General features: G+C 47.1%; 1 protein-coding gene across 1 annotated transcript; it reads right to left on the reverse strand.

The window, feature by feature from the left end:
• Positions 1-975: 975 nt before the first annotated feature.
• Positions 976-50,374, reverse strand: LOC139273961 (visual system homeobox 1-like). Its single transcript, XM_070891034.1, has 10 exons — positions 49,954-50,374; positions 44,838-44,919; positions 40,145-40,268; positions 39,051-39,231; positions 37,806-38,024; positions 36,089-36,096; positions 24,243-24,404; positions 12,486-12,555; positions 3,929-4,188; positions 976-1,110 (listed from the first exon to the last, which is right to left on the reverse strand). The coding sequence occupies exons 1-10, from the start codon at positions 50,372-50,374 to the stop codon at positions 976-978; spliced, it is 1,662 nt and encodes a 553-aa protein (XP_070747135.1).
• Between the last annotated feature and the right edge of the window lie 93,805 nt (positions 50,375-144,179).

A 144,179-nucleotide genomic window follows, 5' to 3' on the forward strand; every position in this document is an offset into this window, starting at 1 on the left:
GCTGTAAGTGATTGTAATGTATTTGCTTCATGGGTTCTTTACTTAAGAATTCATAGCAACATATTGCTATTAAGAAATAGTTGGTTTATTAACAAAGGTTTAATAATCACATTACACATTACCAGGCTCACAACCACCTGCCTCATCGTGGATCCTCCGAACCCAACTGGTTTGGTTTTTATTGAGCCTTGTGAACGTCATGTGACTGGCTAAGCCACTCCCAACTCAACAGCTCTACCACTATTTTGGTTAGAACTTTAAACTCACCTCTGAAGTGGAGATTAAAATAATTAACCTCGACACAGTCTGTTAGGAATCAACCACAAGTAGGTTTATTTTACTTGCAAGGGAGAGACAGGCCTGTAAGTCAGTCCCGACTGAACTCTCTGCACCCACTCTCCCCGAACAGAGAACACACAGGGTTTCTATACAGTGACTCGGACTATAATGGCTGGACATACACTGATTGGAATGGACACAGCCCCTTGTCACTCAAGGCGAAGATGATTTCTATCCTGACTATTCCTGGTACCTTTCCCCCACTGTCTCTTGGGTGTTTATTCTACTTTGGAATGTTGTCTTGTCATCCCTGTGCCTGGCTCCGCTTTGACTTTTGCTCATACTGGGTACCGCTTTTACTGATGTATCAGTTTGAAACATACCATCCCCATGTTATCTCTTGAGTTAGGACAGAAGGTACGCCATGCAGCCTTGAACATAGTACAAATGTACAGTTCTCAACCTAATTCTTGTTTCTATGTGTTTAGTTTGTAAGGGCTGCTACTGATTTCTGCACGTACACACGTTAACCCTTTATTCCATGTCTGATATGTCCAGTGTGACCTAATGTCCCACTTCAGTCCCCCCCTTTTTGGTGATCTTGGCTACCCTACCCAACGCTAACTATCTGCCTTGGGTCTGCCACCTCTGCATCGGTGATCAGTCGAAAGGTTTGGGAGGCCCAGTGTCTTGGGGTTAGATAACCTCGTCATCCTGCTGTTTCTCCAGCAACTTACGATGTTCCTTCATTAATGCTTTAGCTCTCAGCCGGTTCTTTTGCGTTACGCAAGCCCTGTATGTTGCAATCAGCCAGCCTATCACTAGTATTAACTGCACAATCACCAGTCCGTGTGATATTATGCTAATCCAAGGGTGTTTATGTTAACATTCATTCCCCAGTCCCAGGTTGTCATATACCACGGGACCTTCCGAAGGTCCCAGTTAACCTGGCCTCCTAATTTCTTTCATTCTTGTTCTAGGAGATGGTATTGTCGCACATTTTCCCACAGGGGATCTTTAATATTACTTAGATCCTCTGCAAGATGTGGGATTGGGGCCGCCGTGTCCTCCTCATATAACTCCAGGTCTGCCTTTAAATCACCAGTTATATTTAGAGTCACCACCTTCCTTGGGTGGTTAGCTATCAATCTGGCTCAGCCAAAGCTGACCGGTACTCCTGGGGTGAAGCAGAAGTTAGGTTTTGGGACGGGGCCAAATCAGGTCCCCATAGTTGTAAGCCTGTTGGTTAGTCACCACGCAGGTTGGCTCAGTCCAGGCTGGGCTAGATTCTAGTGGGTGTGGACATTTGGTCAGACTCCCTACCCGGCGACAACCAGAGAGAGAAACTCCTCGCATGCTCTCATTCATTCTAGTGGCGCACTGGTCCATGGGGTGATACCGGAGGTATTTGTTTCCCCGAATTAGTCCCATATTTTCTATCTCATACTGCGGGTATGGGCCTTCCGATCCGGTCATCACCGGGATCACAAATACCAGTCCCACCAACGTTGAACGGGAATCCACACACACACCCATTACCGGGAAGGCCCTTCAACGTACATGTGTCTGGTTTCCAGGATGCTGGGCGAGGGAAAGCAAGTGGGTGCTGTTTACCCAATCGGGGACCTTTCCTTGATTGACTTGCTCCAGGTTATGGCGGACCTGTCCCACCACCCAGTCTCCGTATGCATGGCACACATCGCGTTTCACCCCGCTAACTCCATCCCTGTATTCCCTATCAATTAGTTTATTGATAGTGGCTGCATGCACTTCTAGGACTGTTATTCCCTTCAGTAGCTGCTCAGCTGCGTCACAATCCCAGTTTCTGGTCCCTGTGTGTGTGTATACAGGACATGTAAGAGGGGCCCGAGTGGTTGGTGTGGCTCTTGAGGTTTTTACTGTTACTTGAGTGGTTGAGGGGGCAAGTGTTAGTGGGAATATCGCGGGGACTTATCTCCCAACACCAGTCATCAAAGTTGGTGCACTTGAATATTGTACTTGCACACTTTCCCCCCACACACACGCTAATCCCTCATTGAAACATGCCGTGTGCACATTCATCCACATAACAATTATTCCCGTTGTATTGCTCCCCAGCTACCCTTGCCCTAGTGTTGTTCCCCGGACAACTGAGATATCCGTCATTCCGGAGCTACAATTTAAATGCACAGTTTTCCCACCCCTCACAGTCAATGCCCCTTGCTCTTGATCACAACTAACGTCACCCTAGTCCCTGTATTACAGACCTTGTTGTTCCTTTCGGCTGGCCTGCACAGCTCTTTGTGTACGTGATACAATTTCACCGTTCCTCGCTAGCACAGCCGTTGTGATTGTGATTCCCACTAGGGCTAGCCACATCCTCGTGCAACTTATCATGGTACCTGTGGGTGATAAAGAGCAGATGCCCCGGGGCTGTCCGCTCACTGATTAGTGAGTTTTTTCAACTGTGACCAGTGTTTCCACCGTCCTTGCTAGTGAGTAATATATCGTACGGCCCCTCCCATCTAGGGGAGAACCCGGACTCCTTATCAATCAGCTTAAGCATCACCCTTTCCCCTACCTGGGGCACCTCCGCTGGTGATCCCACGTCCTGCTGTTTACCCAAGCAATCTTGTTGATCCCTAACCACTTGCCGCATTCCCTTGAGTTGCTCACTGAGCTCCATGACCTACCGCCTGACCCTGTCCCGGAGGGATCCGAGATCGGCCCCACTGGGCACAATAACCTCATGGCTCTCCCGGTCATCAACTCGTATGGTGTGAGTCCGTGCTTTGGTTTGGTGAAAGCACGCAGCCGCATCAAAATTGTTGGCAACAGGTCTGCTCAGGATCAACCGGTCTGTTATATCGCCTTAGCCAGAACTACTTTAATGGTTTACTGGCCTACTGCTCCTATTTCTTATGTTCGTATATTATGCCTTAAATGTATTAAACCGTCCCAATGTGCTTCACAGGAGCATAAATCAGACAAAATTTGAAACCGAGCCACATATAGATATTGGTCAAAGAGGTAGGTTTTAAGGAGCAGTTTAAAGAAGGAGAGAGCGGTAGAGAGATGGAGAAGTTTAGGGAGGGAGTTCCAGAGTTTGGGGCCCATGCAGCTGTTCCACCATTCCCGAACTCTGCGGGTGGTATGGTATGTGGAACCTTTGCTTGATCCCCATTACCTTACACACCTCTTTTAAGATCTTTCCCGTGAAGTGTGTACCCTGATCCGAATCTACCTGGACCGGTATCCACCACCGGGGAAAGACTTCCTTGGCCAATATCCTGGCCACAGTTGTTGCTGTACAGTCGCGAGTGGCAAATGCCTCCACCCACCTAGTGAACTGATCCACAATAACTAGACAGTATTTCTTACCATTACGTGCTGTGACGACTGGCCCAGTGAAGTCAATCTGAATGTTTTCCCACGAACCCCTCGTGGTCGGGGTTGGTGGCTCATTCTTATCTTTACTGCCCTTCCCGGGCTGTGCTGCGCACATGTAATACATTTCTGACAATACCTGGCGTCCCAGTGCTGGCCACCACCATTCTTTCTGTAAGCTCATGATCATGGTATTGCGCCCCGGTGGTCTATGCCGTGGTGTAGTTCCATCAGTATTTTCCTAATACACTCGGGGGCTATGGGGATCATCACGCCTCCATACATCATCTCCACCCAGGATTCCTCCCAGGCGCTCCCATTCTGCTTTTCCCTTTTCATCTGTATCGGCATGTAACTGTTTAATATCCACGTCCTTCTCCCCAATTGCTAGCGCACAAACGGATTCTGGGTCTGGGTCCAGGGACACAGTTGCTTCACGAGCAGCTATGTCCGCGGCCGCAGTCCCTTTCTGTACTTCGTTAACCACTTTCTGGTGAGCTTTCACCTTCATCACCGCCGCTTGGGCGGGTTTTGTAGAGGTATCTAGCAGTAGTTTAATTCTTCATGTTTAATTGCCTGGGGAGTCCTCCCGTTCCAGCGCACTACAATTGTGGGTTTCCCTGTGCTCCAGAAGTCCTTCTGCAGCGTTTTCCCCAGTGTCTCGCACTATTTTGAGGGACTCGTCTTTTATTATTTTCTTTTCAATTTGGTGAAAGTCTCATATCCGGAACTAGAGACAGTCACACTTTGAAATAACCAGAATTTCATCGTGGCCACAATGAAAGTCCAGTTTTCATTGGTTAATTAACCTTAATAATTCCAATTAAATTCAGACCAACATTGTTTTCCGTAGCCAATATGTTATTAATTAAACACAATACAGAGCAGATAAAATAAAACAACATAACACAGTAAGTTACGTCAGTTTCCATAGTCTTCTTCCTTCGGCTGCCTTTCCAATGAACTGTAAAAATACTGAATTAGTTTTTGTATTTAACAAACTTCACACATTTTACACAAAAAGGAAAAGAGGGCGGAGCTTCCTCTAACTTGTAGCTCCGAGAAATTTATGCAGGCTTTTTTTTAAAGGAACATTAAAGAAGACGGTGCTTTTTAAACATTCATATTGATTTGCTTGCAATAACCAAATTGAAAAGACAGTACTTTGTTACGATTCAAATTGATTAAAACAAGACCACACATTTTTTTTGTAATCAAATTAAAACGTTCTATTTGTTTTTTTAGCAACTGTAACTTCAAGGTTGAAGTTTTATCTTTTGTTAAACAACCCGTCTTTTGTGCATCTCATCAAAATGAATCCGCATCTGCGTTTCTAACTTCTAGAATCTAGGTGCACAATGCACATTTTAACACTCAATTTATTCATACTTTCCCAGATCCAGTACAACATTCAAACTTTCGCACAAACTAAAATTTTTTAAACAACATTCATTCAATGAAGCAAAATAAAGGGGGACAAGCAACTATGGGATGTTCCCAGGGAGTCACCATATTCCGTGCTGTGTGGTCGATGGTGAGATGGTATGACCCGTCTAGCTTCTTTACCAGCCACACAGGAGAATTGGTAGTGGCTACAACCTCCTTCAAAACCCCGTCTGTTACCAACTCCCGTACTATCTGGGTCACTTCTTCAGGTGCCTCAGGATATCGGGTATTGTCTGTACACTTTGTGTTCTGGCCCCGGGACTTTAATGGGTTCCATTCCCACAAGACCACAATCTTGTTTCGTCCTAGCCCAGGCCTCAGGCAGGCTAGCACATCCCCTCCAGTGGCCATGCTTGGTCCAATCCCTGGCCAGAACCTGCACATTACCGACGTGGGCGTGGTTGTTAAGCCTCTGGACTCCCCGCAGGGTTGTTTTCTTACCACAGCGCAGACATTGCCACGTTATCAAACTTTGGCTTTGTCAGTTTTATTTTTGGAATTCTAGTGCTTATCTGCGAAACCCCATTCATCAGACATCGCACATTACTAGACATTGTACCCAAACTATTTTCTTACCCCAAACTTACTTGTTTTGATCTCCAACAGACACTTTATTTGCTCGACGCCCCATTTGACTCACACTTAGCGTACGGATCCCATCGGATTTGAGAGTGGTAATTTAAAATACTCACTCAGTGATGGTCTGTTACAATCAGTGTCTCGTCCACGGGAGCATCCTGCCGACTACGCCAAATGAAATGGAGATTAAAGTAATTAATCTTGACACAGTCTGTTAGGAATCAAACACAAGTAGGTTTATTTTATTGGCGAGGGAGAAACAGGCCCGTAACTCAGTCCCTACTGAACTCGCTGCACCCATTCTCCCCGAACAAAGAACACACAGGGTTTTTATACACTGACTCGGCCTGTAATGGCCGGACATTCAATACATGAGAAATACACTGATTGGAATGGACACAGCACCTTGTCACTCAAGGCGAAGATGATTTCTATCCCGCCTATTCCTGATACCTTTCCCTCACTGTCTCTTGGGTGTTTGTCCTACTTTAGAATGTTATCTTGCCAACAGGGGCTTTCCACTCAGATCGCTAGGGCCCAGAAAATGGGCGATGTTCCAGCCTTAGCAATGTTTCAGCCTTCAGGATCGCTGGAAGATCGCCCATTTTTGGGATTGTGACTTTCGGCTTCATTGGGGGTGGGGGGGAAGCCCAGCGATGTGGAATGGGCCTTAGCGATGTGGAAGACAAGGCTTCCCGAGCAACGGCCTTCTGCGCGTGAATTTTTTTTTGCAAGCAAGTTTTCCCATGATTCGGGAGGTCAGGGGTCATCCATGCCTGCGCAGAAGGCAAAGGGAGGAAGAGAGAGAAAGAGAGAGAGGATAGAGAGAGGAGAGGAAATCAGAGTCTTAGAGGAGGGAGAGAAAGAATGAGAGGGAGAAAGAGAAAAATGTCATCTTCAGACATTAGTGTGCATGATGTGGAGAGGGGGAGGAGAAAGGCAAAGCCCTTTTCCGATGAGGCCAACGAGGCCCTCGTCCAGGAGGGGCACTCCCAGTGGGGCCAATTAACCTGGGGTGGGCATGGGAAACCTCCATCCCCGGGCCTACAGACAAATTTGGGGCAAGATTGCGATGTGGTGTCATCGACATCCCACGAGGGCAGCGGGTCCGACCAGTGCCACAAGCACTGGAACAGCCTGGTTCTTCGGCAAGATTAAGTATTAAATAGGTCTTAGATTGTAATGATCCACATAATATGTGAATCTCCAGGATTGAAATTAAGCTGGTTATTCTTGCATACATCCTGCTGAGATCTGGACAGGGCTCGTAGCCTGCGCCCTTTTTAAGTCTAATTTTGGCACCGTCTCCTTTTGGGTTATGTTGGTGGATGGGGCACGACTGAGCAATGAGGTGTCCGGTCACCTTTTTAACCAGACTGTGTCAATCTCTCCGGCTGCTGACACTTACACTTTGAGACATTAACTCCTGCCATTGCCGAGTTCACCAGCTATCCTGATTCCCACCACCCCCCGGGGACCTTCAACGGAGATTATAGTCGAGAGAGGTGTTTGTGTCAAGCACTAGACCCTAAACACAATCTTAGTTATAACCGTGCATCAATTGTGGATACAAACCGTATGAGCATATACCGTTGGAAACTGTTGTCTTTCTATGATAGTACCGAGTCAATTAGCTTATGCCATGCTCTTGTCATGTTTGCAGAGGAAGTTATCTAACAACTGCGCAGTCACTCAGCTCTCGGACCTCCCAATGGCTCGCCAGCGTTTCAGTGAGAATCCGTGCAAGTATTGTGAAGGGACCACGTATTACAAAAAACACAGGGACCATTGGTCCTAACCATGCCTGAGACATATGGAACATTACTTGTTCCAGTTCGACTCGGGTCCCCTCCCTCAACTCTTGCTCCAACACATTGATGACTGTATCGGTGCCATTTCCTGCTCTCATCCCGAACTGGAAAATGTCATCAACTTTGCTTCCAATTTCCACCTTCGCTCACCTTCACTTGGTCCATCTCCGACTCTTCCTCATCCTCTCTATCTCCATTTCTGGGAGTAGGCTATCGAACAATTATCTAATTTAAGCCCACTGACTTCCACAGCAACAACAACTTGTATTAATATAGCACCTTGAACGTAGTGATACTTCCCAAGAAGCTTCACAGGAGTATTTGTGAGATAGAAAATTTGACATCAAGCTGCATAAGTAGAAATTAGCGCAGGTGACCAAAAGCTTGGTCAAAGGGGTAGGTTTTAAGGAGCGTTTTGGAGGAGGAAAGAGAGGTAGAGAGGTGGAGAGGTTTAGGAAGGGAGTTCCAGAGCTTGGGGCCTAGGCAACAGAAGGCACGGCCACCAATGGTTGAGCGATTATAATCAGGGATGCTCAAGAGGGCAGAATTAGAGGAGCGCAGTCTTCCCGAGGGGCTGGAGGAGTTTACAGAGATAGGGAGGGGCAAGGCCTTGGAGGGATTTGAAAATGAGAATGAGAATTTTGAAATCGAGGCATTGCTTAACCGGAAGCTAATGTAGGTCAGCGAGCACAGAAATGATGGGTGAATGGAACATAGGTTGCAAGTTAGGACACGGGCAGCCAAGTTTTGGATCACCTCTAGTTTACGTCGGGTAGAATGTGGAAGGCCAGGCAGGACAGCTACCTGGACTACACTTCCTCTCACCCCGCTTCTGTTCCATTCTTCCAGTTTGTCCGTCTCCGTTGCATCGATTCTGACAATACCACCATCTATGCCAGTGCTTCCGATATGTCTTCCTTTTTCCTCAATCGAGGATTTCACTCCGCCGTGGTTAACATGGCCCTCGACTGTGCCCGTTCTATTTCCCGCACCTTTGCTCTCACCCCTTCCCCTCCCTCTCAGAACCACGACAGGTTCTTTCACCCCACCAGCCTCCACGTTCAACGGATCATCCTCCGCCATTTCCTCCACCTCCAGCGTGATCCCACCACCAATCACATCTTCCCCTCCCCTCCCCTCCCCTCTCAGCATTCCGAAGGGACCTCTCCTTCCGCCACTCCCTGGCCTATTCCGCAGTCACCCCCAGCATCCCCTCCCCTTCCCATGGCAGCGTCCCGTGCAAGCACAAGAGATGCAACACCTGCCCTTTAACCTTCTCCCTTCCCACTATCCAGGGCCCCAAACACTCCTTCCAGGTGAAACAGCGATTTACTTGTTGTACTTTCAATTTAATATACTGTATTCGTTGCTCACGATATGGTCTCCTCTACACTGGGGAGACCAAACCAGATTGGGTGACCGCTGTGCAGAACACCTCCGTTCAGTCCGTAAGCATGACCTCGAGCTTCCGGGCGCCTGTCACTTTAATTCAACAATTTGAAATTAATAACCACTGCTCCCATTTTTTTCAGATAGCAGCTGGTAATGATTCTGCCATTTCCATTGACACCACCTCTAGACCCACCTTCTGTTTCTTTATTTGTTCCATTACCATTGCCTTTTGCTTTGCAACATCATCCCTTCTGTCTCTCTAATCTCTCCTGCCATCCACCCGATCACAGACCTTCCCTTCTGTTCTTTCCTCCCCACCTACCTTCTCCACTTCTCTGCACTTGCTTGAAACCCGTTTTTCCAGTTCTGACGAAGGGTCATAATAATAGATAATCAAGGGGCTTTTATTGGGGTGGAACTTAACACAATCACTGTCACTAGAGAAAAAGTACCAGGCAAACTAATGGGACTAAAGGTGGACAAGTCCCCTGGACCTGATGGCCTGCATCCTAGGGTCTTATAAGAAGTGCCTGCAGAGATAGTGGATGCATTGATTGTAATCTACCAAAATTCCCTGGATTCTGGAGAGGTCCCAGCAGATTGGAAAACCACAAATGTAACACCCTATTTAAAAATGGAGTCAGACAAAAAGCAAGAAATTATCGACCAGTTAGCCTAACATCTGTGGTTGGGAAAATGCTGGAGTCCATTATTAAGGAAGTAGTAGCAGGACATTTAGAAAATCATAATACAATCAAGCAGAGTCAGCATGATTTTATGAAAGGGAAATCATGTTTGACAAATTTCCGAGAATTCTTTGAGGATGTATCGAACAGGGTGGATAAAGGGGAACCAGTAGATGTCGTGTATTTGGATTTCCAGAAGGCATTCGATAAGGTACCACATAAAAGGTTACTGCACAAAATAAGAACTCAGGGGATTGGGGGCAATATATTAGCATGGATAGAGGATTGACTAACTAACAGAAAACAGAGTTGGGATAAATGAGTCATTTTCCGGTTGGTAAACAGTAACTAGTGGGGTGCTGCAGGGATCGGTGCTGGGTCCTCAACTATTTACAATCTATATTAATGACTTGGATGAAGGGAGCAAGTGTACTGTAGACAAATTTCATAGAATCATAGACATTTACAGCATGGAAGGAGTCCACTTGGGCCCATCGTGTCTGCGCCGGCCAACCAATCCATCCTAATCCCACTTTGTTGATGATACAAAGACAGGTGGGAAAGCAAGTTGTGAGGAGGACACACAGAATCTGCAAAGGATTAAGTGAGTGGGCAAAAATTTGGCAGATAGAGAATAATGTGACAAATCTTGAGATTATCCATGTTGGTAGGAAGAATAAAAAAGCAAATTATGATTTAAATGGAGAGAGTCTACAAAATGCTGCAGTACAGAGGGATCTGGGGTCCTTGTACACGAAACAGAAAAAGTTAGTATGCAGATACAGCAAGTAATTAGGAAGGCAAATGGAATGTTGGTCATTATTGCAAGAGGGATAGAGTGTAAAAGTAGAGAAGTCCTGCTGCAACTGTACAGGGTATTGGTAAAGCCACACCTGGAGTACTGTATGCAGTTTTGGTCTCCTTATTTAAGGAGGAATATACTTGCATTGGAGGCAGTTCAGAGAAAGTTCACTCGGTTGATTCCTGAGATGAAGGGGTTGTCTTATGATGAAAGGTTGAGCAGGTTGGGCCGATACTCATTGGAGTTTAGAAGAATGAGAGGTGATCTTATTGAAATGTATAAGGTTCTCAGAGGGCTTGACAGGGTAGATGCAGAGAGGATGTTTCCCCTCGTTGGGGAATCTAGAACTAGGGGGCATAATTTCAGAATATTTAAAACGGAGATGAGGAGGAATTTCTTCTCTCAGAAGGTTGTAAATCTGTAGAATTCTCTGCCCCAGAGAGCTGTGGAGGCTGGGTCATTGAATATATTTAAAGTGGAGATAGACAGATTTTTGAGCGATAAGGGATGAAGGGTTATGGGGAGCGGGCAGGGAAGTGGAGCTGAGTCCATGATCAGATCAGCCATGATCTTATTAAATGGCGGAGCAGGCTCGAGGGGCCAAATGGCTGATTCCTGCTCCTATTTCTTATGTTCTTATGTCATCGACCTGAAACATTAACTCCATTTCTCTCGCCACAGATGCTGCCTGACCTGCTGAGTATTTCCAGCATTTCCTGTTTTTATTTTAGAATTTTCTGTGTATACGCAGAAATTCGGTGCAATCCAAAAGAAATGGGGAAACATTGTAATGGTGGTATTATAGAAACATAGAAACATAGAAAATAGGTGCAGGAGTAGGCCATTCGGCCCTTCGAGCCTGCACCACCATACAATATGATCATGGCTGATCATGCAACTTCAGTACCCCATTCCTGCTTTCTCTCCATACCCCTTGATCCCTTTAGCTGTGAGGGCCACATCTAACTCCCTTTTGAATATATCTAACAAACTGGCCTCAACAACTCTCTGTGGTAGAGAATTCCACAGGTTCACAATTCTCTGAGTGAAGAAGTTTCTCCTCATCTCGGTCCTAAATGGCTTACCCCTTATTCTTAGACTGTGACCCCTGGTTCTGGACTTCCCCAACATCGGGAACATTCTTCCTGCATCTAACCTGTCCAATCCTGTCAGAATTTTATATGTTTCTACAAGATCCCCTCTCATTCTTCTAAATTCCAGTGAATACAAGCCCAGTTGATCCAGTCTTTCTTCATATGTCAGTCCTGCCACCCCGGGAATCAGTCTGGTGAACCTTCGCTATACTTTTAAAATTTCTCAGTTAATTTATACTGAATTTCAAAAAAAAATATCTGGCATACATTGGCTACCGAGTTGCAATTCTTCATTCCAACCGAGAGAGGACCAACCTGGATTGAGAGCAGGCAGACATGCTGCTGTGTGTGGCAAAGTCTAATTGGAGTTTGTGTGTCCTGAAGCACTGGGTTGAATAACACAGAATCACTGAGGAGTTAGATGGAGAGTGGAATTCAGCACCCTCTAGTGTGCTGCTTCAGTACTGCAGCTTCAAGAAACAAAAGACTCCATCCCATTTACATTTTCCATTATTTCAACGACAGGTGCTTGGTGTTCTGAGGAAATTATAAAACCAAAAAACAGTTTGATGAATTTTGTCCTCATTTAATTGCAAAACAAAACCAGAATATTGGTTTATTCAAAGTATTTCCAAAATATGTCATTTACATCAAGTTTAAATGATTTAGAAAATTGGCGTTGTTACTGGAGTCAGATATTCTTACAGGAGGTGCTGTCTTTCAGAAGAGATGTTAAACTGAGGCCCTGTCTTTCGGATGAGATGGTAAACTGAGGCTCCTCTCAAGTGCAGGCAAAAGATCCCATGGGCTAGAACTTCCACTTTTTTTGCCTGCTTAACGTGCACTTAACGCCCATTTTACCGCTGAAATGACGTAAAACGCCCAGATATCGCCCATTTAGCAACAAAATGGAAACTGACTAGCATTTTTCAGAAACTTATCGCTGAGTGTTACTTTCCCCATGTGCTTAACAACAGGAAAAATTATTACCGCCCGCCCACTTTTTTTTGCGTCGTAAAGAGCATTTTACCGAAACTAGCGACCATGAGATCTCCCAGAGTCACTTTCACCATCTCGCACACGTATCGCCCACAATATCGCTTGCCCAAAAAAACGGCCACAAAAAGTGGAACTAACCGGGACTAATCACAGAGTTATGCACACCATGTTCTACATCACATGTCGCATCCTTTAAAAGGCTGCTGTGCTTCAACCTCGGGGAGTTTGGATGTACTCTGGAGGTCGTTGGAGTTAATGTGAACATCTCTACAAACATCTTGACCATAATGTGACAGATTGGAATCGAATAGGTGTCTTCGTCAGGACATTCATTGTTTGTGACCAATCGGTAATGCAATGGGACCAGTGCATTCTCACCCTCTCTTGATAATAATAAGTCATAATAAGAATTAGGAACAGGAGTAGGCCATCTAGCCCCTCGAGCCTGCTTCGCCATTCAACAAGATCGTGGCTGATCTGGCCATGGACTCAGCTCCACTTACCCGCCCGCTCCCCGTAACCCTTAATTCCCTTATTGGTTAAAAATCTATCTATCTGTGATTTGAATACATTCGATGAGCTAGCTTCAACTGCTTCCTTGGGCAGAGAATTCCACAGATTCACAACCCTCTGGGAGAAGAAATACCTTCTCAACTCGGTTTTAAATTGGCTCCCCGTATTTTGAGGTTGTGCCCCCTAGTTCTAGATTCCCCTACCAGTGGAAACAACCTCGCTGCCTCTATCTTGTCTATCCCTTTCATTATTTTAAATGTTTCTATAAGATCACCCCTCATCCTTCTGAACTCCAACGAGTAAAGACCCAGTCTACTCAATCTATCATCATAAGGTAACCCCCTCATCTCCGGAATCAGCCTAGTGAATCGTCTCTGTACCCCCTCCAAAGCCAGTATATCCTTCCTTAAGTAAGGTGACCAAAACTGCACGCAGTACTCCAGGTGCGGCCTCACCAATACCCTGTACAGTTGCAGCAGGACCTCCCTGGTTTTGTACTCCATCCCTCTCGCAATGAAGGCCAACATTCCATTCGCCTTCCTGATTACCTGCTGCACCTGCAAACTAACTTTTTGGGATTCATGCACAAGGACCCCCAGGTCTCTCTGCACCACAGCATGTTGTAATTTCTCCCCATTCAAATAATATTCCCTTTTACTGTTTTTTTTCCCAAGGTGGATGACCTCACATTTTCCGACATTGTATTCCATCTGCCAAATTCCATTAGCCCATTCGCTTAACCTATCTAAATCTCTTTGCAGCCTCTCGGTGTCCTCTACAAAACCCGCTTTCCTACTAATCTTTGTGTCATCTGCAAATTTTGTTACACTACACTCTGTCCCCTCTTCCAGGTCATCTATGTATATTGTAAACAGTTGTGGTCTCAGCACCGATCCCTGTGGCACACCACTAACCACTGATTTCCAACCCAAAAAGGACCCATTTATCCCAACTCACTGCTTTCTGTTAGCTAGCCAATTCTCTATCCATGCTAATACATTTCCTCTGACTCCGCGTACCTTTATCTTCTGCAGTAACCTTTTGTGTGGCACCTTATCGAATACCTTTTGGAAATCCAAATACACTCCACCCCAACCGGAGCCATGTGATCTCCTGGGAGAGGCTAAAACCAGATAAAAACCCAGGCCAATTTAGGGAGAAAAAAACTGGGAAAATTCCTCTCCAACCCATCCAGGCGATCGAAACAAGTCCAGGAGATCACCCTGCAGTACTTACCATTATATCTGCTCCGTCCAACAAAAGGTCATCCAGACTATTCCCAATTACCAGCTCTAGGTCCGTAACCCTGTAGGTTACGACACTTTAAGTGCCCATCCAACCATCTCTTAAAAGTGGTGAGGATTTCTGCATCCACCACTCTTGCAGGCAGCGAGTTCCAGATCCCCACAACCCTCTGAGTAAAGAAGTCCCCCTCAACTCCCCTCTAAACCTTCCACCAACCACCTTAAAACTATGCCCCCTCATAATAGACCCCTCCACCAATGGAAACAGACCCTTACTATCCACTATGTTCAGGCCCCTCAATATTTTGTACACCTCAATGAGGTCTCCTCTCAACCTCCTCTGTCCCAATGAGAACAAACCCAGCCAATCCAATCTGTCTTCATAACTAAGATTCTCTATTCCAGGCAGCATCCTAGTAAATCTCCTCTGCACCCTCTCTAGTGCAATCACGTCCTTCCTATAATACGGCGACCAGAACTGCACGCAGTACTCCAGCTGTGGTCTAACCAAAGTATTATACAATTTAAGGATAACCTCCCTGCTCTTATATTCTATGCCTCAGCCAATAAAGGCAAGCATTCCGTATGCCTTCTTAACCACCTTATCCACCTGGCCTGCTACTTTCAGGGATCTGTGGATAAGCACTCCCTTTGTTCATCTACACTATTAAGTGACCTACCGCTTAATGTGTATACCCTTTCCTTATTAGCCCCCCCCAATGTGCATCACCACACATTACTCTGAATTAAATTCCATTTGCTGCTCTGCCCACCTGACCAGTAGATTGATATCCTCCTGCAGCCCATGACTTTCCTCTTCATTATCGACCACACAGTTAATTTTAGTGTCGTCTGCAAACTTCTTAATCATACTCCCTATATTCAAATCTAAATCGTTGATATATACCACAAAAAGCAAGGGTCCCAGTACTAAGCCCTGCGGAAACCCACTGGAAACATCCTTCCAGTCACAAAAACATCCATCAACCATTACCCTTTGCTTCCTTCCTCCAAGCCAATTTTGGATCCAACTTGACACTTTGCCCTGTATCACATGAGCTTTAACCTTCATGACTAGTCTACCATGTGGGACCTTATCAAGAGCTTTGCTAAAGTCCATATATACTACATCATTCTATCAGGTTAGTCAAACACGATCTTCCATTAACAAATTCGTGCTGACTGTCCCTAATTAATCCTTGCCTTTCCAAATGCAGATTTATCTTGTCTTTCAGGATTTTTTCCAATAATTTTCCCACCACTGAGGTTAGGCTGACAGGCCTGTAATTACTCGGCCTATCCCTTTCTCCCTTCTTAAACAAGGGTACTACATTAGCAGTCCTCCAATCCTCTGGCACCATGCCCAGATCCAAAGAGGACTGGAAAATGATGTTCAAGGCCTCTGCTATTTCCTCTTTTACTTCGTTCAACAGCCTGGGATGCATTTCATTCGGGCCTGGGGACTTATCTACTTTCAAAGCTGCTAAACCGCTTAATACTTTCTCTCTCAATATATTTATTTCATCCAGAATATCACACTCCTCCTCAATGGCAATATCTGCATTACCTCTTTCGTTTGTATTCGTTAAGAACCCTACCAACATCTTCCACCTCCACACAAAGATTACCCTCATGGTCTCCAATAGGCCTTACCCTTTCTTTAGTTACCCTCTTACTCTTAATATAGTTAAAGAAAATCTGAGGGGTTTCCTTAATTTTACTGGCCAAGAATTTCTCGTGCTCTCTCTTAGCATTCCTAATATCCTTTTTAATTTTGCCTCTTAACTTTCTATATTTCTCTAAAGATTCTGTAGTATTTAGCCTTTGATATATGACATAAGCTTCCCTTTTTTCTTAATTCTCCCTTGTAAGTTCCTCGACATCCAGGGGGCTCTAGAATTATTTTTCCCAGCCTTTTTCTTTAAGGGCACATGTTTGGCCTGAGCCTTCCGGATCTCCTCCTTGAATGCCTCCCATTGTTCCGACACTGCTTTACCCACAAGTAGCTGTTTCCAGTCCACTATGGCCAAATCACTCCTTAACTTAGCAAAATTAGCTTTGCCCCAATTCGGGACTTTTATTCCAGGCCTATTCTTGTCCTTATCCATAACCAACTTGAATCTGACTGAATTATGGTCACTGGAGCCAAGTATTCTCCCACTAATACCCCTTCAACCTGCCCAGCTTCATTCCCCAAAACTAAATCCAAGACCGCCCCCTCTCATGTTGGGCTTGCTACATACTGACTAAAATAGTTCTCTTGAATGTATTTCAAGAATTCTGCATCCTCTATACCCTTCACACTAAATTTGTTCCAATCAATATTTGGATAGTTAAAATCCCCTACTATTACTACCCTATGGTTTTTGGACTTCACAGCAATTTGCCAACATATTTACTCCTCTATCCCCCTTCCACTGTTTGGGGGTCTATAATATACACCCAGCAGTGTGATCACCCCTTTATTATTTTTCAATTCGACCCATATGGCCTCATTTGATGATTCCTCTAACATATCATCCCTCCTCATCGCTGTAATAGTTTCTTTAATCAATACCGCAACCCCACCCCATTTTTTAACCCCCTGTCTATCTTGTCTAAAAATCCTGTAGCCAGGAATATTGATCTGCCAAACCTGCCCCTCTTTCAGCCATGTTTCTGTAATGGCTATAACGTCATACTCCCAAGTGTCTACCTGTGCTCTTAGCTCATCCGCCTTACTCGCTATATTCCTTGCATTAAAGTATATACTATTCAGCACAGGAAGACCTCCTTGCTTATTACTTACTAAGCCCTGTTTCCTCTGTCTTACAGATTCGCTTTCTAGATTCTTGCTATCCAATTTCTGATTTACTTCCCTTTTGAATTCATTCTCAGGTTCCTATCCCCCTGCCAAGCTAGTTTAAACTCTCCCCAACACAGCACTAGCAAAACTTCCCGCAGAAGCGGTCCCAACGCCTCAAGAATTTAAAGCCCTCCCTCCTACACCAACTTTCCAGCCATGTATTCATCCTCTCTATCCTTCTATTCTTATACTCATTAGCATATGGCATCGGTAGTAACCTGGAGATTACTACCTTTGAGGTCCTACCCTTTAATTTTCTTCCTAGCTCCCTGAATTCTTCCTGTAGGACCTCAACCCTTATTATACCTGTCGTTGGTCCCAATATGGACCACGACCTTATGTACTCGATCCATTTCAACATGGACTACGACAACTGAATTTACCCTCTCCCTTTTCAAATTCCTCTGCAGCCGCCGTGAGGTACCCCTTACCCAGGCACCAGGTAGGCAACACACCCTTCGGGATTCTCATTTTTGGCTGCAGAGGACGCTATCTATTTTCCTAATTATAGAGTCCCCTATCACGACTACATTTTTATCCTGTTCTTCCACCCACCCCCAGGACAGCCTTCTGAGCCACAGTGCCTTGATCTGCATTGTGACTGTCCTCCCCGTAGTCTTTCTCCTTATCCTCACCGGCAGTGAGTACATTGTACCTGTTGGACAGGACTGGTGTCTGCGGGACCTCCTTCTCAATCTCTCCTAAATCCTGGCTACCCGGCTCCCTGACAGTCACACCCTCTCCTGAACCTGTGCTTTCCTCTGGGGCGTGACTGTATTCTGGATAAAACTATCCAGAAATTCCTCGGTTCCCTTATGTTTCGGAGTGTGTCTAACTCACACTCCAGCTCAATGACTCTGAAGCCAGCGACAGTTCCTGCAGATAGAAACATAGAAACATAGAAAATAGGTGCAGGAGTAGGCCATTCGGCCCTTCTAGCCTGCACCGCCATTCAATGAGTTCATGGCTGAACATGTGGGAATCCAGGACAATCTCGCTGTCCACAAACTCCCGAAGGGAAATATTAACCATCCTCGCCCCTTTGGGGCGATCCCGGATCAGGTGTACACCTCAAGTCTTCACTCTCAACTCAAGGTTGAGGTAGCTGAATCCTAAAGGCGCTAACTGGGTCTAAAGATCCGGACTATCTCTCCCTGAAGGAAAGAACAGCCCGAGAATGTTACCTTCCTGCAGGTAGCACGTTTTAGCAAGTTTTAGCCAGATTGTAATTGTCCCGGCTATTGTAAGGGTCCGGGGGATCTCTCCTCGGTAATGTACCTCTTCACCAAAAGAGTGGACTTGAGACGTGATTCGTGAGTTATTGATACAGAAGACTAGGTGAGACTATTCAAAAATATATAGAGATTTATTCAAAGAACCGATATGCAATTTGCAGTTGGTGAGTCAGTCAATCACAACATTAACAATTCTAAGATGAAAAGTACAATCTTATTTCTAGTAGAGAATCTTACTTTTAAATCTAAACTTTGTTACAGTATTAGAGTTCTTAAAATTGTTTAAGCAGGATATCCATCAATTATCAAGGTAGCAGTTACTTTCAATCCCCGAAAAGTACAGACTACAGAGCAAAAAGCATGTTGCCTTTTGCCTTGCTCTGTAGTAGAGACACACCTTTGTCCATTGAAGAGTATCTAACTTTCTCATCCGAGCTTTCAACATTTATATGCTTTTTTGCTCTGTCTCATAAGATCTCAAGTTAATCACCATCAGTTATTTTCTTGCTGCCTTGCATTCCTAGCTTCTGTATCAATACATCGCTATTGGGGCTAAAATTCCGGCCTCGCCGAGTCGGTACTGAATACATACAGACCCCACGAGGCCCCGCAAAAGCCGGTTTTCGGCGCGCAATGCGCTTGCACCTAAACTGACTTTTCCGATTTGTCAAGTTTTGGCTTGACAGATCACATGTATCCCTGCAGCCAGGACATTCGTGTGGGCGAGATTGGGCTATTTGTCCAACTCTTGTCCAGCGAATGTCCTTAAAACTCTTGCGCCTGGTAAAAGCATAGCCTACTTTTACCAGCATAAGAGTTTTAAACCATATAAAAATAAAATGTAAAAACACATTTTTATCTTAAAACCCTGTCCACTAAGATAAGTTTATTTTAAACCCTATTAAAACACTTTAAAAAATCCCCCAAAAATATACTTTTTCTGAAACATTAATTTTAATTTCAGTTAATTTTAATTATGTGAAGTATGTTTTTTATTTTTTTATGTTGTGTTTAGTGTGTTTGTTTTTTTTTTCTCTCATTGATAGCGATAAGAACTCGTAGATACGGAGTTCTCATTGCTATTAATGTGAATACTGTACCGTGATTGGTTGTGTAGTCGCACGTGACTCCACCTTCTCCGTGTGAACCTGGAGGACATGGACCCACTCCGAAGATCGGGAAGAGAAGACCTCCCCACCGGAATCCTCCAGGACCACCAGGTCATTTCGTTAAAATTCTCGGGTCGGAGGCGTTTGTCCGAAGGAAGCCTCCGGCCCGAATTTCAGGCCCATTATGAGTTTACCATTATGTTTAAAGAACATGTGCCATTGGTTTGTGCGCTGGGCACTTGAAATATTTTCTTCATGCTGTGCCGTTCTTACGAGGTTACCCAATAGTTTCTCTATCATCCTCGGGTTTTAGGGCCCGAACCTGGTGGGACCCTGATGGTACTTTGGGCGGGAGTTTCGTGAAAAAGTCCTTGAAAGACCGCCCAGTGGCACAAAAACGACTTACGCCATGACTCTGGGCAGCAGCGAGCGGCAGCTCCCAATCCCGGCGGCAAATGCGATCCTCGCCACAGTGCCGCCGAGGATTGAGTCGGGCCCAGGGAGAGGGGAGAGCACGTAGAAATAAACATAGGAAGACATTCAGGGGACCCCATACTCAGAAATTGCTGGAAAAAAACCTAATAAGCGAAGTTTACTAACCTTTTTTTGCAGGTCTTCAGACTTACCGTTGGGGTTAGACCTGCCATCACACAGCGGACCTTCCCCCTGCTGCCACTGACCCCCGCTCGCACCAATCTGGCAGCTCGACGAGCGGGAGGCCAGCGGCCGTCAGCGGGCGGTTTCCAGCGGCCGTCCCCTCCCGGGAGAGGGTTGACGAGGGCAATGCGGTTGACATGGTGTACATGGATTTCCAAAAGGTGTTTGATAAAGTGCCACATAATAGGCTTGCCAGCAAAGTTGAAGCCCATGGTATAAAAGGGACAGTAGTGGCATGGATATGGAATGGGCTCAGTGACAGGAAACAGAGAGTAGTGGTGAACGGTTGTTTTTCGGACTGGAGGAAGGTATACAGTGGTGTTCCCCGGGGGTCGGTACTGGGACCACTGCTTTTCTTGATATATATTAGTGACTTGGACTTGTGTGTACAGGGCACAATTTCAATATTTGCAGATGACACAAAACTTGGAAGTATAGTGAACAGTGAGGAGGATACTGATAGACTTCAAGAAGATATAGACAGGCTGGTGAAATGGGCAAAGTGATATGTTTTGCTAGGAAGAATGACAAGAAGCAATATAAACTAAAGGGTACAATCCTAAAGTGGGTGCATGAACAGAGAGACCTAGGGGTATATGTGCACAAATCGTTGAAGGTGGCAAGATAGGTTGAGAAAGCGGTTAAAAAAGCTTCATAAATAGAGTAGAGTATAAAAGCAAGGTAGTTTTGATGAACCTTTATCAAACACTGGTTCGGCCTCAACTGGAGCATTGTGTCCGACTTCATCCATCATCGACAGTCCCTCGAAATCGAGGAAGACCTACTTCCACTCTAAAAGTGAGTTCTCAGGTGACTGTACAGTCCAATACGGGAATTACAGTCTCTGTCACAGGTGGGATAGACAGTGGTTGAAGGAAAGGTAGGGTGGGGAGTCTGGTTTGCCGCACGCTCCTTCCGCTGCCTGCGCTTGATTTCTGCATGCTCTCGCCGTTGAGACTCGAGGTGCTCAGCGCCCTCCCAGATGCTCTTCCTCCACTTTGGGCAAGCTTGTTGTCGGTGGGGATGTTGCACTTTATCAGGGAGGCCTTGAGGGTGTCCTTGAAACATTTCTTCTGCCCAACTGGGGCTCGCTTGCCGTGTCGGAGTTCCGAGTAGAGCGCTTGCTTTGGGAGTCTTGTGTCGGGCATGCGGACAATGTGGCCCGCCCAACGGAGCTGGTCGAGTGTGGTCAGTGCTTCGATGTTGGGGATGTTGGCCTGATCGAGAACACTGGCATTGGTGCGTCTATCCTCCCTGTGATCGATTTAGGAAGGATGTGAAGGCCTTAGAGAGGATGCAGAAAAGATTTATGAGAATGGTTCCAGGGATGAGGGACTTCAGTTACGCGGATAGACCGGAGAAGCTGGGGTTGTTCTACTTAGAGCAGAGAAGGTTGAGAGGAGATTTGATAGAGGTGTTCAAAATCATGAGCAGTCTAGACAGAGTAGATGGAGAGAAACTGCTGTAAGGGTCGAGAACCAGAGGACATAGATTTAGGACCTGAAATTCATCGACATACCGCCCATGTACTGCCCGTGTACCACCCAAAAATGCAATTTTGGTGAAAAAACACCTACATATCACCGACATATCGCTCGGCGGAATATTCATCATTGACATACCCGCCGAGGGGTCTGCACACCTCCCGCCGTGCAGGACCGCCCGCATACCGCCAAAAAAGTCCGATTTTCATGGTATACTGTCGACATACCACTAGAGCTGCATACCGTCCTGGAAAAGGTAGTTTTACGCGATGTTAAGTGCGCGAGTGGGCGGAGCCGCCATTTTAATCGGGAACCGTCAGCTAAAGCAGCACCTCTCTATTTCTGAGGTGAACAGCGACTTTACCGTGCGATTTAGTGGGAAAGGTATGCTTATTGGTACTGAGTAACTTATTCAGATCAAAGGCATTTTAGTTATATTTTTTTCATGGAAAAATATTGTGGAGACTTAAAAATAATGGGGCCTGTACTATCTCAGCCTGTATAGCTGACAACCTGTCTAATGGAGGAGCCAGATATGAGAGAGTTTATTGAGCAAAGTTATAAGGGTATAATGGAGGAGGTCGCAGACTGATGAGGAGGAGGGGGAGGCCTTACCCACAAAGGATTTTCAGAGAGAAATGTTCATACTTGGACCTGACCGGTCAACAGTGCATTCGAAGGCTGCGCTTCCAAAAAGAGGTGATCACTGAGATTTGCCAGCTCATTAAGGCAGACCTGCAGCCCAGTACCAGCAACATTACTGCACGCTCTGTCGAGATGAAGGTGACTGCAGCACTTTCCTTTTATGCATGTGGCTCTTTTCAGGCATCAGCTGGGGACATATGTTGTTTAGCCCAGTACGCTACTCATCGGTGCATTCAACAGGTAACTGAAGCACTGTATGCACGCCGGATGGAATTTATAAACTTCCCAATGACCAGGGAGGCACAGAGTGAGAGGGCTTTGGGATTTGCACGCATTGCCAGCTTCCCCAAAGTGCAGCGTGCCGTTGACTGTACCCATATTGCACTGCGAGCACCATTACAGGAGGCGGAGGTGTACCGAACGGTAAGGGATTCCACTCTCTCCACGTGCAGCTCGTCTGCCACCATACACAGCGCATAATGGCAGTGAATGCCAACTTTCCAGGGAGCATCCATACTGCGCACATCTTGCGTGAGAGCACTATGTCTGACCTGTTGAAGTCTGAGCCACAAGGTAAATGATGGATGCTGGGGGTCAAAGGGTACGGCCTCGCCACCTGGCTCTTGACCCCCCTGCGGAACCCTCAGACACAATCCGAGCAACGATATAATAAGAGCCATATAGCCACACGCAATATTATTGAAAAGACAATTGGAGTGCTGAAGCAGTGCTTTCGATGCTTGGACCACTCGGGAGGCAGGCTGTAATACCACCCTAAGCAGGTTGCTCAGTTCACAGTGGTGCGCTGCATGTTGCATCATTTAGCCATCATGCGGGGACAGGAATTGCCACAGGGAACCACCTGTGGAGAGAGTGCAGGAGACGGAGGAGGAAGAAGAGGAAAACAAGGGTCAGGAGGAGGACGAGGAGCTTCCAGATGAACTCATGGCCCCACCACCCCACTCCCCACCCCCCGCACCCCAAGGCCACAGTGGAGGACACGCGGAGTGTATGCCACTGCTAAATTGTTACATCAGCAGCTCATAAATGAACGCTTTGCTTAAATGTGGAGAGCTGCATTTTGGGACCCTGATGAATGTTACCCCAAAAGTTTGACTCTGTACAAGAATGGTGAAATTCAATTCAAACATTTATATAAAAATCTAAAAAATATACAACAATTTTAAAACATTGTAAAACTTATAACTATAAAACAACTGTAACAACTTTAATAACAACTTTAACAAAACTTTAATAACTTGAATTAACTTAAAAAAATCAAACTTCAATTATTCAATGAACAAGTACAACAAAAGACCCTTTGCTGTCCTCGGCCACGACCTCGGCCCCAAAAAACGTGCTACACCACCCTCGGGACTATTCCCCCCTTTCTTACTCCTGCCCTTCCCTTTCCCACTGCCACTGAGCCCGGACCTCCCCACGGTGGTACCAAGCCACGTGCAGCGTCGCACCCCGAGTGCTGTTGCTGTTGTTGGGGGCGTCAGACATTGCAGGCACAATGAATGGGGCCTCAGGAGAAGCTCGTGATCCGGAAGGCACGGCTTCAGGGCTGGAAGATGCAGGCAGCTCCCCACCCTCAGGTACTGTCGACCCGACTACTATGGCACGGGGGGGGTTCCGCGCCATGTCTCGATCCCGTCAATTGCCGCATGGCATCGACGGAGTCGGCGGTTTGCTCCATCGCGGTGATCAGACGCAACATATCCTCCGACTGTCGTTCTGATAGCGCCGCGATGTTTCCGGCTGTCGTAGCCATGGCCTTGAGCAGCTCTCGACCTATATCGACGCTGGCCTGTGACAGACGAACCATGTCCCGGTATGCACCTATCTGTCTTGCAGCAATGGACCGTTTCTGCACCAACCTCTGTCACTGTGACAAAGGTGCTGCAACGCTGGGGGTGCGTTGCTGTGCACCACTTGGTCCCGCAGAATCAGAGGAGCCATGTGGGAATCCCCTGAATATAGACTCGGTGGTGGAGGATATTCCAGCTGGCCCACATGGAGCTGGTGTATCCTCCTCCTTTTCCACCCCCACCTCCACCTCCACTGGCTCCAGAATCAGCGGCTCTTCCTCTTCCTCTTCATCTTCATCATCATCTTCCTCATCTTTGCCAGGTGTGAAGTCGGGAGAGGGCTGGGTGATGCATGAGGTGGAGGCCGTGGCTCTCTCTGTCAGTCTGGTCTGAATCGTCCCAGTCTGGAAGTACAAAACAACATTTAAAAATGCTTGGCACCAGGGGAGGGGTCAGGGTTACATGAGTACATAGGACAGTGACTTAGCGCAGTCTTACTTAAATGTCCACCACTGCTACAGTACTGCATTACATATCGCAGACAGACAATACATATATGCATTGGGTTACATGCTCCCACCATTGCAGTGCATCACATGAGGCCAACATTACAGTGCAATAAACTTACATTACATCAGTCCAACATTACAGTTACATTACATTACATGACATGAGAGGACCGCAACACAGACCGGGGATTGTATTGAACTGACCATCCTGTGTGAGTGGGTCAGCTCCACTGCCGGTGGTGGCACGGTTACTATCCCCAACCAGGGACAGAGCACGGATCTCGATGTCAGTCAGAGGCTCCTGGGTTGTAGGTCCTTCCCCCGTATGCCACTGATCGGCTGCTATTGCAGATGTCGTCTTCTGCAGAAAGTAAAGTAAATCAAAGTTTAAAAAAAATCTTCAATCCATTTAACATCGCAGACACACAGGGTCACACGCGCGCGCATATACACACACACACACACACACATATTAAAAAACACTGCGTTGATCCTCTTGTCGTTGCCTGAAAGCACAAATACATCGCCGTAACCTTAAGATAATTAACATCATCTGTGTTACACTGAACCCACATTTACATGGTACATGGCACATGGGGGGTGCATAAATAAAATCATTACTTACTCGAGCTACCCTCACCAGGTCGTTCCACCTCTTACGGCACCTTTCCCCGGTGCGTACCATGGTACTTGTGGAGGACACAGCCTCCCCGATCTCGTCCCATATCCTGCTGTACTCCTTTGGGGTGGGTTTTCCACGACCACCCTTCGTTAGCTCGAAGTACCTCTCTGTGATATGCTCGAGAAGGGCAGGTAACTCCATCTCGTCGAAGGCTGGCGGCCTTAACCTCACGTCCCTCTCGATGTCCCTGCGCTTCAACTTTTTTTTTAACATTTCCATAATATTGATGTTGTTATGATTTTTGATTTGTAAAATATGTCTTATTATTGTTCAAACTTTATAATTATTATTCGTTACGAATATTTTTTAACTCTGCAATCTGTTATTAAACCAACTGCCCATCGACTAGATTGCTGCTCCTTCTCACTCTCTCTCTCCCTCGACTTCAACTCACTGCTCATGCGCGGGTGACCCCTGACCCCCGAAATTGTGGGTAAAACGCTTCTCGAAAAAAAACGGGGGGAAAAAAATCGCGCATGCGCAGTTCAGTGCCGCACCGTCCATTGAAGAGAAAACCCGATTTGGATCGACTACAATGTTACCGACCGCCCGCTGTACACCGCTCTCATACCGCCAGCACACCGCCGAAAAAAAATCAACCAAAATTGCGCTCTTCGGTCTCGGCGATATGCCGGCGGTTTGCAACAACGCACCACCGGCATACCGCCAAGAAATGGGCGGACCTTATTTATTGACCAATTTCGGGCCCTTAAGGTGATTGGCAAAAAAACCAAAGGCGACATGAGGAAGCACGTCTTTTCACAGCGAGTGGTTAGGATCTGGAATGCGTGGCCTGAAAGGATGGTGGAGGCAGAATCAATCATGACTTTCAAAAGGGAGTTGGATAAGTACCGTGTCATGTATTCAACCAACATTGTAATCCATGTATAAACTGACCTAAGTTGTACACCGTGAGAACACTGACCACTAGGTGGGAGACACTCCTAACCTGGACCTTCAGGTATAAAAGGGGAAGCTCCACCCACCTTCATCACTTGAGTGCTAAGGAATAAAGGACAGGTCACAGACTGACCTTCTCTCAAGCATGGGCCTCGTGTGCATTTATACTGTGTAGTAAGGACGTATCAATGGCGACAAGAAACTGGGATTTAAACCACGCGAGCATAGCCACTAGCAGAACAGACGAGAGGTACTGTGTTAAGGAATGGTTGGGACAGAGATTCAACATTGTTAAAGCAGCACACAGTTCTCCAGGCAGACAAGGGCAGTCAGGCATGCCCCAACATGTAGTCGAAACCAGAGGGGGAGTTCGACAGAGACAATGGCAAGCTGAACAGTGATTCACGCCATTGCAAGGGACAATGCGGCCGGTAATGAGGCCATCAACACCTGTTAATGGTGCACTCAAGGACAATAACAGGGGCAGTCAGGGACGATCGACTGGCAAGGGACCTTTTGTTTCAAACCGCAATTCATGCTGGAGGCGTGGAGGCATACATTCAGCCGGAGTTTGCAGAGATGAACAAAATACCTGCAGAAATTGCAGAAATGGACACTGGGGGAAATCGCTGGAAGCTGAAGTTCAGCGAGTTCATGTGGAGCACGTATACAGTTCATACACCAGGACGCCACCGATAATGATGAAAGTGCTCCTCAATGGCATCCCAGTATCAATGGAGTTAGACACGGGTGCCAGCCAGTCCCTGATGGGTATCAAACAGTTCGAAAAGTTGTGGGCATCTAAGGCCAGGAGGCCAAAAATGTTGCCGATTGTCGCACAGCTACGGACTTACACAAAGCAGATCATTCCGGTGCTAGGCAGCGCCACGGTAGTCGTGACCCACAAAGATTCGGAGAACAGGTTGCCACTGTGGATTGTCCCAGGGGACGGTCCCGCACTACTGGGGAGAAGTTGGCTTGCTGTCATGAACTGGAAATGGGGCGATGTCAATGCAATTTCCTCTGTGGAGCGAGTATCATGCTCACAGGTCCTGGACAAATTTGACTCATTATTTCAACCCGGCATTGGCACTTTCATGGGGGCCAAGGTAGTGATTCACATAAACCCGGACGCCAGACCAGTACACCACAAGGCCAGAGCGGTGCCATACGTGATGTGGGAAAAGATAGAAGGCGAATTGGACCGCCTGTTGAGGGAAGGCATCATCTCGCCAGTCGAATTCAGTGACTGGGCGAGCCCGATTGTGCCGGTGCTCAAGGCAGATGGGTCGGTCAGGATATGTGGCGATTACAAGGCCACCATCAATCGGGTGTCACTCCAAGACCAGTACCCACTACCGAGAGCGGAGGACCTCTTTGCGACGCTATCCGGTGGCAAACTTTTTTCAAAATTGGACCTGACCTCAGCTTACATGACCCAGGAGCTGGCGAGTGAGTCGAAGAAGCTGACCACCATCACGACACACAAGGGGTTGTTTGAGTACAACAGATGTCCGTTCGGGATTCGCTCAGCCGCCACGATCTTCCAACGAAATATGGAAAGCCTCCTCAAGTCGATTCCAGGGACGGTGGTTTTTCAGGACGACATCCTCATTACAGGTTACGATACTGAAGAACACCTCCACAGCCTGGAGGAGGTGCTACGCAGACTGGGCCGGGTAGGTCTGCAACTGAAAAAGGCGAAGTGCATCTTCCTAGCTCCAGAGGTAGAATTCCTGGGGATGAGGGTAGCAGCAGACGGGATCAGCCCTACTGCATCCAAGACGGAAGCGATCCAGAGAGCACCCAGACCCTGTAACACGATGGAGCTGCGTTCGTTCCTGGGGCTCCTGAACTATTTTGGTAACTTTCTTCCCAAATTGAGCACGCTGCTAGAGCCGCTACACATGCTCCTACGTAAAGGTCGCGAATGGGTCTGGGGGGACAGCCAGGAAAGGGCTTTTAATAGAGCACGCAATTTGTTATGTTCCAACAATCTGTTAACGCTATATGACCCATGTAAGAAACTTGTTTTAACGTGCGATGCGTCATCCTATGGTGTCGAGTGTGTGTTGCAGCATGTCAATGCTAAGGGTCAGTTACAGCCGGTAGCTTATGCCTCCAGGAGTCTGTCCCAGGCAGAAAGGGGCTACGGGATGGTAGAAAAGGAGGTGCTCGCATGTGTATATGCGGTAAAGAAAATGCACCAGTACCTGTTTGGCAGGAAATTTGAGCTGGAGAGAGATCACAAACCCCTAACGTCCCTTTTGGCCGACAACAAGGCCATAAATGCAAACGCATCGACCCGCATACAGAGGTGGGCACTCACGTTAGCTGCCTATGACTACACAATTCGGCACAGACCGGGCACCGAAAACTGCGCCGATGCACTCAGCAGGCTCCCACTAGCCACCACTGAGGGGGCAACCGAGCATGCTGCTGAGATGGTCATGGCTGTTGAAGTTTTTGGAAGCGAAGGCTCACCCGTGACAGTCCGTCAGATTAAAGTCTGGACAAATAGAGACTCGCTATTGTCCCTAGTCAAGAAATGTGTCCTGAATGGGGACTGGGCAGCCACGTAGAGGGCATGCCCTGAGAAATATAAACCATTTCACAGGCGCAAGGATGAACTCTCGATTCAGGCCGATTGCCTACTGTGGGGAAACCACGTAGTCATGCCCCAGATGGGCAGAGAGGTGTTCATCAGAGAACTCCACAATGGGCACCCGGGCATTGTCACGATGAAGGCAATTGCCAGGTCACACGTTTGGTGGCCAGGGATAGACGCAGATCTGGAACTTTGTGTTCGCAGGTGCAACACGTGTGCCCAGCTGGGCCATGCGCCCAGGGCAGCTCCCCTTAGCCCCTGGCCATGGCCCGCCAAACCTTGGTCACGCATCCATGTGGACTACGCAGGTCCTTTCATGGGGAAAATGTTTTTGGTTGTAGTAGACACCTACTCCAAATGGATCGAGTGTGACATTTTAAATTCAAGCACATCCTCTGCCACGGTAGAAAGTCTACGGGCAATGTTCGCCGCCCACGGTCTACCGGACATCTTGGTCAGCGACAATGGCCCGTGCTTCACAAGCACTGAATTCCAGGACTTCATGGCAGGCAATGGAATTAACCATGTTAGAACGGCACCGTTCAAGCCGGCCTCAAACGGCCAGGCAGAACGAGCAGTGCAGATAATCAAACAGGGGATGCTCAGATTCCAAGGGGGTTCCCTACAAACCCGCTTATCACGCCTCCTGTTGACCTATAGATCCCGACCACACTCGCTCACAGGGGTTCCACCCGCAGAGCTACTAATGAAAAGGACGCTCAAAACCCGATTATCCCTTATACACCCCACCATGAAAGAAATTGTCGAGAGCAGGCGCCAGTCACAATATCACTACCATGACAGGAATGCGAGGGCGCGATGTATTGATGTAAATGATCCTGTTTTTGTCCTCAACTATGCTGCAGGGCCCAAATGGCTCGCAGGCACTGTGGTTGCCAAAGAGGGAAATAGGATTCTGGTAGTTAAACTTACCAATGGACAAATCTGCCGCAAACATGTGGATCAAACAAAAAGGAGGTTCAGCAACCCCATAGAAGAAGCAGAGGAAGAACACGATATCGAGTTCACTCCACCACAGGTGACCGAACACCGGAACCAAAGGGAGGAGAGCCCAGTCACTGTGGGCAGTCCGGACAGGCCTGAGGCACTGCAAACAGCAGACACTCAGGCCAGCGCCCAACAACCGGAGCCCCAACTCAGGCGCTCTACAAGGGAGCGTAAACCACCAGAGAGACTCAACCTGTGATCCCAATAAGACTTTGGGGGGGAGGTGATGTCATGTATTCAACCAGCATTGTAACTCATGTATAAACTGACCTAAGTTGTACACCGTGAGAACACTGACCACTAGGTGGGAGACATTCCTAACCTGGACCTTCAGGTATAAAAGGGGAAGCTCCACCCACCTTCATCACTTGAGTGCTAAGGAATAAAGGACAGGTCACAGACTGACCTTCTCTCAAGCATGGGCCTCGTGTGCATTTATACTGTGTAGTAAGGATGTATCATACCGGAAGCAAAACACTTTGCAGGGCTATGGGGAAAGGGCGGGGAGTGGGACTCGCTGAAGCCCTCTTGCAGAGAGCCAGCATGAGTTCAATGGGCTGAATGGCCTCCTTCTGTGCTGTAACCATCCTATGACTCTAGATGGTTCCAGTTCCCTTGTTTTATCTAACATGGCTTTAATAAGCTCATTGTTGTACTTTTCCATTATCCTTAAATTTGTTTGTCTCATAGCAACCTTAGCAACTCTCAAGGCATTCATCCATCATGTTCTCTACGAATGTCATGTTGTTTTTTATTTGTTCATGGGATGTGGGCATCGCTGGCAAGGCCAGCATTTATTGCCCATCCCCAATTGCCCTTGAGAAGGTGGTGGTGATCCGCCTTCTTGAACCGCTACAGTCCGTGTGGTGAAGGTGCTCCCACAGTGCTGTTAGGGAGGGAGTTCCAGGATTTTGACCCAGCGACGATGAAGGAACGGCTGATATATTTCCAAGTCAGGATGGTGTGTAACTTGGAGGGAAACGTGAGGGTGGTGGTGCTCCCATGTGTCTGCTGCACTTGTCCTTCTAGATGGTAGTGGTCGCGGGTTTGGGAGGTGCTGCTGAAGAATCCTTGGCGAGTTGCTGCAGTGCATCTTGTAAATGGTACACACTGCAGCCACGGTGTGCCAGTGGTGGAGGGAGTGAATGTTTAAGGTGGTGGGTAGCGTGACGATCAAGCGGGCTGCTTTGTCCTGGATGGTGTCGAGCTTCTTGAGTGTTGTTGGAGTTGCACTCATCCAGGCAAGTGGAGAGTATTCCATCACACTCCTGACTTGTGCCTTGTAGATGGTGGAAAGGGTTTGGGGAGTCAGGAGATGAGACACTCACCACAGAATACCCAGCCTCTGACGTGCTCTTGTTGCAACAGTATTTATGTGGCTGGTCCAGTTAAGTTTCTGGTCAATGGTGACCACCGGGATGTTGATGGTAGGGGCTTCAACGAGGGGAATACCGTTGAATGTCAAGGGTGGTTGGTTAGACTCTCACTTGTTGGAGATGGTCATTGCCTGCCACTTGTATGCCACGAATGTTACTTGCCACTTATCAGCCCAAACCTCAATGTTATCCAGGTCTTGCTGCTTGTGGGCATGGACTGCTTCATTATCTGAGGAGTTGCGAATGGCACGGAGCACTGTGCAATCATCAGTGAACATCCCCACTTCTGACTTTATGATGGAGGGAAGGACATTGATGAAGCAACTGAAAATGGTTGGGCCTAGGACACTGCCTTGAGGAACTCCTGCAGTGATGTCCTGGGGCTGAGATGATTGGCCTCCAACAACCACAACCATCTTCCTTTGTGCTAGGCATGACTCCAGCCAGTGGAGCGATTTCCCATGATTCTCATTGACTTCAACTTTACTCGGGCTCCTGATGCCACACTTGGTCAAATGCTGCCTTGACGTCAAGGGCAGTCACTCTCACCTCACCTCATCTCACCTCTGGAATTCAGCTCTTTTGTCTAAGTTTGGACCAAGGCTGTAATGCGGTCTGGAGCCAAGTGATCCTGGCGGAACCCAAACTGAGCATCAGTGAGCAGGTTATTGGTAAGTGCCGCTTGATAGCACTGTCGACGACACCTTCCATCACTTTGCTGATGATTGAGAGTAGACTGATGCGGTGGTAATTGGTCGGATTGGATTTGTCCTGCTTTTTGTGGACAGGACATACCTGGACAGTTTTTCACATTGTCGGGTAGATGCCAGTGTTATAGCTGTACTGGAACAGCTTGGCTAGAGGCGCGGCTAGTTCTGGAGCACAAGCCTTCAGCACGACAGCGGGATGTTGTTGGGGTTCATAGCCTTTGCAGTTATCCTTAGCCATTTTCTATGTACGCCCCCTAACCCACTCCTCCCCCCCTGAAGGTATTAACCCCTCATGGGGTATGGTTTTGTCAGCAACAGTTGCCTTCAGGTCCCTCTCCCAAATGAACATTCTTTACGGGTGAACCCAGATGAGTTATTCCCAGGGGTTGAGGCAGAATATCAGAACTGCACCTGACATTCACACACTCATTCTTCCAGTAGAGGCCAGCGGCCATTGGACAGTGGTTATGAACAGAAATCATGGCAATTTTGCCGCTTGGCCCAACTCGGGGCACAGTGGTGCTCTTCGTGCCAACGCAACTGAGATCATATACTTGGTATACATCAGAGAAGCAAACCCAGGACCTTCTGGAGGTGGTCTACTTCACCTCCTCAGAGTTAATTGAACGGAGGAGTAGGATTTCCCTGTGACCCCACTATATCTTGCCAACTTGGCGAGGATGCAGAGGAGATTTCCCAGAATAGTACCAGGGATGAAGGACTTCAGTTATGCGGAGAGACTGGAGAAGCTGGGATTGCTCTCCTTAGAGCAGAGAAGGTTAAGGAGTTGGCAATACAGCCAGATAAGAGATGTTTTTACACAATCTATTGTTATGGCCTGGAAGCAGATTCAATAATAACTTGCAACAGAGAATTGGATATCTACTTTAAAAGGAAAAATTTGCAGGGCTGTGGGGAAAGGGCAGTGGAGTGGGACTAATTGGATAGCTCTTCCAAAAAGCCGGTACAGGCATGATAGGTTGAATGGCCTCCTTCTGTGCTGTGTGATTCTAATGTTGTTTTAATTCCTGCTTTCCTTATAGTGTTGATATCTCCACGATTACATCACTCATTAAAAGTTGGCACACAGGTGTAGCAGGCGGTGAAGAAGGCAAATGGCATGTTGGCCTTCATAGCTAGGGGATTTGAGTATAGGAGCAGGGAGGTCTTACTGCAGTTGTACAGGGCCTTGGTGAGGCCACACCTGGAATATTGTGTTCAGTTTTGGTCTCCTAATCTGAGGAATGACATTCTTGTTATTGAGGGAGTGCAGCAAAGGTTCACCAGACTGATTCCTGGGATGGCAGGACTGACATATGAAGACTGGATTGACCAGGCTTATATTCACTGGAATTTAGAAGAATGAGATGGGCTCTCATAGAAACATATAAAATTCTGACTGGATTGGACAGGTTAGATGCAGGAAGAATATTCCCGATGTTGGGGAAGTCCAGAACCAGGGGTGACAGTCTAAGGATATGGAGTAAGCCATTTAGGACCGAGATGAGGAGAAACTTCTTCGCTCAAGAGAATTGTGAACCTGTGGAATTCTCTACCACAGAAAGTTGTTGAAGCCACTTCGTTAAATATATTCAAAAGGGAGTTAGATGTGGCCCTTATGGCTGAAGAGATCAGTGGGTATGGAGAGAAAGCAGGAATGGGGTACTGAAATGCATGATCAGCCATGATCATATTGAATGGTGGTGCAGGCTCGAAGGGCCGAATGGCCTGCTCCTGCACCTATTTTCTATGTTTCTATTACTATCAATGCCACTCTGCAATCAGTGAGTATAACTCACATCCACGATTACTGAGTAAAAAGATGCAATGTTGTAATGAAAATGCAAATCAAATTTACTCAAAATTGAAAGTTTATTCTGCATCACACATCAGCATCTAAAACATAATAATAATTAAAGGAAAATAGATTACATATAAAGTTTTATATATCTATACAGCAAAAGTGCTTTCTGACAAACATGACAGGACCAAGACTGTTGGTCTAAAACCATGCCAGTGCCACAGATTTTTTTTGTTTGCCATAGAATAATTTATACTTTCTACTCTAAAGAATGTTCATCCGGAAGCATATTTTCACAGTCATACGTTATCTTAAATAAGTCATTATGGCTTATTAAACATTTTGTGAATTGTTTAGATACGATGCAGGCTGTGTTCTGGCCAACAATGGACAATTGGTCATAAAGTAGACACAAGTGTATACAACTACAGCTAGAAAGTCAACTCTAGATTTCAATTCTTTACATACTGCTGGTATATTGTAACTCGAAAGGGAGTCAAATCCTAATCCAAGCCAATCAGATTTGTGATGCTGGCATCAAGGATTTTATTGGGTGGTACAAACAAAGAGCCTCCGATTGCCTTGAAGGTCATGTAATGTAATGATACCTATTACTGCTATCATAACCTGAGCAGAACGCCTCTGCACCCCACCCCCGGCCACTGCCCACCTTCTGTTAGGCATGTTCTTGATCATCCAAATGTGGAATCATGGCAGCATACAGCACACAGGAGGCCATTCGGCCCATCGTGCCTGTGTCGGCCCTCTGAAAGACCTATCCAATTAGTCCCACCACCCCCGCTTTCACTACAGCCCTGTAGAAAAACAATAGATCCACTTCAATGGCATATCAATCCCCTGCAACATCTTTTATGGATACTTTCTTGATCTGCAGCAATGGTTTACTTATTAAGGACCAATGCCTTGCCTTCACATGTCAACTCCAGCCAACATGTTCCCCATTTGCCCCTGGGTTTTTATCATGTCCTTCCCGGCTGTAGGATTTTAGCCTGGCAGGCAGCAACTTCAGCCCTCATTCCTTTACTTTGCTCTCCAGCTATTCGGAGGCAATTATTCTTCCTATTGCCATACAGTAGAAGCAGCTCATCAGACAAGGTAAGGGAGGCACCATTCTCACCTATAGGGTTGCCAACTGCAGTTGGATGTATTCCTGGAGGTTTTAATCACATGACCTCCTGCATGCAACCACCCCGCTCCACACTCCTGCCATCGGTCGCTCGACACATCCATCCTCACACCGCCCCGCCTTCCCATGCCAATTGCGGAGTGAACAGACTCTTCATTCACCAACCAAATGATTACGGGCCGATGATTCTTGACTCTCAGTCAAACAGCCATTTTCCCTCCATCTCCAATATTTTTATAACTAATAAACAAAATGTTCAAAGAAAATGAACAAAACACACCATTTATTTAATGTCCCAGGTGTCGCTTGTCACAGTGACGTAGAGATCAATCTCCAATTCCTGGAGACTCCAGGACTACCCTGGAGGGTTGGCAACCCGACTCGCCTAGAATTGTTGGACTTGCAATGGCTGCAGAATGGCACACGCACAAAATGTACTGGAACAATTTCCGTGTTGGGAATATTCCGTGCGCAAGACTGCAACTAGCAGCCAAAAGATCATTTGCAAAAACTTATATTAGTTAGTGATTTTTTTTTCTTTCACCCTTTTAAGCTTCTCCTCGGGTGATGAGGCTCTGTTCCTGCAATGGGCCCACTGCCGCAGTGACAAGCCAGATTGGTTACAGCGTGTGCCTCACCTGCTCAGAAACAGACCACCAGCCGCCACTGTCAGACGGAAAGTGAACGGGCCCCCTTAAAATAGAACTATTGTTCCAGTCGAGGTATTTTCCCCCCTCTCCCCCTCTTGGCCTGGACAGGATGTACTGCAGCAACTCGCCAAGGCTTCTTCGGCAGCACCTCCCGAATCCGTGACCTCTACCACCTAGAAGGTGCATGTGCACACTATCGCCTCCAACCTCCCCTCTCAAGTCACACACCAAACTGCCTTGGAAGTATATCGCCGTTCCTTCATCATCCCTGGGTCGAAATCCTGGAACTCCCTCCCTAACAGCACTGTGGGAGCACCTTCACCACATTGAAGCAAACTCACCACCACCTTCTCAAGGAAAAGTAGGGATGGGCAATAAATGCCGGCCTTGCCAACGATGTCCACATCCTGGAATTAATGAAACACAATATTGCTTCCAATGGGCCATACTGGGAAAGTCAGGAGCTGAATGTGTGAGGAAGATCTCTTCATCCATCTCTCCATCTCTTGAAATTGCCCCAAGCGGTGAGATCTTTAGGATTATGGCTCTCAACAAAACATTAACAGGGACCACTGATCTAGAACAGCACAGAGTAATGCAAATATCCTTTTTTGTCTAAACAAAATGTGAAGTAACAAAACTTATAAAATAGACAGAATTTATCAAGTCTTCAGCAATCACATGAGTATTCACTCACAACGGAACCTAAAAATCGTTTACAATTGTCAAATATATTAATAGAAATAACTTTCAAAAAGACATCGGCAATGTATAACGTCCAACTCATCATTTATTTGCTGCTCAGTCTTAGGTCAGTTTGCAAAATGGGCTCATGGCCGGTGCGGAGCTTTGAAACAGGAATTGCTGGGAAAGATTTTAGCATTTTAGAGTATGTGCTGTTTAGGAACTCTGTGTATTCCATACAATTGAAAAGAAAGCAATGTTGTTCAGCATAATTATAATATTAGCCGGCTAGGAGAATGCTACAAGGCTGTAAAACGATCCCAGTTTAAATGCATTCAAAATCCTTTTGTGTTTTGTAAGGCATCAGAACCCAGAAATTATATTACACCTTAGCACCTATGCATTACCCACATCCAGCACCTATGCATTACCTACTGCATAATACCCTCAGCACCCATGCATTACCCACTGCACAACACACTCAGCACCCATGCATTACCCACTGCACAACACACTCAGCACCCATGCATTACCCACTGCATAACATACCCAGCGCCCATGCATTGCCTATTGCATAACACACCCAGCACCCATGCATTGCCTACCGTATTACTCACACCAACCTACATACTACCCTCTGTATATAATGCCCTAATCTTATGTTACCCTACGTAAACACCCTCCGCCCATGTGTCACTCTCTGATTGCGTCTTTCAGCCTATTTGTTACTTTCTTGGCAATACAGTCCACCCTATGGCCATTCCCTGTGCAGTTTACACAGAGTCGCAAATTTCAGTCTACATTTTACCCTCATTGCAACACACTCAAAGCAAACTCATTTTTTTCCAATGCCTCGTTTTTGTTGTTCACCCTTTCTCTGTAAACCATTCTCCAACCAAGAGGGCAGAGAGGCAACATACTCTCAGGCCGCTACCAATGTAACTCTTCAGTCAACAGCTTGGAGATACCCAGGAGAAAATTGAAGTGATGCCTCCTTCCTTGGGGAAGTAATTTGCATCTGATTTTACCCCTCCCATCCATCAGAGATTGGGGACTTATCATACAGGTGACTGCCGCCCCCTCCCACCACTGCAACGGACAATCCATGCTCGCACCAATTTGCTTCTTCAATGCCTCAGATATTACTCTTTTCATGCACACAATCTTCCATTTCGGTTTCTCCTGTCACTGCAGCTACCTGCTACCGTTCACATACATGTTTTCCACCTCACAAAGGCCATACATTTCCATTTGGTCTGGGATCGCCTCCCTCCAGATTCACGGGGGTGGGGCGGGGGGGGTGGGAAAGAGGGGAGGATGTGGAGAGGAAGCATTGCTCAGCAGTAAGACAAGGTGGGACGGAGATGAAACAGTGTTGTGCCATGATATGTTCTATCCTGCATATATTCCATTGGAACGCCCCTGCTTTACATCATACATTTATCAGGAGTAAACTACAATGCTATTTGTAGGTCATCGGTTTTAATGACCAATCAACCAATAGCAGCTCAATGGCAGAGGTAAATCAGTCGTCGCCCTCGTTTGCTGTGGTCACCCATGTGTTTTCACCACCGTAGGAACCGGATTTAAATGGGGCGAGTGCAGTTCCTTGATGAGGGAGACTGTTCCCTCGCCCTGGGCCCCATCTGTTCAGACAGTGACATTGTGACAATTTTAATGTTTCTTGGCTCCTCTATGTCTGTTCTCCATGTCTGGCAGCCTAGGAATACATCGCTTCGGACTGCTGTTCTTGCTCGAGGGTTTTTCTGTGCTGGAGAGGTCCAGGACCATGTTGTCTTCTTCAGCTGTGCTGGCACAGTTGGTTCCAGGCACCCGGTCTGTGCCCACACCAGTTTGCAATGCCTCGCCGATGCTCTCCACATAATCCTCTCCCACAGTTTCGACGCTTTTCGTTTTCAGTGTTGGGTCAACAGATTTTTTATGCATTCCTAGATTTGAATTAAAGGCTGGTTAGTGACAACCAACTCACTGTGATCTCTCTATTCTTCCCCCTTTCTTTATCTCCCCGCATATTTCAAATTTTACTAAATCATTCCAGTAGGTATTATAACAGTTCACAAGGTAGGCCTCTTACTTACTGAAAGAATAAAGAAAGACTTGGACTTATATAGCACCTTTCACGACCACGGGACGTCCCAAAGCGCTTTACAGCCAATGAAGTACTTTTGGAGGGTAGGCACTGTTGTAGGAAATTCTACTGGCTGTAGAATCTTTACAGCACAGAAGGAGGCCATTCAGCCTTTGAAAGAGTTATTCAATTAATCCCAATAACCTGCTCTTGCCCCACAGACCTGCAAATGTTTCCGTTTCAAGCATATATCCAATGAAATTCAACAGAGAAACTGCTCTTGAAACCCAGACAGAGGAAGTTCACAGGTGAAAGTGGTTTAAAATGAGTGCCCAATCAGAAGCCCCATGTAACGGTGATTTGCCTCTTTACTGATCTACATGGTCCATTACCTTCCTTATTGATCAAATGTCCAGCGTTCAGAACCAAGGACTGGGATCACAGCACCTTAAACAGGTAAACTATTTTTAAAGATTTAATCCCATCCCTGTTCACACTGTGATTTCAATGGGGATTCCTCTTTAAAGCAGAATTTCCATTGCACCTGGTTCCGCAGAAGAAATGTATTACCGCCCTCCCTGACATTCCTGACAATAAACTTTAGCGAGGTCTATACAAACGACAATGTTAAGGAAATCACACAGAATCCAACCAATTGTTCAGGTATTTGCTGCCATTTGGGCAATAATAATGGGGTGAAATTAGTCTAAGGCCAGAGCGCTAAATGGGCACCAGCGAATCAGCAGTCTGTTTTACATCCCACCATATTTCCTTTCCCAGAGTGTGAAACAGGCTGAAGATTCATTGTCACCCACTGGTGACCCGCTACAGCCCTGGAGCAATTCCACCTCCAGCCCCCACTCCCCAATAATCTGCAGTTGCTTACCGAGCAGCCAGGGGGCGCAAGATCCTACCAGGCCATTTTTGCCAGAGTTGAGTATGGATTCGGGCAGTGGGATGGAGTGCCGGACCATGGCTCCATATAGTCCGTACTCAGCCATCACGCTGCTCCTGCCCCAGCACTTTTCCCGCTTCCTCCACTTCGCTCTTCGGTTCTGAAACCACACCTGAGGGGAACATAAGAATTAGGACAAGGAGCAGGAGTAGGCCATTCGGGTCATGGGGCGGACAAACTTTATTAGCAGACTCTGAACTTCCACCACTACTGCATCGTGTTGAGGGCTCTCCGCGGTGGAGGCCGGCGCCTGTCTGCACGAATCTCTAGCCATTAGTGCCAAATGGACAGTCTTACTTGGCCTCCTCCCAAGGTCCTCCCACCATCGTCAATGCCAGTGTACAGCCATTTTGGTTAACTCCATGTGACATTAAGTGGCTGAGTGCATTGGACATAGCAAAGGAATCAGCCCAGGCTCAGTGGAACCGACCACAGGATGTCCCAAAGCACTTCACAGCCAATGAAGTACTTTTTCGAGTATAGTCACTGTCGTAATGTACGAAACGCAGCAGCCAATTTGCGCGCAGCAAGCTCCCGCAAACAGCAATGGGATAATGACCAGATCATCTGTTTGACGTGTTAGTTGATGGATACATATTGGCCAGGCCACCGGGTAGAACTGCCCTGCTCTTCTTTGAAATAATGCCATGGGATCTTTTACATCCATCTTAGAGGGCAGGCGGGACCTCGGTTTAGTGTCTCATCCGAAAGACAGCTCTTCAGACAGTGCGGCGCTCCCTCAGCATTGCACTAGGAGTGTAAACCCAGATTTTGTGCTCAAGTCTCTGGAGTGGGGCTTGAACCCACAACCTTCAGAGGCGAGAGTGCTACCCACTGAGCCACAGCTGACACCTAAACACAGCTATTAGTGAGGAAAATAATTTTGTATTATCATTTTAATTCCCATTTTAGATTTCAAGTGATTAGTGTTGAGCAATTGCATCCAATTAGACCATAACTGAGAAGTTATGTGTGCGCGGTAACCTATTTCTGGATGGTACGGGATAACCTGTTTGTGAATTTACCTGTATTCGGTCCTCAGCGAGCTCGGTCTTCATAGCCAGCATTTCTCTGGCATACACGTCTGGGTAATGAGCTTCGTTAAAAGATTTCTCCAGTTCCTCCAACTGGTGAGCCGTGAACACGGTCCTGTGGCAAGTAAAGATTAGACATATTGGTCACACACAAGGAAATAAAGTAGTAAATCTTGCATTTATATAGCACCTTTCATGACCTCAGGATGTCCCAAAGCACTTTACAGCCAAGTGCTGTAATTCTGAAGTGTAGCCACTGTAGTAATGTAGGAACATTAGAAACAGGAGGAGGCCATTCAGCCCTTCAGGCTTGTTCCGCCATTCCACTAGATCATGGCTGATCTGAACCTCAACTTCATTTTCCCATCTTTGCTCCATATCTCTTGATACCCTTAGCTAATAAAAATACATATTCACACACACATTTGGCATCATCGCTCCTTGTGGCGGTGAGGTAGGGGGGGCGGAGGGAGGGGGAGGGGGAGTGAAATTGGTCCTGAGCGATCACGCGAAACAGGCGATAGCAAACCGCCCAGCCCATGTTGCTGCCCGCCCCATTGAAATCAATGACAAAAGAATCTCAGGCACTGTGGGCCCAAGTTTCCACAGGATAAAAAACGGGCGCCCCTCCGAGCTGGGCGCCCGTTTTTCGCGCCTAAAACGGCGCCAGAAAAAAAACGCGCTATTCTCGAGCGCTTTGCAGCTCCTTGTCTGTTTGGCGCGGCGCCCAGGGGGGCGGAGCCTACACTCGCGCCGATTTTGTAAGTGGGAGGGGGCGGGTACTATTTAAATTAGTTTTTTTCCTGCCGGCAACGCTGCGCGTGCGCGTTGGAGCGTTCGCGCATGCTCAGTGTGAAAAAATACATTGGCACTCGGCCATTTTTGTAGTTCTTTGTAGCTGTTTAATTTTTGAACATTTTTTAATAAAATCACATTGCCATCAGCACATCAGCACTGAGGCTACCCTTCTCACTGTCTCCTTCCCCTCCCGACCCTCAACGGCAACAAACGGCTGTCTCCTTCCCCTCCCTCCCCTCCACAACAACAACCCGCTGTCTCCTTCCCCTCCCTCCCCTCCATGGCAACAAACGGCTGTCTCCTTCCCCTCCCTCCCCTCCGCGGCAACAAACCGCTGTCTCCTTCCCCTCCCTCCCCTCTGCGGCAACAAACCGCTGTCTCCTTCCCCTCCCTCCCCTCTGCGGCAACAAACCGCTGTCTCCTTCCCCTCCCTCCCCTCCACAACAACAAACAGTTTTCTCCCCCCCCCCCCCACTCAGCGGCACGAATGGCTTTCTCCCCCCTCTCCCGCTCAGCTGCAATGAACGGCTGCAGAATTCTCCCAGGCTGAAGCACTTTCACACAGGTAGGAAGATGGTTTATTTAATCTTTTCTTTGCTTATAAATGTTTATTCAGGTTGGATTTATTTGTATAATATTTGTAGAAGTATAAATAAGGATTTATTGTAGAATTTAATGAGTTCCCTTCTCCCCCACTCCCCCCCGCCACCTCGTTCTGGACGCCTAATTTGTAACCTGCGCCTGATTTTTTAATGTGTAGAACAGGTTTTTTCAGTTCTACAAAAATCTTCACTTGCTCCATTCTACTTTAGTTTGGAGTACGTTTTCACTGTGGAAACTTTCAAATCAGGCGTCAGTGGCCGGACACGCCCCCTTTTGAAGAAAAAATTCTGTTCCAAAGTAGAACTGTTCTACCTGACTAGAACTGCAGAAAAAAAAATGTGGAGAATTACGATTTCTAAGATAGTCCGTTCTCCACCAGTTGCTCCTAAAAATCAGGCGCAAATCATGTGGAAACTTGGGCCCCGTGTAACATGTGCTGCCAATTCACCCATTTCGCACTGTCCTCCGATGCCAATTTCACCCCGCATTAAATCCCTGTGAAAGGTCAGATCACAAGGAGGCCAAATACCCAGGAATGGGGTGCAGAATATGTTGTGTAATTGTTAAACAGCCTTCACATGCTAGAGGCTCATTAATTTTGTATAGTCATTTTAATTCCCTGTTTGGACTTCAAGTGATTCGTGTTAAGCAATCGCGTCCCTCGAGACCATAACTGTGTGTGCGCGCGCGCGCAAGTCCCAGTAACTCCATTTCTGGATGGTGTGGGATGTGAGCAACACCATGTTAGCCCTCGACGCCAATGATGACTCGTGTGAAAGGCAGTCACATTAAACTGCTTTGCTCCAGGCTTTCTGTCTCATATTGCTATATATCGATACATTGAAATGGTGGCATTCTCCAAAGTAACCATCGCTTTTAATGTACATACTGTCCATTTCAAATTGGTTCTATATATAAAATAATCTCTGGAATATTGACCTTTATTGCAAAGGGGATGGAGTATAAAAGCAGGAAAGTCTTGCTACAGCTATATAAGGTATTGGTGAGGCCACACCTGGAACACTGCGTGCAGTTTTGGTATCCATATTTACGAAAGGATATACTTGCTTTGGAGGCAGTTCAGAGAAGGTTCACTAAGTTGATTCTGGGGATGAGGGGGTTGACTTATGAGGAAAGGTTGAGTAGGTTGGGCCTCTACTCATTGGAATTCAGATGAATGAGAGGTGACCTTATCGAAACGTAGAAGATTATGAGGGGGCTTGACAAGGTGGATGCAGAGAGGATGTTTCCACTGATAGGGGAGACTAGAACTAGAGGGCATAATCTTAGAATAAGGGGCCACCCATTTAAAACTGAGATGAGGAGAAATTTCTTCTCTCAGAGGGTTGTAAATCTGTGGAATTCGCTGCCTCAGAGAGCTGTGGAAGCTGGGACATTGAATAAATTTAAGACAGAAATAGACAGTTTCTTAAATGATAAAGGGAATAAGGGGATATGGGGAGCGGGCAGGGAAGTGGAGCTGAATCCATGATCGGATCAGCCATGATCTTATTAAATGGCGGAGCAGGCTCGAGAGGCCGTATGGCCTACTCCTGTTCCTATTTCTTATGTTCTTATGTTCTAACATAGGAAGACTTCAGAACTTTCAAACTTTTTAAGTCCCAAATTTTGAATATTAAGGGAATCAAGGGATCTGGGGACAGTGGGTTGAGGTAGAAGATCAGCCATGATCGTATTGAAAAGCGGAGCAGGCTCGAGGGGCTGAATGCTGCTAATTCTTATGTTCTTATGTAATAGCAGGAAAGGGAGAAGACCACAGCTTTAGCTTTAGTCCATAATGAACATCTAAACCTATAAGACATATCAGGCATCAGCAAAATTAATTATGTTATCAACAGGCTAAAACAATTCAAAGCTCTCAAACTCGGAGAAATTATCTGTTTCCTCCAATTATCTTCCATTTTTCACCATCTCCCCCCCACTGCCAGACAGCACTGACTCTAGCTGGGGTTATGTTTGGTCCCGATGCACAGCACTGACAGTGTGTGTCGGAGACACGCTCATGGACGTATTTCATCATCGGCCAGCTACCGTCGGAACCCAACCTGGCACCTCCTTAGGTCCGTGTGGCTATTCTGATCTGATCACTAGCCCAGAATCGGGGCATTTCAACCACAAAGAAAGAATGAAAGACTTGCATTTATATAGCGCCTTTCACAAACACCGGACGTCCCAAAGCGTTTTACAGCCAATGAAGTACTTTTGGAGTGTCCTCACTGTTGTAATGTGGAAAACGTGGCAGCTAATTTGCACACAGCAAGCTCCCACAAACAGCAATGTGGTAATGACCAGATAAACTGTTTTTGTTATATTGATTGAGGAATAAATATTAGCCCCAGGACACCGGGGATAACTCCCCTGCTCTTCTTCGAAATAGTGCCATGGGATCTTTTATGTCCACCTGAGAGAGCAGACGGGGCCTCGGTTTAACGTCTCATCCGACCGACGGTGCGGCGCTCCCTCAGTACTGCCCCTCCGACAGTGCGGCGTTCCCTCAGTACTGCCCCTCCGACAGTGCAGCGCTCCCTCAGTACTGCCCCTCCGACAGTGCGGCACTTCCTCAATACTGCCCCTCCGACAGTGCGGCGCTCTCTCAGTACTGCCCCTCCGACAGTGCGGCACTCCCTCAGTACTGCCCCTCCGACAGTGCGCCGCTCCCTCAGTACTGCCCCTCCGACAGTGCGGCGCTCCCTAAGTACTGCCCCTCCGACAGTGCGGCGCTCCCTCAGTACTGCCCCTCCAACAGTGCGGCGCTCCCTCAGTACTGCCCCTCCGACAATGCGGCGCTCCCTCATTACTGCCCCTCCGACAGTGCGGCGCTCCCTCAGTACTGCCCCTCTGACAGTGCGGCCTCCCTCAGTACTGCCCCTCCGACAGTGCAGCACTCCCTCAGTACTGCCCCTCCGACAGTGCAGCACTCCCTCAGTACTGCCCCTCCGACAGTGCAGCCTCCCTCAATACTGCCCCTCCGACAGTGCAGCCTCCCTCAGTACTGCCCCTCCGACAGTGCGGCCTTCCAGTACTGCCCTGCACCGAAGTGTCAGCCTAGATTTTGTGCTCAAGTCCCCGGAGTGGGACTTTAACCCACTCTGACTCAGAGGCAAGAGTCGTACCACTTGAGCCACGGCTGACACAGAATCATATTCCACATTGGCTTTGAACCCGATTCCAGGCAAACAATGATTTAACAAACGGCATCGACTCAAGCGTGCTTCCTGAGTGCCCCGTGCACTCCCGGACTTCCAACACAGCCTACGCCTACCTGTGTCGCCTCTTCTTCCTTTTCATCTGCGACGCTGCCGTGTTCTTCTGGTTGCTGCGATCGCAGGAGGTGTTCTCGTCATCTGATGGGGAGGGGAGGGATTAGACCACAGGCACTGTTACAGCCACCAAACCTCAAACAGCCAGCAAAAACAAACCCCCACCCCGCTGCTGGAGTGCACAGTCTCCCACTTCACCAAGCCTGGCTCAGTCAGCAGGGCATGGCAGTGTCGAGCTTCTTGCTGGATTAGTTCATCCCCAAACCACTCACTCAAATCCCGTCATGGCAGTTTGAGAATTTGAATTCTGTTTAAAAATGAAGAGCCGGTCTAAGTAAAAGTGACCACGAAGTTGTCTGATTGATCAACCCGTTGGGTTTTTACAACAATGTTCTTTAGGGAAGGAAGCCCTGTATGTGACTCTAAGCCCACACCAACCAGGTTGACTCTAAACTGTCCTCTGAGGTGTCTTGCCATCTTCTTAGGGCAACCCGGGATGGACAATAAACAGCTTGCCCACATCCCAAGAATTAATACAAATAAAATATTTAACATCTCAAAACTTTTCTACCAGAAACGCCATGTGCCCAGCACACTTTATTCAATCAGTTGAATTATTTTAGTTAACCTGTTGCTCCGATTCTTCTACCAAGTATAAAAAGTCAGATGTTTCGTTAGTTTTCACGACCTGATTTCAAATCCACAACCAACCAGTCGCAAGGACCAGGTATGCTGCACAGTTTAGATAGCAGGTCCAACACTCTCCCGGGGAACATAGATCAGACACAAATCCCGTGTGCAGGATTGAGTTGAGTCAGTAAGGGGTGGTGTACAACTATTTGTGTTGTATCAGTAATCAAATGCTCCCTGATTAAAGGGGTGGGGGGCACACTCCAAAAACTTTTCAAGTGCCCTCTTGTTTTTTGAGGGCACACAAATTATACAAGTGCCCCCTGGCTAAAAAGGGGGGGGGCATTAAAACCCGACACAATAAACAAATTAAACTTTGGCAATAACTTAAATCAAATCAAAATTTGGTTGCCGGGGGTGATGCACTCCAGTCCCTCCGGCGCCCACCTCTCACGGAAGGCCGCGAGCGTACCGGTGGACACCGCGTGCTCCATCTCTAGGGATGCCCTGGCTCAGATGTAACTGCGGAAGAGAGGCAGGCAGTTGGGTTGAACGACCCCATCAACTGCCCGCTGCCTGGACCAGCTGATGGCCACCTTGGCCATGCCCAGGAGCAGTCCTACGAGGAGGCCTTCCAACCTGCCCGCTCCCCTCCGCACAGGGTGCCCAAAGATCAGGAGCGCGGGACTGAAGTGCAACCAGAATTTGAGGAGCAGCCCCTTCAGATAGTGGAAAAGGGGCTGCAACCTTGCACACTCAATAAACATGGAACACGGACTGCTCTAGACAAGGGTGGTGTACAAGCCGGGATATTATTTCAGATAAGTGGTCTAATAGCCTGCATTCAAAATAAACAGCAGGGCACTCGCATATTAAACAGTGCATCTCATTTCATTTCACAGGCACCCTGAAAAACTCCCCCACCCTTTTTATGTTTACTTTCAACGTTTTTAAATCATGATTTTGCATTTGACTTCTAATTGAAGATTTCACTGCCTGAAAATGAATCTAGTTTGCCAACTTCAGATTATAAAACCAAAGAAGATATTGCAAATCTTCAATTTGGTAGAAAAAGTAATATACGGGAATATAACAAGTGGATTTAAATAAAAATAGACGGTGTGATCCATGCTGTGGTCTGATAGTTATTTTGTTGCCATAACTAGAAACTACCAAATAAATGTACATGTCCCAAAACCAATCTTAACATCAGATCAACATTAACCATCAGCACCTCCCGCCCACTTTCTACATTCAATGTCAGTTCCCCGAACCGCCTGCTCTGACAGGTTTTTATTATTAATAACAATCATACAATAAAACCCAACAGAACTCATTTGTTGGAAATGGAAAGCTGACGGTCTCAGTACCAAGCTGAAGAGTAGTCGCTTCGGTCCCTCACCCAGACTTGTTGCTGATGGTACAGGACAGAACTCCCCCAAAGTGGAGGATTCAAGGTGGAGGGAGTGATGGATAAAGGAGTGAGGGGGGAACGAGGGAGTGTGGGGGCAACGGAGGGAGTGTGGGGGAAATGAGGGAGTGTGGGGGGGAACGAGGGAGTGTGGGGGGGGAATGAGGGAGTGTGGGGGAAACGAGGGAGTGTGGGGGAAACGAGGGAGTGTGGGGGAAACGAGGGAGTGTGGGGGAAACGAGGGCGTGTGGGGGGGAACGAGGGCATGTGTGGGGGAAAACGAGGGCGTGTGGGGGAAAACGAGGGCGTGTGGGGAAAACGAGGGAGTGTGGGGGGAAACGAGGGAGTGTGGGGGGGAAATGAGGTAGTGTGGGGGGAAACGAGGCAGTGTGGGGGGGAACGAGGCAGTGTGGGGGGAAACGAGGGAGTGTGGGGGAAAACGAGGGAGTGTGGGGTGGAACGAGTGAATGTGGGGGTAAACGAGGGAGTGTGGGGGGAACGAGGGAGTGTGGGGGGGAACGAGGGAGAACGAGGGAGTGTGGGGGGAACGAGGGAGTGTGGGGGGGAACGAGGGAGTGTGGGGGGGAACGAGGGAGTGTGGGGGGGAACGAGGGAGTGTGGGGGGGAACAGGGAGTGTGGGGGGGAACGAGGGAGTGTGGGGGGGAACTAGAGAGTGTGGGGGGGAATGAGGGAGTGGGGGGGAACGAGGGAGTGTGGGGGGGAACGAGAGAGTGTGGGGGGGGGAACGAGAGAGTGTGGGGGGGAACGAGGTAGTGTGGGGGAGGAACGAGGGATTGTGGGGGAGGAACGAGGGAGTGTGGGGGGAACGAGGGAGTGTGGGGGGGAACGAGGGAGTGTGGGGGAGAAAACGAGGGAGTGTGGGGGAGAAAACGAGGGAGTGTGGGGGAGAAAACGAGGGAGTGTGGGGGAGAAAACGAGGGAGTGTGGGGGGGACGAGGGAGTGTGGGGGGATGAGGCAGTGTGGGGGGGACGAGGGAGTGTGAGGGAAAAATGAGGGAGTGTGGGGGGAAAACAAGGGAGTGGGGGGGAAAACGAGGGAGTGTGGAGGGAAAACGAGGGAGTGTGGGGGAAAACGAGGGAGTGGGGGGAAACGAGGGAGTGGGGGGGAAATGAGGGAGTGTGGGGGGAAACGAGGAAGTGTGGGGGGAACGAGGGAGTGTGGGGGGGAACTAGGGAGTGTGGGGGGGAACTCGGGAGTGTGAGGGAATGAGGAAGTGTGGGGGAGAAAACAAGGGAGTGTGGGGGGGACGAGGGAGTGTGGGGGGGACGAGGCAGTGTGGGGGGGAAGAGGGAGTGTGGGGGGGATGAGGGAGTGTGGGGGGGAACGAGGGAGTGTGGGGGGAAAACGAGGGAGTGTGGGGGGAAAATGAGGGAGTGGGGGAAACGACGGAGTGGGGGGGAAAACGAGGGAGTGTGGGGGGAAAACGAGGGAGTGTGGGGGAAAATGAGGGCGTGGGGGGGAAACGAGGGAGTGGGGGGGAAACGAGGGAGTGGGGGGGGAAACTAGGGAGTGTGGGGGGAAAACGAGGGAGTGTGGGGGGAAAACGAGGGAGTGTGGGGGGAAAAAGAGGGAGTGTGGGGGGAAAACGAGGGAGTGTGGGGGGAAAATGAGGGAGTGTGGGGGGAAAACGAGGGAGTGTGGGGGGAAAACGAGGGAGTGTGGGGGGAAAATGAGGGAGTGTGGGGGGAAAACGAGGGTGTGTGGGGGGAAACGAGGGAGTGTGGGGGGAAAACGAGGGAGTGTGGGGGGAAACGAGCGAGTGTGGGGGGAAACGAGGGAGTGTGGGGGGAAACGAGGGAGTGTGGGGGGAAACGAGGGAGTGTGGGGGAAACGAGGGAGTGTGGGGGGAAACGAGGAAATGTGGGGGGAAACGAGGGAGTGTGAGGGGGAGGGAGGGAGTGGGGGAGGAGGGAGGAAGAGTCACTGGGCAGAACAACTTAAAGCAGTGACTGGAGGCTGGGGCAACTGCAGACAACCGCACAGCTTTAGCAAGTGTTGGAGATAGAGACGAGGCCAGGGTCGGAGCGCAGAGCATTGGTGTAGGACTATTCAGCCCCATATTCTCTGCCCAACCTCCTTTGTATTTCCAGCCTTTGTTTCTAATGTTTTCCACTTAAAAATAGAGAGAACTAGATGTATGCATTTAATACAGAGAGAGAATTTGGCTACAAATGTGTACATATACACCAGAAAACATTTAGGACACAGTTGGTTTCTAAAAAGGGTACTGTGTATCTTTGCAGAAAGCGTCCAATACAAAGACTTGTATTTATGTAGCGGCTATCACCACCTCAGGACATCCCAAAGCACTTTACATCCAATGCAGTACTTTTGAAGTGTAGTCACTATTGTAACGTGGGAAAACGGGCAACCAATTCACGCACAGCAAGCCCCCAGAAACAGCAGAGATAAATGACTGGATAATCTGTTTTAGTGATGTTGGTTGAGAGATAAATATTGGCCAGGACAGCGGGGAGAACTCCCTTGCTCTTCTTCGAAATATTGCGAGGAACCTGTTACATGCACCCGAGAGGGCAGACAGGAACACAGTTTAATGTCAAATCCCAGAAACAGCGCCTTCTCCTCTGTGGGGCAGGACTAGAATGCACAATCTTCTGACTCAGGGGATCGAGAGAGCTGCCCACTGATAACCCCTTTGATCCTACACCCATCTTCTTGGTTAACCCTTGCCACTGGACCAAGACCTAGCTCTGTCAAGCCCGCGTAGTGGCTGGTGTGCAACGGCCACCCCACAATCCACGCACAGGCATTAGTATGTAGTTTGGGACCTGGAATATCATTGAAACACCTGTGAATTCATCCCTTTATGGTGTGGAAGTGGGTCATCCTCGCGAGGAGGGACTGCCTAATACTATACACACATCCTGATATGGAGAGGTGGCTGCCCCATTGTGGCTGGGGGCTACAGGTAGGATAAAAGGGGACTTTGACATCCATAGACATAGAGGGAGGGAGGGAGGGGAGTGGGGTAAGATCAGGTAGAGGGTTGTGGAGGAGAGGGAGGGGGACACATCAGACTGCGGCTGGCTTTACCGGAGTGGTGTTGCGGCTGGTAGGTGTCGAGCAGGGTAACCCTCCGGATTAGCGGCAGGCGGCTTTGCAGGGCGGTGGGTCTACCGTGCAGCTCAGACAACACGTCGAGGAAAGCGGGTCCGGGCGGGCGGAAAGCGCTGTGCGAGCGGCCGCACAGGAGCCCCAGGCCGGCGGTGAGCAGCGGCAGCGCTTCCCTCGGGGCGGCCCCTGGCGGCGGTGGCAGCGCCGGCGGTGGGGGCGCCGGCGGTGGCAGCGCCCACTCTCCCGAATGTCCGGACTCGGCGGCGCTGTCCAGCCCCAGCAGGTCGGTGATGGCGAAGCCCCTGGAGCGGCTGCTCTTGTCGGGCTCCTTGCTGGTGCTCAGGATCTCCCCCAGGAGCGGTTTGCATTCGGCCTCGCAGCTCTCCTCCCTCCTGCTCATGGCACTGGCCTCTGCCTCCTCTCCCACTTCCAGCTGTAAGGATCCCCGGTGCGACCAGACCAGTTCAGGACACCGCCGGGGAATTGCAGAGGGCTTTTCTATCTGCCTCCCGACTCGGCACGACGCTGGCCCCGTCCAATCAGCGGCCGGCCAGCCCCCTGCCCAGCCCCTCCAGCCTGCCCCCCCTCCCCCCCCGGCCGAAGTGCCGGCTCTCTGTCCAGCACCTTTCCCAAATCGGATCAAGCCTCTCACAGGGGTGCTTCCATCTCACAAACTCCCTGTAACTTTCAGCCTCTGCTAAAGAGGCCGCGTCCTTTTGTTAAACGGGACCCTGAGCAGCATTGAGTGATTTAAACATTGACGCTCTATTCTTGCTCAGTATAATTCTCATTCATGTTTTAGTAACCTGTTCCCCTGAACTGTCCCCATCTCCCTCTCTCGAACTGCCCGCTTTGCTCACTTCACTGATCTGCCAAGTGCGGAATTGGATATAAATATAACTTGATGGGACCACATCTTTTAAAACCTGTAGATAAATGCGGGGGTCCGGATAGAAAATGACCTCTCTATATCTTCACTTGGTAAGTGGTCTGATCAGTGACAGTGAATCTAACTCATCCTTTGCTTTAGGAGTCCCAACGAACCAAGATTCAATGTGATTTGTTAATTCCAGGGTTTTATTTATGCGCTTTAAATAAACTTTAAGGATTTTTTTTTAATGAATGATTCTCAGGAAGGAAAACTGCCCGGACTGGAGATTCCGATCAAGCACTTTCACCAATCCCCGAGCTTTCCAGGCTGCTCGCTACAAGTCAGGTCGAACGAAATGTTTGTGTTTAAACTCCAGCTTCAAGTGCTCGGGACTGTTTTTTACAAAACGTCTGCAAGGGGACAGTGAGATAACTATTCCCAAGTGTGTAGTGCCCGAGAGCGGTAGTGTTTGCCAATCACCAATCTGGGGGTCTGGAGAAGGTGGGAGTTTACGCAGGGCATGTGGAACCCCCCCTCGACATCCGAACAGCCCATTCCCAACATTTTTCCCACTTTTTAATATCAGGATCCAGAATTTATATTTTTAAATCCGTGCTATAAATCTTTGGCGGGATAGCATCTGACCAGTTTAAACCCGGGACGAATCAAATGTGAATTGAATAGTCTTATATTGTGTACTGTCATCCCACAGTGACTGAGTGTGAAGCGCGTTTGAAGGGAATCTCTGAATCTTTTCTGACAACACTTTAAACCCGGGAGATCCCACCGATTCTTGTATCGGTCTGTTACAGAGCCTTACTCAGTTAGACCCAGGTAAATGGAAACATAGATGTGTTTGTATAAGTTGGGAGTAACGGCCGACCCCTTCATCTGGATAAATGAACTATTTCTATCCTGGTCTGCATTACAAACAATTCTCTCCCTGGGATCCATTGCGAACAAACGTAGCGAAGATTACCAACGGGGCAATGTCCGCCTTACGCCCGAGTAAATGACACTTTCTACGGATTTATTCCAGAAGAAGCGGTACAAACCACGAGGAATTCAAATAATCTTTGGACTAGTGCACTGCAGAATGTTTTATACTCGGTGTGAGTTGTACACTGGGAAATATGATCCCATTCTGTCCCGTTTACAAAACTCCAGACTCCTGACATAACCGCAGACTTTTGATGTGGCGTTATTGTTGTATCTTGCACATTTTGCATTCACTTTTATATTCCAGGAAGCCACCGCGCATTTCGATTGCTTAAAGGGGAATTTAGCATTTAAAAATCCTCCCCAAACAGAGTTCCACAGGAGCCAATATCGCCCCCAAGTTAGCTTCCGCCTCCAAGCGCTACAATTATTGCAAAACAATTTATTCCGGGGATAAAAATAAAATTCTGGGAAAGCCTGGGGGAAACGACCAGAAGGCTATTTTGAGCGAGTGTTTGGACAATGCAAGGACTGAGAGCGGGTTTAATGTTATTGTGAGATTCTGTACAACATCACGAATAGCAAACAGTACTGAGGTGGTTGGTCCTTGAAGGATAACTCTTCAGATCCACGTGTTCACCCGCGTGGGATTCTTTTTTTATATAATTGGGGGAACCTGTTTTAGGGTTACCCTTGTTTTCATCAGGGTACGCTGCAACTTTTACTCTTCCCAACGGAGATGCAATATCACATTTCAGCACTGGCGAGGTGTTCAGCACCCCAGGAAATATTTAGTTCCAGAGGAGCAGTCGAAATATTGGTCGGTGTCGGTATTGCTTTTAATCCAACTTTCACATGTGAATGATTGAGGGGTGATCTAATTGAGGAGTTTAAGGAGTTGATAGGGTAGCGAGAGCTGGTACGGAATCCCCGAACAACTTGTATTTATATAGCGCCTGTAACGTAGTAAAACGTCCCAAGGCGCTTCACTGGAGTGTTTTAAGACCAGGGGGTACAAAGTGAAAATTAGAGCTAGGTCGTTGAGGAGTGAAAACTGGGAAGCACTTTCACCACAAAGAGTCGTGGAAATCTGGAATTCTCTCCCCCAGAGGGCTGTGGATGCTGGGGACAGTTGAAGCTTCCAAGACAGAGAGGGGTAGATTGTGGTTGGGCAAGGGAATTAAGGGATATGGAGCAAAGGCGGGGAAATGTAGTTAAGCTAGAGATCAGCCATGATCTAATTGAATGGTGGAGCAGACTCGAGGGGCTGAATGGCCTCCTCCAGTTCACATTGTGAATGCGCCTTGTGCTGGATAGAAACATAGAAAATAGGTGCAGGAGTAGGCCATTCGGCCCTTCGAGCCTGCGCCACCATTCAATAAGATCATGGCTGATCATGCAACTTCAGTACCCCATTCCTGTTTTCTTCCCATACCCCTTTAGCCGTAAGGGCCATATCTAACCCCTTTTGAATATATCTAACTAACTGGCCTCAACAACTCTCTGCGGTAGGGAATTCCACAGGTTCACCACTCTCTGGGTGAAGAAGTTTCTCCTCATCTCAGTCCTAAATGGTTTACCCCCTATCCTTAGACTGTGTCCCCTGGTTCTGGACTTCCCCAACATCGGGAACATTCTTCCTGCATCTAACCTGTCCAGTCCCTTCAGAATTTTATATGTTTCTATGAGATTCCCTCTCATTCCTCTTAATTCCAGTGAATATAAGCCTAGTCGATCCAGTCTTTCTTCATATATCATCCTGCCATCCCGGGAATCAGTCTGGTGAACCTTCCCTGCACTCCCTCATAGCAAGAACGTCCTTCCTCAGAATAGGAGACGAAAACTGAACACAATATTCAAGGATGGAGAAGGGGCGAGAGTGGAGGGGCGTTGGTTGGGGACTAGTTACTGCTGCTGCCGTTTGTCAGTCTGGGGAGTTTCAGCTGGCCAGGCGGGCGATTTGCAAACCGCTTACACAAACTGTTGAGAGCCGATCTCCTTTGATTTGGTCCATTTCTGCTAAACATGCGGATTAAAGAGACGGTCCCTCAGATAAAGATTACCGCAAGAGGAACGCGCACCGACCTTCCATTATTAAAAGAAAAAGCCAAATCTCTTTACAAGCTGTTCCCCCGGATTAACGAAATAATAACTTTCATTTAGGATAATTATCATTTGAATGTCCGGAGTATTTGTGGTTTACTATCGATGATTACACTTCATCCATCCATCAAGTTATTGACGGCAGGTCTAACCGTCGGATTGTGTTAAATTAAATTAAAATTACGCCTACCTATTAAAACATTTATCATATTTAATTCGTTAATTAATGTACCAGTCCTAAACATGCTTTAATTGTTTGTTTTTCGTTCAATAAAAGACAAATAACCTCGATCAGCCTGTATATAAAAGCGACTCCAGTCTCTCGATGCTGAAGTGTAATTAGTTTGAAAATCACGATTCTGTTGTGGAGTTGCTGCCCCCACAGATAGGAGTGGGCCAGAGTTACGCTGTCACTGTGACCGGTTACATGAATATTATACGCCAGTGGTTCATTTTAACATTGGTCTGTAAATAACAAACCGGGCTGTGTGATCATTTCTATCTCAACCCCCAGTTCACTTATAATTCCTATCCCAAAACTCTTGCATCCCTTTCCTTTCTGCTACTCGCCCCAATAAGATTGCAGACACGAGAGGAGCACCTTCTGTGGTATATTAAACATACTGAAAAGAGAAATGCACAGACTTTCACCCTGGATCTCGATAGACAGTCAATTCGTCCTCCAGCAATTGCAGTTGATAATCCCACCAAATTTCCTGCCGGGACACGATGTTAGTGGATCAACCCCTAATTTTTGACGTTGCCACGAAAATCAGCTTAATTCCAGCAGTTTATGTCTAAGGCTGGCTTTTGGGGGCTGATGGCTTCTTTTAATTATGGATATACGTACAAGTCCGTTGCAAAAAAAAAAAATAGGATTAAATTCAGAAGCAGCTGATCCGTAAAAAAAAACTACACACAATCCCATCTATTTTAGTAGAGACTCTTTAGCATTTCCAGAAAGACTGTTAATGAGGGTAGGGGAGAACTTAATTTAAACACAAGCTGGTGTTTTCAATTCAGCCTTTTTGACTGTACTGATTGAGAGGCTCTCCTGATGCATGGTTCATCTGATAAAGATTTTCCAGGATTAAACTAATCAGTGTGAATGTTTCTCTGCTCATTACCCCCAGGAAGATTGCATGCCATTCTCAACCGCAAGATTATTAATCTCTTAAAGAAGCCCAACGTCAAAAGATCGCTTCTCGCTCTAATTTTCTTCAGCTATTCCTCCCTCACGTGTAGTTTGATGTGATGGCTCTGCCATGTGGAGACTTTATATTTTATACTTAATCCAGTGGAATAGGTCGGCGGCTAACATCAAAGGGATATGAAAGGGTTGTCAGAGGAGCAGTGAGGAAGATTTAGGGACCAAAATGGAGACCTATTGGTGGAGTCAGAAGGCATGTCTGAGGTACTAAACAACGACAACTTGTATTTATATAGCGCCTTTAATGTAGTGAAGCAACCCAAGGTGCTTCACAGGAGCGTTATGAGATGAAACAATCTGATCCGCACCGCATAACTAGAAATTAGCGCAGGTGACCAAAAGCTTGGTTAAAGCGGTAGGTTTTAAGGAGTGTCTTGAAGGAGGAAAGAGAGGTGGAGAGGTTTAGGCAGGGAGTTCCAGAGCTTGGGGCCTAGGCAACAGAAGGCATGGCCACCGATGGTTGAGCGATTATAATCAGGGATGGTCACAGGGTAGAATTAGAGGAGCACAGATATCTATGGGTGGGGGAGGGGGTTGTGGGGTTGGAGGAGATTACAAAGATAGGGAGGGGCGAGTCTGTGGAGGTATTTGAAAATGATGATGAGAATTTTGAAATCGAGGCGTTGCTTAACCGGAAGCCAATGTAGGTCAGCGAGCACAGGGGTGATGGTTGAGCGGGACTTGGTGTGAGTTAGGACACGGGCAGCCGAGTTTTGGATCACCTCTAGTTTACATAGGGTAGAATGTGGGAGGCCAGCCAGGAATGTGTTGGAATAGTCAAGTCTAGAGGTAACAAAGGCATGGATGAGGGTTTCAGCAGCGGATGAGCTGAGGCAAGGGCGGAGATGGGCGATGTTACGAAGGTGGAAATAGGCGGTCTTAGTTATGCTCATTTCAGTTAGATACGTGGTCAAAAGCTCATTTCAGGGTCAAATATGACACCGAAGTTGCGAACAGTCTGGTTCAGCCTCAGACAGAAGTTGGGGAGGGAGATGGAGTCAGTGGCTAGGGAATGGAGTTTGTGGCGGGGACCGAAAACAATGGCTTCAGTCTTCCTAATATTCAATTGGAGAAAATTTCTGCTCATCCAGAACTGGATGTCGGACAAACAGTCTGACAATTTAGAGACCGTGGAGGGGTTGAGAGAAGTGGTGGTGAGGTAGAGTTGGGTGTCGTCAGCTTACATGTGGAAACTGATGCTGTGTTTCCGGATGATGTCGCCAAGGGGCAACATGTAGATGAGAAATAGGAGGGGGCCAAGGCTAGATCCTTGGGGGACACAAGAGAGGTAACGATGCGGGGGCAAGAAGAGAAGCTGTTGCAGGTGATTCTCTGGCTACGATTAGTTAGATCAGAATAGAACCAGGCGGTGCAGTCCCACCCAGCTGGACGACGGTGGAGAGGCGTTGGAGAAGGATAGAGTGGTCAACCGTGTCAAAGGCTGCAGACAGGTCAAGAAGGACGAGGAGGGATAGTTTTCCTTTGTCACCGTCACAGAGGATGTCATTTGTGACTTTGATGAGAGCCGTTTCGGTACTGTGGCAGGCGTGGAATCTGGATTGAAGGGATTCAAACATGGAGTTGCGGGAAAGATGGGCACAGATTTTTGAGGCGACAAGTTCAAGGACTTTGGAGAGGAAAGGGAGGTTGGAGATGGGGCGGTATTTTGCAAGGATGGAGGGGGTCAAGGGTTTGTTTTTTGAGGAGAGGGGTGATGATGGCAGATTTGAGGGAGAGAGGGACAGTACCTGAGGAGAGACAGTACCCGAGTATTTTGCATCTGTGTTTACCAAGGAAGAGGCCTTTGTCAAAGCTATGGTAAACGAGGCGGTTGCTCGGATACGGGATCAGATAAAAATAGATAGAGGTACTAGAAATCGATGTTCGCTGTAATTTTGTTGGCCCTGCACAGCCCCTTTAAGGGGCGACGTGGACATTCACAATGCCGCACATACGCAGTTTTTACATTGAAATGCTGGCAAGCTGGCTGTGCAGATTCCCTAGAGCAGTGCGGGACTGCACACCTTACAGGGAACGCTGCTAGGAAGGCTGGCGGCAATTATAGTGGACAAGTCACCCGTTCCCGGTGGGATGCATCTGAGGTTGCTGAGGGAAGTAAGGGTAGAAACTGCGGAGGTGCTGGCCGCAATCTTCCAATCCTCTTCAGATACAGGGGCGGTGCCAAAGGACTGGAGAATTGCAAATGTTACACCCTTGCTTAAAAAAGGGGTGAAGGATAAAGCTGGCAAGTACAGGCCGGTCAGTGTAACGTCGGTGGTGGGGAAGCTTTTAGACACAATAATCCGGGACAAAATTAACAGCCACTTGGACAAACGTGGACTAATGAAGGAGAGCCAGCGTGGATTTATTAAGGGAAAATCGTGTTTGACTAACTTGATTGAGTTTTTTGATGAGTTAACACAGAGGGTGGATGAGTGCAGTGCAATCGAAGTTGTGTACATGAACTCTCAAAAGGCGTTTGATAAAGTGCCACATATTGGGCTTGTTAGCAACATTGAAGCCCATGGTATAAAAGGGGCATTAGCAGCATGGATACAGAATCGACTAAGGGACAGAAAGCAGAGAGTTGTGGTGACTGGCTGTTTTTTGAATTGGAGGAAGGTATACAGTAGCATACCCCAAGATTCAGTACTAGGATCACTGCTGTGTTTGTTATACATTAATGACTTGGATTTGGGGGTACAGGGTACAACTTTGAAATTTGCAGATGACACAAAGCTTGGCAGTGTAGTAAAGAGTGAAGATGTTAGTAATAGACTTGAAGAAGACATAGACAGGCTGGTGGAACAGGCAGACACATGGCAGATGAATTTCAATGCAGAGAAGTGTGAGGTGATACATTTTGGAGGAAGAATGAAGAGAGACCATATACACTAAAGGGTACAATTTTAAAGGGGTTACTATAACAGAAAGAGCTGGAGGTGCTTGTGTACAAATTTTTGAAGGTGGCAGAACAGGTTAACAAAGTGGTTAATAAAGCGTATGGGATCTTGGGCTTTATAAATAGAGGCATAGAGTATAAAAGCCAATAAGTTCGGGCACTCTGGAACTAGCGCCCTCACCCACCTGCACCTACACACCCCAGGGGCAAGACTGTGATACCACGTATGTACCTTACCTTTAAAATGTGCTTGTTCCACTATTGCTAAACTCAAACAGTGATGTATTAATCCTATGTTTTTATTGTTCTTTCTTTCTGTACATGTATGCACATGCAGGTGTTGAGTATGGGGGGGGGGGGGGGGAATGGATATATGTAGCCATGGACACACATGGATCACACCCAGAACCCACTCAACCCCCACTGCAACGTTAACCGTCCACTGCTGACCATTTCCCAATGTTGTGGCAATAAAGACTCGAGGGTCAACAGGGAGAGAGCCAAGCCAAAGCATAGACAAGGTGCAAGGGCTTTGGGCATTCAAGTCTAGGGCCAGAGCACACAATGCAAAGGCCAGTGGCACAAGACTTGGGGGAGAGTGATGTTGTGTATGTATAACATAAGTATACTCCTTGTACATTCAATGTACAGTTACATAAGACTACTGGATGTACCTTCACACTGTATACACTATGCTTGTACCACCAGAGAGTGCAACTGGTGGAAACCTAGGGGTCACCTGCACACGACAGGTAACCAGGTATAACAGGGAGCTCACCATGCTGTACCCTCACTCAGGAGCGGTAATAAATGGACTAAGGTCACCACAGTTCAAGTACAATACCTGACCTCGTGGAGTCATTACTAGAGTGCTTACAGACACAATAATTATCATTATCATATTGCTGTTGTTGAGACCTTGTGTTCTAATTGGCTGTTGCGTTTCCCACATTATAACAGTGACTGCACTTCTAAAATACTTCATTGGCTGTGAAGCGCTTTGGGACGTCCTGCGATGGTGAAAGGCGTTATAAAAATGCAAGTTCCTTCTTTCAAAAATAAACTTATCGGATTACTTTGGGACTCTTTCAAATGAACCAATGGAGTGACACGAGGGTTGCCAACTCTGATTGTATGACTTCCTGGAGGTTTCTTCACATGACCTCCCACCTTCAACCCAATCAGCCTTTTTTCCCCATCTCCAATGTTCTGTATAACTAATAAAAGCGTTATGTTTTTACTCTCCGGTTTCCACGCATCAGTGATCAATCGTTAATTCCTGGAGACTTCAGGTCAATCCTAGAGGCTTGGCAACCCTGACTGACACTGGGCCAGCCTGATTCCACCAAAGACAAAGACAATGGGGACCATGGACACAAGTGGCCTATCCAAACTAATGTGGTATGTGATTAAAACTAAAATTCTCGTGGTCAATAAGCTGAGGTGCCCATTGGTTCGCAGAAGGCTTGAAGCATCCCAGTGGGCACCACATGATCTGTCCAGGGCCACCCGGGTGTGCATGGGTCCTCAGAAGAGTGGCAAGCAGTCAGAGCGCTCTCCCTTCCCTGTGGATCCAATGCACCCTGGACCCTTAGATGCAGGAAGAATGTTCCCGATGTTGGGGTCACAGTCTAAGGATAGGGTGTAAGCCGAGATGAGGAGAAACTTTTTCACCCAGAGAGTGGTGAACCTGTGGAATTCTCTACCACAGAAAGTTGTGGAGTCCAGTTCGTTGGATATATTCAAGAGGGAGTTAGATGTGGCCCTTAAAGCTAAAGGGATCAGGGGGTATGGAGAGAAGGCAGGGGTTGGATACTGAGGTTGCATGATCAGCCATGATCATATTGAATGGCGGTGCTGGCTCGAATTGCCGAATGGCCTGCTCCTGCACCTATTTTCTATGTTTCTATCAGACTCGCTCACACTAGCGAATGAGAAGAGACGTTTTTATTTTAACCGGCTCTTTCTGGCGGCTGGCAATAGGAATCCAGCGCCGGTAATTCTCACCTTCACTGCTTGGGTGGTAAATGGGTGATAGCGGATCGGCACATCATATATACCTTTCCATTAATGTCAACGCTCACCTCACAACTCTAAGCTCTCATCCCTGAACACTCTCTGTGGCCTTATTGTCCTTTCTATAACAGCCAAAACTACACATAGTACTCTAATAGCGGCCTAACCAATGGTTTATATATATTCATCATCACTTCCTTACTCTTTTATTCTGCGCCTTTATTTATAAAACCCCAAATGCCGGTGGCCTTTATCGAGCAGCACTCACTCCTGCTTGCCTGCGCACATACAGAGACTGAACTCCAGGACATAGTCGACGTATTTACTGAGGCGTACGAAAGCATCGGCCTTACGCTAAACATCCATAAGACAAAGGTCCTCCTCAGCCTGTCCTCGTCGCACAGCACTGCCCCCCCAGTTGTCAAGATGCACAGCGCAGCGCTGGACAACGTGGACCATTTCCCTTACCTCAGGAGCCTCTTATCAACAAGAGCAGACATTGATGACAAGAACCTCCACCGCCTCCAGTGCGCCAGTGCAGCCTTCAGCCGTCTGAGGAAAAGAGTGTTCGAAGACCAGGCTCTCAAATCTACCACCAAGCTCATGGTCTACAGGGCTGTAGTAATACCCACTCTCCTGTATGGCTCAGAAACATGGACCATGTACAGTAGACACCTCAAGTCGCTGGAGAAATACCACCAACGACGTCTCCGCAAGATCCTACAAATCCCCTGGAAGGACAAACGCACCAACATTAGAGTCCTCGACCAGGCCAACATCCCCAGCATTGAAGCACTGACCACACTTGATCAGCTCCGCATGTCAGATACGAGACTCCCAAAGCAAGCGCTCTACTCGGAACTCCTTTAAGGCAAACGAGCCAAAGGTGGGCAGAGGAAACGTTACAAGGACATCCTCAAAGCCTCCCTGATAAAGTGCAACATCCCCACTGACATCTGGGAGTCCCTGGCCAAAGATCGGCCCTAAGTGGAGGAAGTGCATCCGGGAGGGCGCTGAGCACCTCGAGTCTCATTGCCGAGAGCATGCAGAAATCAAGCGCAGGCAGCGGAAAGAACGTGCGGCAAACCAGTCCCACCCACCTCTTCCCTCAACGACTATCTGTCCCACCTGTGACAGGGACTGTGGCTCTCGTATTGGACTGTTCAGCCACCTAAGGACTCATGTAAAGAGCGGAAGCAGGTCTTCCTCGATTCCGAGGGACTGCCTATGATGATATAAATGCAGGTCTTTTTTTTTCTGTGGGTCTTGTGCAGCTAGTCGCAGACACAATGCCAACCTGCCAGCTTGGCTCAAGAGGTTGACTGGAAATTCAAGACGAAGCACGTTTACTCAGCCTTGATAAATCCAGCAAGTGTATTCATACAGCAGATGCCAGTGGCACTAGCATAGTAGTTAACCCAATATAATAGCACCTTGTTGTTCTGTCTGAGAGAGAGAATGGAAAGAAGTCTCTGCCTTTGAACAGATAACACTAGATTAATAATGAGGCATCTTGGTCAACTTTAATGATGCAGTAATGGCCACTTTGTGTTTCTAAACTATTTCTATTATAAAGACTGTAACACTTGCAATGACCATGCACTATAACAACCTGAGCAATTTATAACAAGTGTTCCACCGACTGCGCCCAAAGTTACAGTTCTCTGATTCAAATAAAAATGTTCTATTTTCTGAGGAACTGTTACGGATGTTAATCGATCATGCTTTAATGGGCCTGAAATTCGGGTCAGAGGCTTCCTCCGGACTAACGTCTCCAACCCGAGAATTTTTACGAAATTACCTGGTGGTCCCGGAAGATTCCTGTGCGAGGCCTTCTCTTCCCGATCTTTGGATCGTGTCCACGTCCTCCAGGTTCATGTGTGACTGCACAACCAATCAGGTATAGTGTCCAAATTAATAGCAATGAGAACTCTGTATCTACAAGTTCTTATCGCTATCAATGAGAAGAAAATCCCCAAACACACTAAACACAACATAAAAAATAAAAAACACACCTCACATAATTAAAATAAAGTTAATTAAATGTTTTAGAAAAAGATTTTAAAGTGTTTTAATAGGGTTTAAAATAAACTTACCTTAGCGGACAGGGCTTTTAACATAAAAATGTGTTTTTAAATTTTATTTTTATATGTTTTAAAACTCTTACGCTGGTAAAAGTAGGCTATGCTTTTACCAGGCGCACGAGTTTTAAGGACATTCGCTGGGCAAGAGTTGGACAAATAGCCCAATCTCGCCCATACGAATGTCCTGGCTGCGGGGATGCATGCGATCTGTCAAGCCAAAACTTGACAGATCGGAAAAGTCAGTTTTTGGTGCATGCGCATTGCGCGCCGAAAACCGGCTTTTGTGGGGCCTCGCGGGGTCTGTATGTATTCCGTATCGACCCGGCAAGGCCGGAATTTTAGCCCCAATAATACACAGACACACACACAAATGGAGCAAGGCATTATAGAAGTGAACCTTTCCAGGCCTCGCTAACAGACCAGCCATTGTGTGCATTGTTCTCTAACTCATCGCTCTGTGATCTGCATGACTAATGTTTAATGGCCTGTAATGAGACTAACAATTGTCAGCTAATTCAGAAACGACTGCACACTGTATGCCTGGAAACCCCTGCAGGTCCACTTGTCAAACTATTTCACATCATAGATACATTATTGCAGGCCTATGAGCTGAAAATCAGAAAAGAATTATCACTGATTATTAGAACCATTCTATACATTCGGGAATAATTACAAAGGTTTTGGTTCCATAATCCAAATTCAGAAAAGCATCTTAACATTTCCGTCCTGACACAGTTTACAAGTGTTCCGATGAGGTAATGTTCACAACCTTCAAGGTATAGATGTGCATGCAGCATGTATATTATCATGTTAAAACATTAGTGAAATGCTTCATTGAGCTTGGAGTTCATAACACCCTCACCAACTTCAAATGATGTTTTTCAATACCATGCTCACCACATTCAAAGTTGTACTTCTTTGCTCTCCAAAGCATTTGTTCAGGACGGCATACATGAAATATGCTAATTAATGGGCACTATAATAGGCAGTCTAGTAACTCATTAAAGGATATTGTAATAGTCATCCCAGTGGCATGAATGATGCTGTGATGGACAGCCCTGTAACTCATTACTCTGTCATCATCATGGCAGTCCCTCCGAGTCGAGGATGACTTGCTTCCACTGTAAAAGTGAGTTCTCCATTCACTGAGGAGTCCAATGTGGGAATTACAGTCTCTGTCACAGGTGGGACAGACAGGGGTTGAAGGAAAGTGTGGCCGGGGAGCCTGGGTTGACGCACGCTCCTGCTGCTGTCTACGCTTGGTTTCTGCTTGTTCTCGGCGATAGGACTCAAAGTGTTCAGCACCCTCGCGGATGCGCTTCCTCTACTTTGGGGGTTCGTGGGCCAGGGATTCCCAGGTGTCAGTGGGGTTGTTGCACTTTATCAAGAAGACTTTGAGGGTGTCCTTGAAGCGTTTCCTCTGCCCACCTGGGGCTTGCTTGCCATGTTGAAGCTCCACGTAGAGCGCTTGTTTTGGAAGTCTTGTGTCAGGCATGCGGACGATGTGGTCCACCCAATGGAGCTGGTCGAGTGTGGTCAGTGCTTCGATACTGGGGATGTTGGCCTGAGCGAGAGCACTGGCGTTGGTTTGTCTATCCAGTCATGAATTGGCAGGATCTTGTGGAGGCAGCACTGGTGGTACTTCTCCATCGCTTTGAGGTGTCATGTATATAGTCCACGTCTCTGAGCCATATAGGAGGGTGGGTATCACTACTACCCTGTAGACCATAAGCTTGGTATCAGATTTGAGGTCTTGATCTTTCAACACTCTCTTCCTCAGGCAACCGAAGGCTGTGCTGGCACACTGAAGGTGGTGTTGGACCTCATCATCGGTGTCTGCCGTTGCTGACAGTAGACTCCCAAGATATGGTAAATGGTCCACTTTGTCTAAGGCCTCGTCGTGGATTTTGTTAACCAGGGGGCAGTGTTGTGTGGTGGGGTTAGGTTGGTAGAGGACCTTTGTCTTACGGATGTTTAGTGTAAGGCCCATGCTCGTGTATGCCTCTGTGAAGGTGTTGACGATAGCTTGGAGTTCAGCCTCCGAGTGTGCGCAAACGCAGGCGTCGTCTGCGTACTGTAGTTCAATAGCAGAGGATGGGATGACTTTGGATCTGGCCTGGAGACGGCGGAGGTGGAACAGATTCCAATTTGTTTTATAATTTAGCTCTACTCCGGCGGGGAGCTTGCTACAAGGAAGATCGAAAAAAGCGTTGGTGCGATGACACAGCCTTGCTTGACCTCGGTCCGGATATGGATTGGGTCTGTGGTGGATCCATTGGTCAGGATCACGGCTTGCATGTCACCATGGAGCAGGCGGAGGATAGTGATAAACTTTTGAGGGCAGCCGAAACGGAGGAGGATGCTCCATAATCCCTCGCGGTTGAGAGTGTCAAAGGCCTTTGTGAGGTCAAGGAAGGCCCATGTACAGAGGTTGGTGCTGCTCCCTACATTTCTCTTGGATTTGTCGCGTGGCGAAGATCATGTTGTACACCTTAGTGGACAGAATCCGCATTGCGACTCTGGGAGGGGCTCTTCAGCCACAGGGAGAAGACAATTGAGAAGGATTCTTGCGATGACTTTCGCTGTGGCCGATAGCAGGGAGATTCCTCTGTCGTTACCGCAGTCGGACTTCTCCCCTTTTTTGAAGGTGGTCACGATTACTGCATCTCTCAGATCTCTCGGCATGCTCTCCTCCTTCCAGATAAGAGAAATGAGGACATGTATTCATGCCAGAAGTGCTTCTCCACCATGCCTTAGTGCTTCGGTGGGGATTTCATCCACTCCTGAGGCCTTATTGTTCTTCAGCTGTCGGATGGCCTTTTCTACCTCGTATGCCGGGCTGGGGTTGTGCTGAGATGGTGGCGGGTAGCATGCTGCGGGATGGAGTCGAGGACACTCACGTCGAAGACAGAATCTCAGTTAAGAAGATTTTCAAAATGCTCCTTTCAATGGGCACTGACTGCCTCTCTGTCCTTGATGAATACCTCACCGTTCTTGGCCAGCAGTGGAGTGGGGCCTTGGGTGCTTGTGCCATAGGTGGTTTTGACTGCGCTGAAGAATCCACGCACATCATGGTTGTCGGCCAGCTGCAGGATCTCCTGTGCTTTCTCCACCCACCATCTGTTTTTTAGGTCATGGGTTTTTTGTTGGACCTCGGCCTTCAGCCGTTTGTAGAGCTGCTTTCTTACTCTCGAGCTGTGTTGCTGTTTTAAATTCAGAAATGCCTTGTGCTTGCAGCTAATTAGCTGGTTGTTTTCATCAAACTAGTCTTGGTGTTTTCTGGTCGAGTGACCGAGCGTCTCTTCGCAGGTGTTGATTATGGAAGCCTTGAGGACAGACCAGGCACTGTGGGCACTCTGCGTCTCTGGGTCAACGGGAGTTGCCAGGTTGGCAGTGAGGCACTGGCTGAATAGGACTTTCCTATCAGGGTCTTTGAGTGCCCAGCGTTGATTTTCCTCTGGCATTGTTTCAGTTGCCGTCGCTGCTTTGGGGCTATATTGATATTGATTACAGAATGGATTAGGCGGTGGTCCATCCAGCAGTCATCAGCTCCTGTCAAGACTCCTACTCTGTCCAGATCCCTCATGATTTTGAACACCTCCATCAAATCTCCTCTCAATCTTCTCTGCTCTAAGGAGAACAGCCCCAACTTCTCCAGTCTATCCACGGAAAGACTCTGTAATGGGCAGTCCAATAAACTCATTGAAGGGCTCTGTAATTGTGGTATATGCAAGCACTCTAATAACGACTCCAGGAGGTAAGGGTATAGTTCTTCAACTGTAGTGATCTTAGTCTGTTTATTGTAGCTCCTGGAATGAGGACACCAAGAGGTGAGCTCCCTTTTATACTGGGTTACCTGCAGTGTGCAGGTGACCCTTAGGTCTCCAGCAGTAGCACCCTCTGGTACAGGCATGGTGTATACAGTGTGAAAGTACATTCAGTGGTCTAGTGCTACAGTGCATACATTAACATACATACATAACAACACTCCCCCCTAAGTCTTCCCCAAGTCCTTATTGCCATGACATGGGGAAGTGGTCAGTAGTGGACCGTTGAAGGTTGTGGTGAGGGTTGTGTAGGTTCCGGGTGTGATCCATGTGATCATGGCTGCACGCATTCATTCCCCCCACCCCCCACCCCCACACCCCGCCCCATACATAGACCATGTGGTTATGTCACTGTTTGATGATTCCGCAGTGGTGAGGCAAGTACATGTTATAGGTAAGGTACATACATTATATTGTTTGGGTGGATGAGGACGTTTAGTGGCGAGCAAAGTCACAGGGTGGTGTGGCCTCCTTGTCCTCCATTGGGGGCTGTAGGGTCGCCCTGCTGCCCTTCATGGTGGTGGAAGTCTGGTCATCCCAGGTCCCGCCGGGAAAGTTGGAGGGTACTGGCCTCTTGCTCCCGGTGCTGACCCTGGTGGCCAGGGGTGGCAGGTTGCCAGTGGTGGTGGCTGCGCTTTCCATTGATCATTGTCCCTGCAGTAGGTATTCTCCCACTGTGTGTGTGTGAACCCTCCCTGGGGCATCACATTGGTCCTGGAAGCGCAGGCTACATGATCAGGTAGCCCGCTGGACCTGGGTGTTTCGCACGGGAGGTTTCCTTTGGCATTGTCGGCATACATGTGGAACCCGGCATCATTGTTCATTTTATCATTAGCATTCATGATACCTTGGCTCCGACCACAACTAGCCGACTCGACATTGTTATTTCTCTTTACACTTTCACATTTGTCAATTACAACGCTTTCCTGTGTACTATTAGTATCTCTGTGCAAGATTACATTTATATACCTGCATTCATTAATTACACTTTTGTCATTAGTGTCACCGGTATCGCTGTGCCAAGTGTGGAACTGTCCCTTTAATTGTTTTGGGTTGCCGGTCTCCTTTAAGAGGGCAATGCAATCATTACCCCAATCCGGTTCGCCGCTCGGCAACATGTATTGCTCCCTCAACACTGCCCTCGTGGTCTGGTCGCGGCCATCTTGCTTTCAGGTGCGTCACCTCGTGGTGCGGGCGTCATTTTTTTTCTCTCCACGAGGTAAGCTGCGGTGATCCTTTTCTCCCCAGGTTCTGCCACGGAAGCCAGGAATCTACCTTCTGCACCGATCTTCTTCCCTCGGAGTCCTGCCACTGGAGCCCGGAAGGTGAGGTCTGGTCGTTCAGGTTGGATCATCTCGCCATTGAGTTGTGCAGTCTGTGTCGTCGCCACACAGTCGAGTCGGACTGTAGGATTTTCAGGTGCTATGATGGATCCAAGTTTGGGGCCACGTAGGATGTCAATCACCAGGGCCCCTGTGTCGATCTCCATCGAGACGGGAACACCATTGATTTCCACTTCCATTTTCCATGGGGAGCTCTCGGTGGAGCAGGTATACACTCCATACACCTCTTCCAGGGGCTGAGCCACTTCGTCTTCATCAGCGCTGGAGCCCGGGTGATCGGCCAACCCTTCAGCGACTCGGTGAGTAAAACTTCTTCTATACATTCACTGAAGGTGACCTTTAGTGTTGCAGCCTTTGCAGGTATATTCTTTGTATTGGCACTGGTGGGCTCTGTGGCGGACTCAGGGCTGTGGGACTCGGGGCAGCAGTCTTGCCTCTGAAAGGCACCATTTGGTTCGCTGTACTCGTCGGGTTAGAGTCCTGGGGGTGAGTCATCATCCTCTTGGAGTCGCAGACTGAAATCATGAATGCCTGGCTCACTTTGATTGCCTTCTGCAGGGTGACCGTAGTGTCCACAGAGAGCAGTTAATGGAGGAGGCCCTCTGGCCGATTCCAATAACGAAGATGTCCCTTAGTGCTTCGGTGAGGTGGTCGCCAAAATCACACGGTGCAGCCAATCTTCTCAGATCTGCAGCATATTTAGCAATTTCTTGGCCTTCGGGCCGCCGGTGGGTGTAGAACCGGTGTCTGGCTGTGAGGATGCTCTCTTTAGGTTTGAGTTGTTCTTGTATTATAGTTACGAGCTCTGCATAGGTCTTGGTTGTCGTCTTCGCTGGAACTAGCAGGTCCCTGATGAGGCCGTGGACGTTGGGCCCACAACTGCTGAGCAGGATGGCTCTGCGCTTGTTCGCCAGCGAGATCGGTGTGTCTCCAGCCAGGTCATTCGTGATGAAAAAGTGTTCAAGCCTTTCCACAAAGGCATCCAATCTTCCCCATCAGCAAATTGTTGGAAATTGCTTAAGTTAGACATGTTGTGCGTGGAAATTCGTAACCTCGTCACCAGTTGTGGTATATGCAAGCACTCTAATAATGACTCCACAAGGTAAGGGTATAGTACTTGAACCGTAGTTACCTTGTTCTATTTATTGTAGCTCCTGGAGTGAGGACACCAAGAGGTGAGCTCCCTTTTATACTTGGTTACCTGCAGTGTACGGGTGACCCTTAGGTCTCCAGCAGTAGCACCCTCTGGTGGTACAGGTATGGTGTATACAGTGTGGAGGTACATTCAGTGGTCTAGTGTTACAGTACATACATTAACATATATACATAACAGTAATAGTCTAATAACTATAATGGGCAGTCCAATAACATTCAAGACTCTATAATGGGCAGTCCAGTAACTCATTAAAAGGCTCTGTAACAGCTCTCAGCTGTCCTTTGCTCTCAATTGTTATGTCCAAAGAAAACAATACAAGAGGGTGTAATTGCTACAAGGTGCTTACTGCCATCAGGGACCATCTATGGGAAGGATGGAGGAAGAAGGACAGTAGGAGTATGTTTGAGTTTGTGTGTATGTATTCACACATGCGGCGGAGCCTTCAGTCGTCTTGGATCCCCTTGCCACTGGACCAAGACCTTGCTCGTGTGGTGGCTGGTGTGCAACGGCCACCCCAAGTTAAAAGAATTCACGCACAGGCATCTTCCACCAGTCACCTGAGAACTCATTTTTAGTGTGGAAGCAAGTCATCCTCGACCCCGAGGGACTGCCTATAATGATGATGATGATGAGTGTTCCGTTAACAATGTGCAGATACCTTACACATTATCATCAATATCAGTTATCAACATGAACTAAATAGTCATTTCCAGCATAGAGGTGGAAAAAGGATTCATTTTCTTTTTAAAACATTTAGAATGGAACAGAGGTTTTAAGTATGATAATGTGATTTATAATGGCATTTAGGCTTTTGGTAAAGTGCCTTTTAGCTGCTTTCCTTCTCAATGAGTTAATTTTTATCTATAAACTGTTATGGAACAATGACTGTCTCCTGCTGCACGTCAAATAACCCGACATTCATTCTGATCTTCCAACCACAACTGTAATCCTCTGCACCACTTTATTCAATGGTTCTCGGGAACATATTCATTATATAAAATGGGGAACAGTGTAGGATATGTGTAAGTAAGGGAAAAGTGTCTTTTATTATGGCAAAATCCAGTTCCATGTCACATTAATTTCCCTTATATCATCATATTTTTCTGCAGCAACTTGTCTAGCCATCCCATAATTAACCTGAAATAAGTATACAAACACACTTTACGTTTTCAGTTAGCCTACCCTAGTTAGTACTGATTCATTTAAACACAAATGAGGTAGATTTATTTCAGAAAATAACATCTTGAGGTACAGTATATCTGAGCCACGGCATGTGGTAAGTGTAGCAGGCTCGGGGGGAACAGGTGGCTTTAAAACGAAGGTTTCTAAAGCTCTCCACCATTGGAGTTTCCCTCGTCTCATGTATGGGTCTGGTGTAGACTCATTGATAGCGATTGATTGCTTTGAGCTATGATCTAGAATGCTTTGCCTGAAAGGATGGTGGAAGCAGATTCAATATTATCTTTCAAAAGGACATCGCAGGGCTATGGGGAAAGAGCAAGGGAATGGGACTAATTGGATAGCTCTGTCAAAGAGCCAGCACAGGCACGATGTATGCACTGTATGAGTCTATGAAAAGAAGCATCATAATTCTTTCACAAATACCTGCTCCTGGGTTAGCTATCTTCCAGATTTATAAAGAATAAAATCTTCAATAAGGGGAAGCTGAGAAAGACCAGTAACAGGGAAGATTTCTCTTCGTAACAGCTAGGATTATAGGAGGATTTAGTGAGCTATATGTTTTTACATCTGGGTTAGGGCATTTCCCAACACCATACATTCTGCCCTGGCAGCTAGAAAGGAAGAAAGACCTGCAGTTATACAGCACCGTTTGTGACTTCATGATGTTAAAGGCGCTATATAAATGCAAGTTGTTATTGTCCCAAAGCACTTCACAGACAATGAAGAACTTTTGAAGTGCTGTCACCGTTGTAATGTAGGAAACACGACAGCCAAATTACACACAGCAAGCTCCCACAAACAGCAGTGAAATAAATGACCAAATGATCTGTTTTAGTGATGTTGGTTAAAGGATTATTATTGGCGAGGACACCGGGGAGAACTCCCCTGCTCTTCTTCGAAACAATGCCGTGGGATCCTTCACATCCACCTGCGAAGGCAGAAGGGGCCTCGGTTTAACGTCTCATCCAAAGGTCTGGAGTGGGACTTGAATCCACGACCGTCTGACTCCGAGGTGTCAGCGCGACCGCTGAGCCACAGCTGACAACTAAGTAGACCTCATTGGTTTACCAGGACTGAATAAGTCAGATTCTGTTTTAATTATGGATGATTCTGGGATGTTTACTCATGATTTGGGGATTGCGTCCCGTAATTCCTTAATTTTCATGAAAACTATAAACTAGCCACATGGCTGCTAAGGCGTTTTGGACAGTAAATGTGGGTTAATCATCCGTACTTAACCCTCCAATTTAATGCACTTACAAATGTTAATTTTTTCATAGACAAAATGAGGGCACATTAACAGTAATTGCTTTAAACTGCTTAATGAGCAATAAATTAGGCCACCGGCACCTATAATTACTGCGGGATATACTGCCTGTGTTTATGTTGTACGCGCTGACATCTCTGGCTAAAATAATAATAAGAAAAACCACCAAATGTACAAGGTAGGAGATTGGACGGATTGTGAATGAGATACTCAGGAGGTAGGATTTCACTTTCAGAGCTGCCATGAATCCACCAAACCCTCAAATCCGTAGAAATAAAAGCAAACAGGAAGCGGGACAACCAGAAAGTCCATCTGAGTCCACTGAAAAAGTAAAAAAGACCTTCCCTGTCCTGGCCAACTAACCATCCCTAAAAAACCAAATGATCAGGTCATTTATCTCATGGCTATTTGTGGGACCTTGCTGCTCGGAAATTGGTGGCCACATTTCCTAAATTACAACAGTGGCTGCACTTCAAACTCCAAATTGGCTGGAAAGTGTTTTGCGACGTTCCTGAGGTGGTCAAGTGGGTCTTGAATCCACAAACTTCTGACTCAGATGCAAGAGTCTTAACACTGAGCCACAGCTGACATAAGGGCACATTTTGCAGTATTCGAAACAGTTTAATTTGTTCCCAGGAAGGCACCAAGTCATTCAATTGAATTATAAGTACCCTGTGTTTTGTTTTAGAAACATAGAAACACAGAAAATAGGTGCAGGAGTAGGCCATTCGGCCCTTCGAGCCTGCACCATCATTCAATAAGATCATGGCTGATCATGCAACTTCAGTACCCCATTCCTGCTTTCTCGCCATACCCTTTGATCCCTTTAGCCGTAAGGGCCATATCTAACTCCCCCTTGAATATATCTAACGAACTGGCCTCAACAACGCTCTGCGGTAGAGAATTCCACAGGTTCACAATTCTCTGAGTGAAGAAGTTTCTCCTCATCTCGGTCCTAAATGGCTTACCCCTTACCCTTAGACTTTGACCCCTGGTTCTGGACTTCCCCAACATCGGGAACATTCTTCCTGCATCTAACCTGTCCCGTCCCGTCAGAATCTTATATGTTTCTATGAGATTCCCTCTCATTAAAGCATATATTTGATTGGCAGCTTCATTTGGGTCGAAGAGATTTTAAATTTCCTTTCTTTCAGTCAGTCTTCAAATGATGTGGAAGAGCCCATTTGTTTCATTGCCGCATTCCTTCTGAAGCGAGAAAGAGATCAGTAGGAGTGTTCATTGAAGATTAACAGAAAAGAAAGACTTGCATTTATATAGCGCCTTTCACCACCTCAGAATGTCCCAAAGCACTTTACAAGTAATGAAGTACTTTTGAAGTGTGGTCACTGTTATAATGTAGGAAACGCAGCAGCCAATTTGCACACAGCAAGATCTCACAGACAGCAATGTGATAATGGCCAGATCATCCGCTTTTTTTAATGATGTTGATTGAGGGATAAATATTGGCCAGGACACCGGAGATAACTCCCCTGCTCTTCTTTGAAATAGTGCCATGGGATCTTTACGCCTACCTAAGAGAGCAGACGGGGCCTCGGTTTAACGTCTTGGTGGCTCCTCCGACAGTGCAACACTCCCTCAGTGTTGTACTGGAGTGTCAGCCTAGATTTTTGTGCATAATAGCATAACAATCACGTCAGGTTATGGTCCTTGTTTCAGGTGCAATTCACACTGAATTCTAGCACAGGAGATGCAACTGTTATTTTCTATTTCCAAGAGGAAATAGTTAAGTCTGTTATTACTGTAAATCTACTGCTGGCTTTGCTGCTGCAAACTTATCTATTTACCGTTAATAAATCTGGTTGGTACTTTATACGCTAAGCCACAGTTTGATTGAATGTTTACTCTACCGCTTTCTAATATTAAGATCATGTGGTATATCCAGTAAACTTAATACAGCCACAACTGTTTCAGTTCAACAATTACCCAGATACCGGGCTAACAAAGGCACACTCCAGTTTTCAGGAACCTAGCACCTGCTTACGGCAGTTTATCACTGAGCACTACAATCATATCTGAGTTAAAATTCTAAACATGCAACAGTAACAAGAGGTGTAAAGGCCAAGTTGGCTGTCAGTATGAGCTGAACTGTATTTATCATAAAGGAACAAACAAGGGATGAGTTACTTAGAGTTAAAAAAGTACTTTATGCCTAGGCAACTAAATTTAATAAAATGTAGCTGTTATAGGTTGTAAGGCGCAGGTCTGCTATCTTTCACCAATGTGCAATCAATCCTGTAACAACACAGGGTAAAGCAGGACAAGGGTAAAATAAACAATTGAGATCTGACTATTGTGTGATTAATGGGCTGATAATTTCATTGTACATAAGAACATAAGAATTAGGAACAGGAGTAGGCCATCTAGCCCCTCGAGCCTGCTCCGCCATTCAAAAAGATCATGGCTGATCTGGCCGTGGACTCAGCTCCACTTACCCGCCCGCTCCCCATAACCCTTAATTCCCTTATTGGTTAAAAATCTATCTATCTGTGATTTGAATACATTCAATGAGCTAGCCTCAACTGCTTCCTTGGGCAGAGAATTCCACAGATTCACAACCCTCTGGGAGAAGAAATTCCTTCTCAACTCGGTTTTAAATTGGCTCCCCCATATTTTGAGGCTGTGCCCCCTAGTTCTAGTCTCCCCGACCAGTGGAAACAACCTCTCTGCCTCTATCTTGTCTATCCCTTTCATTATTTTAAATGTTTCTATAAAATCACCCCTCATCCTTCTGAACTCCAACGAGTAAAGACCCAGTCTACTCAATCTATCATCATAAAATAACTCCCTCATCTCCGGAATCAGCCTAGTGAATCGTCTCTGTACCCCCTCCAAGGCTAGTATATCCTTCCTTAAATAAGGTGACCAAAACTGCACGCAGTACTCCAGGTGCGGCCTCACCAATACCCTGTACAATTGCAGCAGGACCTCCCTGCTTTTGTACTCCATCCCTCTCGCAATGAGGGCCAACATTCCATTCGCCTTCCTGATTACCTGCTGCACCTGCAAACTAACTTTTTGGGATTCATCCCCAGGTCCCTCTGCACCGCAGCATGTTGTAATTTCTCCCCATTCAAATAATATTCCCTTTTACTGTTTTTTTTCCAAGGTGGATGACCTCACATTTTCTGACATTGTATTCCATCTGCCAAACCTTAGCCCATTCGCTTAACCTATCTAAATCTCTTTGCAGTATCTCTGTGTCCTCTACACAACCCGCTTTCCCACTAATCTTTGTGTCATCTGCAAATTTTGTTACACTACACTCTGTCCCCTCTTCCAGGTCATCTATGTATATTGTAAACAGTTGTGGTCCCAGCACCGATCCCTGTGGCACACCACTAACCACCGATTTCCAACCCGAAAAGGACCCATTTATCCCGACTCTCTGCTTTCTGTTAGCCAGCCAATTCTCGATCCATGCTAATACATTTCCTCTGACTCCGCGTACCTTTATCTTCTGCAGTAACCTTTTGTGTGGCACCTTATCGAATGCCTTTTGGAAATCTAAATACACCACATCCATCGTACACCTCTAGCCACCATGCTCGTTATATCCTCAAAGAATTCCAGTAAATTAGTTAAACATGATTTCCCCTTCATTAACCCATGTTGCGTCTGCTTGATTGCACTATTCCTATTGAGATATTCCACTATTTCTTCCTTAATGATAGCTTCAAGCATTTTCCCCACTACAGATGTTAAACTAACCGGCCTATAGTTACCTGCCTTTTGTCTGCCCCCTTTTTTAAACAGAGGTGTTACATTAGCTGCTTTCCAATCCGCTGGTACCTCCCCAGAGTCCAGAGAATTTTGGTAGATTATAACAAATGCATCTGCTATAACTTCCGCCATCTCTTTTAATACCCTGGGTGCATTTCATCAGGACCAGGGGATTTGTCTACCTTGAGTCCCATTAGCATGTCCCGCACTACCCCCCTAGTGATAGTGATTGTCTCAAGGTCCTCCCTTCCCACATTCCCGTGACCAGCAATTTTGTGTCTTCCACTGTGAAGACCGAAGCAAAATAATTGTTTAAGGTCTCAGCCATTTCCACATTTCCCATTATTAAATCCCCCTCCTCATCTTCTAAGGGACCAACATTTACTTTAGTCACTCTGTTCCGTTTTGTATATCGGTAAAAGCTTTTACTATCTGTTTTTATGTTTTGCGCAAGTTTACTTTCGTAATCTATCTTTACTTTCTTTATTGCTTTCTTAGTCATTCTTTGCTGTCATTTAAAATTTTCCCAATCTTCTAGTTTCCCACTAACCTTGGCCACCTTATACGCATTGGTTTTTAATTTGATACTCTCTTTTATTTCCTTGGTTATCCACGGCTGGTTATCCCTTCTCTTACCGCCCTTCTTTTTCACTGGAATATATTTTTGTTGAGCATTGTGAAAGAGCTCCTTAAAAGTCCTCCACTGTTCCTCAATTGTGCCACCGTTTAGTCTGTGTCCCCAGTCTACTTTAGCTAACTCTGCCCTCATCCCACTGTAGTTCCCTTTGTTTAAGCATAGTACGCTCGTTTGAGACACTACTTCCTCACCCTCAATCTGTATTACAAATTCAACCATGCTGTGATCACTCATTCCGAGAGGATCTTTTCCGAGGAGATCGTTTATTATTCCTGTCTCATTACACAGGACCAGATCTAAAATAGCTTGCTCCCTTGTAGGTTCTGTAACATACTGTTCTAAGAAACAATCTCGTACGCATTCTATGAATTCCTCCTCAAGGCTACCCCGTGCGATTTGATTTGACCAATCGATATGTAGGTTAAAATCCCCCATGATTACTGCCGTTCCTTTTTACATGCCTCTATTATTCCCTTGATTATTGTCCGCTCCACCGTGAAGTTATTATTTGGAGGCCTATAAACTACGCCCACCAGTGACTTTTTCCCCTTACTATCTCTAATCTCCACCCACAATGATTCAACATTTTGTTCATTCGAGCCAATATCATCTCTCACAACTGCCCTGATATCATCCTTTATTAACAGAGCTACCCCACCTCCTTTCCCTTCTTGTCTATCCTTCCGAATTGTCAGATACCTCTGTATGTTTAATTCCCAGTCTTGGCCACCCTGCAACCACGTTTCTGTAATGGCCACCAAATCATACCCATTTGTAACGATTTGTGCCATCAACTCATTTACTTTATTTCGAATGCTGCGTGCGTTTACATAGAGTGTTTTAATACTAGTTTTTAAACCATGATTTTTAGTTTTGACCCCTCCTGCAACCCCTTTATATTCATACATATTGTCCCTTCCTATCACCTTGTGGTTTACACTTACCCCAATGCTACTCTGCTCTGTTGCCTCCTGCCTTTTGCATTCTTCCTTGGGGTCCTGTTCATCTGCGCTCTCACCCACTCTAACTAGCTCAGAGCCCTCTCCTGGGTTCCGAATACTCCTCGCATTGAGGCACCGAGCTTTCAGGCTTGCCTTTTTATTACACTTGGACCCTTTAGAATTTTGCTGTACATTGGCCCTTTTTGTTTTTTGCCTTGGGTTTCTCCGCTCTCCACTTTTACTCATCTCCTTTCTGACTTTTGCTTCTGTCTCCATTTTGTTTCCCTCTGTCTCCCTGCATTGGTTCCCATCCCCCTGCCATATTAGTTTAACTCCTCCCGAACAGCACTAGCAAACCTAGGACATTGGTTCCGGTCCTGCCCAGGTGTAGACCATCCGGTTTGTACTGGCCCCACCTCCCCCAGAACCGGTTCCAATGCCCCAGGAATTTGAATCCCTCCCTGCTGCACCACTGCTCAAGCCACGTATTCATCTGCGCTATCCTGCGATTCCTACTCTGACTAGCACGTGGCACTGGTAGCAATCCTGAGATTACTACTTTTGAGGTCCTACTTTATAATTTAGCTCCTAGCTCCTTAAATTCGTCTCGTAGGACCTCATCCTTTTTTTACCTATGTCGTTGGTACCAATGTGCACCACGACATCTGGCTGTTCTCCCTCCCTTTTCAGAATATCCTGCACCCACTCTGAGACATCCTTGACCCTTGCACTAGGGAGGCAACATACCATCCTGGAGTCTCGGTTGCGGCCGCAGAAACGCCTATCTATTCCCCTTACAATTGAATCCCCTATCACTATCACTCTCCCACTCTTTTTCCTGCCCTCAGAGCCAGCCACGGTGCCATGAACTTGGCTGCTGCTGCCCTCCCCTGATGAGTCATTCCCCCCCCCCCAACAGTACCCAAAGCGGTGTATCTGTTTTGCAGGGGGTTGACCGCAGGGGATCCCTGCACTACCTTCCTTGCAGTGCTCTTCCTGCTGTTCTTCCATTCGCTATCTGGCTGTGGACCCTTCACCTGCGGTAAGACCAACTCACTAAACGTGCTACTCACGTCATTCTCAGCATCGTGGATGCTCCAGAGTGAATCCACCCTCAGCTCCAGGGCCGCAACGCGGTCCGTCAGAAGCTGGAGGCGGATGCACTTCCCGCACACGTAGTCGTCAGGGACACCGGAAGTGTCCCTGAGTTCCCACATGGTACAGGAGGAGCATATCACGTGACCGAGCTCTCCTGCCATGACTTAACCCTTAGATATACTTAATTTGGCGACAACAATGTTAACAGGTTACTTACTGATATAAAAAAGAAAAAGAAAAGCTACTCACCAATCACCAGCCAATCACTTACCCCTTTGGCTATGACGTCACCTTTTGATTTCTTTCTACTTCTTTTTTGCTTTTTCTCCCAGATGGCGCTGCACAAGCTGGGCCTTTTGTAGGCCTCACCTCGCACCTCGAGCTCCCGCCTCTGATCTGCTGCCGCCTCTCACAGCCGCTGGGCCTTTATAGGCCTCTCCACGAACCTCGAGCTCCCGCCTCCGATCTGCCGCCGCCTCGCGCAGCCGCTGGGCCTTTATAGGCCTCTCCACGCACCTCAAGCTCCCGCCTCCGATACTTCTACATCGGAATTGGGACGTGGACAAAAGAGGTGAATTCCAGAGGTGAGGTGAGAGTGACTGCCCTTGACATCAAGGCAGCATTTGACCAAGTGTGGCATCAAGGAGCCCGAGTAAAACTGACGTCAATGGGAATCAGGGGGAAAACTCTCCACTGGCTGGAATTATACCTAGCACAAAGGAAGATGGTTGTGGTTGTTGGAGGTCAATCATCACAGCCCCAGAACATCGCTGCAGGAGTTCCTCAGGGCAGTGTCCTAGGCCCAACCATCTTTAGTTGCTTCATCAATGACCTTCCCTCCAACAGAAGTGGGGATGTTCGCTGATGATTGCACAGTGTTCAGTGCCATTCGCAACTACTCAGATAATGAACCAGTCCATGCCCACATACAGCAAGACCTGGACAACATTCAGGCTTGGGCTGATAAGTGGCAAGTAACATTCGTGCCACACAAGTGCCAGGCAATGACTATCTCCAACAAGCGAGAGTCTAACCACCTCCCCTTGATATTCAACAGCATTACCATCGCCGAATCCCCCACCATCAACATTGACCAGAAACTTAACTGGACCAGCCACATAAATACTGTGGCTACAAGAGTGGGTCAGAGGCTGGGTATTCTGCGGCGAGTGTCTCACCTCCTGACTCCCCAAAGTCTTTCTAACATCTACAAGGCACATGTCAGGAGTGTGGTGGAATACTCTCCACTTGCCTGGGTGAGTGCAGCTCCAACAACACTCAAGAAGCTCGACAGCATCCAGGTCAAAGCAGCTCGCTTAACTGGCATCCCATCCACCACTTTAAACATTCACTCCCTCCACCACCGGCGCACCGTGGTTGCAGTGTGTACCATCTACAAGGTGCAGCAACTCACCAAGGCTGCTTCGGCAGCACCTCCCAAACCCCCAACCTCTACCACCCAGAAGGACAAGGGCTGCAGGCACATAGGAACACTATCACCTCCACGTTCCCCTCCAAGTCACACACCATCCTGACTTGGAAGTATATCGCCGTTTCTTCATTGTCGCTGGGTCAAAATCCTGGAACTCCCTCCCTAACAGCACTGTGGGAGTAACTTCACCACACAAACAGCAGCGGTTTAAGAAGGCAGCTTCTCAAGGGCAATTCGGGATGGGCAATAAATGCTGACCTTGCCAGCGACGCCCACATCCCGGAATAAATGAAAATAAAGTAATGTAACGTAACAGTACTGGCGGATAACCAGTTGATAAAAGGTAACCGGTTGACACAGCAGTAAACTTAAGTTACAGGATTTGGTTGACAATTTCTACTCGGCTCGGTGTGTTTGCTATATTATGTGTATTGGCTTCAATTTCATACGGAGCCTTGGCCACTACCAGCCCATATCCAACGCACTGCCTGAGATCTTAAAATCTAATGGACGAACATGCTCCGTTTTCCCAGGTTGAGATTCCTTACATTCAGAACATTTCCCCCATTGACTTCACTGTGGTCGGAGGGCTCAGACCAGTATACAGGTGCGTGCGCACACACACACACACACACATATACATATCATTATTTAATAATCATTTCAAATGTCATGCTATACGAACATATGAAAATGGCCAGCAAGAAAAGACCAGCGGGTCCATCTAGCCTTTCCCACACTCATGATGGCTGGAGCATCATAACCAGACATTTCCTAACATCGCCCCCCCACCGCCCGCCCCCTCCCACAGCAGCCAAGAACTGGTCTCGCTCCCTCTTGAAGATATGCAGAGAGTCCGCCCCCAACATATTCCAGAGGCTCACTGCTCTCTGGGAAAAGGCCAACACCTAGCCTATTCCTATTCCTGCATAGTTTAAATGCATGTCTTCTGGCCCTCCACAATCGGTCAAACTGGAATAAACTACCAATAGGCACACAATCCGGCCCTTTCACTATTTTATGAACCTCTATCAGGTCATCTCTAAATCTATGCAACTCTAAAATATAAAGGCCAAGCTCATTAAGCCTACCTGAGCAACTAAGATCCTTTAAGCTAGGAATCGTTCTTGTAGCTCTCCTCTGAACCTTTTCCAAGACCACGATATCACCCATCACCAAAATTGGGCGCAGTACTCCAGATGCACTTTAACCAATGACCTGTATAATGACAGAATGGTGTCCTTTGTTTTGTACTGAATGGTTCTATTAATACAATCCAATACCATGTTTACTCTAGCTACTGCTTCTCTGCATTGGTCATGAACCTTGACTGATCTGTGCACAATAATATCGAGAACTTTTTCTCTCTCAACCGCCATTTTCTGAGGTGATATGCGGCTTCATAATGAACTCCTAAGAACATAAGAAGTAGGAGCAGGAGTAGGCCTGCTCTGCCATTTAATAAGATCATGGCTAATTTTCAATCTCAAATCCACTTTCCCGCCAACCTCCATATCCCTTGATTCCTTTCGAGTCCAAAAATCCATCTATCTCAGCCTTGAATGTATTCAATGACTCAGCATCCACAGCCCTTTCGGGTAGAGAATTCCAAAGATTCACAACCCTCTGTGTGAAGAAATTCCTCCTCATCTCTGTCTTAAATGGCTGACCCCTTACTATGCCCCCTAGTTCTCGACTCTCCAGCCCGGGGAAACAACCTCTCAGCATCTACCCTGTCAATCGCCCTCAGTATCTTATATGTTTCAATGAGATCACCTCTGATTCTTCTAAACTCCAGAGAGTATAGGGCCAGTCTACTCAATCTTTCCTCATAGGACAACTTTCTCATCCCAGCAATCAATCTAGTGAACCTTTGCTGCACCGCCTCTAAGGCATAAATGTCCTTCCTCAGATAAGGAGACCAAAACTGTGCACAGTACTCCAGGTGTAATCTCACCAAAGCTCTGTACAATTGTAGTAAGACTTCTTTATTTTTATACTTCAACTTCCTTGCAATAAAGGCCAACATGCCATTTGCCTTCCTGATTGCTTGCTGTACCTGCATGCTAACTTTGTGTTTCCTGTACGAGGACATCTAAATCTCTCTGAACACCAACATTTAATCGTTTCTCACCATTTAAAAAATATTCTGTTTTTCTATTCTTCCTACCGAATTGAATAATCTCACATTTCCCCACATTATCCTCCATCTGCCACCTTATTGCCACTCACTTAACCTGTCTATATCCCTTTGCAGGCTCTTTGCATCTTCCTCACAGCTTACTTTCCCACCTAGCTTTATATAGTCAGCAAATCTGGACACATTGGACATGGTCCCTTCATCTAAGTCATTAATATAGATTGTAAATAGCTGAGGCCCCAGCACTGATCCTTGCAGCACCCCACTAGTTACAGCCTGTCAACAGAAAAATAAACCGTTTATCCCTACTCTCTGTTTTCTGTCCATTAACCAATCCTCTATCCATGCTAATATATTACCCCCAATCCCATGAGCCCTTATCTTGCATAGCAACCGTTTAATAAGAACATAAGAAATAGGAATAGGCCATACAGCCCCTTGAGCCTGCTCCGCCATTTAATACGATCATGGCTGATCTGATCATGGACTCAGCTCCACTTCCCTGCCCGCTCCCCATAACCCCTTAATCCCTTATCTGTTAAGAAGCTGTCTATCTCTGTCTTAAATTTATTCAATGTCCCAGCTTCCACAGCTCTCCGAGGCAGCGAATTCCACAGATTTACAATCCTCTGAGAGAAGAAATTCCTCTTCATCTCAGTTTTAAATGGGCGGCCCCTTATTCTAAGATTATGCCCCCTAGTTCTAGTCTCCCCTATCAGTGGAAACATCCTCTCTGCATCCACCTTATCAAGCCCCCTCATAATCTTATATGTTTCAATAAGGTCACCTCTCATTCTTCTGAATTCCAATGAGTAGAGGCCCAATCTACTCAACCTTTCCTCATAAGTCAACCCCCTCATCTCCGGAATCAACCTTGTGAACCTTCTCTGAACTGCCTCCAAAGCAAGTATATCCTTTCGTAAATATGGAAACCAAAACTGTACGCAGTATTCCAGGTGTGACCTCACTAATACCCTGTATAACTGCAGCAAGACTTCCCTGCTTTTATACTCCATTCCCTTTGCAATAAAGGCCAAGATTCCATTGGCCTTCCTGATCACTTGCTGTACCTGCATACATAGAAACATAGAAACATAGAAAATAGGTGCAGAAGCAGGCCATTCAGCCCTTCTAGCCTGCACCGCCATTCAATGAGTTCATGGCTGAACATGAAACTTCAGTACCCCCTTCCTGCTTTCTCGCCATAACCCTTGATCCCCCGAGTAGTAAGGACTTCATCTAACTCCCTTTTGAATATATTTAGTGAATTGGCCTCAACTACTTTCTGTGGTAGAGAATTCCACAGGTTCACCACTCTCTGGGTGAAGAAGTTTCTCCTCATCTCGGTCCTAAATGGCTTACCCCTTATCCTCAGACTGTGACCCCTGGTTCTGGACTTCCCCAACATTGGGAACATTCTTTCTGCATCTAACCTGTCTAAACCCGTCAGAATTTTAAACGTTTCTATGAGGTCCCCTCTCATTCTTCTGAACTCCAGTGAATACAAGCCCAGTTGATCCAATCTTTCTTGATAGGTCAGTCCCGCCATCCCGGGAATCAGTCTGGTGAACCTTCGCTGCACTCCCTCAATAGCAAGAATGTCCTTCCTCAAGTTAGGAGACCAAAACTGTACACAATACTCCAGGTGTGGCCTCACCAAGGCCCTGTACAACTGTAGCAACACCTCCCTGCCCCTGTACTCAAATCCCCTCGCTATGAAGGCCAACATGCCATTTGCTTTCTTAACCGCCTGCTGTACCTGCATGCTAACCTTCAATGACTGATGTACCATGACACCCAGGTCTCGTTGCACCTTCCCTTTTCCTAATCTGTCACCATTCAGATAATAGTCTGTCTCTCTGTTTTTACCACCAAAGTGGATAACCTCACATTTATCCACATTATACTTCATCTGCCATGCATTTGCCCACTCACCTAACCTATCCAAGTCACTCTGCAGCCTAATAGCATCCTCCTCGCAGCTCACACTGCCACCCAACTTAGTATCATCCGCAAATTTGGAGATACTGCATTTAATCCCCTCGTCTAAATTATTAATGTACAATGTAAACAGCTGGGGCCCCAGCACAGAACCTTGCGGCACTCCACTAGTCACTGCCTGCCATTCTGAAAAGTACCCGTTTACTCCTACTCTTTGCTTCCTGTCTGACAACCAGTTCTCAATCCACGTCAGTACACTACCCCCAATCCCATGTGCTTTAACTTTGCACATTAATCTCTTGTGTGGGACCTTGTCGAAAGCCTTCTGAAAGTCCAAATATACCACATCAACTGGTTCTCCTTTGTCCACTTTACTGGAAACATCCTCAAAAAATTCCAGAAGATTTGTCAAGCATGATTTCCCTTTCACAAATCCATGCTGACTTGGACCTATCATGTCACCATTTTCCAGATGCACTGCTATGACATCCTTAATAATTGATTCCATCATTTTACCCACTACTGAGGTCAGGCTGACCGGTCTATAATTCCCTGTTTTCTCTCTCCCTCCTTTTTTAAAAAGTGGGGTTACATTGGCTACCCTCCACTCCATAGGAACTGATCCAGAGTCAATGGAATGTTGAAAAATGACTGTCAATGCATCCGCTATTTCCAAGGCCACCTCCTTAAGTACTCTAGGATGCAGTCCATCAGGCCCTGGGGATTTATCGGCCTTCAATCCCATCAATTTCCCCAACACAATTTCCCGACTAATAAAGATTTCCCTCAGTTCCCCCTCCTTACTAGACCCTCTGACCCCTTTTATATCCGGAAGGTTGTTTGTATCCTCCTTAGTGAATACCGAACCAAAGTACTTGTTCAATTGGTCTGCCATTTCTTTGTTCCCCGTTATTACTTCCCCTGATTCTGACTGCAGGGGACCTACGTTTGTCTTCACCAACCTTTTTCTCTTTACATACCTATAGAAACTTTTGCAATCCGTCTTAATGTTCCCTGCAAGCTTCTTCTCGTACTCCATTTTCCCTGCCCTAATCAAACCCTTTGTCCTCCTCTGCTGAGTTCTAAATTTCTCCCAGTCCCCAGGTTCGCTGCTATTTCTGGCCAATTTGTATGCCACTTCCTTGGCTTTAATACTATCCCTGATTTCCCTAGATAGCCACGGTTGAGCCACCTTCCCTTTTTTATTTTTACGCCAGACAGGAATGTACAATTGTTGTAATTCATCCATGCGGTCTCTAAATCTCTGCCATTGCCCATCCACAGTCAACCCCCTAAGTATCATTCGCCAATCTATCCTAGCCAATTCACGCCTCATACCTTCAAAGTTACCCTTCTTTAAGTTCTGGACCATGGTCTCTGAAATTACTGTTTCATTCTCCATCCTAATGCAGAATTCCACCATATTATGGTCACTCTTCCCCAAGGGGCCTCGCACAATGAGATTGCTAATTAATCCTCTCTCATTACACAACACCCAGTCTAAGATGGTCTCCCCCCTAGTTGGTTCCTCAACATATTGGTCTAGAAAACCATCCCTTATGCACTCCAGGAAATCCTCCTCCACCGTATTGCTTCCAGTTTGGCTAGCCCAATCTATGTGCATATTAAAGTCACCCATTATAACTGCTACACCTTTATTGCATGCACCCCTAATTTCCTGTTTGATGCCCTCCCCAACATCCCTATTACTGTTTGGAGGTCTGTGCACAACTCCTACTAACGTTTTTTGCCCTTTGGTGTTCTGCAGCTCTACCCATATAGATTCCACATCATCCAAGCTACTGTCTTTCCTAACTATTGCATTAATCTCCTCTTTAACCAGCAATGCTACCCCACCTCCTTTTCCTTTTATTCTATCCTTCCTGAATGTTGAATACCCCTGAATGTTGAGTTCCCAGCCCTGATCATCCTGGAGCCACGTCTCCGTAATCCCAATCACATCATATTTGTTAACATCTATTTGCACAATTAATTCATCCACCTTATTGCGGATACTCCTTGCATTAAGACACAAAGCCTTCAGGCTTGTTTTATTAACACCCTTTGTCCTTTTAGAATTTTGCTGTACAGTGGCCCTTTTTGTTCTTTGCCTTGGGTTTCTCTGCCCTCCACTTTTCCTCATCTCCTTTCTGTCTTTTGCTTTTGTCTCCTTTTTGTTTCCCTCTGTCTCCCTGCATTGGTTCCCATCCCCCTGCCATATTAGTTTAAATCCTCCCCAACAGCACTAGCAAACACTCCCCCTAGGACATTGGTTCCGGTCCTGCCCAGGTGCAGACCGTCCGGTTTGTACTGGTCCCACCTCCCCCAGAACCGGTCCCAATGCCCCAGGAATTTGAATCCCTCCCTGCTGCACCACTGCTCAAGCCACGTATTCATCTGCGCTATCCTGCGATTCCTACTCTGACTATCACGTGGCACTGGTAGCAATCCCGAGATTACTACTTTTGAGGTCCTACTTTTTAATTTAGCTCCTAGCTCCTTAAATTCGTTTCGTAGGACCTCATCCCTTTTTTTACCTATGTCGTTGGTACAAATGTGCACCACGACAACTGGCTGTTCTCCCTCCCATTTCAGAATGTCCTGCACCCGCTCCGAGACATCCTTGACCCTTGCACCAGGGAGGCAACATACCATCCTGGAGTCTCGGTTGTGTTTCATGCACAAGTAGCCCCAGGTCCCGCTGTACTGCAGCACTTTGCAATTTTTCTCTATTTAAATAATAACTTGCTCTTTGATTTTTTTCTGCCAAAGTGCATGACCTCACACTTTCCAACATTATACTCTATCTGCCAAAGTTTTGCCCACTCACTTAGCCTGTCGATGTCCTTTAGCAGATTTTTTGTGTCCTCCTCACACATTGCTTTTCCTCCCATCTTTGTATCGTCAGCAAACTTGGCTACGTTACACTCAGTCCCTTCTTCCAAGTCGATAATATAGATTGTAAATAGTTGGGGTCCCAGCACTGATCCCTGCAGCACCCCACTAGTTACTGGTTGCCAACTTGAGAATGAACCATTTATCCTGACTCTCTGTTTTCTGTTAGTTAGCCAATCCTCTATCCATGCTAATATATTACCCCCAACCCGTGAACTTTTATCTTGTGCAGTGACCTTTTATGTGGCACCTTGTCAAATGCCTTCTGGAAGTCCAAATACACCACATCCACTGGTTCTCCTTTGTTCGTTACATCCTCAAAGAATTCCAGCAAATTTGTCAAACATGATTTCCCATTCATAAATCCATGCTGACTCTGCCTGACCAAATTATGCTTTTCCAGATGCCCTGCTACTGCTTCTTTAATAATGGACTCCAACATTTTCTCAACCACAGATGTTAGGCTAACTGGTCTATAGTTTCCTGCTTTTTGTCTGCTTCCTTTTTTAAATAGGGGCGTTACATTTGCAGTTTTCCAATCTGCTGGGACCTCCCCAGAATCCAGGGAATGTTGGTAAATTACAACCAATGCATCCACAATCCCTGCTGCTACTTCTCTTATGGGGCTCCTTATTAAATGCCTTTTGGAAATCCAAATATACTACATCCACTGGTTCCCCTTTATCTACTCTGCTAGTTACATTCTCAAAAAACTTTAATAAATTTGTTAAACACAATTTCCCTTTCATAAAACCATGTTTACTCTGCGTAATCATATTATGATTTTCAAAGTGCCCTGCTCCTTAATAATGGATTCCAACGTTTTCCCGATGACTGATGTTAGGCTGATGCCTGTAGTTGCCTGTTTTCTCTCTCCCTCCTTTCTTGAATAGTGGGGTTACATTTGCTATCTTCCAATCTGCTGGGACAATTCTAGAATCTTGGGAATTTAGGAATTCTGCAATTTTGATTCTCTGCAGATGGTGGAATCTAGATGCAAAAGTATAAAAACTTGAAACAGGATGACATTTCTTAAGGCTGATTAAGTTGCTCGTGGTGTATTTTACCTGGAATTTTACAGCACAGAAACAGACTTTTGGGCCCAACAGGTCGATGCTGGTGTTTATTCTCCATACAAGCTTCCTCCCATCTTACTTCATCTCACCCTATCAACAGATCCTTCTATTCCTTTCTCCTTCATATACTTATCTAGCTTCCCATTAAATACATCTAAACTATTCACCTCAACCACTCCATGTGATAGTATGTTCCACATTCTCAGCACTCTCTAAGTAAAGAAGTTTCTCCTGAATTCCTTAATTGAATTTATTAATGACTATCTTATCTTTATGGCCCCTAGTTTTGGTCTACCCCTCAATTGAAAACATCTTCTCTACCCTATTGAACCCCTTCATAAATTTAAAGACCTCTATCAGGTCACCCGTCAATTATTTCAAAGATTTATATATATATATATTTGACACAAGTTTCTTGAAAGTTAAAGGCGTATACGTTATTTTTTGAAGCAATAAAACAAAAAAATAAAGCTGCTACTTGATAATTGTATGTTGATTTCAAACTTTTACTTCAGAGCAAAACAAAACTAGAGCTTAATATCTTTTAAACATGATTCAAACTATTTGCTTGTGTGGAAGGTGAATGTCGAGCCATCTGGTTGGGTCGGATTATCTGTTTCCGTTGTAATTTCTATGTATTTCAATAATTAGCCTGGAAATTACTGTAGGGACTTTCACACGTCTGTATCAAGTCCCCCTGTCTGCTATTTTGAAGCAAATGCTGATATTAACAGGTTAGCCCCTCCGATAAACAGGCAGAGGAATTTAACCTGAACTTCCTAAACATAAATCAATTATATCCTGCAATTTTCAGGTTTTTTTGTGCAAGTTGTTTTTCTAAAGCTTCAAGTTATGGGACTAAAAATTCAGTATAGCTCAGTTTGAGGCGGTGACAGTGCCTGGTCGTTAACTTTAGCACCTGCCAATGTGTAACACCTCCAACCGGAATATTCATTTTAGTGCTCCAAGACAGGAGTGGAGCACTAACTGAAGCATTCCACACTCCTCTTAGGGCGCAAACAGGGCGGTAATGCTACTGAAGTTGAGGTGCTAGGATACCGGCATCTAGCGCCTAAAGAGGAGGTGAGGTGGACCAGGCAAAAACTGCAAGGAAATGGAAGAAACGTTAGCAACAGTGTTCCAGAGGTCAGAAAGGTAAGTAACTGTAAATAAAGTGCAATCTGAACACTTGCCTGTTCAGTCCTTCAGATATTGTCCCGGGATCCTCTTTGCAGCGCCTGCTTTCCCTGTCGGGAGGAGCGCCGGGCACTACAGCAGGCGAAAGTACTCAAGTTGGTGAACGCGGCACTAAGAGGGCATTGCATGCGCCTGATGTCACCAAGTGGGTGGTGCGAGAGTGCGCAGCGCTAAATGGCAGCGCCGCCGCTAAACCACCAATGAAGTTGGCGGCAGGCTGTCATAGCATGGCACTCGGGCGGTGATAGCTCAGCGACCTGTTAGCGCCCCTCTCGGGGACTAACGGGTGGTGTTAAGCCAACAAATTTGTAGCCCCATGTGGTGTTTTATAATGCACAATAAAATAATTTTGCAGTAGATTTATTTTTGTGAAATAATGCTGCCGTAGTTTGCAAAGGGTTTTGTACAACTAGAATAAACCATTATAGAGTTCCGTTTTTACTTCAGCACTTGCAACCCAAGCTAACTAGTCGTGAGAATGCTGGATGGTTCAACTCCTAGAAGTAAAGCTGCAACATGGTAGAAACAGATTCAATAGTAGCTTTCAAAAGAGAATTGGATAAATGCTTGAAAAGGAAAAAATTCAATGGCTATGGGAAAAGAGCGGGGGGAGTTGGATTAATTGGACAGCTCTTTCAAAGAGCCAGCACAGGCATGAGGGGCTGAATGGCCTCCTTCTGTGCTGTAAGATTCTACGAAGTGTCTTTGCTTTGGAAAAGAGTTATTCGCAATGACCTCCGAGTCATTTTTTGATTGGCTGTGCTTCGTGTCCTCAGTGGTTTTTCCAGCTCATTAGGGCTAATTGATGCAAACAAGGTAGTTGCCTTGCTTTTGGACAAGTCTGGGAAGTCCTGGACACATGGGTGGACTTACTCAGGACATGTCCGACTGTGAACAGGCACCGAGCTGCTGAGGGATTGTCCACATCGATTAGTTCCACAGAAAGGCTATTATTTCACTGCAACATGCTTGTCTGCTTCACTTTGCTCATTCGTTTGGAATAGCCCGGCCACAAGCGTGCTAATTAAACAGAAATCATCAAGTCAATTAGAGGGACACTCATTAAGAAAAAGGAAGGGACACTAGCACAGGGAAAGCTGTGTTTACTAATTTCAAAATCGAACTATTCGAGTGACTGTAATTTGGCATTTGAGGCAAAAAAAAGTATGCAAAAATTTTTTGTACTTTTTTAATTAAAAATATGGTCGAACAGTTCATATTTAGATATTGGAATGATTCCCAAGTCAATTAAGTACTACAAATCTGGCACTCTTCAAACAAGCTGAGAGAGGTAAAGAATTTTACATTAACCTTTGAGGGACCATTATAACCAAGATTTAAAAAAATAAATAGAACAGGGTCTAAGAGTTTTTTTTATAAAGTTCATTAGAAAATGCTGCCTACTGAATATTTTCTGGCTTCAGATGAGACGTTAAACCGAGGCCCCGTCTACCCTCTCAGATGGACATAAAAGATCCCATGGCACTATTTCAAAGAGTAACGGAGTTCTGCCAGGTGTCCTAGTCAATATTTACCCCTCAATCAACGTCACTAAAAAAATAGATTATCTGGTCATTTTCTCATTGCTGTTTGTGGGAGCTTTCTGTGCACAAACTGGCTGCCCCATTTCCTACGTTACAACAGTCACTACACTTCATTGGCTGCAAAGTGCTTTAGGATGTCCTGAGATCATGAAATGCGCAATATAAATGCAAGACTTTTCTTTCTCTATCTGCCTCCTGGTTCTATGTTGATGGTGCTAGTGCCAAATCTAGTTAAGTTTCCTTGGTCACCTGCCATCAAAAAGCTGCATCATGTTCTATAAAGGTTCAGAAGTAGAAAATGAACTATAATTCCATCAAACAGTTATCTATCGAATCGAGAAATGTAGTAGGTATTTGCTGCTTTAAAGAAAAAATTCTGTGGGAATAAATTGTATCTATAAATTGGCCACTGATGAGAAAAAAGGCTAAATTTTGGACAATCTGTCATGGTGAACCATATCAATTCATTTTTGTCTTAATCCTCAGCTCATCCGACTGTTAGCTTTTTAATGGCAGGGAAACCCAGTCTGCAAATCTTCTCAATCTATTCCCATCTAGTGATAGGTTACATTAACGTTGATCTCCATTTTCCAGTGCTCTCTTAAGATAACATGTTTGCACTGTGAATTATAAACAATGGACTTACATTTATGTACTGCCTTTTATGACCTCATCATGTCCCAAATCGATTTACAGCCAATTAAGTATTTTTGAATTCCTCAGGTACTGTTCCCCTCCCCTTCAAATCTGCCATTATCACCCCTCTTCTCATAAAAAATACTCTTGACCCTTCTGTCCTTGTAAACTACCGCCCCATCTCCAACCTCCCCAAAGTCCTTAACCGTGTTGTCGCCTCCCAAATCCGTGACCATCTTTCCTGAAACTCCACATTTGAACCCCTCCAATCAGGTTTCCGCTCTGCCACAGCACCGAAACTGCTCTCATCAAGGTGACAAATTGCATCCTATGTTACTGTAACAATAGTAAACAATCCCTCCTCATCCTTCTCAACTTGTCTGTAACTTTGACATGTTTAACCACAACATCCTCCTGCAACATCTCGCCGTGGACCAGCACTCTGGTCCCCTGGTTCTATTCCTGTCTATCCAGATGTAACCTGAGAATCAATTGCAATGGCTTCTCGTCTTGCTGCCACAGTGTTACCTCGGGAGTCCCCCGAGGAGCTATTGGCCCCCTCCTATTTCTCATCGACGGGCTGCCCTTCGGTGACGTCATCTGAAAACACAATGTCAGGTTCCACATGTACACTCACGCACTCGGCTCATACCTCACCACCACCTCTCTCGACCCCTGCACTGCTTCTGATTCCTCGCTCTACTTGTCTGACATCCAGTATTGGATGAGCAAAAATTTCCTCCAATTAAATATTGGGAAACCTGAAGCCATTGTTTTCGGTCCCAGCCACAAAAACTGCGTTCCGTACCCATCGACCCTGTTCCTCTCCATGGCCACTGTCTAAGACTGAACCAGGCTGTTCATAACCTTATAATACAATTTGACCCTGAGCTGAGCCATATCCTCTCCATCGCCAAGTCCGCCTACTTCCATCTCCATAACATCGCCTGTCTCCACCCCTGCCTCAGCTCATCAGCTGCTGAAACCCTTATCCATGCCTTTATTATCTCTAGACTAGACTATTCTAATGCTCTCCTGATTGGCCTGCCACCTTGCACCCTCCATAAACTTGAACTCATCCAAAACTCTGTTGCCTGTATCCCAACTCGCACCAAGTCCCGTTCACCTATCACCACTGTGCTCGCTGACCTACATTGGCTCGGTTTTAAAATTCTCATTCTTGTTTACAAATGCCTCCATGTCCTCACCCCTCCCTATCTTGGTAATCGCCTGCAGCCCTACAATCCTCCAAGATCGCTCTGCTCCTTGAAGTCTGGCCTTTTACGCATCCCTTCTTCACTCCGCCATTGTCCGTGCCTTTAGCTGCCTGGGCCCGAAGCTCAGGAACTCCCTGCCTGAACCTCTCCGGCACTCTACCTCTCTCTCCTCCTTTAAGACACTCCTTAAAACCTATCTCTTTCACCTGTCCTAATATCTCTTTTATGTGGCTCCATGTCAACTTTTGTTTGATAACGCTCCTGTGAAGCTCCTTGGCACATTTTACTACATTAATGGCGCTATATAAATTCTGGGGAGATCCCAGCGGATTGGAAAATCGCAAATGTAACGTCCCCATTTAAAAAAGGAGGCAGACAAAAAGCAGGAAACTATAGCGCAGTTAGCCTAACATCTGTCGTTGGGGAAAATGCTAGAGTCCATTATTAAGGAAGCAATAGCGGGACATTAAGAAAAGCGTAATTCAATCAAGCAGAGTCAGCAGGGTTTGATGAAAGGGAAATCATGTTTGACAAATTTGCTGGAGTTCTTTGAGGATGTAACGAACAGAGTGGATAAAGGGAAACCAGTGGATGTAGTGCATTTGCATTTCCAGAAGGCATTTGATAAGGTGCCATATAAGAGGTCACTGCACAAGATAAAAGTTCACGGGGTTAGGGGTAATATATTAGCATGGATAGAGGATTGGCTAACTAACAGACAACAGAGAGTCAGGATAAATGGGTAATTTTCTGGTTGGCAAACAATGGAGTGCTGCAGGGATCGGTGCTGGGTCCTCAACTATTTTAAAACATTATTAATGACTTGGATGAAGGGACCGAATGTAATGTAGCCAAGTTTGCTGATGATACAAAGATGGGTGGGAAAGCAAATTGTGAGGAGGACACACAAAATCTGCAAAGGGATATGGACAGGTTAAGCGAGTGGGCAAAAATTTGGCCGATGGAGTATAATGTGGGAAAATGTGAGGTTATCCACTTTGGCAGAAATAATAGAAGAACAAATTATAATTTAAATGGAGAAAAATTGCAAAGTGCTGCAGTACAGAGGAACCTGGGGTCCTTGTGCATGAAACACAAAAAGTTAGTATGCAGGTACAGCAAGTAGTCAGAAAGTCAAATGGAATGTTGGCCTTTATTGTAAGGGGGATAGAATATAAAAGCAGGGAAGTCCTGCTACAACTGTACAGGGTATTGGTGAGGCCACACCTAGAGTACTGCATACAGTTTTGGTCTCCGTATTTAAGGAAGGATATACTTGCATTGGAGGCTGCTCAGAGAAGGTTCACTAGGTTGATTCCGAAGATGAGGGGGTTGACTTATGAAGATAGGTTGAGTAGCTTGGGCTTATACACATTGGAGTTCAGAAGAATGAGAGGTAATCTTATTGAAACATATAAGATTATGAGGGTGTTCGACAAGGTGGATGCAGAGAGGATATTTCCACATAGGGGAAACTAAAACTAGGGGACTATGGGCTAGAACCTCCACTTTTGAGCTTATCGCCCAAAAATGGGCATTATTTCCGGCGTGGGCATTAAAAAGGGGTTTTAGATCGTCGGCTTCTCGCCCATTCTCAAAACACCGAGTTTACATTTTTGAAAATGGGCGTTACCGCGAGCAATATTAAATGGGCGGTAGCATTAAATTTTTCTGACCTTCTGCCGTAAAGTGTGGCCATCCTTAGCAATGGCATGGCAACGCTCTATTCCCACGATTCTGGAGATGCGCAGAAGAGGAGACAGAGAGAGAGGGAGCTCAGAGGCACTGAAAACGTGTGTGGCTGTGTTGTGTGCTTGTTTGGCTGTTGTGGGAGGAACGACAGAGATTCACCAGCAGCAAAAAGCATACTAAGCACCAAGAACATAGTTGGCACCGAGTTTTTGTCCAACAAATAACATAAAATGGAAGGGATGGAGGAGGCCCTGGAGCTGGTAGCCAGGAACACTGGTGGCAGAAGGCTCCCAGTGGTTCCGGAGCACTGCACTGCACCCCAACGTGACGCACCCCCATTGCCCACCACACATGAGAGCCAGCAGCAACTTCTTGCATCTGGCTCGGAACACACTCCCACCTCGGGACCATCCTCTCCCATATCCATCCAAGCAGTGGTTCGTCTGTCACCCCCCCCCCCCCCAAATGAAGCATCGCCTGAGGACCTCCTCGGCAAGGCGGCTTGGAGTCAGGAGGGTAAGGGGAAGGGGTAGAGGTAGGAAGGAGAAGCTGGGGGAAAGGATTGGTTTGTACAGAAATACTGATGATTTCAGACTAATGTTCAGTTTAAATGTTTTTTATTTAACAAAACCTTGCATCACATTGGCTCAGATAGCTGCACCATTACACGCTGGTGACTCCTTAACATCAAAGGGTATAATCACACTTAACTTCAATCAACTTAAACTTTAACTGTCACCAAGGTGATGCCTTGATGTATGACCTGCACATCCAGCAGTGTGTCAGCCTTGTAAATAACACCAATGTTCTTTCAGGCAAAGCGCTCATTCATGAGCTCCTAACTTAAGGCTCTTGCAGCTGCCATGCCACCACGGGCCCTTTCATGTGGTCTACAGGGGGGCGGGGGCATGGCTTCAGCATCAGCCTGATTGTCTGGCCTGATGTCAGCGTCCGCCTCCTCGTCCTCCTCTTCCTCTCTCTGGTGAGGAGGACTGTCAAACTCATCGGGCAATTCTTGATCCCTCCTGATAGCCAAGTTGTGCAGCATGGAGCACATCATCACAAATTGAGCTACCTGCTCAGGGTGGTATTGGAGCTTGCCTCCTGAGTGGTCCAGGCATCTAAAGCGTTGCTTCAGCACTCCAATGGTTTTCTCCTCGATATTACAAGTTGCTCTGTGGCTCTCATTGTATCGCCTCTCGGTCTCGGTGTGGGTGTCACGCAGGGGGGTCATCAGCCTGGTGGCGAGGCCATATCCTTTGTCACCAAGCATCCAACATTGACCTTGTGGCTGATTGTTGAACAAGTCAGATACAGCACTCTCTCGCAAGATGCGCGCATCATGGATGCTGCCTGGAAATTGAGCATTCACTGCCAGTATAATTTGCTGGTGGTCGACAACCAGCTGTACATTCAGGGAGTGTAATCCCTTGCGGTTCCTGAAAACCTCAGCATCCTGAAAAGGTGCCCACATCGCGATGTGCGTACAGTCTATTGCTCCCTGCACCTTAGGGAAGTTTGCAATTCTGGAGAATCCTAGAGCCCTCTCAGTCTCTGCCTCCCTGGTCATGGGGAAGCTAATCAAGTCCCTCCTCCATGCTTACAGGGCTTCAGTGACCTGTCTAATGCAGCAATGTGTGGCATGATGAGAAAGTCCACAAATGTCACCAGCTGTGGCCTGAAAGGTACCCGAGGCATAGAATGACAGTGCCGCGGTGACTTTGAACTGCACAGTGCAGTTCTGATGGTGCTGGCAGGCTGCAGATCTCCCCATATCAGCTGGCATACCTCAGTGATTCCAAGACCTGATTCTCCTGGTTTACTATGGCATATCCTGAGATTCGTGTATCTTCTGGATTAATAGAAGTACTTCCGTCAACATACATAAACAATCATGACTGGGTTCTTCCTCATCTTGGGTTGGCTCAGTAAGAATACAGTCTGGATCTTCCATCTTCCCTGACTGATGTGGCCTCTTAAATTAAAGATAAGCAATCATGACTGGGTTCTTCCTCATCTTGGGGTGGCTCAGTAAGAAAACATGCCGGATTAATTGCAGTACAGTGCCGAAAGGTCAGTTTAGGAATGCCTGTGATTTCAGTGGGTTCTGTCGGATTGCCCTGCACTGGGATCTCAATCGGATCAATGGGAGTATAACCCACTTGGGAGGGGTTCTCTGCCCACACATGAGGATCCACATAGTCAGGTATGCCGGAGCCAGTATGATGCTGTAGAGTCGTTAAGATCTTCTCGGGGTCCCCATGAAATTGGACTGTTCGGCCATGTTTTACGATTTGCACATCCCGGCTGGTAGGGTCAGCCTCATCTATGGCCTTGCGTACCGTAACTCCCAAATCTTTAGCATGGTGAGGGGCTAATACTTCACGAGCAATATGCGGTGCCATTGTTAGGGGTTGTTTCCACAGATTCTTATCCACTTCCACAAAATCTGCCTCTCTTTCCAGTCCAGTCACTCTAGCCCTTAATAGAATTCCCTTCACTTCCCCTTCGTGATCCTGATAAAAGTTCTGCAGGTCCTGATTCTTTCCACTGGGATCGTATGCTAGGGTCACTTCTGACACCAAATGTTAATTCCTGGATTCTTTTACCTCAATCTGGTTCAGTAAAATTACTGAGTCGAATACCTCTTGTGCTTTGAACAAAGCAGTCTTTATTACCGGCCAGTAAGACCTATCAGACAGAAGATATACTCTCTGGATAGAGCGTACACACTCCCTACGGATAGGTGAAGTTACATCGTAAAGCGTTAACAGTTATACAGTTTTGAAATCAGATAACAAAATACAAATGGTTTGACAGTCTAACTCAGCCACTCATTAGTCAATCTATATGAGATGTTTTTCTTGAAAGCTCAAGCATTGCCTCTAAATGTTCCAATCTAGTGGTGTGACTATTCATGTTACAATTAGATGTTATTGGCAGGATTAGTGACTTGAAACCTTGAGACAGACTGTTAGCTATGCTGATGTTGCACTATTTGCAATCTGACATTCTCCCAGCTATTCTTCCATGGCTTATACATTTTCATATATCCCGTTTACTTTACTGTCCTTAATTCCATATATTCCGTTCAGATATCCACATCCCTCCTTTTATCATTCTATGATAACATATAGGATCATTCTAGGAGTATTGCATTGTTGAGTCGTTCTCTAGTTTGTTGGATCATAACCCGGGAACCCTTGACCACAAGAGGGTCTGCTAACCTTGTCATCATTACTTTACAGCAGAGGTTAAGGCAACCAACAATCAAACAGCAGGTAATTATTATTACGATGAGAACAATTGCCCCATATATTAGATAGGATCTCCAAGATCCACCCAGAAACCTATCAAACCTGCTAAGTTCTTTTGCTGGTGTGGATAACTTTTTCACCTCCCTCCTTATGTGATCGGCAAGGTGGGTTATGTTTTCTGAACTATCAGGAATGTAAGTGCAACATTCAGATCCTATCAGGGCACACGTTCCCCCTTTCTCAGCTAACAGGTAATCGAGGGCCATTCGGTTTTGTAATGCTACGGTCCTTATCGCTACCATTTCAGCTGTGATGCCCTCCAGAGCCTCAGCAGTGCGGTTAGCTACCTGTTCCAATATCGTTTCTTTGAATCCATCTAACAGTCTCAGTTAGGGTCAGGGGAACGGTGCGCAAAGGAATTCCCCCTTTGGAATGTATAGGGATATGTGAACACACCCAGCATCTAGTGAAGTGCCCTTTTTCCGCATAAACGTAAGACATAAACAAAAAGGTGTTTACATGGAGCTCTCGCCTTTGTCTTCCTTCCCGTGCGCCAAAACTGTCATATATCAATACTATTATGCAGGCAGTGGCATACAGACACAGTCTCATCTTATAACTAGTCCAATTATTTAGCTGATAAAAAGAGTTCTGTTTTCCCGTTTCCCTTCTTCAGGTCTCCGTCAGTGTATTTGGCTGTCTTACGGGTAAAAGTTCAAACTGATCCTCCTTCAACTGCCTTGTTCAGCTATGGGGAAGAGGAGATCTGGAACAGAAACAGGAATTAGACTAACCAGCAAAATTTGTTTAAATGGTGATGAGCTTGCAGTGGTGCAGGTGAACCCAGGCACTTTTCCCCTCAACCTTGGCTGCAGTGGGGGTAGTGAGTGACACCTAAAAAGGCCCCTCCCATTGTGGCCCTTCCGAATCCATACTTCCCTGGTACCACGAGGGACAATTCGGGTAAAACTGGGAGGTCGAGGTGAGCATCTTGAACCTGGTTGTGAACTAGTCGCAGAGCCTGAGTCAGAGAAAGAACATAGGTGGTCATCAGTCTAGCTGAGATCTCATATCTCGGAACAATTTCCCTCATTAACACCTTAACAACAGTCTGAGTCTTATTGTCCAGGTTAGGGTAGGCTTCAATCCATCTGCTAAACACATCTACTATTACTAACACATATTTGTAACACTGAACTTTTTGCAACTCAATGTAGTCCAACTGAAATGTCTCAAAGGGACCTTCGGGTAGGGGCGTTTTACCCTAATCACAGGGGACTCCCTTCCCTGGATTATGTTGCTGGCCAACCAGGCAACGACTACTAATGTTCTGGGTGAGCGCCTGGAGTCTAGGGTGCCCCCAAGTAGCCAAAAGTGTGTCACTCGTGGTCCTTGCTCCACAATGAGTAGCAAAATGTAGACATTCTATAACCCATGAGGCCAACTCGTCAGACATGCAAGTCTGTTCTGCGGGAGTGGTCCAGAGTTTAGAAACATTGTCACAAGTACATGCATAATATTTCCACAACAGTTTATCTTTTTCAGGAGCGTCCTCCTGTGCTTTTATAACACCTTGGATGGTTGGCATTGGTTTTTCCGAGGCTAACTTATCCTTCGCAGGATTTTTAGTCTGACTCATAATTTTGGGCACTACCATCTGTTGGTCACGAGAGGCCTGTTTGGCCTCTTGGTCAGGACAACGATTCCCTATCTCAACCAGAGAATTTCCGGTAGTATGGGCGGTACATTTGACAATGGCAATGCGTTTGGGGAACATGAGGGCTTGCAACAAATCAGATACTAACTGTTTATGAGATATCTCATTCCCCTGTGAGGTTAGGAATCCCCTATTTTTCCATAATTGTCCGAAATCATGGGCCACCCCAAAGGCATACCTAGAGTTGGTATAGATATTGACTTTGAGATCTTTGGCCAAGATACAGGCTTGGGTGAGGGCGAATAGTTCAGCTTGTTGAGCAGAATAGGTGGTTTCAAAAGCGGCAGATTCCAAGACCTGATTCTCCTGGTTTACTATGGCGTATCCTGAGATTCGTGTATCTTCTGGATTAATAGAAGTACTTTCGTCAACATACATAAACAATCATGACTGGGTTCTTCCTCATCTTGGGTTGGCTCAGTAAGAATACAGTCTGGATCTTCCATCTTCCCTGACTGATGTGGCCTCTTAAATTAAAGATAAGCAATCATGACTGGGTTCTTCCTCATCTTGGGGTGGCTCAGTAAGAAAACAGGCCGGATTAATTGCAGTACAGTGCCGAAAGGTCAGTTTAGGATTGCCTGTGATTTCAGTGGGTTCTGTCGGATAGAGGGCCAGTCCACATTGCCCTGCACTGGGATCTCAATCGGATCAATGGGAGTATAACCCACTTGGGAGGGGTTCTCTGCCCATACATGAGGATCCACATAGTCAGGTATGTCCGAGCCAGTATGATGCTGTAGAGTCGTTAAGACCTTCTCGGGGTCCCCATGAAATTGGACTGTTCGGCCATGTTTTACGATTTGCACATCCCGGCTGGTAGGGTCAGCCTCATCTATGGCCTTGCGTACCATAACTCCCAAATCTTTAGCATGGTGAGGGGCTAATACTTCACGAGCAATATGCGGTGCTATTGTTAGGGGCTGTTTCCACAGATTCTTATCCACTTCCACAAAATCTGCCTCTCTTTCCAGTTCAGTCACTCTAGCCCTTAATAGAATTCCCTTCACTTCCCCTTCGTGATCCTGATAAAAGTTCTGCAGGTCCTGATTCTTTCCACTGGGATCGTATGCTAGGGTCACGTGATAGGGAGCCTGCAGCAGGTCCAGAGACCACCACTGAGGGGTTCTAGTGGTATAATACTGCCGCTTAAGGGTTTCCTGTTTTACAATAATCCCATTATCTCCACACTCCAAATGCAACTGGAATTTGCAAAGGAGGTCTCTAGCCATCAAGTTACAGTCCAGATTGGTTGTGATAACAACTCGATGTTCCACCGATTCTTCCTGGTAACCCATTTTAACCGGTTCTGACACTGGGAATGTCGAGATTTGTCCCAGGAATCCTGAAAGTTCCTGTGTTTCAGTAGAGGCAGGGAGTTTAAGCTTTGATTGTACAGAAGACATGAAGGCTCCCGTATCTATCAAAAAGAGTTGCCACTCATGGGTTCGTCGTCCGGGGAGGATCCCTGCACAATCAAGCTGCGTAGTCAATCGGGGGACAATTGACCAAAGGGGTTGTTTCTGGGAGAAGTTAGTGTAAGATCCTCCTCTCCCCCCTTGCCCCCCTCCTCTTCCTCCTCTTCCTTTACCATGCTGACGGTAGGGGCAATTTTTATTCCAATGTCCTTCCTGCCCACAATTAAAACAGTCAATTCCTCTTACCCAGTCCCGGCCTCTTCCCATACCATGCTGGGGACAATAGGGAGGTTTATTAGCAGGGCTCGGGCCGTTTGGTTGTTTAGTATAACCGTATCCTTGCTTATCCATCCAATCCTGTATGCAACACTACGGTTCTATTGATCCTTCCTCCCGAGATGGCTCTTCCTTTCTAGTCACGTATTCAGTCTTGACCCGGGTTGGGGGCGCACCTCCCCCCTCCCCTTTCTTTTCCTGCCAATAATATCTAACTGTCCTCTCCATCTGTCCGGATAGCGTGAGCAATCAAATAGTTGTTTGAAGATCACAGACATCTATAGAGAGGTGGTCTGCAGCTTGTTGTGCATCAGGGTTTGGCATTGATCTGACAGGGAATTGGTGTCGGGACTTTGGGATCTTGGAAATCATTTCTAGGCCGGAGGATGTTTCAGAGCTGTCTGACTGCTTGACAGTTCTGCGTCTCGATCGGCGGGGGTGTTTGCTATGTCTTTCACAACTTGGACTGGTAGGTTGACTAGAAGATTTACGGGACTGTTTGTGATGTCGAGATATAGTTCTGCCCTTTCAAGTGTGAGATCTGGTTCTTTCGGCTATATTGCTTGTAAACTGGGGATCCGAATCGCTATGAGAGGATGAGGAGTCAGTTTGGGTTTGTTGCTTTGGTGATATAGGGTTATTTTTAACTCTTTTTACCGGAGTGTTAAGGTGGAGGGTGTTGGGAAGAGGACTGGAGCAAGAGGCCAGGGGGTGCGGGAGGCACCGTTGGGCGCTGAGTCAGTGGCCACTCATCAATTTCATCATCAGCCTCGGTTAACACAAACCAGCCATTTTAACTTGTAGTTGATCAATACCTTTCTCAGAGGTCTCAGAGGATCTCTTAGCAAGTTTCTCGTGCGCACATTCTTTCTTTAAGACGTCTACAGTTTTAACATGTGTTCCCTCTGTCAATGCAAGTCCTAATTTAATAGCATTTGTTTGCCAACTTGACAGAAGTGATGCATCTTTTAATTAATTTTTTTTGACAATCCCTGTGCTTTTTTTTTTACCTCTACACTTCTAGTGCCACCTAGAGGCCACTGGTCATCCCCTAATAATTTATTCAGGGCTCCTGATAATTTTCTAAAGTCTTCAGCTCTTTCAGGGAATTCCTCACATAACTTTTGTAGCGGACTATCCGCATCCGTGGTTTTATCTAACTGATTACCCATTTTCACACTGCCCCTCGTATTACCGTGTCGTTACGCGTTCGTGTCGTCGTGCAATTTAAACAAACTTAAAAATAGACACAGACTTTACAGAAACTAACACTGACTTTAACTAACTCCAAATAACCAAACTTTACTAATGCTAACACTTACCCGCGTCGCCGCGCGATACTTAAAACTCCCACGTCGCCCCGCAGTTCACGTCGCCGCGCAATCCGCGTTGCCTCGCAGTTCACGTCGCCACTTACCCGCGTCGCCGCGCAGTTCGTGTCGCCGCGCGATTTAGGATACTTAAAACTTTACTTAAAACTCTAAACACTTAAGACTTACAAAGACTTACTGACATTAGCACTGACTTTCACGATTCGCATTGCTGCACCTCTGCGTCACTACGCGTCGGCGTCACTGCGCGTCTACGTCACTGCGCGTTTGCGTCACTACGCGTTAGTGTTGCTGCGCGTTCGCGTCGTTTGCGCGTCTGCGCCGCTGCGCGTTCGCGTCGGCCCTACCTTCTGAGTTGCTGCGAGTTTTTAAATTCAATCAGAGCCTAGACGGGCCAAGTGACATACAAGGTCGACGTTGTACCTGAATTGAACACCTATCCTCTATTTAAATCCCCATTTTATTCCCTGTGAGCCTAATTTTCTAATTTTGATTTCTTATGAGCCTTAATTAATTTCTTTTAGTTTCCAAATTTCCCTATCCTTTCGCGTTACTGCGCAGTTTAAATTCAATCAGTCAATGAAAGCCCTAATTTAATGGAGTTTTTCTGCCAACTGGACAGGAGTGATTTATTTTACTGCAGTGGAATTTTTTTCATAATTTAAAATCTCAGAACATTTTTTTCTTTCAGCACCTATTTAGTACGTAACTTTTTTTTTATAACTAGAGAGAAGTCTGGCACGTAGGCTGTGGACTGCTTTTCGTTATCTCAATTGTTCCAGCCTCAAGGTCGTGTTATTTAATATAATTTTTTTTTAAATCCTTTTGAATCCATCTCAGTTGTTTTGCTGTGCCTTCTCTGAATGTTTTCTTTCAACAAGTTTTTCTTTTTTTTTTTAACCACCGGGACCATGTAATTTTTTTCTTTTTTTTTTAACAAACCTATCCTTTGTGCATTTCCTGGCTCCGTAACTTATCATCCGAATATACGTAATTCAATAAGGTTCACACTCTTAAACTTCCCACATACAGGACAACACTACGAAGGGTTAAAACAAACTTTCATTCTGTTTGAGATAAAACAAACCACAACTCCCCGGCTTTTTTTTTACAGTAAAAATCACAGAAGCATTTCTCATTTAAACAGACATTCACAAGAGTCTCTTTTCTTTCCTATTAATTTTTAGATCCATGATTGATCATCTATCCCTATCTAGCTCTAACTATAACCTATCTTTCCAAGTCGCCGCTTGGTTTGCGTCATCGCGCAATTTCCCTATCTCTATCCCTATTCTAAGTTTGAAAGGTATTCACCAGATTGTCCTGGATCTCGTTCAGACACTACCTGAGAACCAGCGAGTGGCTAAACTTTCCTCAGACTTATGAAACCGGGGGAAACTGGAGCAGTATTGAAATCATACTCACTCCAGTGGCCACTTTCCCCTCGTCTCGTCCAAGGCTAGTCTGGCTCTTAATTCGCAAGTTTTCGGCAGTCGTCCGTTGAGATCCCACTTCTGACACCAAATGTAAATTCCTGGATTCTTTTACCTCAATCTGGTTCAGTAAAATTACTGAGTCGAATACCTCTTGTGCTTTGAACAAAGCAGTCTTTATTACCGGCCAGTAAGACCTATCAGACAGAAGATATACTCTCTGGATAGAGCGTACACACTCCCTACGGATAGGTGAAGTTACATCGTAAAGCGTTAACAGTTATACAGTTTTGAAATCAGATAACAAAATACAAATGGATTGACAGTCTAACTCAGCCACTCATCAGCCACTATATGAGATGTTTTTCTTGAAAGCTCAAGCATTGCCTCTAAATGTTCCAATCTAATGGTGTGACTATTCATGTTACAATTAGATGTTATTGGCAGGATTAGTGACTTGAAACCTTGAGACAGACTGTTAGCTATGCTGATGTTGCACTATTTGCAATCTGACATTCTCCCAGCTATTCTTCCATGGCTTATACATTTTCATATATCCCGTTTACTTTACTGTCCTTAATTCCATATATTCCGTTCAGATATCCACAGAAGTGCAGTCTCCGAAGGCAGGTGGTGTCGGGCAAGTCGAGATAAGAATGCTTTTCCTTGTACTTGTGGGGGGTGTAACGTCTGGTCCTCCTCATCAGTCTGGCACATCTTACATTGGGCACATAATGCAGTGCAGCGCTCCTTCGGCGATGTCGAGTCGGCTGCATGTATTTGGTCACCAAGAGAGGGTGAGAAAAAACAGTCCCCTTTGCAGTAGCTCTCTGTTTTCCACTGATTGCTCACAAACAAGGAATGTCCCGATGAACACACCTCTTCAATTCCAGTGTGGTCAAGATTTTTTAGAGATGTTCGCATCAACTCCAACGACCTGCAGAGTACATCTGAACTCCGCCGAGGTTGAAGCACAGCAACCTTTTAAAGGACGCGACATGTGATCTACGACATGGTGTCCATAACGCTGTGATTCGTTCCGGTTAGTTCCACTTTTTGTGGGCAGTTTTATGAGCGAGCGATATTGTGGGCAAAATGTGTGTGAAGTGGTGAAAGTGACGCTGGCCGATCTCCATGGCCAGTAGTTTGAGTAAATATGCTCTTTACAACAAAAAACAGTGGGCGGGCGTTAATATTGAATCTCGGCGTTAATTCCGTGCGGAAAGTAACGCTGGGTGATATTATGGACGTTGATTTCGCCCATTCTGCTGATTCCGCCCAAAAAAAGTGGGCGGGCGGTAATAATTTTTCTCAGCGTTAAGCACATGGGGAAAGTAATGCTCGGCGATAAGTTTCCGAAAAATGCCCGCCAGTTTCCATTTTGTGCAAAATGGGCAATATCTGGGTGTTATACATCATTTCAGCGGTAAAATGAACATTAAGCAGGCAAAAAAAAGTGGAGGTTCTAGCCCATTGTCTCAGAATAAGGGCTGCCCATTTAAAACTGAGATGAGAAAGAATTTCTTTTCTCTGATGGTTGTAAATCTATGGAATTCTCTGCCCCAGAGAGGCTGGTCATTGAATATATTTAAGGCGGAGATAGACAGATTTTTGAGCGATAAGCAAGTAAAGGGGACCAGACAGGGAAGTGGAGCTGAGTCCATGATCAGATCAGCCATGATCTTATTAAATGGCGGAGCAGGCTCAAGGAGCCAGGTGGCCTACACCTGTTCCTATTTCTTATGTTCCCATGTTCTTAAAGAGCAATGAGGGAATGACTAGATAATCTGTTTTTTTAGTGATGTTGCTTGAGGGATAAATGCCCTGGTCTCCTTCGAATAGTTTTGTGGGATTTTTTTTTATGTCCACCTGAGAGGGCACACTGGGCTTCAATTTAACGTCTCAACCGAAAGAGCCTGCTGACTCTCACTGTCCAAGCTTAGACCACCAGGTCCATGAAACCATATCCGAGCAGGACTTAGAATCTTTTGGAGATAAGGGGCAAAACCTGGGAGTGAAGAAATGTAAGATAGCAAGGTGGTACCTCAGAACGTGAGAGATTCCAGTGTTCAGTTGAACTCTGATTGGAAGTATCAATGTACCACCTCCCTTTGTGATTCTGGCACAAGATCAGCCCGAGCTGATATTAAAGTGCGGCAAACTATGTTCCGGGGCTTCAGTTTCTGAGATATAATCAGTTTCATCCTAAGTTGACCTACAGAAAAGGCTTTTCTCTTTGTTGTTATTACAAATAGCAGTAGTCATTGGAAGGGGGGGGGGGGGGGTCTGTTAATAATCTGACTTTTAATCGGCTGGCAAATGCATCAGAAATTTGCATAGAGCTGCATTAAGCACTTCAACATCAGTACTCAGTACCTTTCCAACTGACTGTTGGGCCCAAAATATGTTTTCTGTTGCACAATCCATTGTAGTCCCAATCGGTGGTTAGGACAGTGGCAGATGTCTCATGTTAACATTGAATGATTAAAACCCATCTCGCAAGCCACTCCTTCCACCCTGTGACACTGTGCTCGCTGCTCCGTACAATCTGTCTTCAATCTGTCCTTCTTGCTGAAAGCTTTCACTATCGCTGATTCAAAGCAAGCTGCAGTAATTCGCCAATCTGTATCCGCCCAGACCAAATGTTCCAGTACAGTGAAAACTTCGAACGGAATTGGAGTGACACACATGCCATGCAATCCATGGATAGCTTCCTTTACATGGCTGTGGAGAAAGTCACAAAGATGATGTTCCTTTTTTTTAATGAAGCAACGGTTGTATTTGTGAAGGATTTTAAAGACAGAGAGTTTTGCTGGTTGTTTATATTCTAATGTATTGCCGTGTAAATGGTCCTCTAAGGGTTAAAGTATGTATTTAGGTATTAACGGCAGTTTTCAAATACATCGGGTTAACTTTTTATATCTATAGACGAAAAAAGAAAATAAAAACATTGCATTTATATAGTGCCTTTCATATCCTCAGGATGTCCCAAAGCGCTTTACAGCCAATAAAGCACTTTTTAAAGTGTAACGTTCTGTTGTACTGTTGTAACGTAGGAACCGCGGCAGTCAATTTGCGCACAGCAAGCTCCCACAAACAGTAAGTAATGTGATAATGACCAGATTATCTGTTTTTGTGTGATGTTGGTTGAGGGATAAATATTGGCTCGGACCCCTGTTCTTCTTCGAATAGTGCTCAACAGATCTTTTACAACCACCTGAGAGGGCACACAGAGCCTCAGTTAAACATCTCATCAGAAAGGCGGCACCTCCGACAGTGTAACACTCCCTCTGTACAGCACTGGAGCGTCAACCTAGATTTTGTGCTGAAATCTCTGGAGTGGGACATGAACCTACGACCATCTGACTCAGAGGCGAGAGCGACCACTGAGCCAATGCTGACACCTGAATGGTTCATTGGCCAGTTAAGCAGTGGATAATGCTTCACTTACCTCCCTACACATTATAGGCGGTCCCTCGAACGAGGATGACTTGCTTCCACATGAGTTCACAGATGTTTCAATGAAGGACCCGATGTTCCAGTCCTCAACTCCAACTGAAGGGGTGAAAGATGCCTGTGCGTGGATTTTTTAAACGTGTGGTGACCGTTGCACATCAGCCACCACACGGGCTCGACAGAGCTCGGTCTTTATCCAGTGGCAAGGGTTAACCATGACGACTGAAGACCTGCTCTGCTGCACGGACCTAGTGCGCACACATATCGCAGTGTGGGCTGGCCCGTGCTGCCCCTGAGCCCTCGACTCTTCTGGGCCCCACACCCTCATTTACCCCACTTCCGCCACGATCTCTCGCCGCTCCTCCGCCACAAACATTCGCCGCACCTCCGCCACGATCTCCCGCTGCACCTTCGCACCAAACATTCGCCGAGCCTCCGCCACAATCACCCAACAAATCTCAGCCACGATCCCTCATTGCTCCTCCGCCCCGATCACTCGTCGCAGGACATCATCCGCCATGACCTTCCCGCTCCTCTGCTGTACCAGAGCCCAACCGATGCTCCTGCCCACACTCCAAACAGTGACCTGAGTCCTGATGATGTCACCCAGTCGCCCATCTCAAAGCCGTCGCATTTGTGTCAGCTCGCGCTAGAACCTTCAGTGGCATGTTCCAGCTCTTTTTATAGCCCCGACCTGCGGAGGTGTTCGCTCACAGGTCGGGGTGGCCCAGTTGAAGAAGGTGGCTCACCATCACCTTCTTAAGGACAACTAGGGATGGGCTATAAATGCTGGCCTTGTGAAGATGACAGTGAGCCGTCTTCTTGAACTGCTGCAGTCAGTGTAGTGAAGGTGTTCCCACAGTGCTGTTATGTAGGGAGTTCCCAGTGACGATGAAGGAACGGCGATATATTTCCAAGTCAGGCTGGTGTGTGACTTTGAGGGGGACTTGGAGGTGGTGGTGTTCCCTTGCGCCTGTTGCCCTTGTCCTTCTAGGTGGTAGAGGTCGCAGGTTTGGAAGGTGCTGTTGATGGTACACACTGCATCGGTGCTGGAGGGACTAACTGTTGAAGGTGGTGGATGGGGTGCCAATCAAGCGGGTTGCTTTGTCCTGGATGGTGTCGAGCTCCTTGAGTGATATTGGAGCTACATTCATCCAGGCAAGTGGAGAGTGTTCCATCACACTCCTGACTTGTGCCTTAGATGGTGGAAAGGCTTTGGGGAGTCAGGAGGTGAGTCACTCCATAGAATACTCAGCCTCTGACCTGCTCATTTAGCCACAATATTTATGCGGCTGGTCCTGTTAGGTTTCTGGTCAATGATTCTATGAGTACGACTGTTGCTTGACTAGATTGTGGGACACGGTACAGTAGTATACAGTTGGGAGGGAGTCCTCAACATTGACTCCATACCCCATGAAGTCCCATGGCATCAGGTGAAACATGGCCAGGATGTTGATGGTGAGGGATTAGGTGATGGTAATGCCATTGAATGTCAAGGGGAGGTGGTTAGACTCTCTCTTGTTGAAGATGGTCATTGCCTGGCACTTGTGTGGCACGAATGTTACTTGCTGTAATGTATTTGCTTCATGGGTTCTTTGCTTAAGAATTCATAGCAACACATTGCTATTAAGAACTACTGGTTTATTAGCAAAAGGTTTAACAATCACACTCCATATTACCAGTTCATCCACCACGTGCCTCATCGTGGATCCCCCAAACCCAACTGGCTGGGGTTTATTGAGTCTTGTGAACGACTGGCTACGCCATTCCCAACTCAACTGTGAGCATACTTACAGGTGCATACATTACACTTGCCACTTATCAGCCCAAGACTTACTGTTGTCCAGGTCTTGCTGTATGCGGCCACGAGCTGCTTCATTATCTGAGGAGTTGCGAATGGAACTGCACACTGTGCAGTCATCAATGAAAGTCCCCATTTCTGACCTTATGATGGAGGGAATGTCATTGATGAAGTAGCTGAAGATGGTTTACAGCCATCTGACTGGCACGATTGCACAGCACACAACACACTTTGGATGAGTCATATGCAGACCCCGCTGCCCTCCGCCACCCCCCGAGTAATAAAAGTAGTGAAATTGCTGTTTAAGAATTAAAAGGATTTGCCTCTCTTTGTGTACTCGATTGTCTCTGTTTTCTAGTAACCTTCTATGATTCTACCATCTGGCTGCTGAAACTGATTCAAGTGTTACATTTAGGAGTGACTTAGATAATCACTTGAATCAGAAAAATATTAAGTGCTTCACTGTAGAGCAATACCAACACAGACAGAGATTTTCAGCACACCTAAAAATAACTGTTGCAATTTATGCACCTGCACTGCATATTCTCTTGGGCTCCTTATCACCGATTTCTCCCATAAGCAGATCTTGCATCCCCTATGACATGCAGAATACCATTACTGCGAGATAGCTAATTGAATGATGGTGTGACTCAGGGGCTGTAACAATAAGACCCATTTTGTGTACTGGAATCCATGATCTTGCACGCGTTCCCACCTGTGTTTCTCCGAACCTTTGGAAGGTGGACTGATGAGCACGTTAGTGCGACAAGGCATGGCTGTAAACCGACAAACTGGTTTATTTTACACAAAATACATGAATGAACAGAATCCAGTTCTAGTGAATTACATATTGGTCTTTGTAAGGCACACCCAGCCCAGTCAACCAGGTAAAGTCCTCCACAGTAACATCTGCGGACTTGTGCCAAAAATTGGGAGAGCTGTCCCACAGACTGGTCAAGCAACAGCATGACATAGTCATACTCGCAGAATCATGCCTTTCAGCCAACCATCCCTCATCACCATCCCTGGGTATGTCCTATCCCATTGGAAGGATAGACCCACCAGAGGTGGCAGCACAGTGGTCAACAGTCAGGTGCCATGATCTAATCCTGACCATGGCACCGGGTCAAGCATGGGCAAGGAAACCTCCTGCTGATTACCACCTTCATCAGTACTCCTCCATGTTGAACACCACTTGGAAGAAGCACTGAGAGTAGCAAGGGCACAGAATGTACTCTTGGTGGGGGACTTCAATGTCCATCACCAAGAGTGGCTCAGTAGCACCACTACTGACTGAGCTGGCCGAGTCCTGAAGGACATAGCTGCCAGACTGGGCCTGCAGCAGGTGGTGAGAGAACCAACACAAGGGAAAAACCTACTTGACCTCGTCCTCACCAATCTACCTGTCGCAGATGCATCTGTCTATGACAGCATTGATAGCAGTGACCACCACACAGTCATTGTGGCGACGAAGTCCCGTCTTCACACTGAGGACGCCCTCCATCGTGTTGGGTGGCACTACCACCATGTTAAGTGGGATAGATTCAGAACAGATCAAAACTGGGCATCCATGAGACACTGCGGGCCATCAACAGCAGCAGAGTTGTATTCCACCACAATCGGTAACCTCATGGCCTGGCATATCCCTCACTCTACCATTACCATCAAACCAGGGGACACCTGGTTCAATGAGGTGTGTAGCAGAGCATGCCAGGAGCAGCACCAGGTGTAGCTAAAAATGAAGTTCCAACCTGGTGAAGCTGCAACATAGGACTACATGCATGCTAAACAGCGGAAGCAGCATGCTATGGGCAGAGCTGAGTGATCCCATAACCAACGGATCAGATCAAAGCTCTGCAATCCTGGTACGTCCTGTTGTGAATGATGATGAACAATTAAACAACTAATGGGAGGAGGAGGAGGCTCCATGAACATCCCCATCCTCAATGATGGCAGAGCCCAGCACGTGAGTGCAAAAGACAAGGCTCAAGCATTTGCAACCATCTTCAACCAGAAGTGCCGAGTGGTTGATCCATATCGGCCTCCTCCTGAGATCCCCACCATCATAGAAGCCAGTCTTCCACCAATTTGATTCACTCCACGTGATATAAAGAAAAGGCTGAGTGTACTGGATACACCAAAGGCTATGGCCCCCGACAACATCCCGGCTGTCGTGCTGAAGACTTGTGCTCCAGAACTAGCCGCACCTCTAGCCAAGTTGTTCCAGTACAGCTACAGCACTGGTATCTACCTGACAATGTGGAAAACTGCCCAGGTATGTCCTGTCCACAAAAAGCAGGAAAAATCCAGCCAATTACCATCCCATCAGTCTACTCTCAATCATCAGCAGTGTGATGGAAGGTGTTATTGACAGTGCTATCAACCATTAACCTTACCCACCATTAACCTGCTCACCGATGCTCAGTTTGGGTTCCATCAGGACCAGTCAGCTCCAGACCTCGGCCAAAATGTTGCCGGCGCTCAGAGGGCAGGTTTGGAGGCGAGTGGGTCTGCTATCAAAATATAACAGATTGGCAACGGGTCAGGATCCAGCTGTCAACCCGCCTCCTTGTCAGTTTCCCAACTGAAGGTTCTGTCCGTGCTTTAGACCCGACACCAAGCGGCAGGCAAGCGATTGACATAGTTAAGAGCTAGTTAAAAGGTACGTAAGCAGCATTTGGTCATGTACTTACCATTTTTCCAGCTTTTTGACAAGTGTCATGGCACTCGGGGATCACGTCAGGTAAATAGGTCGGGTTTTCAATGACTTGCCATTCCTCTGAATAGGTGACACCTGCAAATGTGGTATAAAAGCTACCATTTCACAGCTGTTCACTTTCCAATGTTAGAAGCTGGAGCCTTCAAGATTTGAAATACACAGGAAAGTTGGAAGTGTTTGGAGTAAACTCTCTAACCACTGTCACCTCCTTGGAGCAACCTCCCCCACCATTGACAGATCGTTTTGTCATCTCAGCCTCACCTGCCATCTATTCCAGTAGCATCGGTGCCCTTGAAAAAATCTCACCTTGGTCCTCAGGATCCCACCACGATCAGCCCCAAAACCAGCATCACCAGGCACACCAGCAGCACCAACAACACCAACCTGCTCTGCAATCACCTGATGCTGCACAGGACACAGGACATCAGGACCACATTATTGTCCGGGAGGCCAGGGCTGCCTCATGATGCGCCAGGTTGGCACCATCCCACACCAGCATCATAATGCATTCCTGCAATGCCCAAGCAATTCCTTTCACACTCATCACCATTGTGGGGGGTACAGTTATGTCTCACCATTCACTACAACCCACTAAGCCACTTCCAAAGCGCTCACAAATCTGTCCAAGAAGGGAAAGTATTGAAAATAAAGATTTAACTGAAACTCTACATGAACATTGGCTAAAAGACCCAAGTGCCTATCCTTGTGTGTTGATAGCTGGTATGATTGCACTAGGATGAGGGTGAGTGTGAAGGGTGGATAGTGAGATGGGGATGTGATAATGTAGATGGAGCGAGAGGGATGGGTGGAGGTGCAAGGTAAGTTGGCGTGAGTAAGGATGTGCAGGAGTAGGGTAGGGAAGGCAGAGTGATGGGGATGTGATGAGTGGCACAGCAGGTTGAGGTTGAGTGTGGCTTTGCAGTAACGTTTCGTGATCTACTGAGATCAACTAATTTACTGGAATTCTTTGAGGATATAACGAGCATGGTGGATAGAGGTGTACCGATGGATGTGGTGTATTTAGATTTCCAAAAGGCATTCGATAAGGTGCCACACAAAAGGTTACTGCAGAAGATAAAGGTACGCGGAGTCAGAGGAAATGTATTAGCATGGATCGAGAATTGGCTGGCTAACAGAAAACAGAGAGTCGGGATAAAAGGGTCCTTTTCGAGTTGGAAATCGGTGGTTAGTGGTGTGCCACAGGGATCGGTGCTGGGACCACAACTGTTTACAATATACATAGATGACCTGGAAGAGGGGACATAGTGTAGTGTAACAAAATTTGCAGATGACACAAAGATTAGTGTGAAAGCGGGTTGTGTAGAGGACACAGAGAGGCTGCAAAGAGATTTAGATAAGTTAAGCGAATGGGCTAAGGTTTGGCAGATGGAATACAATGTCAGAAAATGTGAGGTCATCCACCTTGGAAAAAAAAACAGTAAAAGGGAATATTATTTGAATGGGGTAAGTGGAGCTGAGTCCACGGCCAGATCAGCCATGACCTTTTTGAATGGCGGAGCAGGCTCGAGGGGCTAGATGGCCTAGAAACATAGAAACATAGAAAATAGGTGCAGGAGTAGGCCATTCGGCCCTTCTAGCCTGCACCGCCAATCAATGAGTTCATGGCTGAACATGCAACTTCAGTACCCCATTCCTGCTTTCTCACCATACCCCTTGATTCCCCTAGTAGTAAGGACTCCATCTAACTCCTTTTTGAATATATTTAGTGAATTGGCCTCAACAACTTTCTGTGGTAGAGAATTCCACAGGTTCACCACTCTCTGGGTGAAGAAATTCCTCCTCATCTCGGTCCTAAATGGCTTACCCCTTATCCTTAGACTGTGTCCCCTGGTTTTGGACTTCCCCAACATTGGGAACATTCTTCCTGCATCTAACCTGTTTAACCCCGTCAGAATTTTAAACGTTTCTATGAGGTCCCCTCTCAATCTTCTGAACTCCAGTGAATACAAGCCCAGTTGATCCAGTCTTTCTTGATAGGTCAGTCCCGCCATCCCGGGAATCAATCTGGTGAACCTTCGCTGCACTCCCTCAATAGCAAGAATGTCCTTCCTCAGGTTAGGAGACCAAAACTGTACACAATACTCCAGGTGTGGCCTCACCAAGGCCCTGTACAACTGTAGCAACACCTCCCTGCCCCTGTACTCAAATCCCCTCGCTATGAAGGCCAACATGCCATTTGCTGTCTTAACCGCCTACTGTACCTGCATGCCAACCTTCAATGACTGATGTACCATGACACTCAGGTCTCGTTGCACCTCCCCTTTTCCTAATCTGTCACCATTCAGATAATAGTCTGTCTCTCTGTTTTTACCACCAAAGTGGATAACCTCACATTTATCTACATTATACTTCATCTGCCATGCATTTGCCCACTCACCTAACCTATCCAAGTCGCTCTGCAGCCTCATAGCATCCTCCTCACAGCTCACACTGTCACCCAACTTAGTGTCATCCGCAAATTTGGAGATACTACATTTAATCCCCTCGTCTAAATCATTAATATACAGTGTAAACAGCTGGGGCCCCAGCACAGAACCTTGCGGTACCCCACTAGTCACTGCCTGCCATTCTGAAAAGTCCCCATTTACTCCTACTCTTTGCTTCCTGTCTGACAACCAGTTCTCAATCCATGTCAGCACACTACCCCCAATCCCATGTGCTTTAACTTTGCACATTAATCTCTTGTGTGGGACCTTGTCGAAAGCCTTCTGAAAGTCCAAATATACCACATCAACTGGTTCTCCCTTGTCCACTCTACTAGAAACATCCTCAAAAAATTCCAGAAGATTTGTCAAGCATGATTTCCCTTTCACAAATCCATGCTGACTTGGACCTATCATATCACCTCTTTCCAAATGCACTGCTATGACATCCTTAATAATTGATTCCATCATTTTACCCACTACTGATGTCAGGCTGACCGGTCTATAATTCCCTGTTATCTCTCTCCCTCCTTTTTTAAAAAGTGGGGTTACATTGGCTACCCTCCACTCCATAGGAACTGATCCAGAGTCAATGGAATGTTGGAAAATGACTGTCAATGCATCCACTATTTCCAAGGCCACCTCCTTAAGTACTCTGGGATGCAGTCCATCAGGCCCTGGGGATTTATCGGCCTTCAATCCCATCAATTTCCCCAACACAATTTCCCGACTAATAAGGATTTCCCTCAGTTCCTCCTCCTTACTAGACCCTCCGACCCCTTTTATATCCGGAAGGTTGTTTGTGTCCTCCTTAGTGAATACCGAACCAAAGTACTTGTTCAATCGGTCCGCCATTTCTTTGTTCCCCGTTATGACTTCCCCTGATTCTGACTGCAGGGGACCTACGTTTGTCTTTACTAACCTTTTTCTCTTTACATATCTATAGAAACTTTTGCAATCCGTCTTAATGTTCCCTGCAAGCTTCTTCTCGTACTCCATTTTCCCTGCCCTAATCAAACCCTTTGTCCTCCTCTGCTGAGTTCTAAATTTCTCCCAGTCCCCGGGTTCGCTGCTATTTCTGGCCAATTTGTATGCCACTTCCTTGGCTTTAATACTATCCCTGATTTCCCTTGATAGCCACGGTTGAGCCACCTTCCCTTTTTTATTTTTACGCCAGACAGGAATGTACAATTGTTGTAGTTCATCCATGCGGTCTCTAAATGTCTGCCATTGTCCATCCAGTCAACCCCTTCAGTATCATTCGCCAATCTATCCTAGCCAATTCACACCTCATACCTTCAAAGTTACCCTTCTTTAAGTTCTGGACCATGGTCTCTGAATTAACTGTTTCATTCTCCATCCTAATGCAGAATTCCACCATATTATGGTCACTCTTCCCCAAGGGGTCTCGCACAACGAGATTGCTAATTAATCCTCTCTCATTACATAACACCCAGTCTAAGATGGCCTCCCCCTTAGTTGGTTCCTTGACATATTGGTCTAAAAAACCATCCCTTATGCACTCCAGGAAATCCTCCCCCACCGTATTGCTTCCAGTTTGGTTAACCCAATCTATGTGCATATTAAAGTCACCCATTATAACTGCTCCTGTTCCTAATTCTTATGTTCTTATGTTCTTCATTGAAAGGTTTGTGCCAATGCAGCCTGGTCCTCCTGACCACATCCCTTCTTGTGCCCTCCTGTGCAATGTGCAACCAGGCTGCGTTGGTCTCCTGGGGCGGTCTCTTCTACCCATTGGAAGATAAGAGAACCTCCCTGTGTGCTCTGACTCCCTCCAGAAGCATATGGAGGGACTCATGGGAGAGCCTGGGTGCAGCCGTGCCCCTCTGTGCAATGTTTCAGTATTTGTAGCAACTCAATGCTATCGAACACTGACAGCACAACTGTCAAAATGAATGTGGGCATAGTCCCTTTAAGGAAAGCAGCTGATGACGTGTCATCAAATGACATCATCAGACCCACTTCTTTTTAATTGGCGGGAACTTCGCAAGGTTGGCTTAACAAGCCCAAATCAATGGAAGATTATTTTTACAGAGTGGGATGGAGTCGGGAGCAGGGTCGCAGTATGCCACCTACCTTGTCCATACTGGGTCCGCCTCGATCGGCCAAATCGCGGCCCTCATTACAGCCTTAGTCCAAACATGAACAAATAAGCTGAATTCCAGAGGTGAGATGAGAGTGACTGCCCTTGAAATCAAGGCAGCATTTGAGCGAGTGTGGCATCAAGGAGCCCCAGTAAAGTAGAAGTCAATGTGAATCAGGGGGAAAACTCTCCACTGGCTGGAGTCATATCCAGCACACAGGAAGAAGGTTGTGGGTGTTGGAGTTCAATCATCACAGCCCCAGGACATCGCTGCAGGAGTTCCTCAGGGCAGTGTTCCAGGCCCAACCATCTTCAACTGCTTCATCAATTTCCTTCCTTCCATCAAGTGCCAGGCAATGACTATCTCCAACAAGAGAGAGTCTAACCACCTCCCATTGACAATCAATGGGATTACCATTGCCGAATCCCCCACCATCAACATTCTGGGGGTCACCATTGACCAGAAACTTAACTGGACCAGCTACATAAATACTATGGCAACAAGAGCAGGTCAGATGCTGGATATTCTACATCAAGTGACTCACCTCCTCACTCCCCAAAGCCTTTCCACGATCTACAAGGCACAAGTCAGGAGTGTGATGGAACACTCTCCACTTGCCTGGGTGAGTGCAGCTCCAACAATTCCCAAGAAGCTCGACACCATCCAGGACAAAGCAGCTCGCTTGATTGGCACCCCATCCATCACCTTAAACATTCACTCCCTCCACCACCGGTGCACCGTGGCTGCAGTACGTACCATCTACAAGATGCACTGCAGCAACTCGCCAAGGCCTCTTCGTCGGGTGACCAAAAGCTTGGGGTAGGTAGGTTTTAAGAAATGTCCCAAAGGAGGAGCGATAGAGAGGCAGAGAAGTTTAGGGAGGGAATTCCAGAGCGTAGGGCCTCGGCAGCTGAAGTCACGGCCACCAATGGTGGGACAAAGGAAGTTGGGGATGCACTAGAGGCTAGAGCTGAAAGAACTCAGAGTTCTGGGAGTATTGTAGGGCTGCAGGAGGTTAAAGAGATATGGAGGGGCGAGGCTATGGAGGGAATTGAACACGAGGATGAGAATTTTTAAATCGAGGCGTTCAGGGACTGGACTGACATATGAAGAAAGACTGGATTGACTAGGCTTATATTCAATGGAATTTAGAAGAATGAGAGGGGATCTCATAGAAACATATAAAATTCTGACGGGATTGGACAGGTTAGATGCAAAAAGAATGTTCCCGATGTTGGGGAAGTCCAGAACCAGGGGTCACAGTCTAAGGATAAGAGGTAAGCCATTTAGGACCGAGATGAGGAGAAACTTCTTCACTCAGAGAGTTGTGAACCTGTGGAATTCTCTTCCACAGAAAGTTGTTGAGGCCAGTTCGTTAGATATATTCAAAAGGGAGTTAGATGTGGCCCTTACGGCTAAATGGATCAAGGGGTATGGAAAGAAAGCAGGAATGGGGTACTGAAGTTGCATGATCAGCTGTGATCTTATTGAATTGTGGTGCAGTCTCGAAGGGCCGAATGGCCTACTCCTGCTCCTATTTTCTATGTTTCCGTGTGCCAATGTAGGTCAACGAGTGAACGGAACTAAAGTGACCCAAAAACTGCTTGAAAAGCAATAAAGGATCTTTACCACTAGATGCTTTGTAGCTGACTAATATTTTGACATTTCCACAAACAAACTCTTTTTCTCAGGAATCACACATCTGAAAAACATGCATTCCCTTGATTTTCATTCACTGTTTGTTAATGTATAATCAGGTGGGTGCAATCCAAGCCTTCAGATAACAAAACAATTGTCCACCTTACCGATTCAAAACTTTTCTTTACGGATCCATTATTCGTCTTGAGCCCAACTCCCAAATCAGTTCAAAAGCAACAGATGGCCTGGTAGCTCGTGTGGGCACCTGCTTGACTCAATCAGAAGTGAATGAGTGGAGGAGTCCCAGCACTGTCTGCCGTTTGAACTCGCTTGTTTCACTTGGCCGATTTTAATCAGCTCCAGCCGGCTGCTGCAATCAATGGAATACCAGGCGAGACAAGGCATTCCACCTGACTGGGGGGCAGAGCAGTGGGAGGACAAAGCAAAATCATCCAACTGCCCCTTCCTTAAATCAACAGCTCCTGGTGCCTGACTGTAGCAGCCCACTGCTAGTGCTCACACCGGCTCCAACTGTTCATCCCGTAGCAGAAAGAAAACGCATGATGGGGGCTGGTTTCCAGGAGAAAGACATTTAATCTAAACGTTAAACTCGGGCTCACCTTCCTATACTTGAGATGGCCCACAAATGGCAATATAGATTACTGTTTACGAGATGCAAACGAGGGCGGGAATCACTGGAATGAAAGCAGCTTTGGAGTAAAAAGAAAATGGGGCCGATATTGCCGACCCTTTGTCCCTGAGGCGCTCAGAAGGTAAAGAAGAAAAGGTGAGGACCGTTTCACTGGATCTGCACCCTCCTTTATGTTGCTCCGCGATTTTCATCACAGAGATATCATCGAGGCAGGGGAGGGCATTCCCTACCTCCACAGCAGTGTCAGCCTATGTGGGTTCAAATACCACTTATGAGCCCATAATCTAAGCTGACACTCCAGTGCAGTACTGAGGGAGTGCTACACTGCTGGAGGTGCCGTCTTTTGGATGAAATGTTAAACCGAGGCCCTGTCTACTCTCTCAGGTGGACATAAAAGATCCCATGTGTTGTATATGCAATAACTGTTAGACTGAGTACTGTTTAGCTCGAAGAGGTATAACCTTGACTTTGCTTTATTAAGACCCAAAGTGATTAATATACAAAATGGTTGGCCTTTTATACTTGGGCTGCACACACAAGCGTGCAACCCAATGGCCTCCAACAGTGGCGCCATCTAGTGGCTAGTGATCCCAAAAGTACATACATGACAATACCCTCCTCTGAGATGTTAACACAGTCTTTTACAAATTGAGACGGTCCGGTGTTTTACACTCCCGGATTGACCGTCTCAGTTCAACTCCAGCCTTGGGTGAGTGTTCAGAGTCTGTTGTGACTGGTGGCTGGGTGGCTGACCTGGTGGGAGTGGTAGTGGATTGAACATGTCAGTGATTGAAAGTCCCGATTCTTGTTAGAGCAAAGCAGATTAGTGGCAGATTAGTGGCTTTCTCAAAAGCTCTGTCTTGAGACACAGCCCACACCCAGTTGTCGCCTTTTCTCAGCAGCGTGTGCAGTGCTTGTAATAAGGTGCTCAATTTAGGTGTGAAGTTACCGAAGTAGTTGAGTAGACACAGGAACGAACGCAGCTCTTTCACATTCTGAGGCTTGGGTGCATTCTTGATGACCTTGGTTTTCGCGTCTGTGGGCCTGATGCCGTCAGCAGCAATTTTCCTCCCCAGGAATTCAATCTCTGGTGCCATGAAGATGCACTTCGAGCATTTCAGTCTGAGTCCCACTTTGTCCAGACGATATAGAACCTCTTCCAGATTGTTCAGATGTTCCTTGGAGTCACAACCGGTGATCAGGATGTCATCTTGGAACAAGATGGTTCTGGGAATGGACTTCAGTAGATTCTTCATGTATTGCTGCAGCCGAGCGAATTCCAAAAGGGCACCTGTGATAAATAAACAGTCCTTTATGTCTGTTAATGCACGCAAGTCTCTTCGACGTCTCGACCAGCTCCTGTGTCATGTAGGCCGACATCACGTCCAGTTTGGTGAACGACTTCCCCCCGGCTAGTGATGCAAACAAGTCATCAGCCTTCGGTAACGGGTACTGATCCTGTTTCGAAACCCTGTTGATCGTAGCCGTGTAGTCTCCATAGATTCTGACTGTGCCATCATTTTTCAGCACAGGAACAATGGGGCTGGCCCATTCATTAAATTCAACCGGTGATATGATCCCTTCACACTGGAGTCTGTCCAGTTCGATTTTGACCTTCTCGCTCATCATATATGGATGTCCCAGTGTCTCCGTGTCCCACTGTCCCAGTGTCCCAGTGTCCCAGTGTCCCAGTGTCCCAGCGTCCCAGTATCCCTGTGTCTCAGTGTCTCAGTGTCCCAGTGTCCCAGTGTCTCAGTGTCCCAGTGTCCCAGTGTCCCAGTATCCCTGTGTCTCAGTGTCCCAGTGTCCCAGTGTCCCTGTGTCCCTATGTCCCAGTGTCCCAGTGTCCCAGTGTCCCAGTGTCCCAGTGTCCCAGTGTCCCTGTGTCTCTGTGTCTTTGTGTCTCTGTGTCTCAGTGTCCCAGTGTCCCAGTGTCTCAGTGTCCCAGTGTCCCAGTGTCTCATTGTCCCAGTGTCCCAGTATCCCTGTGTCTCATTGTCCCAGTGTCCCAGTATCCCTGTGTCTCAGTGTCCCAGTGTCCCAGTGTCCCAGTGTCCCAGTGTCTCAGTGTCCCAGTGTCCCAGTGTCCCAGTGTCCCAGTGTCTCAGTGTCCCAGTGTCCCAGTGTCCCAGTGTCCCAGTATCCCTGTGTCTCTGTGTCTCAGTGTCTCAGTGTCCCAGTGTCCCAGTGTCTCAGTGTCCCAGTGTCCCAGTGTCTCATTGTCCCAGTGTCCCAGTGTCCCAGTGTCCCAGAGCTTTATGATGGATGGGTCTTGCATCCGAGTCCATGTGGAGCTGCACCTTGGCTCCCGTGAAGTTGCCGATGCCTGGTTCAAACAGCGAGGGGAACTTGCTCAGTACTTGGGCACATATATCTTTCTCCGACGACAAAGCCTTGATGTTGTTCCAATCGCATCTAATTTTTTCAAGCCAGTTCCTGCCAAACAGCGTTGGGCTATTGCCTGGGACAATCCATAGCGGTAACTCGTGAACCTCGCCATCATACGACAATTTAATTGTGGCACTGCCAATCACCATGTACGTGCACAACTTGGCATTGACTGGACTCAGCCTGGGCCTCACAGCCTTAGTATCCCACAGTTTGTGTACGTGTGCAACTTGGCATTGACTGGACTCAGCCTGGGCCTCACAGCCTTAGTATCCCACAGCTTGTCGAATGCCCTCTGGCTCATTATCGATTGACTTGCCCCGGTGTCCAGTTCCATCGATACCAGCACCCCATTAAATTTCACGTTGATCATTATCGGTTTGCTCTTAATTAGGAACGAATACAGTCCATACACTTCCTCCTCTGGTATCTCGGATTGTGTATCCAGATCCGCTCTAGTCTGACCATCATCCTCCACGTGGTGTGTCGCAGCACGCTTGCTCATCTGCGGACACGTGCGCTGGAGATGTCCCACTCTCAGACAGCCTTTGCAACTATATTGCTTAAATCGGCACTGCTGGTGCCGATGATTTCCCCACAACGCCAACACGGAGAAATCGGATGCATTCCCGCTGGCGGACTTTGGGCAGCCACAAGTTTTGTTTACACAGTTGGGTAGGCCCTGCCATGTGCCGCTCTGCTGAACGCCGAATCAATCATATTTACAGTACTTGCCGAGTTTCGATTTTTCACTGATATCTGCTTTAGACTTCTATCCGTCGTCATGCATGACTGAGCGATCGCGATGGCCCTGTTCAAGTCCAACGTCCCCACCACCAGTAGATTACGCAGGATCACCTCGTGGTTGTTGCCGATTAAAATGAAGTCCCGCAGTATGTCTGCCAACACAGCCCTGAACTTACATGGTCCCGCTAGACGTTTCAGGTCGACAACGAATTCCGGCGTATTCTGACCCTCTGAGCGAATGTGCGACTAAAATCTGTATCTCTAGATGATGATCCCTTTGTCTGGCTTAAGGTCCTGTATCAGTTACACAATTCTTCATATGTCTTCTCTGTCGGACTCACAGGCAGGAGTAGATTCTTCATCAGACCATAAATTTTTGGACCGCAAACCGTGAGGAACACCGCCCGGCGCCGATCTGTGTCGCTGACCTCCTCCACGAAGAACTGGCTCAAATGGCTCACAAAGTCTGTCCAATCTTCCCCTTCCACAAATCGCTCCAACAATCTAATTGTGCTCATTTTTGCATGCAAAGGTTCTTGTTGCCTCATCGGCAAATGTTGTGTATGCAATAACAGTTAGACTGAGTAATGTTTAACTCCCAAGAGGTATGACCTTGGCTCTGCTTTATTAAGGCCCAAAGTGACTAATATACAAAATGGCTGGCCTTTTATACTTGGGCTGCAAACACGTGCATGCAGACCAATGGCCTCCAACAGTGACGCCATCTAGTGGCTAGTGATCCCAAAAGCACATACATGACACCATGGCACTATTCAAAGAAGAGCAGGGGAGGTCTCCCCGGTGTCCTGACCAATATTTATCCCTCAACCAACATCATTATGACAGATTATCTGGTCATTATCGCATTGCTGTTTGTGGGACCTTGCTGGGTGCAAATTGCCTGCTGTATATCCTACATTACAACAGTGACTGCAGTTCAAAAATACTTCATTGACTGTAAAGCATTTTTGGGATGTCCTGAGGTCATGAAATGCGCTATATAAATGCAAGTTTTTTCTTTCCTTATACATAGTACAGTATTCCAATTTATAGCCCAGGAAGAAATGGCAACATTCCGTAGATAAATATCCTTTTGACAATCTGAACCAGTGTTGTCCCCTTAAAATCATCAAACTTCCAAAATACATTGGGGCCAATTTTCCTTGTCCACTCTGCACCCAAAGTGCACTGTGATAGTTTAGGCCCAGGAGTGCAGTTACTTCCTGGCTAGCACCATTAACTCCATTCTCTTCTTCAATATAGTGCCGTGGGACCTTTTGCATACACCTGAGATGGGGCCTCAGTTTTGTTATGTTTGTAAACATTGTAACTGTGTCAGACTTGCCACCAGAGGGCGCAACTGTTGGAGGCCCAAGGGTCACCTGCACACCTTGTGCAAGGGAGTATAAAAGGTTGTCTGCCGTGCTGCTTAGGCACTCTGGAGTTGTATTAAAGAGACTAATGTCACATCAGTTTTAGCTCACAGTACTCAGTCTTGTGGAGTTCTTCCATACTTAACAATTGGTGACGAGTAACAGATTACGAACTTTCACGCGGTCATGGCTGCCGTTGGTATTTTAGAGAGATTTGTAGAGGGTGATGATTGAGAAGCCTTCGTTGAGCGTCTCGACCAGTACTTCGTGGCCAACGAGCTGGACGGGAATGATAAAGCGATCAAGCAGAGGGCGATTCTCCTCACTGTGTGTGGGTCCACAATATACGGCCTCATCAAGAATCTGCTAACACCGGAAAAACCAGTGGAGAAGCCGAAGGAGAGCGTCTTAATGGCCAGGTATCACTTCTACACGCACCACCGCTCCGAGGGCCAGGACGTGGCGAGTTATGTCACCGACCTGAGACGCCTTGCGGGAACTTGCAAATATGCTGGATTTTTGGGGGAAATGCTACGGGACTTTTTTGTGCTTGGCATCGGCCATGAGGTCATTCTTCACAAGCTGCTGTCCGCCGAATCCCTCGACCTGAGCAAGGCCATCACGATAGCCCAGGCATTCATATCCACGAGCGATATTACCAGACAGATATCTTCCCAGCATCGAAGCACACCGGCAAGTACTGTCCATAAAATAATGTTGTTGCAGGCTGAACTGCATATGGCAGGGTCTACACGTCTGCAGCTGCAAGACTGAGGATGACTCAGAGTCCGCGATTGGGCTTGAATGCAACTCCATTAACACCATGTTGGCGCTGTGGGGGTAACCATCGAGCCCATCGATTCAAGCACTACGTGTGCAAAGGCTGCGAAACAATGGGGCACCTCCAACGAATGTGCAAGAGTGCTGCAACTCACCACATGGCAGAGTCGGCAGAGGATGATCGATCCGGCGCGGATCACACTGAACAAACAAGAGAAGCAACTCAACCCGAGGAAGAAGTGTATGGGGTATACACCTTCACCACCAAGAGCCCTCCTATCATGCTGAAAGTCAAATTGAACGGTATTCCGGTATCAATGGAGTTGGACACGAGGGCAAGTCAGTCAATTATGAGCCAGGAGGCTTTTGAGAAACTGTGGGGCAAGGCACAAAGGCCCAAACTGAGCCCAATTCAGACAAAGCTGCGCACCTACACCAAAGAGCTCATGCCAGTCATTGGCAGTGTGGCAGTTAAGGTATTGTACGATGGAGCTGTGCATGATTAATCACTGTGGATTGTACCAGGCGATGGCCCAACGTTATTCGGCAGAAGCTGGCTGGGAAAGATTCGATGGAACTGGGACAACATCAAAGCACTATCTTCAGTGGATGATGCCTCTGAACCAGGCATCGGCAACTTCACAGGCACCAAGGTGCAGATCCATCTAGGCCCCGATGCAAGGCCTGTTCATCACAAGGCTCGAGCGGTTCCATATATGATGAGGGAGAAAGTCGAGATCGAACTGGACAGACTTCAACGAGAGGGAATCATATCGCCAGTCAAGTTCAACGAGTGGGCCAGCTGATTGTTCCGGTGTTGAAAAGCGATGGCACAGTCAGAATCTGCGGAGACTACAAGGTAACGATCAACTGAGTCTCGTTACAAGACCAGTACCCGCTACCCAAGGCAGATGACCTGTTCGCAACGTTAGCGGGGGCGGGGAAGTCATTCACCAAGTTGGACTTAACCTCCGCCTACATGACACAGGAGCTGGCTGAATCTTCGAAAAGATTGACGTGCATCAACACACACAAAGGGCTGTTTACACACATAGGTGCCCTTTTGGGATTCGCTCGGCTGCTGTCATCTTCCAGAGGAACATGGAGAGTCTGCTGAAATCGTTCCGTACACCGTTGTGTTTCAAGACGACATCTTGATCACCGGTTGTGACACCACTGAACACCTGTACAACCTCGAAGAGGTTCTAAGTCGACTAGATAGAGTAGGACTCAGGCTGAAACACTCCAAGTGTGTTTTCCTGGTGCCAGAGATCAAATTTTTGGTGAGAAGGATTGTGGCAGACGGCATCAGACCCACAGACTCAAAGACAGAGGCCATCAAGAATGCACCTAGACCAAAGAAAGTGACAGAGCTGCATTCATTCCTGGGACTCCTCAACTATTTTGGTAACTTTCTACCCGGGTTAAGCACTTTGCTGGAACCGTTGCACATGTTGCTACGTAAGGGTGATGACTGGGTTTGGGGTAAATCTCAAGAGGCAGCCTTTGAGAAGGCCAGAAACCTACTTTGTTCTTATAAGTTACTTGTACTGTATGACCGTGTAAACGATTAATGCTAGCTTGTGATGCATCTTCGTACGGGGTCAGCTGTGTGTTACAGCAAACCAATGTATCAGGCAAAATTCAATCGGTTGCATATGCATCTAGAAGTCTGTCTAAGGCTGAAAGAGCCTACAGTATGGTCAAGGAAGAGGTGTTAGCATGTATATATGGGGTTAAGAAAATGCACCAGTACCTATTTGGACTTCGGTTTGAGCTTGAAACTGACCACAAGCCGCTCATTTCGCTGTTTTCAGAGAGCAAAGGTATAAACACCAATGCTTCGTCCCGCATCCAAAGCTGGGCACTAACATTGTCCGCCTGTGACTATATTATCCGCCACAGACCAGGCACGGAGAACTGTGCTGATGCCCTCAGTTGGCTACCATTGCCCACTACTGGGATGGAAATGGCGCAGCCCGCAGACTTGCTTCTGGTCATGGATGCTTTTGAGAGCGAGGGGTCACCCGTCACTGCTCGCCAGATCAGGACCTGGACCAGCCAGGATCCTGTGCTATCACTTGTAAAAAGTTGCGTCCTCAATGGAAGCTGGTCGGCCGTTCCCGGTGAAATGCAAAATGAAATTAAGCCGTTTCACCGACTCAAAGATGAAATGTCCATCCAGTCGGATTGTCTCTTATGGGGTAATCGCGTGGTTTTGCAAAAAAAAGGCAGGGAAACGTTTATACGACCTACACAATACCCACCCAGGCATAGTCATGATGAAGGCTATAGCCAGGTCGCATATTTGGTGGTCTGGCATTGACGCAGACTTAGAGTCATGCGTACACCAGTGTAACACATGCCCACAATTGAGCAATGCACCAAGGGAGGCTCCATTGAGTCTGTGGTCATGGCTCTCCAAACAGTGGTCCAGGATCCACGTAGATTTTGCTGGCCCCTTTCTCGGAAAAATGTTTTTACTTGTAGTGAACGCTTACCCTAAATGGATTGAATGCGTAATCATGTCATCCAGCACATCCACTGCCACCATTGAAAGCCTCCGGGCTATATTCGCCACCCAACGTCCCAGCTTGCCCGACGTCCTTGGCATTGACAATGCATCATGTTTCACCAGCTTGGAATTCAACGAGTTTATGACCCGCAATGGCATCAAGCATGTCAGGTCTGCCCCGTTTAAGCCCACATCCAACGGTCAAGCGGAACGGGCAGTCCAAACTATCAAGCAGAGCTTGAAACGCGTGATGGAAGGCTCCTTGTGATATGTATCCTACATGACTACCGTTGGTACTATCACAAGATGTGCCACCAGAGAGCACAGCAGTGGGAGACTTGTAAGTTACCTGTACAGGTGTGCCTGGCCTAGTATAAAAGGCAGGCCACCAGGTGTGATCCTCACTCTGGAGTTAACAAATAAAGGACTAAGGTCACTACAGTTCAAGCACAACACATTGTCTCGTGGAGTCATTATTTGAGAATCCAAGGACATAACACATTGCAGACCCGCTTATCTCGGATTCTGCTCAGCTACCGGACGCGACCCCACTCGCTCACTGGGGTTCCCCCTGCAGAATTGTTAATGAAGAGAGCACTCAAAACCAGGCTTTCCCTATGTCCTAGCCGGAGTATTTGCTGTTGCTATTGGGGAGGGGTTAAAATAATATGGCTGGGGGATGGTAACCTATGCAGGGAGGCAGAAGGAAGTAAAAAGGGGGCAGAAGCAAAAGGTAGGAAGGAGAAAAGAAGAGTGGAGGGCAGAGAAATCAAGGGCAAAAATCAAAAAAGGGCTACAATACAACATAATTCTAAAAGGACAAAGAGTGTTAAAAAAACAAGCCTGAAGGCTCTGAGTCTCAATGCGAGGAGCATTCGTAATAAGGTGGACGAATTAACTGTGCAGATAGGTGTTAATGGGTATGATGTAATTAGGATTACGGAGACATGGCTCCAGGGTAACCAAGGCTGGGAACTCAACATCCAGGGGTATTCAATATTCAAGAAGGATAGACAGGAAGGAAAAGGAGGTTGGGTAGAGTTAATGGTTAAAGAGGAGGTTAACGCAATAGTAAGGAAGGACATTAGCTTGGATGATGTGGAATCTATATGGGTAGAGCTGCGAAACACCAAAGGACAGAAAACGTTAGTGGAGGTTGTGTACAGACCACTAAACAGTAGTAGGGAGGATCAGGGAGGGCATCAAACAGGAAATTAGGGATGCATGCAATAAGGGTACAGCAGTTATCATGGGTGACTTTAGCCTACATATTGAATGGGCTAACCAAACTGGTAGCAATACTGTGGAGGATTTCCTGGAGTGTATAAGGGATGGTTTTCTAGACCAATATGTTGAGGAACCAGAGAGCAGGCCATTCTAGACCAGGTCTTGTGTAACGAGAGAGGATTAATTAGCAATCTGGTCGTGCGTGGCCCCTTGGGGAAGAGTGACCATAATATGGTAGAATTCTTCATTAAGATGGAGAGCGACACAGTTAATTCAGAGACTAGGGTCCTGAACTTAAAGAAAGGAAACTTCAACGGTATGAGGTGTGATTTGGCTCGGATAGACTGGCGAATTATACTTAAAGGGTTGATGGTGGATAAGCAATGGCAAACATTTAAAGATCACATGGATGAACTTCAACAGTTGTACATCCCTGTCTGGCGTAAAAATAAAACAGGAAAGGTGGCTCAACCGTGGCTAACAAGGGAAATTAGGGATAGTGTTGAATCCAAGGAAGAGGCATATAAATTGGCCAGAAAAGCAGCAAACCAGAGGACTGGGAGAAATTTAGAATTCAGCAGAGGAGGACTAAGAGTTTAATTAAGAGGGGGAAAATAGAGTACGAGAGGAAGCTTGCAGGGCACATAAAAACTGACTGCAAAAGCTTTTATAAATATGTGACGAGAAAAAGATTAGTGAAAACAAATGTAGGTCCCTTGCAGTCAGATTCAGGTGAATTTATAATGGGGAACAAAGAAATGGCAGACCAATTTAACAAATAATTTTGTTCTGTCTTCACTAAGGAAGACACTAATAACCTCCTGAAAATACTAGGAGACCAAGGGTCTAGTGAGAAGGAGGAACTGAGGGAAATCCTTATTAATCAGGAAATGGTGTTCGGGAAACTGATGGGACTGAAGGCTGATAAATCCCCACGGCCTGATTGTCTGCATCCCAGAGTACTTGAGGAAGTGGCCCTAGAAATAGTAGATGCATTGGTGGTAATTTTTCAAAATTCCATGGACTCTGGATCAGTACCTATGGATTGGAGGGTAGCGAATGTAATACCACTTTTTAAAAAAGGAGGGAGAGAGAAAACAGGGAATTATAGACCGGTTAGCCTGATATCGGTGGTGGGGAAAATGTTGGAATCAATTATTAAAGATGTAATAGCAGTGCATTTGGAAAGCAGTGACAGGATCGGTCCAAGTCAGCGTGGATTTACGAAAGGGAAATCATGCTTGACAAATCTTCTGGAATTTTTTGAGTATGTAACTAATAGAGTGGACAAGGGAGAACTTGTCAAAAGGCTTTTGACAAGGTCCCACACAAGAGATGAGTGTGCAAAGTTTAGGCACATGGTATTGGGGGTAATGTATTGACATGGATAGAGAACTAGTTAGCAGACAGGAAGCAAAGAGTGGGAATAAACGGGCCCTTTTCAGAATGGCAGACAGTGACTAGTGGGGTGCCACAAGGTTCAGTGCTGGGACCCCAGCTATATACAATATACATTAATGATTTGGACGAAGGAATTGAATGTAATATCTCCAAGTTTGCAGATGACACTAAGCTGGTTGGCAGTGTGAGCTGTAGGAGGATGCCAAGATGTTGCAGGGTGATTTGGACAGGTTAAGTGAGTGGGCAAATGCATGGCAGTTGCAGTATAATGTAGATAAATGTGAGGTTATCCACTTTGGTGGCAAAAACAAGAAGGCAGATTATTATCTGAATGGTGACAGATTAGTAAAAGGGGAGGTGCAACAAGACCTGGGTGTCATGGTACATCAGTCACTGAAGGTAGGAATGCAGGTACAGCAGGCAGTAAAGAAAGCAAATGGCATGCCGGCCTTCATAGCGAGAGGATTTGAGTATAGGAGCAGGGAGGTCTTACTGCTGTTGTACAGGACCCTAGGTGAGACTACACCTTGAATATTGTGTGCAGTTTTGGTCTCCTAATCTGAGGAAGGACGTACTTGCTATTGAGGGAGTGCAGTGAAGGTTCACCAGACTAATTCCCGGGATGGCAGGACTGACATATGAAGAAAGACTGGATCGGCTAGGCTTATACTCACTGGAATTTAGAAGAATGAGAGGGGATATCATAGAAACATATAAAATTATGACGGGACTGGACAGGTTAGATGCAGGAAGAATGTTCCCGATGTTGGAGAAGTACAGAACCAGGGGTCATAGTCTAAGGATAAGGGATAAGCCATATAGGACCGAGATGAGGAGAAATATTTTCACCCAGAGAGTTGTGAACCTGTGGAATTCTCTACCACAGAAGGTTGTTGAGTTCAGTTTGTTAGATATATTCAAGAGGGAGTTAGGTGTGGCCCTTACGGCTAAGGGGATCAGGGGGTATGGAGGGAAGGCAGGGGTGGGGTACTGAGGTTGCATGATCACCCATGATCATATTGAATGGCGGTGCAGGCTCGAAGGGCCGAATGGCCTGCTCCTGCACCTATTTTCTATGTTTCAATGTTTCCCTTGTCCACCCAGATCTAAATGATTATGTGGAAACCTGGCGTCACCAGCAGAATAGGTACCACGATCACGCGGCAGTATCGCGTGACATTGATGTTAACGACCCTGTGTTTATCCTTAATTACGGTCATGGTCCTAAATGGGTCGCTGGCACTGTCTTGGCCAAGGATGGGAATAGAGTGTTTGTAGTCAAACTACTGAATGGACAAACATGCAGGAAGCATTTGGATCAGACCAAACTGCGGTTCACTGACAACCAGGAACAACCTGAAGAAGACATCAACATCATCGATCCACCAACACACACCCAACCAGCAATCGACCTCGCTGTCAATCAAGAGGATGAACCCACCATTCCCAATAGTCCTGTCAGACCAGCCGTGCCACAGTGCAGCAATGGTCCGACCAACTCACCCATGCCAGAGTTTGAACTCAGACGATCAACCAGGGAGCGTAGGGCCCCGGATCGTCTCAACTTGTAAATAATTTGTATCAAAGACTTTGGGGGGGAGCGATGTTATGTATGTAAACATTGTAACTGTGTAAGACTTGCCACCAGAGGGCGCAACTGTTGGAGGCCCAAGGATCACCTGCACACCTCTCGTGCAAGGGAGTATAAAAGGTTGTCTGCCATGCTGCTTAGGCACTCTGGAGTTGTATTAAAGAGACTAAGGTCACATCAGTTTTAGCTCTCAGTACTCAAGTCTTGTGGAGTTCTTCCATACTTAACAGGTGCAGCACTCCTCAGTACTGTATTGAAGTATCAGCCTACATTATGTGCTCAAGTCTCTGGAGTGGGACTTGAACCCAAACCTTCTGACTCAGAGGCCAGAGTGCTACCGACTGAGTCACGGTTGATACCGGAGGGTGAAGGAGGAATTAGAAGGGCGGCCAAACCCTATGACTCAGTCGATAAATGCACCATATGGTACAGTACTGTGAAGAAGACTAAAAAACAATTCCCAGTTTCATCCTCCAGTGATTCAAGTGATCTCGGCTTGGATACAGTGAAAACTCACAGTGGGCCTGGGCGAAAAGAACACTTCTATGCTTTCGGCAGAAACATCAATCAGAGGAAATCTTCGCCAACACATTTATGGTGCACAGTTCTTTTCTCGTTACTGGCAAATTACCCATAATATCAACTGCAGACTTGCACAACCACCACATGTTCAAGCACAGTAAATTTGAAGCCCGAATATATGATGCTCCCGGCTGATACTGCAGGCAGTGACCTAGTCCTGTGCATACTTGGCTTTTTGTAATCAGCTTTACCCCACTTTCATTCTAAGCTGATCGGAATAGATTTCCAACAAAATCTTATTATTATAATAAGCAGCGGCAAAATTGAGGCTGGCTGTAATAAAAGAAACATGGAATATCGAGCGAGGGTTGAGAATTCAGATGGTGAGGAGAAATGGAAGACAAAGGGACTGATGACCAGAACCAGCCTCGTTGTGCTGTTAAAATCATGCTTACTATCATAATGCAACCAAATGAGAGGTGAGATGGGGAGAATTTTCATTTTACGCAGCAAATTGTTATGATCTGGAATGTACTACCTGAAAGGGTGGTGGAAACTGATTCAATAGAAACCTTGGAGGAGAAATTAGGGAGCCTTAACTTTTAAAAGTTGAAAAAATTAGCGCCACATGCTAATGATTTTCAACTTTAAAAAAATTTGAGTCTTGCACTCCAAGAAGGAAGTGGAGTGCGAAATCAAGCTCGCTGCTTCCTTCCTGGAGCACTACAGGATGCAGGCGGGGCGGTTAGTGGTGCAGCACTGCCACGTTACGAGGCTCCGTCCCTCCCTTAAAGGGAAAGGCCATCGCTGCAGGTCCTGCATTCCAAATGCTTACTTGGTCCCCGAGGGCAGCCGCAATGCGGCCCGATCAGCCCGATGCACTGCAGCAGAGTGCCGGGCTGATCAATCGCGGCCGAAGAGGAAGGTAAGGAAATGAGAAACACCATTTTGGAAATTGTTTCACTTACCTCGGTCACCTCGTCTTTACGTTTCGCCCCCCACAAAGCGTCCGGCCTCCCTCCAGATCAACACCCCCAGAGCTGCCAGTGTTTTTGCCCGATGATGCTGCAGGGGGCGGAACCAAAATTCGGGTCCGGGACGCTATCGGTGCGATGCGCACGATGATGATGACACGATCTCCAGGCGACGGAGATCGGGGCACAACGTCCTACCGCCGCCACAGACCTGCCACCGAATTTAGCGAGAGTCGTTCATCTGGCCGCGCCCGGTCGGTACATCGTTAGCGCCTCGTTATCGCCCCCTGGAGGCAATAACAGGAGATGCTAAGGAGGCCAATTTCTAGGCCATTAAATCTTACAGCACAGAAGGAGGTAATTCAGCCTATTGAAAGAGCTATCCACTTAGTCTCACTCCACTGCTCTTTCCCCACAGCCCTGCCAATTCCTTTTCAAGTCTATATCCAAATCCCTTTTGAAAGTTACTATTGAATCTGCTTCCACAACCCTTTCAGGCAGCACATTCCAGATCATCATAACTCCCTGTGTAAAAACGTTACTTCTCATTCTGGTTCTTTTGCCAATCACCTTAAATCTGTGTCCTTTGATTATTGACCTTCCTGCCTGTAGTGTGTGCAGGCACCTTTAGTAATGACTCCACGAGGCAGGGTATGATACTAGAACTGTAGTCCTTTATTTGCAGCTCCTCGAGTGAGGACACCAAGCTGTGAACTCCTTTTTATACTGGGTTACCCGCAGTGTGCAGGTAACCCTTAGGTCTCCAACAGCAGCACCGTCTGGTGTACAGGTAAGGTGTGTACAGTGTAAGGGTACATTCAGTGTTGCATAACAGACATCACACAATAAACAGGCATGCATATACAACACTGCCAATGGAAACAGTTTCTCCCTATATACTCTATCAAAACCCTTCACCATTTTGAACACACCTATTAAATCTCCTCTTAACCTTCTCTAAGTAGAACAATCCCAACTTCTCAACTCACTCCACATTTCCTTTCAAAAGATGTGCACTAGACATACGATTCTTATACACAAGAGCTCCAAAAACCTCAGTCTCAATCCCTTGCTCAGATCCGGGATCATTTCTCCTTTCCTCACTCATGCCTTTTTCCCACATTTTCTCACTCGACAAGGAGACGTCAAAGTTCTGCTATGACTTGCACTGCTTACACATGCATCTTACATAGCTAAAACTTCGCTGGAACCTTGTACAGCTAACATTAGACCATCAAGGAATATTGTGGCATCCATTTCCCAAAGCACAACCCTACTTCTTCTTCTGTCTAAGAATATAACAGAAAACGGAACAAGTAAGGGTCATTTGGAGCCTTGAGCCTTCTCCTTCCAAAAGATCTCCAAAGGTAATAAAGAAAAGAAAAAAAATACCTGGAATTTGCAGTTATATATCACCTTATCACATCTTTGAGAAACGTTTCAAAGCACTTCACACAATTTCACATCGGAACAAGTTGTGCATGGCAAGATCCCACAAACAAATCTGTCTGCGGTGGTGTTGGTTGAAGGAAGAATTATAGCCAAGACACCATGAGACCCCCCCTGTTTGCCATATTGCCACCGTATCTTTAATGTCCATCTAAATAGGTCATATTCTGAGGACTGCAGGATTGTTCAAATAATTGTTGGTTTAACGTTTCATCTGAAGGACAGCACTTCTGACAGTGCAGTATTCCCCACGCAAATGTCAGCCTCACTTACGCTCTAAAGTCCTGGGTGGCATTATTTAATTTGACCAGTTGATCTGATGGACTTCGCAAGACTAGAGTCCGGGGCTACGATATTTACCGGGAGGCGGGAAGGGTGTGGGTGAAGCCGAAAGTGGCCAAAGTACCCGACAAGGCTGTGGACCTGGAGATCCTGCCAAATGTAACGACAGGACCTCGTAAACTTTTATTAACTCTACTCCCCATCTGGCAGCTGGCCACATGGAGAGCCTGGTCAACGGGTGGGAGGGACCATCAGGGACAGGAGGCCGCAGCCTGGGACCCCAGCAATTGGGAAATCGGAGAGAGCTTGTGATCAGGTGGGGGAAGAACCTGTGATCGGGGGTGGGGGGGGGGGGAGAGCTTGTGATCAGGTGGGGGAAGAACCTGTGATCGGGGGTGGGGGGGGGGGGAGAGCTTGTGATCAGGTGGGGGAGAGCCTGTGATCGGGAGGGTGGGGTGGGGGAGAGCTTGTGATCAGGTGGGGTGAGAACCTGTGATCGGGAGGGGGGAGAGCCTGTGATCAGGTGGGGGAGAACCTGTGATCGGGAGGGTGGGGGGGTGGGGAGAGCTTGTGATCAGGTGGGGGAGAACTTGTGATCAGGAGGGTGGGGGGGGAGAGAGCCTGTGATCAGGTGGGGGAGAACCTGTGATCGGAGGGGGGGGAGAGAGCCTGTGATCAGATGGGGGGAGAACCTGTTGATCGGGAGGGTGGGGGAGAGCCTGTAATCAGGAAGGGGGAGAACCTGTGATCGGGAGGGGCGGGCGGGAGAGCCTGTGATCAGGAGGGGGGAAGAGAGGCTGTGATCAGGTGGGGGAGAACCTGTGATCGGGAGGGGCGGGGGGGGAGAGCCTGTGATCAGGAGGGGGGAGAGAGCCTGTGATCAGGTGGGGGGAGAACCTGTGATCGGGAGGGGCGGGGGGGAGAGCCTGTGATCAGGTGGGGGAGAACTTGTGCTTGGGAGGGGAGAGAGAGCCTGTGATCAGGTGGGGGAGAACGTGTGATCAGGTGGGAGAAAGAGCCTGTGATCAGGAGGGAGGAGAGAGCCTGTGATCAGGTGGGGGAGAACGTGTGATCAGGTGGGAGAAAGAGCCTGTGATCAGGAGGGAGGAGAGAGCCTGTGATCAGGTGGGGGAGAGAGCCTGTGATCAGGAGGGGGGAGAGCCTGTGATCAGGAGGAGGGAGAGAGCCTGTGATCAGGTGGGGGAGAGAGCCTGTGATCGGGTGGGGGGGGGGGCGAGGGAGCATGTGATCAGGTGGGGGGGGGAGAGCATGTGATCAGGTGGGAGTGGGGGAGAGAATGTGATTGGGAGGCGGGCGAGAGCCTGTGATCGGGAGTGGGGGAGGGATCATGTGATCAGGTCAGGGGAGAGAGCCTGTGATCGGGAGTGGGGGAGAGAGCATGTGATCGGGTGGGGGGGGGGGGGGGCGAGAGCATGTGATCGGGTGTGGGAGAGCCTGCAATCGGGTGGTGGAGAGCCTGTAATCGGGTAGGGGTGGGAGAGCATGTGATCGGGTGGTGGGAGCGAGCATGTGATCAGGTGGGGGAGAGAGCCTATCGGGAGAGGGGGAGAGCATGTGATCGGGAGGGGGAAGAGAGCATGTGATCGGGTGGGGGAGAGGCTATGATCGGGTGGGGGTGGGAGAGCATGTGATCGGGTGGTGGGAGAGCCTGCAATCGGGTGGTGGAGAGCATGTGATCGGATGGTGGGAGTGAGCATGTGATCGGGTGGGGGGAGAGCATGTGATCAGGTGGGGGAGAGCATGTGATCGGGTGGGGGAGAGCACCTATCGGGAGAGAGCATGTGATCGGGAGGGGGAAGAGAGCATGTGATCGGGTGGGGGAGAGAGCCTATCGGGAGAGGGGGAGAGCATGTGATCGGGAGGGGGAAGAGAGCATGTGATCGGGTGGGGGAGAAAGCCTATCGGGAGAGGGGGAGAGCATGTGATTGGGAGGGGGAGAGGCTGTGATCGGGTGGGGGGAGAGCATGTGATCAGGTGGGGGAGAGCATGTGATCGGGTGGGGGGAGAGCATGTGATCAGGTGGGGGAGAGCATGTGATCGGGTGGGGGAGAGCACCTATCGGGAGAGAGCATGTGATCGGGAGGGGGAAGAGAGCATGTGATCGGGTGGGGGAGAGAGCCTATCGGGAGAGGGAGAGAGCATGTGATCGGGAGGGGGAAGAGAGCATGTGATCGGGTGGGGGAGAAAGCCTATCGGGAGAGGGGGAGAGCATGTGATTGGGAGGGGGAGAGGCTGTGATCGGGTGGGGGGAGAGCATGTGATCAGGTGGGGGAGAGCATGTGATCGGGTGGGGGAGAGCACCTATCGGGAGAGGGGGAGAGCATGTGATCGGGAGGGGGAAGAGAGCATGTGATCGGGTGGGGGGAGAGCATGTGATTGGGTGGGGGAGAGAGCCTATCGGGAGAGGGGAGAGAGCCTGTGATCGGGAGGGCTGGAGGTACGTCGGCAGTCGGGAGGACTGAGGGATGCTGCCGATTGGGGCTGATGTAGGCCCTAGGCTTCTTAGAGGGGCCGGCGGGAACACTCCTGCTCCTCCTGGCCCACAAGGAGGCACTCAACCTAGTGCAGCGGGCAGCTCCCGCCCCCCTTTCACTACCGGGTTTTCCGACTCTGAGTAACCCTGCAGCAGCAGTCAATTTTAAGTTGAGCTCCTAATTACATTGTGGGAGGCTGATGTAAATATGTTAATTATGTGTCACGCCTCTCCAGGGCAGGACACTCGGGACGCCCCGATATCCGCTGCTGTAAAAAAGGGGTCACGTTCCCTGAATTTATCTCTTCAACTCCCTCACCGACCCATTGTGTGGGGGTTAATATCAAGGCCCAAGTGTTCCACAGCCATTTGATCATCTACATATAAACCAGCACTTAGCCCTGTAACGTTCAACCCCATCTTCTCGCCAGATTCACTAAACCGTCGCTTCTTCAAAAGATTCCAGTACATTTCCGCACTTGAATAGCATTGTCCTTAAACTTTCTTCATGGCTTGCTGATGTCTTCATCTGCTTGCACCTGAAGCCGGTGCAACAGTTCAAATCACATGGAAATAGATGCCTGTTGGGTGTGAACACAGACTTCCTCTGGAAACATCGGGTGTACGTCAGAGGCAGACACCTGCTGCTGCCTTAACGGGAGTGGGTGGAATTATCAAGGAAAAAGAAAGACTTGAAAGACTTGCATTTATATAGCAACTATTTAAATTCCTTTGACAATGTATTGCCAGTAGCTTTAAGTTAAAAAAGGAATTTACATTTGTTGTGTATGTATAACATAAGTATACTCCCTGTACACTCAATGTACAGTTACATAAGACTAGTGGATGTACCTTCACACTGTATATACTATGCCTGTACCACCAGAGGGTGCAACTGGTGGAGACCTAGGGGTCACCTGCACATGACAGGTAAACAGGTATAAAAGGGAGCTCACCTTACTGTACCCTCACTCAGGACCTGTAATAAATGGACTAAGGTCACCACAGTTCAAGTACAATACTTTACCTCGTGGAGTCATTACTAGAGTGCTTAAAGATATAATAACATTTATATAACGCCTTTCACAGCCAATCAAATACTTTTGAAGTGAAGTCACTGTTGCTATATGGGACAATAGAGACAGTCAGTGAACGTTTTCTTTACCACTGCAGTATATGCTCCTTGAATTTTTTTTGTAGCACTGTGCAAGTGCTGGGACATCCATTTCTTGTGGGAATGTCCCCCCCCCCCCCCCATGCCTGTTGCTGTCTTCATTATTTAAATCAATTTCAAGAGCAAGTTTGGACACTGAGCTTGTGGTCCTGATGCTCTGTCCAAATTGCCCCCGGACAGCACCAGTAGAGGGGAATTGGGGCTATTGATTCAAATACCATGTTGACTACCCCTTTATATGTTCCATTTTCTTTAAAAGAATGCAGAACATAGGAACAGGAGTTGGCCATTCAGCCCCTCGATCCTGCTGCACCATTCAATTAGGTGATCTGTACCTCAACTCCATTTACATCTTTCAGGGGAGATATTAAACCCTCTGACCTCACAGGTGGACATAAGAGATCCCACGGCACTATTACAAAGAAGAGCAGGGGAGTTCTCCTTGGGGTCCTGGCAAATATTTATCCCCCAATCAACATCCCTAAAAATGAATTAACTGGCCATTATCTCAATGCTGTTTGTGGGACCTCGGTGCGTGCAAATTGGCTGCCGCGTTTCTCACACTACAACTAGGAGGATAGACGCACCAACATTAACGTCCTCGACCAGGTCAACATCCCCAGCATTGAAGCACTGCCCACACTTGATCAGCTCCGCTGGGCGGGCCACATTGTCCCAATGCCAGACACGAGACTTCCAAAGCAAACGCTCTACTCGGAACTCCTTCACTGCAAACGAGCCAAAGGTCTGCAGAGGAAACGTTACAAGGGCACCCTCAAAGCCTCCCTGATAAAGTGCAACATCCCCACCGACACCTGGGAGTCCCTGGCCAAAGACCGCCCTAAGTGGAAGAAGTGCATCCGGGAGGGCGCTGAGCACCTCAAGTCTCATCGCCGAGGGCATGCAGAAATCAAGCGCAGGCAGCGGAAAGAGCATGCGGCAAACCTGTCCCACCCTTCCTTACCCTCAACGACTATCTGTCCCACCTGTGACAGGGACTGTGGTTCTCGTATTGGACTGTTCAGCCACCTAAGGACTCATTCTAACAGTGGAAGCAAGTCTTCCTCGATTCCAAGGGACTGCCTATGATGATGTCTACAACAGTATGTAAAAGACTGTAAAGCGCTTTGGGATGGGCTGTCCCGAGGTTGTGAAAGGCGCTATATAAATGCAAACCTTTCTCTTCAAAGTCTTTGTGACTAATTTTCCGTGCCCTTTTTGGAAGATTACAATTATTTGAACTAACCCGCAGTCCCCTGGTACTTACAGGGCTCCTGAAAATATTAACCAGCTCTTCACCCGTGTTCCCACTCCAGCCGTGGAAGATGTCACTCCATCTGGTCCGGTGCCCTGTGGACATTTTAATGCTTTGAGTTTCTTCATCACACATGCACAGCTGACCCCTACATATGTTGTGGATTCCCAAGCCAGCTTAGCTGCAGAGAGCAAGCAGAAGCCGAAACAGAATGCAAGATGCAGGGAAAACGAGCCTTGAAGGTTAACAAGTGTTTGGAGAAATAGTGGCTGGGGGAGGCAGGACAACAAGTCATCAGTACACTAGCATTTTGATATTTGTATACAGCATAAGAATGCTTAAAATTGGTGGGGAGGGGAAGATCAATAGTTAATGATATGCTGAATATTATACATCTGGGGCCAGGGTGAGAGCATCTGATACTATCTCAGTGCATTCTAGGACTTTTGTTGTATGGCCATGAGTTACTAATGAGTAAAATCTGCAAGATCCTGCAAATTCATTGACAGGATAGGTGCACCAACGTCAGTGTTCTCTCTCAGGCCAACATCCCCAGCATCGAGGCATTGACCACGCTCGATCAGCTCCGGTGGGCAGGCCACACTGTCCGCATGCCCAATACCAGACTCCCGAAACAAGCGCTCTACTCCAAGCTACGTCACGGCAGGTGAGTCCCAGGAGGACAGAGAAAACGCTTCAAGGACACCCTCAAAGTCTCCTTGAAAAAATATAACATCCCCATCGACTCGTGGGAATCCCTGGCCCAAGACCACTCAAAGTGGGGGACAAGCATCCGAGAAGGCGCTGAACACCTCGAGTCTGTTCGCCCGGAGCACGCGGAAGCCAATTACAAACAGTGGAAGGAGCGCACGATACATCAAACACCCCACCTACCCGTCCCTCCAACCACCATCTGCCCCACCTGTGGCAGAGACTGTTGATCCCGCACTGGTCTCAGCAGTCACCTTAGAACTCATTTTAGTGTGGAAACATGTCATCCTCGACTCCGGGGGACTGCCTAAGAAAAAGACTAATGAGTAATTTGAGAGCTAATTAAAAGATATTGGGTCATCTCGTGCTACAATTTTACATCTTATTTACTTTGCAGGATTGTCTGAGTCACCCTGCAAACACTGGCACCAGTTAACCTGGTTCAGATGGGAAGACAGACGCACCAACGTTAGGGTCCTCGACCAGGCCAACATCCCCAGCATTGAAGCACTGACCACACTTGATCAGCTCCACTGGGCAGGCCACATTGTCCGCATGCCAGACACGAGACTCCCAAAGCAAGCGCTCTACTCGGAACTCCTACACGGCAAACGAGCCAAAGGTGGGGAGAGGAAACGTTTCAAGGGCACCCTCAAGGCCTCACTGATAAAGTGCAACATCCCCACCGAAACCTGGGAATCCCTGGCCAAAGACCACCCTAAGTGGAGGAAGTGCATTTGGGAGGGCGCTGAGCTCCTCAAGTCTCATCGGCGAGTGCATGCAGAAATCAAGCGCAGGCAGCGGAAAGAGCATGCGGCAAACCAGTCCCACCTACCCCTTCCCTCAACGACTATCTGCCCCACCTGTGACAGGGACTGTGGTTCTCGTATTGGACTGTTCAGTCACCTAAGGATTAATTTTTAGAGTGGAAGCAAGTCTTCCTCGATTCCGAGGAACTGCCTATGATGATGATGATGGTCTGGATGGTGGCAAATATAAACGTCTCCAAGATCACTTCTGCTATTTCTCATCGAGCTGCAGCAGGTTGGCTCTCAGCCTAGCCAGACATGCCCTAAAGTGCACTTTTTGGCATTGCTGACCTGTACAGATCTGTCCACCACACCGGATAAAGCCCTGTAGGACTGAGAAAGTATTAAATGCTACAGTAGTGTAGCAGTTATGTTTTTTTTTAGTAGTCTGTCGTATCCAACAAAGACGTTGATGTGCTAATCATCAATGGCATGTGTCTTCAAGTGGCTATATAGACCAATTCTGGATGCACATAGTCCCTTGCATGTCGGACAAGGGAAGTTCGATGTGCCTGATGCTGACAGTACTGCCACCTGATGTCGTCTATCTCTAGTGTCCCGCAGGCGTTGACATCGGCTTTCTTCGAAGGTCTGGCAGGCAGTCCTCGTGAGGATTCACCACTGGATTTTATTAGCTGCTGTATTCTTGAGGTCCTTTGGTCGGATGCCACAGTACTGGAGGTTAGCCTTGATGCAATCTTTGTAGCGCTTGCGGGGGCGTCCCTGGTGTCTTTGACCTTCACAGGGCTCGCCGTGAAGAAGCTGACGAGGGATCCTTGACTCATCCATGCGGATGACATGTCCAGCCCACCGGAACTGGGCTCGCATGATCATCACCTCAATGCTAGTTGATTGCGCTCTCTCCAGAACCTCAAAGTTTGACACCCGGTCTTGCCAGCGTATGTGGAGTATAGATCTGAGACTGCGCATATGGAAAGCTTCCAACTTTTTGATGTGACGCCTGTAGGATGTCCAAGTCTCACATCCATAAAGGAGAGATGAGAGAACGACTGCTCTATACACCAACAGTTTAGTTGACAGTCGGATGTGGTGGTGACTCAACACCTTAGTGCGCAAGCGACCAAGTGCCTGGCTGGTTTTACAGATCCTTGCATCAATCTCCTTGTCCAAGGACCCATCACTTGATATGGTACTGCCAAGATACTTGAAGCTGTCCACTGACTTTAGTTGTATACTACCGATGAAGACTGTGGGTCAGTAATCCAGAGACCGGGACGAATAATCCAGAGAAGGTGCATTCAAATCCCACCGTGGCAACTTAAGAATTTGAATTCTGCTAAAAGAAATGGCTATTGCCAGAGAGAAAACTAAAACCATGTTCTGATCAGTCAGATTTTTGGAAACTGTTGGCTGTAAATTTCTGTAACAAAATCGTAGAAGAACGACATAAGCACAGGAGCAGCCCATTCATCTCCTCGAGCCTGTTCCACCATTCAAACAGATCATGGCTGATCTGTACCTCAACTCCATCCACCCGCTTTGGTCCCACATCCCAAAATCTATCAATCTCAGGTTGTAAATTTTCAACTGACCGAGCCGCAACAGTTTTTTGGGGGAGAGAGTTCCAGATTACCATTACGCTTTGTGTGAGGAAATGCTCCCTAACATCACCCCTGCAAGGCCGGGCTCTAATTTTAAGCTTATGCTCCTTGTTCTGCCTTCATAGCAAGGGGATTTGAGTATAAGAACAGAGAGTTCTTATTGCAGTTGTACAGGGCCTTGGTGAGGCCACACCTTGAGTATTGTGTGCAGTTTTGGTCTCCTAATCTGAGGAAGGACGTACTTGCTATTGAGGGAGTGCAGTGAAGGTTCACCAGACTGATTCCCGGGATGGTAGGACTGACATATGAGGAGAGACTGGATTGGCTAGGCTTATAGTCACTGGAATTTAGAAAAATGAGAGGGGATCTCATAGAAACGTATAAAATTCTGTCGGGACTGGACAGGTTAGATGCAGGAAGAATGTTCCCGATGTTGGGGAAGTCACAGTCTAAAGATAAGGAGTAAGCCATTTAGGACCGAGATGAGAACCTTTTTCACTCAGAGAACTGTGAACCTGTGGAATTCTCTACCACAGAAAGTTGTTGAGGCCAGTTCGTTGGACATATTCAAAAGGGAGTTAGATGTGGCCCTTACAGCTAAAGGGATCAAGGGGTATGGAGAGAAGGCTGGGCCATGATCATATTGAATGGTGGTACAGGCTCGAAGGGCCGAATGGCCTACTCCTGCACCAACTTTCTATGTTTCTACGTTTCTATGTACTCCTCCAATTTGAATTCAGTTTAAAATCTGGAAATAAACAACTGGTATCAGTAAAAGTGACCATGAAGCTGTCGGATTGTCGTAAAAACCGAACTGGTTCACTGATGTCCTTTACAGAAGGACACCTGTTGTCCTTACCTGCTCTAGGCCTATATGTGACTCTAGTCCCACACCAATGTGACTCTTAACTGCCCTCTGAGGTGGCTCAGCAAGCCAGTCAGTTGTATCAAATCGCTACAAAGAATCTCACACTGACTGTAGCGGGTCAAGAAGGCGGTTCACTACCACCTTCGCAGGGCAATGAGAACTGGCCAATAAATGCCGACCTTGCCACTGACACTCACAGCCTGAAAATATATATTTTTTTAAATCATCATCAAATGAATGGATTGGGTTGGATGCTGAATTTGCAGGTATCCATACATTTAAACAAATAGGACTTGAGGGGCTAAAATTCCGTCCTCGCCGAGTCTGTACGAAGTGTGCACAGACCTGGCGAGGCCTCGCAAAAGCCGGTTTTCAGGGTGCGATGCTCATGCGCCGAAAAGTGGCTTTTCTGATCTGTCAAGGTTTCTCCATACAGAATCTCCGCATCCCCGGGGGTAGGACATTCGCGCGGGTGAGATTGGGCTATTTGCCCAATTCGTGTACCTCGAAGACAGGTGCCCAAGCGCAGCGCAGAGAATCCAGGCCTCCAACCGGGATCCTACGTTTCTCCGGGACCAACAGGTGGAGCCGTAGATTTTTTTTCGGGTCGGAGGCTTTAAAACCTCCGACCTCAATTTTAGGCCCTGGTGTTTTGCCACCCCTCTTAGCGCCCCGGAGTGGAGGCAATGGCGGCGGAAAGCACTTGCGCCCGGGCGGCCAGCTTACAGCGCCCCGTCACACATTCGGTGCCAGGTTTACAGGGGCGCCTCTGGTTGCGATACCGGCCCGATATTTGGATCACGCCCGACCCGTAGCGCCCCATAGTGACAACGCCAATGAAAGCTGCCGTTCCAAGCTGTACCGGCCGAAATGATTGAAGAAATGTCTACCTCGGGTAAGTGTGATTCTTTTAATTTTTTTTATTTTTGCGATTTATGTTGGGGTCGCGTCAGTAATGAATTGGGAATGTTTTTGGTGGTTTTTTTCGGGTTGTCTTTCTCCACGGAAGCCTCTCTTAGGGAGCTCCCAGGCCTGCTGTTTAGCTCAGGATTTTCGCTTGCTCAGCCGGCCTAGCGTCCTAAAAGAGGTGTGGAACGCCTCCCGTAGCGCTGCGCTCTAAACTCCGGACCCAGCTGAAGAATTTTGCAGCGGCAGACGCAAACCATTTGCCGGCACAAATTGTACCGCTCCACCCGGGACAACACCACAACAGAGACACGGCCTACTTTCTCGCCCAGAGACCCAGGGGCCGAATTTGGTGCAGGTTGTGCCCGCAGCCGCCGAGGATCCGCCGGAAATGTATGTTTTCTGGGCAATTCCTCCGGAACCGCCCGTCTACCGTCCAGGTTCCGCCCGGCGGGAGATTGGTCGCGGAGGGATCCGCCGGCGTGACGTCATGCCACCTGCCCAAGCCGGATGTTACAAATTGTCCATTTTGGTGAGGGACACTGGCCTCAGATCGACCCGCCGCCCGCCAGAAAGACCGCTGGCAAAAAGCAGGTGTGAGCTGGCCGAGAGTCGGGCGGCAGGGAGCAAGGCTCCGAGTGTTGCAGTGCTGCACATCGCCGCCATGGTGCAGATGCTCGACCATCAGGAGTGGGACTGCTGGGAAAAAGTTCAGTGGGTGTTGCTTTATTTTATTGCTGATGGTCATGTTTAATTTGGATGTGATAAAAGCGAGTGAAATGTATCTCGGTCGATGGAAACTTTTTTCTTTGACCTTGCTGAAAGACCTTCATTGAGAAGCCCAATGGTGAAGGCAAAATAGTTATGAATAAGTGAAAAGTCACATTTTGTCCCATCCAAGCGGATTAATTAATTCTGTGACACAGTCCTTCAAGAAGTTTTCAGGGAAGCACTACATATCACATAGAGGGTGAGAGGGTCAGGGTTAGAATGATCTATTGTAAGCCTGAGACAGCTGCAGACTCTGACATTTGTATGGGAGGAAAAGGGTAGAAAGTTACAGTTATTCGACCTTAGGGGCGGCGCAGTTACAGAGCAAACTGAGGAAGGACTAATGGCAATAGAACACAGCAAGAGACAAGCGCTGCCGTGACTCAGAGGTCGACCGTTGAGGTTTCAACGACTACACTATCACTATCGCCTTATTAATGTGTCTTTCTTTGTACTGCAAGGAAACTACTTCAGAAAATCTGTTCTGATTCATCACAAAAGTCCAGTACCCAGCGTGCCTTGTTGTGGTGATGGACATAAGTCTATTCTGAGAGATGTAATTAATCTGACTCATCGAATAACCCTCACAGCACATAAAGCATGTTGTGATGCCCGGATGACTGGACCCATTATACAATGCAGTCATATGTGGATGGGAAGATACGTTAAAATCAGACACTAACCAAGAGAGGGTGAACAATGTGAGTGTACAATAACAAAGGTTACATAACATTATTACATTTACAAACAATTACACCACCAACACCCACCCCTCTACCCGGCAACACCATCTCTCTTCACCCCCCCTTGAAGCGGTGCCCAATCTCCTCTTCCCGCCTACACCACGGTGCGTCGCTCCCCTGCCCCTCTCTGCCTTTGGTTGACGAGGTTGTGCAGGAGGGCAGTGGGATGGCTGCAGACCTGTGCATCTTGGTGAGAAGGCAGGGGGTGTGACCGAAGGTGCGGGATCTCCTGCTCCTCCGGACCTGTCTGCCTTGAGGGTGTGGGATCGGGGGCTTGAACTGTGCGTCCAGAAGTCATCTCTTGTCTCATCGCCTCAATGGTCTCGGTT

Source organism: Pristiophorus japonicus, chromosome 9 (genome assembly GCF_044704955.1).
Source record: "Pristiophorus japonicus isolate sPriJap1 chromosome 9, sPriJap1.hap1, whole genome shotgun sequence".
In the NCBI taxonomy this organism is placed as follows: Eukaryota; Metazoa; Chordata; class Chondrichthyes; family Pristiophoridae; genus Pristiophorus; species Pristiophorus japonicus.

Excerpts from the sequence above, each read along its gene's own strand:
- LOC139273961 (XM_070891034.1), bottom strand. The coding sequence starts at position 50,374 with ATGAGCAGGAGGGAGGAGAGCTGCGAGGCCGAATGCAAACCGCTCCTG. Across the intron at positions 4,189-12,485 it reads TCTCATGGTCGCTAGTTTCG|ATACCTCTACAAAACCCGCC; the intron begins GTAAAATGCTCT and ends AACTACTGCTAG. Across the intron at positions 1,111-3,928 it reads GAATCCTGGGTGGAGATGAT|TTAATACTAGTGATAGGCTG; the intron begins GTATGGAGGCGT and ends GTGATTGTGCAG.